The 144,179-nt window shown below is 38.1% G+C and overlaps 1 protein-coding gene and 1 non-coding gene across 4 annotated transcripts; both read left to right on the forward strand.

Moving 5' to 3' along the window:
• Positions 1-20,960: 20,960 nt before the first annotated feature.
• On the forward strand, positions 20,961-116,382 carry RALA (RAS like proto-oncogene A). 3 transcript variants are annotated; one of them, XM_045828500.1, is made up of 6 exons: positions 20,961-21,194; positions 41,239-41,350; positions 94,859-95,011; positions 104,809-105,017; positions 111,472-111,646; positions 116,197-116,382. In XM_045828500.1, exons 3-6 carry the CDS (start codon positions 94,898-94,900, stop codon positions 116,317-116,319), a joined length of 621 nt encoding a protein of 206 aa, XP_045684456.1. In that variant the 5' UTR covers positions 20,961-21,194; positions 41,239-41,350; positions 94,859-94,897; the 3' UTR covers positions 116,320-116,382. The 3 variants fall into 3 exon arrangements, with proteins under 3 accessions (XP_045684456.1, XP_045684457.1, XP_045684455.1); XM_045828501.1 differs by having other exon boundaries at positions 41,242-41,350; XM_045828499.1 differs by lacking the exon at positions 41,239-41,350.
• On the forward strand, positions 66,840-66,970 carry LOC123812281. Its single transcript, XR_006784557.1, has one exon. It is a non-coding gene; the product is annotated as a small nucleolar RNA SNORA38 (small nucleolar RNA).
• Positions 116,383-144,179: the final 27,797 nt, after the last annotated feature.

Consider the following 144,179-nt stretch of genomic DNA (forward strand, 5'->3'; position numbering starts at 1 on the left):
TGAAGGGGGGGGAATGGGACAACTGTAATAGTATAATGAATAAAATATATTTTAAAAAATTGTGTACTAGTTCTCAGTATTTATTGATAAGGAATCTACCATGTCTTCAGAAAGCAATTAAATTTGAGTGCCAAAATTTCATTCAGTGCCAGTTATTTCTTTAACTACATAAAAGACTTGGGGCTTGTAACTGAAGAAGAAAAATGGAATTAATGGACCCAGCAATATTCCTCTGGGTACACATATCTGTAGGAAATTATTATCTTTAAAAGACACTTAAACTGCTATAATCATTACAGCATTATTTACAATATCCAAGACATGAAAACAATCTATGTATCCACCAAAAGATGAATGGATAAAGATAATGTGTTATATATAAAGTATACATAAAATATATATAGACAGTGTTTTACATATATATATATATAAGTTTAGCCATTCAAAAAGAAGGAAATATTGCCATTTGTGACAACATGGATGAATCTTAAGGGTATTATGCTAATCAAATAAATCAGACAGAGAAAGACAAACACTATATGCTGTCTCATATGTGGAATCAAATATCTAAACTCATAGAAACAAGGCAGATTGTGGTTGCCAGGGTGCAGGGCAGGGACTGTGGAGAAGAGGAGTGGAAGTGGATAAAGGTAGTCAAAGGGCACAAACTTCCTTATAACATGAATAAATCCCAGGGATGTAATGGGCCTGACCAGGGCCTTCCCCCTCACAGGACATCCACTATCCCCACCCTCCCAAATCCTGGTGGCCTAGCCCTGTGAAATTGGGCTCTCCATGAGTTCTGGGCAGAATCTTAGGACAGATTGAGTTGTGTAGCTGTGAGGCAGGGACCATTCCCCTCACTTTCCCATGAGCCTAACTGGCATCACCCCTCACAGCAGGTCCTGTAGCCCCACCATCTGGACTTTCAACAGCCCCACCCTGCTGAGCTTAGGTTCTTCAGGAGGTCTTGGACAAATCCAGGGCAGCCTGAGTTGTGTGGCTTTAGGATAAGGCCATTTTTTATTCACATGCCCAACAAATGGAAAGCCTACCCTTCATGTGGTTAAACATTGAACTGTTTAGGTCTGATTAACTCTGTTGGCCTCACCCGAACAACTCCATGAGACCTTGCTCCACCACAAACGTCTGCAAGAAGCAGGCAGGTAGCAGCTAGCCTTGGTGTACCATGGGACTTTTGCTGACTAGCTTCAGACTCACACTGGCATGAGTATGAACCTGTATCAGTCTGGTGAACACCACTCAACCCTACCGCATGACACACTGAGAAGCTGCCTCATGCAACTCAAGTACTTCAGTGACTAAGTCTAATAGGAAGCCAGCAGGTGAAAGCTGGTGGAGGTGGATCTCAGGGAGCCTTAGACCTTTTGAGGACCTATCCCCAGGGCAGGAGCCATCCCTGGTGCAGAGCTTGGTCCTACCTGTGCACACTGAGGCCCAGCAGAGGCATCCATAGACTGTGCATCACTTTGTAGCTCTAAACAGGTTGCCCATGGTCAGCCAGGCAGCATCTAACTAGAGTCTCTCCCGAAAGGTTCCAGAACACACCCAGTGGACAGCTTCAGAAACATCAGAGCAGGATACAATCAACTTCACAAGTGGCCCATTTAAAGGGAGATCTCACGAGGCATCAAATCCTACTGAGGCAAATTCTGCTTTGTGTGGTCAACTCCTGCACAGCAGTTCATGCACTGTGGTCAGGGCTGGACCTCACAGTCTGCCAGCTTAAGGGTAGAGCCCTTGTATGGATGGTCCAACAGCAATCAAAACACACATAATGCATACAAGGGACATTTCAGGAACACCCATCTGAGGTGATCAAGGAGTTTGCATCACTGAGTCCCACAGGACACCTACTATATAAGGCCATACTACCAAGACTGGAAGACATAGAAGACCTACTTAATATACAGAAACAGAGAGGCAGCCAAAATGAAGACACAAAGAAACATGCCCTAAATAATAAGAACAGGAAAAATCTCCAGAAAAAGAACTACATAAAATGAAGGCAAGTACTCTACCAGATATAGAATTCCAAAACAGGTTATAAGAGTGCTCAAGAAACTTAGGGAGAACTTCAACAGAGATAGCAACCATTAAAATGGACATAGAAGTCATAAAAAAAAACCCATGTCATAAATAAAGAATACAATATCTGAAATGAAGAATACCCTAGAGGAAATAAACAGGTTACATGAAGCAGAGAATCAAATCAGTGTTTTGGAAGAAAAGGTAGCAGAAAACATCCAAACACAGCACCAAAAACAAAACAAAAATTTTAAAGGTGAGAATAGTGTAAGTGACTTTGAAAACATGAAGTGTAAAAGCATTCACATCATAGGAGTATCAAAAGAAGAAGAGAGAGAGCAAGGGATTGAGAGCCTACTTGAACAAACGACCAAAATCTTCCCACACCTGGTGAAAAAAAAACAGGCACACAAATACAGGAAGTGCAAAGAGTCCCAAATAAGATTAACCCAAATAAGCCCAAGACACATCATAATTAAAATGCCAAAAAGATTAAAGACAAGGAGAATCTTAAAAGCAGCAAAAGAGTTAGTTACTTACAGTGGAGCTTCCATAAGACTGCCAGCTAATTTTTCATCAGAAATTCTGCAGGCCAGAAACTGGCATGAAATATTCAAAGTGATGGCAAGCAAGGACCTACAACCACCATTACTCTACCCAGCAGGTCTGTCATTTAGAATCAAAGCAGGTGCAAGGTGCTTCCCAGAGAAGAAAAAGCTTTAAAAAGCATCAAAAAACAGTATACACATAACATTAAAGGAAATTCATTAAGACAAAGAAAATAAAATCAAAGATATGAATAAAAACTTTCAATCACTACATATCCATAATTACTTTAAATATAAATGAATTAAATGCTCTAATCAAATGACATGGGGCAACTAAACGAATAAGATAACAAGACCCAACATGCTGCCTACAAGAGACCCACTTCAGGTTGAAAGACACAAGTAGACTAAAAGTAAAGGGATGGAAAATGATATTTTATGCAAACAAGAGTGAAAAAGAGCTGGGTTAGCAATTCTTATATCAGACAAAATAGACTTTAAAACCAAGGCTATCTTAAGAAACAAAGAAGGACACTAAATAATGGTAAAAGGATTAATCCAACAAGAGGATATAACCCTTGTAAACATTTATGCACCCAATATAGGAGCACCTAAATATGTAAAGCAAGTCTTGATAGACATGTAGGGACAGATCCACAGTAATATAGTCATAATAGGGGATTTTAATACCTCATTGACACTAATAGATAAATCTTTCATACAGAAAATCAACATGGGAGCAGTGGTCTTAAATGACATAATAGACCTGATAGATTTAATTGCTATCCTCAGAGCATTTCACCACAGAGCAGCAGTATACACATTCTCCTCAAATACACATGAAACGTTTTCTAGAACAGATCACATGTTAGGTCACAAAACAAGTTTCAATAAATTTAAGATTGAAATTATACCAAGCATCTTCTCTGAACATACTAGTATGAAAATAGAAATCAATCACAACAAAAACACATGAAGGCTAAATAACATGCTACTATACAATGAATGGGTTAACAATGGAATCAAGGAAGAAATAAAAAATACATCAAAACAAATAAAAATGAGAACACAGAAACCAAAAATCTATGGGATTCAGTGAAAGCAGTCCTAGGAAGGAATTCATAGCATTGCAGACCTACCTCAAGAAATAAGAAAAACCTCAAATAAACAATCTAACTTTACATTTAACAGAACTAAAAAAAGAAAAACAAACAAAGCCCAAAGTGAGTAGAAGAAAGGAAAATATAAATATTGGAATACAAATAAATGAAATACAGTTTAAAAATACAATACAAAAGATCAATGTAACTAATATCTGGTGCTCTGAAAAGATAAACCAAATTGATAAACCTGTTTTTAATTGAATTTATTGAGTGACACTTGTTAACAAAATTATACAGGTTTCAGATGTACACTTCCACAACACATCTGTACACTGGATTGTGTGTTCACCACTCAAAGTCAAGTCTCTTTCTAACACCATTTATTCCCCCCTACCCTTCTTCAACTCCTCACAACCCACCCCTCTTGCCATGGCATCACCACACAATTGTCCATGTCCAGGAGTGTTCTCTCCCCCACCTCTCTTTTTTATCTTTTTGCTCAGTTGCTCAACACCACCACAACTTCCTCCAGTTCTCAACAGGATAAACCTATAACTAAACTCATCAAGAAAAAAGAGAGAAGATCTAAACAAATAAAAGCAGAAATAAAAGACAAGTAACAACTGACACCACAGAAATACAAAGGATTATAAGAAAATATTAATGAGAAACAAATTGGAAAATCTGGAAGAAATGGATAAATTCCTTGAAACATGTAATCTTCCAAAACTGAATCTAGAGGAAACAGAAAATCTGAACAGACTGATTGCAACTAACAAAATTGAAGCAATAATAAAAAAACTCTCAACAAACAAAAGTCCTAGACCTGATTACTACACAGGTGAATTGTACCAAACATTCAAAGAAGAACTAACACCTATCCTTCTCAAACTATTCCAAAAATTTCAAGAGGAGGGAAGATCCCAAACTCATATTAAGAGGCCAGCATTACCCTAATTTTAAAACCATACAAAGACACTACAGACAAATAAAATCATAGGCCCATATCCCTGATGAACATAGATATAAATATTCTCAAAAAATATTAGCAAACTGAATCCAGCAATACATTAAAAAGATCATACATCATGACCAAGTGGGCTTTATTTTGGGGATGCAAGGTGTGTACAATATCTGCAATCAATTAATGTAACATACCACATAAACAAAATGAAGGTTAAAAGTTATATCATCATTTCAACAGATGCAGAAAAAAAAAGCTTTTGACAAAATCCAGCACCAATTTATGATAAAACTGTAAGCAAAATTGGAATAGACAGAACATATCTCAACATAATAAAGCCCATATATGCAAACCCACAGCTAACATCATATTCAATGGGGAAAAACTAAAAGCATTTCCCTTAAGATCAGGAACAAGTCAGAAATGTTCACTTTCACCTCTCTTACTGAACATAGTACTGGAAGTCCTAGCCACAGCAATCAGAAAAGAGGAAATAAAAGATATCCAAATTGCCAAGGAAGAAGTAAAACTGTCACGATTTGCAGATGACATGATATGTACATAGAGAATCCAAAAGATTAAACCAAAAAAACTACAGAAACTGATAAATAAATTCAGTAAAGTAACAGGATATAGAACAAAATTGCATTTTTATACACCAATAATGAACTATCAGAAAGGTAAACTAAGAAAGCAATCGCATTTACAATTGCATCAAAAAAGTACCTAGGCCCTGGCTGGTGTGGCTCGGTAGACTGAGCCCTGGACTGCTAACCAAAGGGTTGCTGGCTTGATTCCCAGTCAGGGCACATGCCTGGGTTGCAGGACAGGCCCCCAGTAGGGGGAACGTGAGAGGCAACCACACATTGATGTTTCTCTCCTTCTCTTTCTCACTCCCTTCCCCTCCCCCCCAAAAAAATCTTTTTTTAAAAAAAGAAAAAAAAATACCTAGGGATAAATTTAATCAAGGATGTAAAAAGCCTGTACTCAGAAAATTATAAGACACTGAAGAAAGAAATTGAGATACAAGGAGTTCTGGCCAAGATGGAGGAACCCTTCACTTCCTCACACAACCAAAAGTAAGATAACACCCAATCTAAAATCAATAAAAAACCCCAGAAGCACCAGAAAATCAAACTGCATGGAACTCTGACAACAAAGGAAAGAAAAAATCAACCAGAACAGCCAGACCTGTAAGGTAGAGGACTGTGTAGGCCAGCTCAGAAAAACTGAGGCAAGGCAGCAGACCTGGCAGATGGGGCTGGCTGTGGCAAGGTGGCAGACTGCATGGGCAGGGCTGACTTAAGGGGAAACTGAGACTCAGAGTTGACGGTGGACTACTGCGGATGCCACAGTGAGAGAAACTCCCAGTTTCACAAGAGTCCATTGGAAAGTGCACTGGAGTCAGGCAGAAAAGCTGCACTGTTCCCTCTCTGTCCCCTCCCCCACAGGCAGCTCCACAGCACAGCAAAAGGGCTTGCCCTGCCAGGGCAAGGCTCCGCCCCCTTACAACTTCTCAGGTGCCCAGAACAAAGAAACATGGCCCAAATGAAAGAACAGAGCAAAACCTCAGAAAGAGAACTAAGCAATGAGGACATTTCCAACCTATCTGATGGAAAATCTAAAGACCTGGTAATCAAAATGCTCACAGATCTGATTGAGATTGGTCAAAAAATGAAAGAGCAAAGGAAAGATAGACAAAATGAAATAAAGCAAAATATTCAAGGAACCAACAGTGACAGGAAGGAAACCAGGACTCAAATCAACGATTTGGAACAAAAGGAAAAAATAAACATCCCACTAGAACAGAATAAAGGAACAAGAATTCAAAGAAGTGAAGAGAGGCTTAGGAACATTTGGGACAACCTGAAACATTCCAATATCCAAATTATAGGGATGCCAGAAGGAGAACAACAGCAAGAAATTGAAAACTTATTTGAACAAATAATGAAGGAAAACTTCCCCAATCTGGTGAAGGAAATAGACTTCCAGGAAGTCCAGGAAGCCCAGGAAGCCCAGAGAGTCCCAAAGAACTTGGACCCAAAGAAGAACACACCAAGGCACAACATCATTAAGTTACCCAAGATTAAAGATAAAGAGAGAATCTTAAAAGCAGCAAAAGGAAAGGAGACAGTTACCTACACAGGAGTGCCCATAAGACTATCAGCTGATTTCTCAGAAGAAATCTTGCAGGAAAGAAGAGGCTGAAAAGAAATATTTGAAGTCATGAAAGGCAAGGACCTACATCCAAGATTGTTCTATCCTGCAAAGCTTTCATTTAGAGTGGAAGGGCAGCTAAAGTGCTTCCCAGATAAGGTCAAGTTAAAGGAGTTCATCATCACCAAGCCATTATTATATGACAGGTTAAAGGGACTTATCTAAGTAAAAAAAAAAAGATTAAAAATGTGAACAGTAGAATGACAACAAACACAACTATCAACAAATGAACCTAAAAAGAGAGAAAGAAAAACAATAAAAACAAAAACTAAGCAAACAACTAGAATAAGAACAGAATCAGAGAAATGGACATCACATGGAGGGATTTCAGTGGAGAGGGGGAAGGAAGGAATAGGGGAAAAGAAGAGAAGAAGAAGCATAATTAGTAGTCATAAAATAGATGCGGAGAGATAAAAATGGTACAGGAAACAGAGGACTCAAAGAACTTATATGTACAACCCATGGACATGAACTAGGGTAGGGGGAATGCTGGAGGGATGAGGAGGGCAGGCCAGAGGGGAGGAAAAAAAGGGAAAAAGGGGGAGAAATTGGGAAAACTGAAATAGCATAATCAATAAAAATGCTTAAAAAAGAACTTGAGATACAAATAAATGAAAGCACATAATGTGCCCATGAATAGAAAGAATTAATATCATTAAAATATCCATACTTCCCCAAAAGTATCTATAGATTCTATATAATTACTATCAAAATATTAATAGCATATTTTGCAGAACTAGAACAAATATTCCAAAAATTTGTATGAAACAACACAAGACCCCAAATAGCAACAGCAATCCTGAGAAAGAAGAACAAAGCTGGAGAAATCATGCTACCTAATATCAAACTATACTACAAGGCCATAGCAATAAAAACAGCATGGTACTTGCATTAAAACAGATGCATAGATCACTAAGACAGAATAGAGAGCCCAGAAATAAACTCATACCTCTATGGTCAATTAATATTTGACAAAGGAGGCAGGAACATACAATGGGGTGAAGATAATCTAGTCAATAAATGATGTTAGTAACATTGGACAGATACGTGCAGAAAATTGAAACTAGACCAACTTCTTACACCATATACAAGAATAAATTCAAAATTAATTAAAGAATTCACTGTAAGCAAATCCTGATACTACAAAAAATCCTAGAAGAAAACATAGTAAAATCTTGGACATTTCCCTTAGTAATATTTTTTTCTGATCTATTTCATTGGGCAAGAGAAACAACAGCAAAAATAAACAATGGGACTATATCAAATTAAAATGTTATTACACAGCAAAGAATCAACAAATTGAAAAGACAACTCATTGCATGGGAGACCATATTCACCAGTGATATATCTGATAAAGCATTAATGTCCAAATTTTATAAAGAACTTACACAACTCAACACCAAAAAAACAAACAAACCTCAAATTCAATAAAAATGGGCAAAGGACCTGAATAGACACTTCTATAAAGAGGACATACAGATTGCCCATAGACAAATGAAAAGATGCTCAATGTCACTAGTCATCAGAGAAATGCAAATTAAAACAACAAGATATTATCTCAAACTTACCAGAATGCTTATGATCAATAAGTCAATAAACATCAAGTGTTGGCGAGGTTGTGAAGAAAAAGAAATCCTCGTGCACTGTAGATGGCAATGCAGACTGGTGGAGCCATATGGAAAACCTTTGAAAATTCCTCAGAAAATTAAAAATGAAACTGCCTTGTGATCTAGTGATTCCACCTCTGAATATACACATGAAGAAGCTCCAACACTAATTTGAAAGAACACATGCACCCATATCTTCATTGCAGCATTATTTACAATAGTCAAGTTATGGAAATAATCCAAGTGCCCACTGATAGACAAGTGGATAAAATGTGGTGGTACAAGAAAAGGGAAAAACAAACAAACAAACAAAAAGTGGTGGTACATATACACAGTGAAATATAATTCAGCCATAAAAAATAATGAAATTTTTACCATTTGCAACACAATGGATGGACCTAGAGGGTATTAAGCTAAGTAAAATAAGTTAGGAAAAGGCAAATACCATATAATTTCACTTATGTGTGGAATCCAAAGAACAATGTAGATGGCCCTGGGTGGATGGTTCAGTTGGTTGGAGCATCATCCACATACCAAATGGTTGCATGTTCCATACCCTGTCCAGGTGCAGCATAGAGGAGGCAATTCATCAATGTTTCTGTCTCACATCAATGTTTTTCTCTCTCTCTCTCTTCCCACCCCCACCTCTTTTTCTCCCCTTCTCTCTTTTAAATCAATAAATATATCCTCAGGTGAGGATTAAAAAACAGAACAATATGAACAAACAAAGAAGAAACAGACTCATAGATACTGATTGGTGTTTGCCCGAAGGGAGGGGACATGGTGGACTGGGTGAAAAAAAGTGAAGGGTTTGAGAAGTACAGATTGGTAGTTACAAAATAGCCTCAGAGATATAAAGTACAGCATAGGAAATATAATCTTTAATATCATAGTAACTCTATATGGTGTCTGATGAGTACTGGAAATATCAGGGGAAACACTTTGTAAAGTATATGATTGTCTAATGACTATGTTGTACACCCCAAAATAATACAAAATAATATTGAATATAAACTGTAAATAAATATTAAAATATAATCTGAAAGTCAAAAAAGAAAAGAGCAAGAATTAAGAGCACCTGCATAACAAATTATATAAGTGAAACAAGGCAAGTACCTAAAGACAAGTTTTTAGAAAAGGAATTGCAATCATATTTCTCTATTTGGATCTATAATAAATACTATTTCATCATCATAATGATATAAACATTTCTCATTGGTTTATAAAAAACAATGATGCTAGCAAACAGGAAGAATAGGAAAATTTGAGGTGGTTGTTTAGAACAAACCAAGCTGTTGTCTATCAAATTTTAAGTCAACAGATAATGTTTACAGTTGATAAAATAAGAAATGTCAGTGTAAGCTCATTATTGAGAAAGATGAAAGTAAATACTAGAAAAAATCTATAAAAGCTAAAAATACTTGCCTTTCAATATTATTGAAAAGGGGCTTTCAATATTATGATTTTTACATTTACAGCATGGATCAGTTTGATAATGATTTATTGTGGTAGTCTGAATCAAAGATGTTGATATCCTAAATTCTTAGAACCTATGAATATATTGCTTCACAGGACAAAAGATATTTGGTAGATGTGATTAAGATAAGGATCCTGAGATCAGGAAATCATCCTGGATTTTCTGGCAAACCTAATATAATCATAAAAGTTCTTATAAGAGGAAGGCAAAAGGGATAGAGTCAAACAGGAGGTGTGATGGCAAATAAGAGGTTGCAATGATCAAATTCCTGACTTTGAAGATGGAAGAAGACCGTGAGCTAAGGAATGTAAGTGGCCTTTAGATGCTGGAAAAAGCAAAGAGTAGAATTCTCCCCTAAAGTCTTCAGTAGGAACACAGCCCTGATAACTCATGTTAGACTTCTGAACTCCGGAACTGTAAAATAATAAATTTGTCTGCTTTAAGCCACTAAACTTGTGATAATTGTTACAACTAGAGATAACTAATACATCTATTTAGAAAATAAGAAAAAATAAAGCATGCTAAGACATGAATTATAGAAAACTTACCATCTACTGACAAAAGTAGTTCAAAATGAAGGGATAAATGAATCTGAATTAGGGATAATTTGAATATACTTATATGATTTTATGATTACTAATTTGAATTAGGACAAGGTTAGGTAACTAAAGACTAGCCACATGTGAGTCAATGCTTAGCCACATTCTAATACTCTTTACCATATGTATTTTTTATTATCCCTCCTCCCTTTTTTACTTCCCCATTCCTTGGTGTATCTTCTTTCTTCCTGTCATTGATATACTGTTGAGATAGCTATCTGGCTCCTCAGTCCAGTTATTCTATCATATCTTGGAAGGTTCCCTCTGTCAGTCAAGGTTCTCCAGAGAAACAGGACCAATTACATACAGAGAGATTTATTTTAATGAATTGGCTCCCACGATTATGGGGGATGACAAGTCCAAAATCCATATATCTGTTTGGCAGGCTGGAAACACAGCAGAAGTTGCCACTTCATACTTGAAACAGAATTCTCTCTTTTCCAGGAAATCTTTGTTTTTGTTCTTAAGGCCTTCAACTTCAATCCACTTATCAATAGTGATACCTTTTACTTAAATCAACTTATTGTAGTTGTTAACCACATCTACAAATTGCCTTCACAGCAACACCTGGAGTTTAATTATATAACTGAGTTCTATATTGTGGCCAAGTTCACAGATAAAATTAACGACCACAACCCTCAATTCTTGAGGAGTGGGTGGTAGGCACCATATTTGTGCTCTATTACTTTTCTTTACAGATGGCTGGTTCAAGAGTGGACACATCACTCCCACAAGACTATACAAAGACCTTACTAAAGACATACTAAGGAAACTAGAAAAAACAACAGCTGGCCCTCTCTGGTGTGGTGGCAGCCATGAGATGTAAAGACTGAAAGATATCAGTGGCCATATGAACAGCCAGTCATTCTGTACTAGAAGAGACTGAAGTCAACCTATAGAAAAAAAGGAGACGAGATTTGGAAGAGTCTTGGTTACAAATAATAAGGGCCAGAGGCACCCCTGCATTTTGAGTGGTTTAATTTCTTTTAGCTCTATGATCCTCTTATTCCCTTTTTTCTTAAACTAGATTGACCTGGAATTTATGTCATGTGTAACTAAAAGAGTCTTGACTAAAAGAAAGGGTATAATATTCTTTGTTATTTACAAATGTTCATATTTTCCCTCTCCTCTTGGGCACGTGGCGGGTTACACACTTTGAATAAGCATGACTACATGACTTGCTTTATCGATGAATCATGATTGGAAGTATAACACTTTACAAGCAAGTAAAAGATCTGCTAGGCTCATGGTGCGTGCAGTGATTGTAGAAACACATGTCACTTGGTGCCTCCAATGGCTGAGTTCCTAAGTGACAGCAAGGAGCAGGAAATCCCAGTAAACTGCAACTGTACATGTGTCATAAGCAAGCCATAAATGCCTACGATGCTAAGCCACTGAGACTTTTTGTTTTCTGTTACTGCATTATAATCTAGCTTATCTTGATTAACACAGAGGGCCTTCATAATTTTTCCTATAATTCATTCATTAAAAAAATATTGACCTAATATAGGGACATAACAGTACACAGAATAGATGTAATTCCTGCCCTCCCTAGTAAGAAAGACAAACAAGTAATCCAAATAAAGTGTGATATGTGTAAGGAAAGTACAGGGCACAAAGGGAGCAGCACAATCTTATGTTATCTACCACGTATGGGAAGGTGTGGACAGGCTTCCTGGATGAAGTCATATAAAAGATGAGTGGAGGGAAGTAGGAGATTGAAGGGTGAGGAGTAGAGAGATTCTCTCCAGAAAGAAGAAACAGCAGGGATAACATTGGACTTGATACATTACTCCCCTCCTACCCCACCCTCTACTTTTCCTAGACTGAATTAGGACAATATATACACTGATAAAAATGTGAAGTTGTTATTACACGGTGGTGTTAATTGTCAATTAATAGTCCAACTTCATTAAAAAAAAGAAAAGGAACAATATCTGGTGGGCTGGGATGGGAGTAAAAGATAGAAAATTGTACTTGAACAACAATTAAAATAAAATTTAAAAAAATAGTCCAACTTCAGAGTAATGCCACCTTTATTATTTTATTTTATTGATTTTTAGAGAAAAAGAGAGAGACAGAGATTTGTTGTTCCATTTGTTTATGTATTCTTTGTTGATTCTTGTATGTGCCCTGGCCAGGGGATCAAACCCTCAACCTTGGCTTATCAGGATGACACTCTAACCAACTGAGCTATCCAGTCAAGGCCAATTTCACCTTTGTACAATAGTGTTTGTGCAATTATTCAAATAATTTACTGCATTTGAATTTAATATTTTATAAAACTTAAAGAGGAAATGAAAGTGTTGCTAATAACAGCATAATTGAGACAAAAGTAAAAAAAAATCATTAGATTTGCCTAAAGTTGTGAATCTCTAGCTTAAATCAGATGTTTATTGGGCTTAAGTTGGTTGACTATGAATTCACATGGGAAGGAAAATAACTATATTAAAGAACATTTGGGAAATATTGGAAATATATCCTTGACAATTGTGTCTAAAATATAAACAATAAGAAAAGATATCAAAATGCTATTAAAATTATAAACTGATAATTACCACCCATAAATATTGCAATGATTCAGCCACAGAAAGAGCATGGTATAAATGAAAATAGGGATGCAACTTACTAAAGAATCTGTTATTCAAAAGAAAGCTGGAGTTCAAAATTTTCATTAATTTTTCAAAGTTTGTGTTAGTATCAAAAGTGGCATCAGTACTTTGCAAAATTTACATTTTCAATTTCTTTCCAACATGAAAATATATTTTGTCTATTAAGTGTCACCACAAATGAGAGGATTAGAATGTGAGTAAAGAAGTTAATTTACGATACAGTCGCCCCTCGCAATATCGTGGTTCACTTATTGCAGCTTCACTGTATTGTGGGTTAACCTGTGATATAGTAAGGGATGACTGTATACTTCACTGGTGAGTACCCATATAGAATTTCATATGCTGTTAAAATTACGTGGGTTTAAGAGTGCAGAAAGTATTTAAGAGTATATAAAGTATTTATAAGAGTGTGGGAAAGATTAATGAGTATGAAAGGTTTATAGGAGTGTGGGAAGGGTTTATAAAGCCTTAAAATAAATATAAATAATAAAATAAATATAACACCACTATTTCGAGGATTTTCACCTATCGTGGGGGTCTCTGGAATGTAACTCCCAAAATAGGTGAGGGATTACTGTATTTAATGTTTAATCTGTTTTAAATATATGAGGTCTACTCAGAAGGTATCTGGCCATGAAATATGAAAAATAGAGGCATTTATTGCAAGTACAAGATACAAGAAACATTGTACATAGGACAATGTTGCCTCAGACCCCTTCAAAGTAGGTATGTTGGGACCTTACACAGCTCTACCAGCTGCCCCATTGTATTTTCCTGAATCTCATCGATGGTCTGAAATCTCTTCCCTTTCAAAGGTGATTTTAGTTTTGAGAAAAGACAGAAGTCATAGGGCACCAAATCTGGGCTGTAGTGGGGCTGAGTCACCTGGGTGATTTGATGTTTTACAATAAAATCTGCATGAGATATGATACATGAGCAGGCGCGTTTTCGTGATGAAGCTGCCAATCACCAGTTGCCCATAGCTGCAGCCTTCTGAATCTACCAAATAGTTTCTGTAGAAAAATATTCAAGCTTAATGGAAAATTTGATGCAGATTCATTGTTCTATTCATTCAGTCATTTTGAAGGTGATGACCACAGAGTACACATGCTCACTCAATGGCATCTACTGCCCCCTGAATAGTACAGTAAAGTCATCATTGTTCACACATGTGCATTCCTGTCCACTCTCCTTGGGTGCCAGGTTACATCAATGTTGTGCAAACCACTATTATTATATTAACAATGGCTCGACTTCCTACAGACCATATGGCAGGGGCTAAGAGCTAAAACTTTTATATGACAGTTGGGAATTTTATAATATTTACATTATAATTGTTAAGACCTGGTATAATGTGTCTTACTTAACTTTTGCTCATTAAACTTTCATACATGTATTTTGGACTGCACCTATATTCTTGGACCTAGGTGTGTGTGTGTGTGTGTATGGTAAGCAGAGATAAGACTACAGAAGTAAACAAAATTAGATTGTGTAAGACTGTATAAAACATGAAGGAATTCAGACTATCCTGAGATTAACGAAAACATTGAAGAAGTTTAGGCAGAAAAGTTACATGATTCTACTTGCCTTCCAGATCATAATGGTTGCAATGTGAATAGTGGATTTAGAGGAGGAGAAGGCTGAACCTATTGGATCTTTACTACAATAACAGTAAGCAGGTACTAATAGCTTGAATCAAGGAAGTAGTAGTAGAAATGGAGTAGAATGGATGATTCTGAGATATACTAGGGTAGAAGGTTAAACAGCTTGGTGATTGAATGGATAGTGAGGAAAAAGAATTTCAAAGTAAACATTTAGATTTTTGGCTTTTGGCATTTGGTATGTGATGGAATTAGTTCAATTTGGACATGCTATGTTTGAGTTGGGTGCCTATAAAATACCCAAGAGATACCAAGAAGGGAATTGAATATTTTCACTCTTAGGAGTGAGCTCATGGCTAAAAGTCATCCACATATTGAAAGTAAAACCATGAGCATAGATGAGATCATCCAAAAAGGATGTGTAGATTAGACTAGATAAGAGCCTTAAAATTTCTTGGGATGGCAATATTTAAGCAAAACAGAAGTGTCCAAAGGGCAATGATGAATGGACAGAAAAGAAACAGTGAATTGTAGTATTACAGAAGGTAAAAGATTGTTTCAAAAAGGAAAGAATGGTCAACAATTAAAATGCTGCTAAAACAGATGTCATGTAATAGAGGTAATATTGGTGACTTTATTGAGACTAATTTCACAGCTGTGTTGAGAATGTAAGCCTGGTTACAAATAATTGAAGAGTAACTTGGAAATGACAGTGAAGAGATGGCAAGCATAGAAAGTTCTCTCAAAAATTTTCTTTAATGAAAGGAAGGAAATCTGAGGTAGAAACTGGAGGGAGGGAGAATATGTATGAGGAAGATGTTTTAAACAAATGAGCATGGTAATGAAAAAGAACCAGTACTATGAGAGACTGAAGACACAACAGATAGAGAAAAAATTAATGTAGCAAGGTTCTCAAGTAGATAGGAAGAATTAAGAACGAAAATATAGACTGAATGATGGCCTTGTCTTGTGAAAAGAATGGATAGGTATGGTTCAAAAGTTGTAGGTTTGATCATAATAACATGCACTACCTCATATAATTTTTAATTCTTATAATAAAATATATGGTATAATATTTTAAAAGGCAGAGTTATACAATTTGTGCAAGTGTCCTGCTTAATAATACTATTTCCTGTGGCTCCCAAGAATTAAACCCACTAGATTTATGGAATCTAGTCAGACATTCCTTATTTTGTAAGGTGCCTGGTACAAAGCCTGAAATCTAGTAAATATTCAATATTAATTTAATTCCCTTTCTTAGTTGACTCTGGACTCAAATAGCTGCTTCACCGATGAGGGCATCTAATTCTTCCTTCTGGTCTAACCCCCTCTACTTAACCAGATTCCTCCTGACTTTATAAATACCTTCTGTCTGGTCTATCCCTAAGTCTACCCTTGATAGAATGATAGAATAATTCATTTTAATGAAGTATATTAAAGACTAAATTAGTATTCAGCATGAAGATATGAAGGTATTCAGTGTGTGTGTGTACACCCACAGAGAAGAATACAAAAGTCACTAGAAATTGATGCTGGGTATATGAAAAAAATAATGCAACCTATACAATTGAACAAAAATTAAAATGGGTATCAATTTTCATAGTGACAGATACTGACCAAAGACATATTTTCAGACTTTGTCAAAATATACTAAAGAGCCCTTAAAAATATTGAACTGGGCTCTTCCTTTACCAATGATGAAAATACATAATTTTATTTATAGTTAGCAAGAATAAAAACTTGTTCAAGGTTCAAAGACTATAAAGAAACTTGTACAAGTAGGAAAATTAAATAGAATCAAACATATCTACTACCTCATTCAAGAGGCATATTTAATTTGAAAGATATATACAAATGGCTTCTAAAACATACTTGATTACATAAACAGTAAGAATCAATTTTGGAGCTAGTGCAGTGACAAAATAATGTAAAATACATCATCCCATGCATATAAACTATAATTACATCTTAAAGGATATAAAAATACTACACTGTAAATCCAAACAGTTGCAAATCCAAAAATTTATTCAATAAGTATATTATCAACATTTCTCTTCATATATCAAAAAAGATTAAAAGAAACAATATAGAAATATTTCCAGCTATACAAATTCAGGGATTCCATGACTAAAAATGGTAGAGGATTCCACCATTATTTACATACAATTTTTTCTACATAGGAAATGTTTATATCTAATACAATTTTACCTAATTTAACTCCGGGCAAAGTGAATGCTGTAATTAGACAATGAAGGCTTTACTCGTTCACACTTATATGTAGTTGCCATGTGCCAGATACTGTTCTAAGCACTCTACAGATGTTAACTCATTTTATCTTAAAACCATGTAATAGAATATGGTTTTAAAATAGTAATAAAAAATAATCCTGACTGGTGTGGCTCAGTGGGTTGGGTGTCCTCCTGCAAACCAAAAGGTCACCAGTTAGATTCCTGTTTGATACACATGCCTGGGTTGCAGTACAGGTTTCCAGTTGGGGGCTTGCAAGAGGTAACCAATCGTTGTTTTCTCTCCCTCTCTTTCTCCCTCTCTTCCCCTCTCTCTAAAAATACATAAATAAAATCTTAAAAATAAAATTGCTATTTTCCTCTCCACCTTCCCATCCCACCCATCATAGGTAGTCAGGTAAAGAACAGCAAACATCCAGTGAAAGATCTCTAACTTTGACTCGTAAGATTTCAGTTAATTTCTGGCTCTATTTAGAGTTCTCCATAACCTTGGATAAGTTACTGAAACCAAACTTGAATTCAAAGGAGGGTGTTATAAGTACAGATGCCTTAGGCTTCACCCAAGACATCTAACTGAAAGTTTAGAATAGGACTTGAGAATCTGAATTTCCTTGACAGGTGATTCTAAAAAGCAGCAACACTTGGGAACCATTATTTTTGTAGTCTCATCCTCTAATCACCTGACAGAATTATAGAAATATGTGGTCCACAAGGGTAGACATGAAGGGGAGCATTATAGACATAAATGGTCAAATCTCCACTTTTCTCCCAGTTTCATGTAATCTTACATTCCCAAAAATTTTAATGTATAAAAGAAACTGTATTAATTGTCATTCTCCAGAGCACTTGAGATCTTGCTGCCCATCAACTGTTGTCAGTTTAGCTCAAATAAAATCTTATAAAATTTTTCTACATGTCTGGATGTTTCTTACATAGATAAGATATTAGGCTAACCACACAAGACTACATGTTTTATATTGTATTTTTGATTAAACAATGATGAGAATACAGAAGTTTAACAGGAATGTTCACCTTCATGTTTCAGATAATTTCTCATTATTCATAATAGAGACATGAGTAATGCTTTTAACATAAAATTTCAGTTTGAGAACTATAATAAACTAATTGTGAGTTCTAAAATATGATTGTAACAAAAGCATACCTACCTTATACTTCTCCCAAAAGCATATATTACCTCTAAGTAGCAGTGAACATAAGAATTGTAGTTACTAAAATTTTACTTTTTATTCAATCTATCTTTTTTAATACATAAGGTTTGTTCATAAATAAAAATTAAACTCACAAGTCAAGAAATCTAAGCATATTTTAAAACAGAACTCTTTGTTTCATTATCTTTGAGTTGCCCAGGCAACAAATTTAGGAATGCTCATGAGTTCTACTGGAAATTGGTGCTAAATATTAATATGTACTTACAATTATGCCTATTCATCCAAGCACCTAGAAAGAGCTTTTAAAGCATTAATTTGTTATTTCTTACAATGTCTCTGAGAGGCAGGCTGGTAGAAAGTTATTCTCTATCTTAGTATCAAAGAAACTAGGTCAGAGAGGTTAAGTGGCTTTGCTAGAGTTATACAATGAACAAAACAAAAAAGGAACTCACAATCCTTGTTCTCATTTCTATTTCAGTACATTATCCATTAAATGGTTAATATACCTAAATGTATTTTTACTCTAGGAAAATTGAGAATGCACTTGAATAATCTATGAACTAAAAGTGAGAGTTCCCTATTTTTTGTGTTCAAAATGCTGCTCTATAAAAATAAAGAATAAGAACTAGTAATTTTTTTTACACTGTAGCTATTATTTGCAGGGTTTTTACTATTTGTGGTTTCTGAAGCCTCTGTTCAAAGTGATCCATTCTATTTCTGACTGCTTTAAGCCAGGTTAGCACAGCTGTGACAACCAAGACACAACCGAAACAGGCTAATGAATTTAAAGTTGTCTTTCATTGTGTTCCCATTGCTCATTCTTGAAGTCATCCTCCTTCTAGTTCTTCATTCAGCAGTTATTTGCACAACTTGCCATTCTGAATCCTTTAACTGTGGCCAGCTTTACTAAGCTAATGTCAATAAGCAAACTTAAAAAACTTTTTATTAAAATAACATTTTATGAGTTTATGCTGCTATCCTAGTTAACATTGCCATATTCAGTTCCCTGTAAGCCTAACCTTTATGATCCTTAGACCATTAAGCATTTGAGTATTATTAGTCTATGGATGGGCATAAATCACCACATGGGGATTTTTTCAATGGTTACAATTTTAGCAATTTTTCCAACAAAATGTAGGGAGAAAGGAGAAGTGGTTTTGAAACTGTGCTCAATAGAGACTGCCCTTTGCCTGGATGTGGTACTACAAAACTGGGGTTTTCCTAAATTCAGCCTAGATTCTCTCAGAGCTCTAGATCCATGTAGCAACTGCAGTGTGACCACACCGCTGGTACTCAAACTCACCAGGTCCAAACTGGCACTCATTTACTGCACCCCATCTCCCATCCCATCCCCACTGTTTGTTGTCTCATTTGGTACAACCTACCTTTATCCTTCCCAAAAAGCAAAATGGCATCATTGCCAATCTCCTCTCAACCCAGCACTTGACCCCCGCAATCAATTATCAAAATCAGTCGATTTAGCCTCCTGAATATTTTAGGAATTCATCTTTGCATGATTACTTTCATCCTTTATTCCTGTAATGGCCTCCTATCTACAAGCACTCCTCCCAAATTACCTGTCCCCCCACCCATAGCTTGTACAAGTATAGAGGGTGATTACAGCCTGCACGAATCCAGGGTCATTATTCGTTGCCTCACTGTGGAAGAGTTCTCATGATTTGCCTTCTACTTTTCCAGCCTCAATTTTTTTTAGAAACTCAGGCTTGAACATTTAAGTCCTGTAATTACCACTCTTGATTTCCTAACACATTATTTATCCCTGTGCCGTATGACCTGTTAGAATCATATTTGCTATCCCATTCCTTATTTGTGTGCAGGGAAACCCCTATTTACCTTTAAAATCTAACACATAGTAAAGTTATGTGTTCTTGCTCCGTATACTTCCAATTAAAATTTTGTTTTCATGTCTGTCTACCCACTGAATGGGTAATACCAAGCACGGAGTTGGTACTCAAATGTGGGGGCAGGGTGCAGTCAAGAGCTAAGGCTCTGTAGCTGCTAACAAATGTTAGGCAAATGATCTATTACGAACCTGTGTAATGATTTAAACAAAGCAACTGATTTTGTGGAACTACTTCCAACTCAGGCTACCAAATCACGGGATGGGGCCGCAGGATGAACTCGGGGCCACACCACACCTGCAGTGTCTTAGGAGGCTCCAGCCCCTTCTTAATAGGCTCTAGACCTTCCCAGGAGGCGACTAGTCACAGCAGTTCCATGTGAGGTCCGAGGCAACCACCGAGACCCTCTAGCCTGAGCAGGCGACTGACCCAACTCCTAGAATTCAGCCAGCGAGGAGGCACGCCGAAGGCTCCACTCCAGAAAACCCCGGCCGCAGAAGGCAGCAGCCTCCACTCTAGGTCGCCCCCAGGAGAAGGAGCTGCTCCCTAGAAGCAAGATGGCGTCCTTGGGTCTCCCTCCTTTCCCCAAGAACACCGTCTTAGTCCCCAGAAGAGAAACAAGGACGTTGGGGCGCCGACGACGAGGTCTGGGGAAACTCCACGAGGCCGTAGTCACAACCAGGTTCCTGGGACATGATTTCCTCTAAGATTGGGACCTAAGGTTGGGACCGCCCAAACAAAAAACAGAGACGGCCAGCATCCTGCAGAAGGTAGACGCTGGATAGCCCCACCCTCCCGACCTTTGTTCTTCAGCTGGGGTCCCCAGGACTCAGGGCTACGCCCCAAAACAGGAAGTCCCGCCCCCCGCCGGCCTGCCCCGCTCTCCAGCGCCCCGGAAGTACTCTACGGTTGCTGCCGCAGAGCAGCCCGGAGGAGGGTGGAACTCCTGTGAGCGGGGCGTACTGAGTTCGCCTCCTCATCTTCCTCCTCCTCCCCCTCCCAGCCTCTGCCGCCGCCCGTCGGATTCCTCTCTGTTGCTCCCGGCGCGGAGCCTTCCGGACAGGGGCTGTGGACTCTTCGCTCGAGCCAGCTAGCGCGGTTTCCGGTGCCCTCGGGGTGGTGGACTCGTGTGCGGTGCAGGTGAGCGATGGAGGGCTGGGGTGGGGGCCGCTCGAGGCCCAGCTGCTGGGCTTGCTAGGGGAACTTCACGCCCCACGTTCTGCCCGGGGACGAGCCTGGGATGGAATCCGGGCGCCGTGCTCGCTGCTGGGAGGGCTAATGCATCTCCGAGGGCAGGCGACTGAGGCGAGGTTTCCCGCACCCGGCACTCTTTCCAAGTTGACCCTGTCGGCGGGTCACCCCATCTCTGGCCCTACGCTCGCTCGGGAGACCCCTCCTGGGCGGTGCCCGCGACCCCGCTGCCGAAGTCCCAGCGCCTCATTCCGCCCATTTCCCCTCCTTCCTTCTCTTTCGACTATTTGGCTGTTGTACAGCAGTTGCTTTTCAGAAGCATCTCCATCAGGGTTTTGTATCAGCTAAAGGAATGGCTTTTTCAGACTGAAGTCGTTAGATTTTCCGCACTGAACTGGGCTTCTTGCACAAGTTTGACACATATTCGGGTAATCCAGCCCCTAAAACGAAGAGGAGAATATAGGTATTTTGACTGAGGGGCGTTTTCTCTGTAGTCCGTTCCTAAAGGTTTTCCAGAAGTGGAAGGTGTGATTTGTATGCATTAGTCTGGTATATGTGTGTAAGTGGGCGGCGGTGATCTCGCAGTGTTGTTTTAAGGTTTAAGGAGAATTAAGGAGTTAACTGGCCTTTGCTTTGGAAACCAGAATGTCCAGACTTGTGGGAGCTCATCCAGGTGTCATGGAAGTTGTGTGAGAACTCCAGTGCCACGCCCTACGTGTCAAGCCGAAAAACACCTAATTTACAAAGTGTGTTTGGTGGTGGTGGTGGGGAACCTTTATAAAACGGGTGTTATAAGTTAATTCCTGTTCTGAAAGTAAATCACAACTTTAATCATGTTCCAAAAATTGGGTAACAAATTTCTTTAGTGAACTCACAGTAGAAGGCATTCATTCATTTCAGCTTAGGTTTATTCATCTATTTAATCTTATTAGTTTATGTTTTTCTATCTTTATTAATACTATGTTACTGTAAAATAACTCGGACTCTAAAACATTATTTTTAGACTTTGAATTTCTTCAGGGCAGAAGCCATGTCTTCCTCATCTCTGTGTTTTGAGGTAATGTGGCCTAGAACATAGAAGTTATTCATTACTTTCTTTTTTTAAAAAAATTATTTGTTGCTTTTTAGAAAGAGAAAGGTGAGGGGAGAGAAGCATCGGTTTGTTGTTCCACTTTCTTATGGATTCATTGATTGCTTCTTGTATGTGCCCTGACCAGAGATGGACCCCGTGACCTTCCTGTATTGGGATGACCGTCTTAACCAACTGAGCTACTGGGGCTAGGGCCATTCATTCATTTCTTCATTGAATGAGTGAAAGTGTAGGTGAGCTCACAGTTGCCTTCCAGGAGTCATTTTATTGGGCTAGAGTTTTTTTGTTTGTGTTTTTATTCCAGTTTCCTGACACATGCAGACTTTGTCTGTTCTTTAGCATGGTCAAAGAACATTTTAAGAAGAATTCTTTGCTGTCCTTGCAAAACTCTCATTCCCTGAGAGGTTAAAATTATATTTGGGGCATTGTGTCTGCGTATTATAATAATTTGTATAGTGTTAAAGGTTTACTACTTGAGCATGTTTGTTCAAGGTTATCAAGTAGTGATTTCCTGGTGATAGTAGGTTTAAGTTTGGGTTGAGTTACCACTGTTTAGAAAATGAAGTGAATCACCAAAATGCTTGTGATGGCTCATTTTCCCCATGGATACATGAAATCCTATGGCATCCGATATGACCTTGGCATAATTTACCAATAGCTACGTTCATATTTCTGTTCAGAGACCCAGATGCTGTTCTCTAGAGTGTCTGCTGAGTGTGCAGTCATCTGTATCGTCTATTTTGAAGCAATTCTTCATACAACACTTTCTTCACAGGACCTTCAGGGGAAAAGGGCTAATTATAGGAAAATCTTGTCTACCATTTGTTGGGGAGGACAATTTTTATCTATAGATAGTTGGGTTATTTTCACTTCAGGGAGATCCAGATAGAGAAGTGCTGATACCTTCTTTCCTTTACAAATATTTGGTGGTGGTCTGCACTGGTTTTCCAAGCTTAGCTTCTACAGAAGGTAAATAAATGTACCAGAATAATTTCTTGTATATGTGTATTCAGTGTAATATGTACTAGTAGTCTTTACTAGTGAGGTAGCAAGGAAAACCACTTAAAAAATACTAGAATAAGAGGCTGTTAATGAGAAAAATGATTATGATTTTACAGAAGTAAAATATGGTTTCCACTCTTTTACAAAATGTTTTAATTCTTAGACATCTAAGGAGAGGAAAGCCTGCAATTTCTTACCTCATTGACATTACCACTACAGAGAGGTCAGATTTCTCTTTTTGAATTCATCAACCCTCCTGATAACAACAGTCTTTATACATTGCCTGCCTAGCCCTTTGATAAAAGCTTTGCTTATATTATTTCTAATCTCAATAATGCCTCTGCAAGAGAGGTATTCCCACACTTTACGAAGTGAAATTATTTGCAGGTGTCTAGGCAGCTAGTGTGGAGCAGAGTCTGGATTTGAAAGTAAGGATTCTGAGAGTGTTTGTTATTACAGTTAATCCTAAAAGGCTGAGGAACATGAGATTCTGATCTCAGCACTTGGTCCTGTGGGGGCTGGGGTTGCTAGTAACTTTAGCCAGGTGGTGGCCCGAGGCAGCAGCCACTTTTCTGTTTATCTCCATTGTGCCTATAAACACAGTGTTACAACTTTCTATGTGTGTGGTGATGAAAAAAGTGGTTGGGCATTGTTCGTATAAATATTGTGGGAAAAGAGTATTAGGATGTCAACTCTGGTGTTTGATCACTGCTTTTTACCTCTGAAATATCAGTATTTGAGATTTGACAGGACTTTTGAAAACCTACTTGTAGTAACCTTTCCTGAAGGGGTATTGGTTTATCTGTCACTAACTGAGATGGGAGAGAGGTTATGGGAAATTGGGAAGAACAATAAAAGAAGCTAAGGTGTACTGGGTCTGTTTTTACCATTTCATACCACATATCATTTTCTCTTTGGGTTTAATATTGAGGCTGAAAGAGTAAGATTCTTGTAAGGTCTAATTGCTATTTGGTGCTGGAAAAATTCTGTTCACTCTTTCTAAACCTGTGCAGTTTTTGATTGATTTGATTTATTGATTTTAGAGAGAGATGAAGAAAGAGAGAGAAACATCAATTATTGTTCTACTTATGTACTCATTGCTTGTTTCTTGTATGTGCCCTGTCTGGGAATCAAACCCTCAACCTTGATGTATCAAAAAACACTTTTAAATGGGCTTAGTTCAGACAGATGTGTTCTACTCTTGTTCTTTTCCTTTAACTACATAGCTCTATGTAAAAAACAGCTCATTATCAAGCCCTCAATAGTAACAGTTATCCTGTGTTTTCTTTTTAGCTCTAAGACACTTTATTGCACTCATTAGGATTTTGTTATAATATAGAAAAAAAGTGAAATTAAAGCTCTGAGTTTTTAAAAGACTTGGGAGTAAATTTTAGAAGAGAATTTGTACTTTTGATTTAAATGTACATGGAGGTGAGGTCTTAATTCTTCAATGTCCAGAGGGTAGTCTGTACAAGCCAAAAAAGCAAATTTCCATAAAATACTATAATACTATTCTTTAAAAGTTTTTTATTGTATTTTTTATTTATTCCCATTATGCCCTCTTTGACCTCTACCCTTCCCCCACAATCACCACACTGTTGTATATGTCTATATTCCTGCACCCCCCAACACAACCCCCCAGAGCTATCAGTCTGCTATCTGTGAGTCTCTATTTTGCTTGTTCAGTTTGTTCATTAGATTCCACATATGAATGAAGTCATATGATATTTGTCTTTCTGACTGGCTTATTTCACTTAGCATAATGTTCTCCTGGTCTGTCTACACTGTGGCAAAGGGAAAAATTTTCTTTTCTTTTTTTATGACTGAGTAGTAGTCCATTGTGTAATTTACCATAGTTATATCCACTTATCTACTAGCAGACACTTGGACTGCTTCCAAATCTTGGCTATTGTAGTAACACTGCACTGAACACAGGGGTGCTTATGTACTTTAGAATTAGTGTTTCAGGTTTCTTTGAATAAATTCCCAGAAGTGGAGTCACTGTGTCATAAAGCAGTTCCATTTTTAATTTTTTGAGGTAACTCCATACTACTTTCTACAGTGTCTGCACCAATTTGTATTCCCACCAACAGTGCAAAAGGGTTCCCTTTTCTCCACATCCTCCCCAGCACTTGCTGTTTATTGATAATAGCCATTCTGACAGGTGTGAGGTGATATTTAATTGTGGTTTTCATTTGCATTTCTCTGATGATTAGTGACATTGAGCATCTTTTCATGTCTATTAACTACCTGTATGTCCTCTTCACAGAGTGTCTATTCAGGTCCTTTGCCCATTTTTAATTGGATTTTTTATTTTTTGTGTGTTGAGTTTTATAAGTTTTTTAATAAATTTTGAATATTAACCCCTTACAGATATATCAGTGAATATGTTCTCCCATTCAGTGGGTTGTCTTTGATTTTGTTGATGGTTTCCTTTGCTGTGCAAAACCTTTTTAGTTTGATGTAGTCTCTTTTATTTTTTCTTTTGTTAACCTTGTCTGAGGAGGTAAATCAGAAAAAAAATATTGCTATGAGCAGTGTCCAAGATTTTGCTGCTTATGTTTTCTTCTAGGATATTTATGGTTTTAAGTGTAATACTTCAGTTTATTCATTTTGAATTTATTCTTTTGTGTGATGTCTAAGGTCATTTTTCTGGACTTACATAATTTTCCCAATACTGTCTTTAACCCATTGTATGTATTTGCTTCCTCTGTCAAATATTAAAATTGACTATAAAGGTATGGGTTTATTTCTGGGCTTTCTATCCTGTTCCATTGATCTTTGTGTCTGTTTTTATATAATACTATTCTTAAAGGCTTTCACAGCTAGAGTCCTATATGAGATACAGTAGGTATAACCCTTGACACACATAATCTCTTTGAAATGTGGGACCTAGTTTCATTGCTGAATTCACTTACTGAAGTCAAATATCAGGGTTTGACAGTATCACCTTGAAGAATAAAACAGCAAGATTATGAAATGACTTCTCCCAACTGCATTGTGAAGGTGAGGCAAAGATCCCAGATTTTCACAAAAATCATGGTTGCGGTTATCTAAACCACAAGGTCTCTTGCTTCTCTGTTCTTAAGCAGTTGAGTAGCTAGCACAGTAATGCATTGAAATAGGGCTTTCCACACCACGGAGTGATTGCAGATGCTTTGGTTCAGCTGCTTGTGTCTAGATCTACACGGGATTACCGCAGCAACCTTTTAGCCTCTGTTTGCTCCCTGCTACCATCTCCTCCCCTTCTATTCTCCACACTTGGTTAGAGCAGTCATCATACTGCCCTGCTTAAAACCTTTTACAGCTCCTTCTTGCCCATTAATAAAATAAAATCCAAACTCCTTTTATCTTTACTTACCTTTTTTAAGTTCTCCAGCATTTATTTTTGGGGGAAAGGATTGGATTTTGAGGAGGAAGTACATGGAGCAGAGAGGTACGGAATAGAAAACAAATACAAATGTAAGCTGTTTTGCTAATTGTTTTATAACCACAACAAATGAGTACAGAGAATGCCTTGTACAAATCAACGCAATGAAGGTTCAAGATCAAGGTGTTCCTTTAAGCAAGACTGAAGATTTCAGTCTCTGGTATTTCGAATTTAGGCTGCAATCCTTGTTTTTGGATGGATCACTGGGAGTGTGGTACCTCCCACTTTTAAACCAGATTTGAACAGAAGAATGACCACTTGGCCCAGGTAGAAGTAGACGAAGTGTTTGGATTCATGTCACATAACTGCTGAAGTTCCTCCCCACAATTCAGTACCAGGTGGGTTTGTACTTCTTGTCAAACTCCTTATTAATATGGGCCACAATATCCTTCTCTATGTTATATTTCTCCAATATAACATGGAAGCTTTCTCCTGAGTAGCACATTCCACGGAGTCCTATTGCATCTCCTCCGGCATATCAACATTTTTATTCACCACCTTTAGGCCGCACATGGTTTCGGTCACACACGGTCACAGTGCAGCAGGTGCTGGCCAACTTGCAACAGTTTTCTGGGGGAGGGGCTGGTGAAGTTCACACCTAGAGGGAGAAGCCATTGCTACTAAAGCTGTGGCTCATCTCTAGCTTTACTTTCATATAGAGAACCTTCAAAACCTGTTCCTTCCTTAACCTCATAGCCTCATCTTTTTTTCTCCTTCCAGGATATTAGTTCCCGTAATACCAAGCTTCTGGAATCTACTATTTTTCTCAGTCCCCCATTTCCTCTTCCTGTAATTATAGCCACTTCTTCCCCTAGTCTAGTATACTTTTACTGGTACTTCAGAACACAAGTTAAGTTATATGTCTCCAAAAAGTGTATCTTGATTATATTCTTTCTCTTAACATTCTTCTGCAGAAAGAAACAAAACAAATGAAAAGCAACTCTCAAGACTGGGCTAGTTGCTCTTCTTCTGTGCTACCATAAAGTATATTACAGCTCTTACTATATTATGGACAGTGTCTTCATGTGCCTATTGTAAATTTTGTTAACCACAATCCACAGTAACCTTATAACTACATACACATACACTCTTAAAAAAATCTTCACAGGCCTTTATCAAAACTCAAACTTTCTCAGTTTGTGGCAGCCTTGTTATGTCAGCTATTTTTTCACAGCATCCCTAGGTCAAAAAGAAATACATAACAGTTTAATTTCTTAAGTAGTTAGGTCCAAACAACTTAATATGTATTTATGTCCTAATAATTTTGAAGCTACTTGAAAAAACTGATAAATTAAATAACTTTCATTTAAACTGCAGAGTACTCCGTTGTATGTATTGTGGTTTATTCAACCATTCTTCTATGCTTGGACATTTAAGTGTTTTTCTATATTTTTCTATTACAGATGATGTTATAATGAAAAACTTTGCATACCATGTGTGTTTTTGTATTGTTGGAGATATATCTTCAAGATAAATGCATGTATGAGATTTATTAGACATTGCCAAATTCCTCTCCATATGCAGTTACTTGTACTATTTTCAATTCTAGCAGTACGGTATAGGAGTGCCACAGTCTTGGTGCTCTCCTTCCCAGGAGCACGCCCCACCTTTCCTTTCCCTTCCCACACTTCGGCCTTCCTCTCTCCTATGCTCCAGGGGCCGTTCTTTGCCTCTGACTTGTTTCCTTAGCCCATTTCTTCCGTGGCTCACTTTTACTACCTCTGTAACTTTCTAAATAAACTTACTTATAATTTGAGTTCCTGGCTTTGAATTTTTGTTTGTTTTTTGGTTTGTTTTTTGCCAAACTCAAGAACTGAGGTCCATAATACATCATCTGCATATTGTATTGTGCTCATCACCCATGTTTTCTCCTTCCAGCACCATTTATCCCCCCATACCCTATAATTTTTGTATTATAGAAGAACAAAAAAAGAAAAAATAAAAAGAAAATAAGAAAGCAAAGGGGGGGGGGAAGTGCCACAGTCTGTCCAACAGAGTATGTTGCCATGCTCTTATTTCTGCCACTCCCATGAGTGAGAAATGGTGTCCTGGTGTAGTTGAAATTTGTATTCCTCTTGGTACCAGTGAATTGAACATTTTTGTGTGTGTTTAAGGACCATTTCTTAACATTTTAAAATTGTGTGTTTCATATTGTCTATTTTCTAAATAATTTTTGGTCTTTATTTCCTCAGATTTTTTAAGTTCTTTATATTTAAGAATATTAGCCATCTAATTTTGACATATGTTGCAAATATTTTGCCCACTCGTCCTTTGGCATTGTTTACAGTGGGTTTTTTGTTTTTGTTTTTGATATGCAAAAGTTTGTTTTTGAGTAGCCAAATATATTCATGTTAAATTTATCACATCTGGATTTTTAGTTATAGTTAGAAAGCCTGTCCCTACCAGGTTATAGAGGAATTCATCTACGCTTTCTGCTAGTGCTAATAGAGTTTCATTTTTTTTTTTTCACAGTTCTCTGATCCATTTGGAGTATATTTTGGTATATGGTGTGAGAATGCATCTAATTTTATCTTTTTTCATATGATTATCCAGTTGTCCAATGCCATTTCTTTAAAAAACAAAAAAACCCTTTCCCCCATAGTCATATAAAAGATTTCTATATGTAGTTCAGTGTATTTTATTCTGTTGGATTATCTGGTTATTCATGTACCAGTTACCACACTCTTTTAATCATAGAGGCTTTATAATGTGATTTACTATCTGGTAGGACTAATCTGCCGTTTTAGCTCCTTTTCTTCAGTGTTTTTACTGCTAATCTTGCATATTTTATCTTTCCATATGAACTTTAGCATCAATTTGTCTAAGTCTGTTAAAAAGCTCATTTTTATTGGAACCACATCAAACTTATGATTTAACTTAGAACTGATATATGGATGGTGTTGAGACATCTTAACTTAGAGTAAGTGATGTCTTTTCAGTTTCTTAAATCTTCATATAAGTTTTGAACACTTAGGTTTATTCATAAGAATTTTATTTTTTGTTGTACTATTACAGAGTTTTCTAACCATTCTATCTTTTAACTGGTTATTATTCATATACATCAATATTAGCTAATTTCTGGAGATTTACTTCTACCTTGCTGAATCCTTATTCTTTGAGTTACTTAAATCATTGCTTCTCTTAGATCTAGATATACTGTAAGGTCACCTGTAGATAGAAATTTTATCCTTTTCTTTTCCAATATTTATGACTCTCATTGTTTATCTTATCTAATTGCATTGATTAATATCTCCAGAACAACGCGAAATAACAGTATTATGTGTTTTCAATAGATATGTTGATTGCTTTATTATATTGTCTTCTCTGTGGATATACAAAGATGTATAATTGTATGTTAATTTAGCTAGGGATGTGCCTTTCTAAGACTGCAGTCCTTCATTATCTATATTAAGAGATGCTTAATGGAGATGGATGTGGTAAGAGGCAGGAAAGGTTTAGTTCCTTGGTGGGCAGCAACAAAGTACAAGCAAGGTTAGAACTGCTCCATGGTTTCCCAGTTTATGCAGCCAGTCCTGAATTTTGTTCCTGTTTCTCCACACAGTTCTTCCAAACTTCATTGTAATCTTCACTCATCCAATAATGGATGCCACAGAGTGACCACTAGGCTAAAGCTACTGTAGGTCTATTAATATCTAAGGGTTCCTCCTCCAGGCTTTCTTAGTGTTAAGTGGCTTTTGTGTTTGCAAATGAATTAGGCTCATCTTGCATTGATGTGGTTATGGCTTGGGTATTTGTGTCTGTAGGTCATTTGGCAAGGCAAGTTTGTAGATAAGGTTATCCATTGGGATGACGTAGAGTATACAGCTGTGGAATGGTTCTAGACAAGTTTGTAGTGTCTGGACCATCTGACTTTGAGACAATTCTTTGTCCAGAATTCATTTATGAAGACCTAGTTCTCTGGCTGGAAGTGATGTATTGGTGTGGGATAAGGTGTTGGCCAAATATCCTGCACACATGCAACTACAGGCACGCAGCAGTTCTCAGTCTCCCAGCTTTTTGGAGAGTTTTCATTTCACTGCCATCTGATTCATCCAGAAAGTTCAAGTAGCATATTTTCTGTAGATGCTTATTCAAGTTTATCTGGGTGCTTGTGTGAACTCCCAGTTAACATCTCATTGTCTATCTCTGCCATTCTAAGTATTTCCTTTCCCAGGAGTGCTTGTGATAAGATATTTATTAATTTCTTGTCACTTATGCTGGGGAGCTTCTCTTTAGAAGTTCTGCAATTCACAGTTCATGGTCTATTATCTCTTTTCACCATGCTAGAAGTGATGGTAGTTGGGGTGTTGTCCTGCAGCCACTCAAGGTCAGGCAGGTTCACACAGGATTCAGGCAGACAGAAGAAAAGTTGTGGAGCCCGTCAGGATGTCTCACATGCCTTTATTCTGGGGTGGGGCGGTCCATGCATGCTACAAGCCACATGTTGCACATCGGGAAGTCCCTACGCCCTTATATACTAAGTGCACACAAAGCCAGCAAGGTGCGAATACTGACTTTCAGTTAGGTAACAGAGCTTCCTTCATTCTACACATGCAGGCCCTTACTCAAGGCCACATGAACACTGGCAAGCCATAGTCGCCTGGACATCCAGAGAGTCTGACTGATTCCATTTTCCCTACAATGCACCCCTTCAGGTTCCTCACTGTACAATCTATGTGAGGGGTGTTCTGTGAAGGTCCCTTGGTGAGGAGGGCAGAGTCCTGCACCCATATACCACAACAGCAGTATAGACTACAGCAACAAGCAACTAGGAGACATGCAGATAAGGCCACCCTCAGGTACAATGGCCAGTCCAATTCCCAGACAAGTAAGGCTACCCATGTGAGCCATGCACCTAGACGGCCCCTGAAGGGACTGTAGCCCTCATGTTAATTGGCACTTCCCAGTAATGCTTAAAAGTATGCTTCTGACACAGACCTATCAGAGTCCAGCCCTCTTGGGCTTGTCCTTTGAGGTTCTCAATACAGAGCTGGGCTGGTTCAGCCCACTCCATGGCCTCGGCCATGAGCCACCCCAAGTCATTCAGTATGGAGTAGCTGACTAACAGCTGGGGGCGGTCATGCTGTTGCTCTGCCTCAGCATAGATGTCGGTCCAGGTAGCTTTCCATAAGGACTGTGCACTGTACCACTTGTGTTGTAACCAAGTCCAATTTGAGACAGAAGCTGGAGAGATGTGCCATGGGAGGTTGACAGCCATGCTAAGGGAGATTTCATTATAGATCCAACATGCTGATTGGTTAGCCACTGAGGCATAGGTATATACCCTGTCAACTAAGGTGTTACTTGGCACCCTTTTGCACCTTGGCTAGGGGTTTAGCATCTACTTGCAATAACAGTGGAGAACTCATAATGGGCCATAAGGATATCACAAAGGTGCCAGGAAGAAGCATTTCATGGTCTGCTGGCTCTGGGTATGTTACTCGCAAGACTGGGGGCCATGTTCCAATTACCCAGGGCACTATTTGCAAGTTTCTCTCCACCTCTTGTTTTCAGGGGACAACATGAGCCACCCAACGCATGTAGGGGGCTTTATCTCCGAAGGCCACGTCCAAGTGGCCATTTGTCCACGCTCCACAGATGCAGACAACAGAATGTTTCTTTGTTTTCCCATGCTTGGTTTTAGCAAAGCATCTTTACCACATCTTTACCACATCTTTAGCATCTTTACCACATCTTTAGCATCTTTACCACATCTTTAGTCTGTACCTGTAACTGAATTGGAACAGCAGTGCAGTAGAGTGACCCTTCCACCGGACGTGGACCCCCCAACTCCTCAAGGGTCACCCATAAGCAGTGCAAAAGCACTCTAGTGCTGCGATTATCACTTTCTGATCCAGGTGGCGTGTAGGGTATGCAGCCAAGAGTCCATTGGCCATGTCCACACATGTGGTTGCATACCTATACCCCTCTGAACTAGGTAGGGGTCCAATCACATCAATCTGCCATCGGGTCAACAGTATTCATCCCCTCATCACCTGTCTAGTTGTTCCCACAGCCCTCTGGGAATGCTCGTGCGAGCAGACAGCACAGGTCTCACAAACTTCCTGTACCTCTGATAAAGTGACAGGTAACCCTGAAGCTTTTATAGTAGACCACATGGTCTTCTATTGCCATCACCTGTAGTGGGGAGCAGCAACTGAATGTGGGGGTGCTTAGCATAAATAGCCTTTACCACTCGCGCTTGCAAACAGAACTTCCCCACAGTGGTCTGCAGCTACACTCCTTGGAACATATCAATGCCCAGGATATACTCAGGAATGGGGGACACATAAACAATGTACTCACAGTTGTCCAATACCCAGGGAGAGCTGTATGGGCTGCACTGTGTCCCCCTTAATCATCAGTAGAGGCCTTAGGTGCTGGAAACTTCTCAGGGTTTCCATACATGAGGGTACATTCTGCCCGTGTATCTACTAAAGCTAGGACTCGCTGGAAATTTGTAGGGACCACATCTAGGTCCTGGTCACCCGCACAGGTTCACTTTTTGGCTGAGGGATGTTGGGGGCTCAAGACACTTTCCCTCCCACCTGCTGCTGCCTCTCCTCCACCAAAGCCGTGGGCTCTGCTGTTGCTACCTACCCCATCAGCGCTCCTGGAGCAGGGCTTTCTAGGCACTGGCACCGCTGCCACCAGAACACCAGACCCAAGCTGCAGTCCTCCAGCCCAGTGACTCCCAGCAATTTTGTTCCAAGTCTGTGTGCGGTGGGGAAGAGAAAGAGGGCCACAGGCTGTCCAGATCTGAATTCCCCCAGGCTCCGCAGGCTACTGCAATTTCATCTTCTGTATCTACTGGATGGGCCCACAGAGTATTCAGTTCCTCTTCCCCCTCCTTTTCCTCCTAATCCTTTACTACAATTGGGAAGGGGGAGTGGTGTGGCTCCACTGTTTGGAGGTCTTCCTCCAGGGCACAGATCTGGGCCTCCAAGCCTTCTTCTCTTTCTCAGAGTTCCTGTAACTTCACTGCATCACGGAGTACAACTCCTCTTCCCTCAGAGCTCTCTTAACTTTGCTGCATCGCGAAGCACTGTCTCCATCACAGCTAGCAAAGCTGTAAGAAACACCTAGCTCATGGCTGCCTGGGCAGTCGGCTTTCCCCAGGATCTCCCCTACGACCCACAGGGCCTTCTCTACCGTATTGGGTGTGCCGCTAACATTGGGCCAGTCCTGCGGGGAGCCCAAGCCGCTAGGAGCCCTGCTGCTGAATATTACAAACCTGTGGCTGTCCACTCCTCTAATCTCCCCTCTTGGGTCCCAATGGCTCAATCTACCACAAATCCTGCCACCTAGCCAATTGTCCTGCAGCCTTTCAAGGATGGGCAGGATCACCGGGATTTGGGCAAACAAGAAAATTTGTAGAGTGCATCGGGATATCTGACATGCTTTTATTCTGGAGTGGGGTGATCCTTGCACACGGCAAGCCACATATCACACATCAGGAAGTCCTGACTCCCTTACATGCTAAGTGCACACAAAGCTGACAACATGCCAAGCTGTCCTTCAGGTTATATAACAGCTTCATTCTATGCATGTGGGCCCTTACTCAAGGCCTCATGAACACTGTCAAGCCACTATCACCTGGACATCCAGGTCAGGGAGCCTGACTAACTCCATTTTCCCTGCAGGTGTTTAATAAATAATTTCTTCTTATTCCTAGGTTGAGGGGCTCTCACTCACTTGGTGAATACCCTTGGTCCATGGACTGTTGCTCATCCCCACTTTTCCTGGAACCCACATTGCCTTTTACTCCCTGGGTCTTGCTGCCAAACTGGCATGCACTTCAGCCTTGGGTTGAGCATGAGGGACTCCCCTATCTTGAAGATCCTTAGTGTTCACCCTCTGGTATATGCTGCCATCCAGATAGCAGGGATTGATCAGGATGCTCATCTTTTCTGTTCCCTCTTTTCCCCTTCCTCCACCCCCACCTTTTTAGTCTGAGGACATCTCTTTCCCCTGATTTTTCTCCCTAAGACATTTTGTCTGCGACAGAAAATCTCAACCCTCTGAGGACTTAGGCTTCTGGGACACCAATCCTTGTGGTCTCTTAATCCTTGGATTATCAGTAAGTTTCCCACCACCCTATCTAATAGTCACCAAGGTCTCCCTATTTCATGTGTCTAAACATTACAACTAAGATAATTCTCTGTGTCTCTTCATTTATTCTTATTCACTGCTTGGGGGTTTTAGTAGTTGTCTTGGTCCTTCAGAATAAAAAAAACTCTTGATCCTGTCTTTATGTTTTACTTTATTTGGAAAGTTACATTTATTTGGTTACGGCCGTTTGAACTTTTTGTACAGTCATTTGTTGTTTACATGTTTTTTTCTGAATGACCTTTTTATGTCCTTTACTCATTTTGGGGATGTGGAAGGCTGGATTTTTTTAAATAACAAGTTTATTGACATACAATTCACATACCATAAAATTTACCCTTTTAAAGTATACCATCCAGTAGTTGTAGAGTTGTACAACCATCACTACTATCTAATTCAAGAACATTTTCATTATCCCAGAAAGAAACCCCATGCTTACTAGTCATCACTCCTGATTTAGTCCACCCTCCATAGCCCCTAGCAACTACAGTTGACCCTTGAACAGTGTCAAGTTATGGGCATGGAATTCTGTGCATTTGAAAATCTGTGTATAACTTTTAACTCACCCAAACTTAACTACTAATAGCCTACTGTTGATGGGAATCCTTACTGATGACATAAACCATAGATTAACATATTTTGTATGTCATATTACAAATAATATATACTATATTCTTACAATAAAGTAAGTTAGGGGAAAGAATGTTATTAAGAAAGTCATAAGGAAAATATTAATATATAGTACTGTACATATTATTGAAAAAAGTCCATGTATAAATGGACCTGTGTATTTCAAAGGTGTGTAGTTCAAGGGTTACCTTTGCTAATCTACTTCCATCTGTACAGACTTGCCTGTTCTGGAAATTTCTGGACTTCATAAATGGAATCATGCAATATGTATTCTTTTTTTTTTTTTTGTTAAGTGAGATATGATGGGCATATAACATTGCTTTAGTTTGAGGTATACAACATAATGATTTGATATTTCTATGTATTGAAAAATTATCAACACAGTCCAGTTAACATCCATTAGCATACATAGTTACAAATGGTTTTTCCTTATGAGAACTTTTAAGGTTATTCTCTTAGCAACTTTCAAATGTGTAATACTATATTATCAACTATAGTTACCATGTTGTATATTAAAGCCCTATGACTTATTTTTTCACTGGATGTTTGTGTTTTGGGGGGAGAGCAGCGTTATAAATTCTGGGTTTTTTTTTTTAATATGTTTTATTGATTATGCTACTACAGTTGTCCCATTTTACCCTCTTTCTCCCCCTATGCCCTGCATTCCCCCTCCCACCCAAATTCTCATCCCCCTTAGTTCACATCTATGAATTGTACATATAAGTTCTTTCGCTTCTCTGTTTCCTATTCTATTCTTAACCTCCCCTGTCTATTTTGTGCCTACAATTTATGCCTCTTATTCCCTGTACCTTTTCCCCCATTCTCCACCCCTCCCTGTTGATAACACTCCATGTGATCTCCATTTCTCTGATTCTGTTCCTGTTCTAGTTGTTTGCTTTTGTTTTTGTTTTAGGTATGGTTGTTAATACTTGTGAGTTTGCTGTCATTTTACTGTACAGGTTTTTTATCTTCTTTTTCTTAGATAAGCCCCTTTAACATCTCTTATAATAAGGGCTTGGTGATGATGACCTCCTTTAACTTGACCTTATCTGGGAAGCACTTTGTCTGCCCTTCCATTCTAAATGAAAGCTTTGCAGGATAGAGCAATCTTGGATGTAGGTCCTTGCCTTTCATGACTTGTAATACTTCTTTCCAGCCCCTTCTGGCCTACAAGATCTCTTTTGAGAAATCAGCTGATAGTCTTATGGGCACTCTTTTGTAGGTAACTCTCCTTTTCTCTTGCTGCTTTTGAGGTTCTTTCCTTATCTTTAATCTTAGGTAATGAAATAATGATGTGCCGTGGTATGTATTTTGTGAGTCCAACTCGGTTGGGGCTCTCTGGATTTCCTGGAATTTCTGGAAGTCTGTTTCCTTTGCCACATTAGAAAAGTACTCCATTATTTTTTCAAATAAGTTTTCAATTTCTTGCTCTTCCTCTTCTCCTTCTGGTACCCCTATGATTCAGATGTTGGAATATTTAAAGTTGTCCTGAAGGTTCCTCAGCCTCTCCTCATTTTTTTGAACTCTTGTTTCTTCATTCTGTTCTGATTGAATGTTTATTTCTTCTTTCTGGTCCAAACTGTTGATATGAGTCCTGGTTTTCTTTACTTCACTGTTGGTTCTCTATATGTTTTGCTTTATTTCACTTTGCATAGACTTTACTTTTTCCTTTATTTTGCAACCATACCCAGCCATTTCTGTGAGCATTCTGATTACCAGTGTTTTGAACTGTGTATCTGATTAGTTGGCTATGTTTTTGTTGCTTAGTTGTATTTTTTCTGGGGCCTTGATCTGTCTTTCATTTGAGCCACTTTTTTTTTTGTCTCAGTGCACTCGTTGTGTATTAAGGGATGGAGCTTTAGGTATTGCCAGAGCCAGGCAACCCACATCGCTGCGTTACGGTGCTGTATGTGGAGGAAGGGCTCGAGAGGGAACAGTGCTGCTTGCTGGGCTCTTGGCTGGCTTTAGTCACTTCCTCCATTACCCACAAACAAATTGGGCCCTTCTGGTACTGATTCCTCAGTGGGTTGGTTTGTGAACATTCTAGGACCCTGTAGGTCTCTCCAACGAACTGTCCTATGAGGCTGGGAGTTTCTCTCGCTGCTGCAATCCCCAAAGGTTTTTTCAGTCAGATTCTGAGGCTTTATTTCCCTGTATTGGAACCCTGGATTGCATGGTCTGTCTCACTCCCCAGTTGTTCTTCCCTGTTTATCTGCAAGCGAATGGGGGACCACCCGGTCCACCAGCTACCATCTTGCTGGGAGTCCAGCTGCCCATCTCCTCCCCTTCTACTGGTCTGGAGGAATGTTTCTTCTTTAACTCCTTGGTTGTTGGACTTACATACAGTTTAATTTTCTGGCAGTTCTGATTGTTTTTTGTTTCTAAATTTGTTGTCCATCTTTTGGTTGTGTGAGGAGGCACAGTGTATCTAGGTATGCCTCCGTCTTTGGAAGTTTGTACCTTTTGGTTACCTTTACCCATTTGCCCTGCCTTTAGCAAACACAAATCTGGTTTCTGCATTTCTAAACTTAGGTTTTTCTTTTCTTTTTTCTTTTTTTTAGATCCACATGAGAGATCTTCCTGTTTCTGTTGTTTGTTTTTGTTGTTCTCTGTCTGTCTTATTTCTCTTACCATAATGCCCTCAAGTTCCATTCATGCTGCCACAAATGGCAAGATTTCATTCTTTTTTATGGATGAATAATTTGCATGTGTTTGTATGTCTGTGTCTCACATTTTCTTTACTCATTCATCCATAGAAGGACACTTAGGTTGTTTCTATATCTTGGTTACTATAAATAATGCTGCAAATGAACATTGGGGTACATGTGTCTTTTTGAGTTAGTGTTTTTTGTTTGTTTGTTTGTTTGTTTGTTTGAATAAATACCCAGAAGTGAAATTACATGGTAAAAATGTGGCCTTTTTTGTGTGACTTCTTTCACTTAACATAATTTTCCAAGGTTTGTCCATGTTGTAGCATCTATCAGTACCTCATTCCTTTTTGTGGCCAAAAAAAAACAAAACAAAACAATGTTCCATTGATTGGTTATACCACATTTTGTTCATCCCTTCATCTGTTGATAGACATTTGGGTGTTTCAACTTTTTGACATCTGTTGGATAATTCTGCTGTGAATATTGATGTATGTTTTTTCATAGCATGTGTTTTCATTTACTAGGTCATATGGTAACTTCACATTTAATAGTTTGAGGAACTGCTGAACTTTTTCTAAAGTACCTACACCATTTTACCTTACCACTATTATTGTTTGAGGTTTCCCAGTCTCTTCACATCCTCACCAACATTTATTATTGTCCATCTTTTTTATTATAACAATCCCAGTGGTAATGATTTCTGTCTTTTATCTGCTGGTGTACTGTGTCTAAGCTGTCCTATGTGTTTGAAGTAATGCTTCATCTTAGCATATCCTGGGTTTTTCTTAGACATTTTAGTTCAAGGTTCACTTCTAAGAATTCTTTCTTTCTTTCATAAATACACTTTACTAATTATTCACATGTTTAAGTTCTCACACTACATTTTTTTCAAGCTGGTGGACACTGACAAATTGTTTCTCCCACAGAACTATAACCACACATTCCCAGACAGTATAAATATATGGTTGAACTAACATTAACAAATATCACCATTTTATCAATTATATAATAAAACAAATTATCAAGTATACAAATCTTAAGTTACACAGCTTAAAAGGCATATAAAATACTAGACTTCTGCTCAGTTCATTAGCAGAACCCTCCTCCTCCTCTATCTTCTTCTTTCTTCCTCTCCTCTTTCCTCTTTTGGAAGAGAAGGTGAGAAGAGAAATAAACCACACTTGAAACAAAAATAAGTTGGTAAACAAATTCAGAGTGTATGAAAAGAAATATAAGAATTTCAGAATTTTTATGATTAAGAATTGTTTTAGCTACAACAAAGCATCTCTACCTTTACCTTTAAAAAATATTTACTGAAGAGCATACTCAGGTGTTCCACACAAGACAAAGGCAGCATTTTACTAAAAGTACTTAATAGCCCCCTCATTCTTTTCCCAGGCTCTCCCTAAAGAATGTATTTTTTTATTTTGAAAATTATGAATGTTTCTTTATATTTGAACTTCCAAGTGAACCTTTCTTTTGAATCTGACGATTTCTGTTTACACTGGTTTGTCTGATGAGTTTCAAGCTGTTAAAACTTTAAATTGTTAAAAGCATGTATTACATATTGTGGCATAGCAAGTAGTAAGACAAAACACCTGTTCACCTGTTAGTATAAGTGAAGGGAAATTATAATGAACACTGACAATGTTTGGAAGAATTGTTAGTGCATTATTGACTACAAAATGAGGAACTCCAATTATGGATGGACAAGAGTAACCAAAATGATGCTAGGTTCAATACAGTGTTTCTATTCTTACTCTTACCAGCAAGGTATAAGAAACGAAATTTTAAAAAAATTGAAACTTAGCACTTTTGTGTGCATGATGTCAGTTGTTCTTTACATCATCCAAGAGACATAAGTAGGATGAGTGCTCTTTATTGACCGTCATATCCATACCCATACCTATACCCATACCCATATCCATACCCATACCTTAAGATTTCAGCACCTTCATCTTGAACATGCCCGTAACTTAAGATTTCAGCACAAACTCATAACTATGTTGCTTTGTCTTAAATTATTTCAAAAAGTATTTGTTAGCAATAGCTTCAAACAAAACTTCAGTTTGCTAAGTTTCTGCATAATTATTTTTAGTTCCTATTTGTTCTCTATGTTATATAGACCAAAGCGATTAAGGTCTTCAAACATCAATTATGTACCTTTTTCTGAAATGCACAGAGAATTGCCTTGGTTGTTCCTTTTACATTTGGTTATATGTTAAAATAAGAGTTCACTCCCTACCCCCAACACTGAATTTTGAAACATTTCAAACCTACAAAAAACTTTGAGTTGTATATTAAATGCCTTTATTCACCAATTACCAATTATTGTTTTGCCACATTTGCTTTGTCTAAGTATAAATGCTTTATTTTCCTAAATTATTTGAAAGAAGGTTGGAGACATGAGAATTTATCTTTGTGTAATTCAGCTTGCATCTTCAAAAAATAATGGCATACTCCTGTATAACCATAATACTATTGTAACACCTAAGAAAATGCCTAGGAGTAGATTGCTTGATTGGGTGGTTTGTTTGTGTATTCTTTAAAAATTTTTTATTTTATTTTCTTTTTTTCTTTTTTCAATTTTTTTGTTTTGTTTCTTTAATTTTTTTTGCCTTTTAATATATTTTTAATTGCTTATTTATTTATTTATTTGGATGGTATATTTATGTTTAACCTTTTAAGAAAGTGCCAGACTGAACTGGAGAGCATTATGCTAAGTGAAATGAGCCAGGCAGTGAAAGACAAATACTATATGATCTCACCTATAAGTGGAACCTAATCAACAAAACAAACAAGCAAGCAAAAATACAACCAGAGATGTTGAAATAAAGAACAAACTGACAGTAACCAGTGGGGAGCCGGAGGGGATAATGGGGGAAAGAAGAGGAAGGATCTTCAAGGAACATGTATGAAGGACCTGTGGACAAAGCCAAGGGGGGATAGGATTGAGGGTAGGGGGTAGAGTTGGAGTGGGGGAGAGTGATTGGGGGGGAAATGGAGACAACTGTACTTGAACAACAATAAAAAAAAGAAAGTGCCAAACTATTTTCCAAAGTGCACATTTTGGATTCCCAGCAGTGATGTTTGAAGGTTCCAGTTTCTCTGCATCTCTACCAACAGTTGTATCATCATCATCATCATCATCATCATCATCATCATCATCATCATCGCCATCATTGTAATTCTGGTGAGTATAAAATGGTATCTCATTGTGGTTTTAATTTTCATTTCCTTAATGACTGATGGTGTTTGAGCATCTTTTCATGTGTTTATTAGCCATTCACATATTTTCTTTAGCAAAATGTCTACTTAAATATTTTGCCTATTTTTTAAAAAGTGGGTTTTCTCCTCATTATTGAGTCAAAAGAGTTCTTTGTGTGTTCTGGATACAAGTTCTTTGCAGAGTGCTATGCATTTTATTATGATGATGTTAACCATGAACCATGCTTAATTTTTCTAATTTGCCATGGTGCTTTTTGTGGGGTTTGGAATAATAGCTAAACTTCTGTTCTTAATTCTTCCAAATGCCTAGCACTGAAGCAGACTCAATAGTTTATGGCAGTGGTAGTCACCTTCCTCTTTATTCTGCAATTAAGCAGTGAGAAACTATTCCTTTCTCAACCACAAGAAGCAAATAGAAATACATTGTAGGTATTAGGGCCCTTTAACAGTTGCAAAAGCCAGAAATCCAATTTTGCCTACCTTAAGCAAAACAAAATTTTGCTATTTTTTCTTTCCCTTCCTCAGCTCTGCTTCTTTCTTCATCCTACTGACAGACTCTTCATGTAGTAGTCATCTTCGTCTCCAGATTTCAGTTCTTCTCAAAACAGCAGGAAGAGCCAATCTTCTTCATTAGCCCTACCAGAAGAGCCCAAGAAATGGAGTATTCTGGGTGGTCTGAGTCTCTTGCTCTGCTTTTGAGTAAGGTGGAACAACTTGATTTATAGTCCTGTTATAATGCAGTATGGAGCCTGGCTAGTGTGGCTCAGTTGGCGGGCGTCATCCTGCAAACAGAAAGGTCGCTGGTTCGATTCCTGGTCAGGGCACCTGGCTGGGTTGCAGGTCAGTTTCAGTTCTCAACTGGGACATGTACACAAGGCAGCTAATCGGTGGTTCTCTCTCATATCCATGTTTCTCTCCATTTTTTTCTCCCTCGCTTCTCCTCTCTCTAAAATAAATAAACAAACAAATAAAAATAATAATAATGAGAGGAGGTTCCCTATAGAGGAAGAGGTACTATCCAGACAGATAATATGTCCACTTCTTTAGGAATATTGTGCTAGGGGTGTTGTGTCTTTTTTTGTCCACTTTTATGAGAGTAAACCAAAAGTAATTAATAGAAGGTTAATATAGGTGGAGCAAAAGTAGGTTTACAGTTGTTTATATGGAAAAGAATGCAATTACAAAAAATAATACAAGAATAAACTGTTTTTGCATACTTACAACTGTAAACCTATTCTTGGAAAAAATCATGTTTGTTACCTGATAATTTGTTACATAATCATCAAATTATCGTTGTTAATGTAGTTTGTCAGCCCTTTACCTCTATGGGAGGTGGGAAGAGGTATGTAGAATGCTTTAGGTTAAACCAAAGATCACATGAGTTCGCTTAAATAAGAAAAAGTGCTACTAGTAAAGGCTAATTTTCATTTCTCTTGAGCATTCCTTTATTTCTCTGAATGGGGGTATACCAACTGTCTTGACTTCCTACATTCCTACAGATTGCTGAAATCAATTTTTTTTATAATTAGTTTCCTTCCTCTCTTCTTTCATTTACTTGGACTTTTAAACTCTTGTCAGTATCCATATTTTATATGATTCATCTTTGAAATGATTTTTATAAGTAAGGATAGTTCCCAGTTCCTTTTTATAACGTTGGGTATATGCTGTGTATGCTGATGGTAATGACACTGTTGCTGTAATTGTGATTTTCCTGCTCAAAAGAGCAATAATTTTTATCACCTGAAGTGTTTCTTATCCAAACTCTTAATAGACAGATATAGCAGATATATAAATATTCTCATGAAATTGAACCAGTAACTTTGGATACCTTGTGGCATTTGAGTTGCTTCCATACTCTTTCAGTATTCTTAAGCATTTATTTTCAGTGTGAAAATTATATGTGAAAATGAAACTTCTGGTTTTGGATTATGTATATAAAACGCATCATCTCTCATGTAGTTAGAATGGTCCTTAAAAGGTCATCTAGTATATTCTTCCACCCTTTACAAAAATCTCAAAATTACCCAACCACTAGCCATTGCTTAAACACTTGTAATGATTTTATGTAAATTTGTATCTTTTTTTTTTTTTTGATATCTTAATTTAAAAGCCCATCCTTGTTTTGAACTGAAGTCTCTTATCCTCTGACTTCTCTTTGTTCCCAGTTTGCTCTCTGGAGAAACACTTAGTATATGAACATATTTTTGAGTATTTGTCAAATGCTGGATTCACTGACAAAATTTAGAGTAGTCATTTTATCTACATCTTTTTTCTCTTTTTTTTAATTTTATTTTAATCATTGTTCAAATACCGTTTTCTCCCTTTTACTCCTAATCCAGCCCCCTCTCTCAGCCCTCCCCACTTCCCTCCCATTACCACCCTCCCCCTAGTTTTTGTCCATGGTTCCTTTAAGTAGGTTCCCGTGAACCCTTCCCAATGTCCCCTGAAATTCCCTCTACTCTCCCCTGTGGTCACTGTCAGCCTGTCCTCTATTTCAGTGTCTTTGGTTATATTTTGCTTGTTTCTTTGTTTTGTTGTTTAGGTTCCTGTTAAAGGTGAGATCATATGGTATTTGTCTTTCACTGCCTGGCTTGTTTCGCTTAGCATGATGTTTTCCAGCTCCATCCAAGCTGCTGTGAAGGGTAGGAGCTCCTTTCTTTCTGCTGCATAAAATTCCATTGTGTAAATGTACCATAGTTTTTTGATCCATTCATTTACTGATGGGCATCTTGGTTGCTTCCAGCATCTAGCTATTGTAAATTGTGCTGCTATGAACATTGGGATGCATAGGTTCTTTTGGATTGGTGTTTTAGTATTCTTAGGGTATAGTCCCAGCAGTGGAATCTCAGGGTCAAAAGGCAGATCCATTTTTTAGTTTTCTGAGGAAGTTCCATACTGCTTTCTATAGTGGTTGTACCAGTCTGCAGTCCCACCAACAGTGCACTAGGACCCCTTTTCTCCACAACTCTCCAACACTTGTTTGTTACTTTGTTTATGATGGCCATTCTGACTGGTGTGAAGTGGTATCTCATTGTGATTTTAATTTGCATCTCTCTGATAGCTAGAGATATTGAACATTGTTTCATGTGTCTTTGGATCTTCTGTATGTCCTCCTTGGAGAAGTGTCTATTCAACTCCTTTGCCCATTTTTTAATTGGGTTACTTGTCTTCTTAGAGTGTAGTCATGTAAGTTCTTTATGTATTTTGGAGATTAAACCGTTGTCTGATGTATCATTGGCAAATATGTTTTCCCATACAGTTGGTTGTCTTTTAATTTTGATACTGTTTTCTTTAGATGTGCAGAAGCTTTTCATTTTGATGAGGTCCTGTTTGTTTATTCTTTCCTTTATGTCCCTTCCTCTAGGGGACAAGTCAGTAAAAAACTTTCTGTGTGAAATATCTGAGATATTCCTACCTACGTTCTCCTCTAGGACTTTAATGGTGTCACGTTTTATATCTAAGTCTTTTATCCACCTTGAATTTATTTTTGTATATGGTGTAAGTTGGTGCTCAAGTTTCATTTTTTTCCATGTGGCTGTCCAGTTCTCCCAACACCATTTGTTGAAGAGGCTATTTTTATTCCATTTTATGTTGCTGTCTCCTTTGTCAAATATTAATTGACCATAGAGACTTGGGTTTATTTCTTGGCTCTCTGTTCTGTTCCATTGGTCCATGTGCCTGTTTTTATGCCAGTACCCGGCTGTTTTGATTACAGTGGCCTTGTAGTATAGTTTAGTGTCAGGTATTGTGATCCCTCCTACTTTACTCTTCTTTCTCAAAATTGAAGCAGCTATTCGGGGTCGTTTATGGTTCCATATAAATTTTTGAAGTGTTCTATGTCTGTGAAATATGCCATTGGTACTTTAATAGGAATTGCATTGAATCTATAAACCGCTTTGGGTAGTATGGACATTTTGATGATATTAATTCTTCCAATCCATGAACACGGTATATGTTTCCATTTGTTTGTGTCTTCCTTGATTTCATTCCTCAGTGTTATGTAGTTTTCTGAATACAGGTCTTTTACCTGTTTGGTTAGGTTTATTCCTAGGTATTTTATTTTTATTTTTGCTATTTGAAATGGGATTTTTTCCTTGATCTCTGCTTCTGCTGTTCATTGTTGGTGTACAGAAATGCCTTTGATTTCTGGATATTGACTTTGTATCCTACTGTTTTGCCAAATTCATTTATTAGGTCAAGCAGGTTTTTGGTGGAGTCTATAGGATTTTCTGTGTATAGTATGATGTCATCTGCAAACCGTGACAGTTTTGTTTCCTCCTTTCCGATTTGGATGCCTTTTATTTCTTTTTCTTGTCTGATTGCTGTGGCTAAAACGTCCAGTACTATATTGAGTACAAGTGGTGAAAGTGGACAGCCTTGTCTTGTTCCTGATCTTAGTGGAAAAGATTTTAATTTTTGCCCATTGAGTATGATGTTGGCTGGAGGTCTCTCATATATGGCCTTTATTATGTCTAGGAATGCTCCCTCTATTCCCACTTTGCCGAGGGTTTTTATCATGAATGGGTGCTGTACCTGATCAAATGCTTTTTCTGCATCTATTGATATGATCATGTGGTTTTTGTCTTTGCTTTTGTTTATGTGATGTATTACATTTACTGATTTGCGAATATTGAACCATCCTTGCATCCCTGGAATGAATCCCACTTGGTCATGGTGTATGATCTTTTTAATGTATTGTTGGATGCGGTTTGGCAGTATTTTGTTGAGGATTTTAGCGTCAGTGTTCATCAGTGATATTGGCCTGAAGTTTTCTTTCTTTGTTGTGTCTTTATCTGGTTTTGGAATTAGGATGATGCTGGCTTCATAAAAAGAGTTTGGGAGCCTTCCATCATTTTGGATTTTTTGGAATAGTCTGTGAAGGATAGGGGTTAGCTCTTCCTTAAATTCTTTGTAGGATTCGCCTGTGAAACCATCCGGACCGGGGCTTTTGCGTGTTGGGAGTTTTTGGATTACTGCTTCAATTTCTTTTGCTGTTACTGGTCTGTTCAGGCTTTCTGCTTCTTTTTCATTGAGTTTTGTAATATTATATTTTTCTAGAAATTTGTGCATTTCACCTAGGTTTTCAAATTTTTTAGCATACAGTTCTTTGTAGTAATTTCTTACAATCCTTTGTATTTCTGTGGTATCTGTTGTAATCTCTCCTCTTTCATTTCTGATTGTGTTTATTTGGGTCCTCTCTTTTTTGTTCTTGATGAGTCTGCTTAAAGGCTTGTCGATTTTGTTTCTCTTTTCAAAGAACCAGCTCTTGGATTCATTGATCCTTAGAATTGTGCTTTTAGTCTCTATGTCATTTAATTCTGCTCTGATCTTGGTTATTTTCTTCCTTGTGCTTGCATTGGGGTGTCTTTGTTGTTGTTCCTCGAGTTCTTGTAGACGTAGGGTTAGGTTGTTTCTTTGGAATATTTCTAACTTTTTTAGGTGGGCCTGTATTGCTATGAACTTCCCTCTCAGGACTGCCTTGGCTGTGTCCCATAAGTTTTGGGTTGTTGTGAGTTCATTTTCATTTGTTTCCAGAAACCTTTTGATTTCTTCCCTAATTTCATTCTTGACCCATTCATTGTTTAATAGCATGCTATTTAATCTCCATGATCTTGAGTGTTTTGGGTTTTTTTCCTTGGGGTTCGTTTCCAGCTTCAGTCCCTTGTGGTCTGAGAAAATGCTTGGTATGATTTCAATTTTCTTGAAATTGTTGAGGCTTGTTTTGTGTCCTATCATGTGGTCTCTCTTTGAAAATGTTCTGTGTATGTTTGAAAAGAATGTGTATTTAGTTTCTTTTGGATGGAGGGTTCTGTATGTATCAGTAAAGTCCATTTCATCAAGGGTATTGTTTAGTGCCACAATATCTTTGTTGATATTTTGTTTGGAAGATCTGTCCATTTTTGATGGTGGGGTGTTAAAATCTCCCACTATAATTGTGTTGCTGTCCATATCTTTCTTGAAGTCCTCTAAGATTTTCTTGATGTATTTGGGTGCTTCTATGTTGGGTGCATATATATTTACAATATTTATGTCTTCTTGGTGGATTCTTCCCTTGAGTATTATGAAGTGACCTTCTGGGTCTCTCTTTATGGCCCTTTTTGGAAGTCTATTTTGTCTGATAAGAGTATTGCTACCCCGGCTTTTTTTTCCTGTCCATTTGCTTGAAGATTTGTTTCCAGCCCTTCACTTTCAGCCTGTGTAGGTCTTTTATCCTGAGGTGGGTCTCTTGTAGGCAGCATATGTGTGGGTCATTTTTTCTTATCCATTCAGCTATTCTGTGTCTTTTGATTTGAGCATTTAATCCATTTACGTTTAAGGTTATTATTGATGGGTACTTATTCATTGTCTTTTATGTACGTGTATTCCTCTCTCTTCCTCTCTTTTCCTTCCCTTCCTTAAAGCAGTCTCTTTAGAATCTCTTGCAGAGCTGGTTTGGTGGAGGTGTATTCTTTTAGACTTTGTTTGTCTGGGAAGCTTCTTATTTGGCCTTCTATCTTGATTGAGAGCCTTGCTGGGTAAAGTAGCCTTGGTTGCAGACCTCTGGTTCTCATTACCTGGAGTATTTCTTGCCATTCTCTTCTGGCTTGGAGTGTTTCCATTGAGAAGTCAGCTGTTAGCCTTATTGGGGCTCCCTTGTATGTTACTTCCTGTTTTTCCCTTGCTGCCTTTAAGATTCTCTCTTTGTCTTGAAATTTTGCCATTTTAATTATGATGTGTCTTGAGGTGGGCCTCTTTGGGTTCCTCTTGATTGGGACTCTGTGTTTCCTGGATTTGTGTGACTTTTTCTCTCATCAAATTAGGGAAGTTTTCCTTCATTACTTTTTCAACTAGGTTTTCAATCCCTTTCTTTTCTTCTTCTCCTTGTATCCCTATTGAACGGATATTATTACGTTTCATATTGTCTTGCATTTCTCTTAATCCCTCTTTATTCTTCTGAGCCTCTTTTCCTTTTCTTGCTCTTTCTGGATGTTGTTTTCTACTTTGTCTTGTAACTCGCTACTCCGATCTTCTGCTTCATCGATCCTGCTTTTCATTCCTTCTACTGTGTTCTTCAGTTCAGAAATTGTATTCTTCATTTCCTCTTCGCCTTTGTTGAGGGTTTCTATTTCCTTTTTCATGTTTATATAATTTGCAGTGAGATTGATGTAGTTTCCCTCTAATTTCTGTTAGCTCATTGTGAATTCATTGAACTTCCTGATAATCATTGTTTTGAACTCACTATCTTATAGTTGAGTTGCATCTCTTCCATTTAGTTATTTTCCTGAGGCTTCCTCTTTTCCCTTCAGTTGGGGATTTTTTCTTTGTTTTCTCATTGTTCGTTGGTTTCTTCTTGTTAGCCTCTGTTTCTTAAATTGATCTCTTCTGGTTCCCTGTAATCTGGTGTGAACTTCTGTGGTAGAATACTTGTGAGATTCAGTGGTGCAATCTCCTTTGTGTAACCTGGTGTTCATAGCTTCTCCTTACTCTTTTTTTTGTGATCAGTTGGAGGAGTAAGTCTAAATGGTTTAAGATTGCAAGAGAATATACTATGATATTTACATTAGCAGCCAGTAGAGAAGAGATGGGTTATCCTTTGGCTCCTTATAGTGTTAACCGTGATCCTTCACCCCACTATCCACGTTTTAGAAAGGATAGAAAGAAGGTAAGACTCTTATTGGAGACGAGAGGATTGTTAGTTGAATCTAGAAAGCTGTGAGGCTGTGGGAGGTCAGATTCTCAAGGTAGGGTTGGATTAAAGATTAGTAAATAGGAGTAGTGTGTAAAAGAATAGAGAGAACCCCCACAATAGTATAGTTCAGGAAATTGCAAAGTGGGCTGAGATCAGGTAGGGGTATTGAGTAGTAGTTACAATTGTATGTACTAGGTCTTATTAACAGTAATAGTAAAGTGACAGTCTTGTGGCAGAATCGATGAGGTCTAGATAACAAGAACAAGGAGTATAGAACCTTGAGAGGTGTATTAATGGAACACAGATGAAGGATAGTAAATTATCAACACACTGTGACTGAGATACTAGGGGGAATCTATCAAATGACAGTATAACCAGCCAAGCAAAGAAGATTATACAGAAAGAAAAAGAATACCAAAATACTATGAAAATAAAAAATGCCGGAAAAGTGAGAAAAAGATAGTTCAAATTTACAGTAACTTGCAAGATTTAAGAAAAAGGAAATAAAAGCAGAAGATGGAGTGCAGGAGAGATAAATTTGGAGTGGAAAGAATAATATTAGGGTGAATGGAAGAGAAACATAAAGGATTGAGGGATATAAAAATAATAAGAATTGAAAAGTAAAATGTCACTTAAAACACAAGATAAAATCAATCATCCAACAACAGCCACAAAAACCAAACCAAACCAAACCAAACCAAACAAAAAAAAAATCTTCTTGTTGGTTTCTAACTGGCCAGACCAGTTTTTCTGATCTTGATGGCTTCAGCTGGCTGAGGGACCTTTGCAATGCTTATCCCTCTTCCCAGCCAAATCTCAGCAAGTCTCTTAGGTACCCTGGGCGCTCCCGAGCACACTCTCTCTGGAGCTCACTGCCACGTTTCTTCCAGACTCCGGGGTCCCTGCAGGGATCCAGCTCTATGATCTCAGGAGGCACCCGCGACATTTTGGGATTCACTGTGCCCTCCCTGGGAGTCGTAGAAGGGTGCGCTACTCCACCAAACTTTTGAGTTTCGGGCTCTAGGAACGCCCTAAGCGCTGTGACCCTTCCAGGTTCACAGCAGGAGAGTCAGGATTCCCGATGGGGCGCGCACTTACCCAGTTCATCACCGCTGGCTCCCGAAACCTGAGAATGCCTGCGCCCTTTCCTGGATCGGGGTTGCGATGTCTAGGTTTTCAACCGATCCACACTCCCACCAGACTAGGGGTGTGGGCACATTTCCCAGCCGCCCCTGGTCGGGCTGGCTGGAAATTTTTGAGTTTCATGCTGTAGGAATGCGCTGCGTCCCTTCTGGGATCACAGAGCGAGAGTCAGGCTTCCTGATGGGGCGTGCGCTTTCACAATTCAGAACTGTAGGCTCCCGAAACCTGAGAATGCTGCGCCCTTTCCCAGCTCTGGGTTTTCCACCGATCCACACTCCCACCAGGCGAGGGGTGCGGGTGCTCTTCCAGGCCGCCCCTGGTCGTGCCAGCTGGAGGCCCTCACTTCTCCCAGGACTCTGGGTGGGTGTTCACAATCCCTGGGTGATTTTTTCCCAGTCCAACTGGGCTCTCTGTGCCTTCAAGCAACAAGTTCTCCCCTGGAGTTGCTCAACCCCCGTATTTGGGGGAGGGAGCAGCAACTCCCCTCTCCCCGGGTCCCTGAGGCAGACCCGGGAGCACCGGGCCTGGGGACTGCACACCCCTGGTCCCTGCGCTGATTCCTGGGTCCCTTTTGTCCTGAAGCAGTCTCCTTACCGTCTGGTTTTTCAATGATCGCAATAATATTTGATGTCCTGCTTTCAAAAGTGATTCGGTAACCTAGTCCACTTGCTCTGTTTCTCCACCGATCCGCGAGTTTCCTTCCTCTTAACAGAAGCCGAGAAACATGCAGCCTAGAGTAAAGCCACCATCTTCGAGTCTCTACATGTTTTATCAGGTAATTGAAGATGACAGATAACTTCCTTGATGGCTTCCCAAAATGTCTGCCTGTTAGTTATTTCCTTACCATCCTGATTACAGCCTTTTAAATTAATACAGTAACATTCACTTCTTTGTAGGTCAAATTTTACAATTTAAAATATGAAACAAACATAGAAAGAGAAAATTACTAGAATCTGTAGGTTTTCTTCTGTGGCCAGGTGTTAAACTAAGCAATTTCAGACTCATCATTTCCATTTAATCATTCAAACACAACCTTATGAGGTAAATTAGGAAAGTTGAGGCTACAGCATTAAGAATTATGAAGTAAGATTTTAAAACATACAAATAAGGAAAAACAACATACTGTATTTTGCCATGTATAATGTGTACTTTTTTGCCCAAGCTTTTGAGGGAAAAGTAAGTGTGCATATTATCTGAAATACATCTATCTGTTTTTATGTTTTTGTAATTATTTGTCACATAAAATTTCTTGTACCATAATATATTCAAAAATAAATGCTAAAATTTCTTTATATTACAAAACCAAATATCTAAATATAAATAAATAATTGAAATTAAAAACTAAAACAAAAGTTTTTTATTTCCCCTGAAAGTTTGGGCCAAAAATGTGGGTACATGACATGGATCCCAGCTCCTGGGGTCCGCAGCATTATGGATGAGATGTGACAGATTCACATGGACTACCAAGTCCTATGGAGGAAAAGGGACGGCAAGGCTTCTCTCAAGAGGAGAAAAGACTTCGAGTGCCTCGAGCCTTGCCTTGACAGGCTTTTATTGGGTTCAGTTTGCACAGGAATACAGGGTGTATGTAAAGCTCATCAGTCATTGTCAGGCAGAAATGATTAAACAATAGATAAAATTTAGAGAACTCTGAGGGCTTATTCTGAGTCAAGGTCAGATAGTTAAAGGGCCATAAAACTTTGGGGGAAAAATCCACTTCCCCTTGGACACTTATCATTTAAATTGAGGGTATTAGCAAAGTAGGTTTCATGCGATTTTATGCATTCTTTCTTAGGCCTGATAGCCTTAGGAAACCCGCCCTTTCCAGCACAGGGCCTCACTCACCTCCAGCATTGTTTCAGGCTTAAATCAGGCAGGGGAAGTAAGGCAGCCAAGAGATTAGGAAACTTCTTGCAGACAGAATGAGGACTCCGGCTATGTCAAAGCCAAGAGGCGAAGGTCCATCAACGCCTTTTTCTATAGTTCCCCAAGTCCTTCCCTGAGGGCCCCTTCATGACCGTGCCTGTCTTAGGTCATCCCTCTTTTGAGGAATCTTACCCGTCATTGGCTAAGTCATCCGCCCCTGGGCCAAGCAGGGTGAAGAGAAAGGGGGCAGAGGTGGTGCCCCTACAAGGAAGATAAGCTTTGTCTCCTAAGTGGCTTATGGTCCCAAGGTCCTTTACTTAGCCTTAGCCATGGGGGATTACAGCTTCTGAAACCAGTCAGGGCAGTTCCCAACAGGTACATATTATACTTGGCAAATTATGGGACCTTTAAGCATCTGAAATAGAAAGATAAGGTCCTAGCACTAAAAGCTACTATGCATCCCATGCTCAAGAAAATAATTAGGCCATCATTCAGAATCTACTTAACTTTTATATCTATTACAATATGCCTTTTAGCTTGCTTCCAAACAGTTTTTAGGGGTAAAGGGGTGATGCTCCTGAAGGCAGCACATAGGTAGCTGTAATCAGTGATGGACAGCTATGAAAGGAAGGGAAGAGGCAGAAAGACTATAAAATGACATAGGAGAACTAAGAGTTCCATATTCTGGGGCTGTTGAATCCAAGAAAACTGCCATGAACTCATAATAGCCTCTAGGAATAGGTTAATTATTGATCATTATAATTCTGGTTTATCAAATTTTTAAAAAAAGTTATTTAGTAAAGTTGAGGAATTCGTGAGACAAAATTTTGAACTCAAAATCTATGTGTAATACAATTCAAAAATTAAAACATGGTCTTACCCAAATGTTGTTTCTGATGGCTCAGTTGCTTGTTTTTCCTTGATTATTGTCTCTTTGGAATATTATTAAGATTATTTTTTAGTGTGTGTATGTTAAGTATTAAGTATAATAAGATACCTGGTGAATAGTGGGTACTCATTCACTGATTATTGATTTGGAAAGGTAATCTATGAATTTATCATCTATCATTTCTTGTAACCATGGCTAAATTATCAAGGCTTTCCCATCTTGGATGTGTTAAAGTTTATCACAATTTGACTTTCCCTTTATGTCTTAGCACATTCTGGTCCATTCTCTCTGTTGTGAATTGATTAGTATTTAGAGAAAATATTAGGCTAAGTAAGACATAGTTTATATTTTCCTGTAATAATGTATGTGAGTAATTTTTAAATTACCTAGTTAACAGTTGCTTTCTTTTAGGAAGTAGAAAACTAAGACTGTATTATTCCAGAAATAATTTGTTTCATCATCTCATTTGCTTCCAAATCCCCGCTGTAAATTTCGTAGCTCCTTTGCTGTAAGTAGTCAAGTAGATATGGTCCTTAATTCTTATAAGTTTAAACTGTATGTAATTTTATTGTGTATTTAAATCATTGATACAAATACTTAGTTTTTTGTTTGTTGTGGGGGGTTTTTTTTTCAATTAAAAAATTAAAATGTACAGTGTCAGAATATTTATGGGGTCTTTTTTTTATTGTTCATAACCTTAAAGAAATCCTTGAGAGCATTGCCACCATTAAGGACTGTAGGATAGTAAGCTGTCTGTATTTTTAGTGAAATTCTAGTAACTTCATATAAAAAACAGTTTCAGTGTTCAGTGTACAATGTATGTCACCATTTGACAGATTTGTGCAAAAGGTTGAAAACCCAATTTCTGCTTATAAGTTACTTTGTGCTGTTTCCTGACATTGATAGATTAAGAAATATGATACAGGAAGAATTTTCAATAACATTCTGAAACCCTAAGAAGTTAAGTTCTCTTTGTTTCAATATATTGAGACTATAATTGTAACATTGTTTGAGTTTAGAATTCAAGGCTCATTTTTTTCAACTTAATGTCAGTATAACATTGTTAAATACATGAAAATGCTTAGGCACATTTTCCATGTGTAGTTTATTTTTATAGTATTAGTCAATAAATGTATGTTTTAAGTGTGTGTCACAGTATGGAGGTTCCATAGCTGCGCTCAGAAAAAAAATTTTTTCTGTTAAAGGCAGCCATATGAAAGTAATTTTGAGATCAGACTTTTTACTAATGTGTTTTCTTCATCCCCAAAGTGGAACATAATGGCAGTAGTGGTTTTGTAAATGAAACGAGAAAGGAAAAAATAATGGTAATTGAGGTATTCTTTTAAAGATTTTATTTATTTTTAGAGGGGGGGAAGAGAAGGACAAAGAGAGGGAGAGAAATATCAATGTGTGGTTACCTCTCACGCACCCTCTACTGGGGACCTGGCCTGCAACCCAGGCATGTGCCCTGAGTGGGAATCGAACTGGTGACCATTGGGTTCATAGCCCGTGCTTGATCAGCTGAGCTACACGGGCATGGGCTATTGAGGTATTTTTTAACCTTTAGAAATTATAGCTTGTCAGGACTTCCAGCCAAGATGGAGGCATAAGTAGACACACTGTGCCTCCTTGCACAACCAAAAGAAGGACAACAACAATTTCAAAACAAAAAGCAACCAGAACTGACAGAAAATCTAACTGTATGGAAGTCCAGCAACCAAGGAGCTAAAGAAGACACATTCATCCAGACCAGTAGGAGGGGCGGAATTGGACAGCAGGGGCGGAGAGGACACACTGCAAGGCAGCAGCTTTCGGACCTAGCCAGGCAGCAGATTGTGTAAGGGGGCGTGGGGCACAAGGTAGCTGGATGACCAGGTGGTCCTACATTCTCGAGCAAATAAACTGGGTAGCAGGACACAACACACAACCCAGGGTTGCAATGTAGGTAAATAAAGTGTCAAATCACTGATTGAAAACACCTGTGGGGGTCCAGGAGCCAGGGAAAAACTCCCAGCCTCACAGGAGAGTTCATTGGAGAGACCCACAGGATCCCAGGATGAAAATAAACCCACCCACACAGGAATCAGCACCAGAAGGACCCAATTTGCTTGCGGGAGGGGGGGGCGGTGACTGAAATCTGGCAAAGAGTGGAGCAAGCACCATTGTTCCCTCTCAGACCTCTCCCCCACATACAGCATCACGAACCAGTGACATGGGTTACCCCGCCCCAGAGAACACCTGAGGCTCCGCCCCTCATACATAACGGGCGCATCAAGTCAAAAAAAAAAAAAAAAGGCCCAAATGAAAGAACAGATCAAAGCTCCAGAAAAAATACAACTAAGTGACGAAGAGGTTGCCAACCTCTCAGATGCACAGTTCAAAGCACTGCTGATCAGGATGCTCACAGAATTGGTTGAATTGGGTCACAAATTAGATGAAAAAATGAAGGCTACGCTAAGTGAAATGAAGGAAAATGTACAGGGAACCAATAGTGATGGGAAGGAAACTGGGACTCAAGTCAATGGAGTGGACCAGAAGGAGGAAAGAAACAGCCAACCAGAAAAGAATGAAGATATAAGAATTCAAAAAAATCAGGAGAGGCTTAGGAACCTCCAGGACAACTTTCAAACATTCCAACATCCAAATTATAGGGGTACCAGAAGGAGAAGAGGAAGAGCAACAAGTGGAAAAGTTATCTGAACAAGTAATAAAGGAGAACTTCCCCATTCTGGCAAAGAAATAGACTTCCAGGAAGTCTAGGAAGCTCAGAGTCTCCCAAAGAAATTGGACCCAAGGAGGAACACACCAAGGCACATCATACTTACGTTACCCAAGATTAAAATGAAGGAGAGAATCCTAGCAGCAGCAAGAGAAAAGGAGACAGTTACCTACAAAGGAGTTCCCATCAGACTGTCAGCTGACTTCTCAAAAGAGACCTTACAGGCAGGAAGGGGCTGGAAAGAAGTATTCCAAGTCATGAAAGGCAAGGACATACATCCAAGATTTCTCTATCCAGCAAAGCTTTCATTTAGAATGGAAGGGCAGATAAAGTGTTTCTCAGATAAGATCAAGTTAAAGGAGTTCATCATCACCCAGCCCTTATTATATGAAATGTTAAAGGGACATATCTAAGAAAAAGAAGATAAAAAACATGTAAAATGACAGCAAACTCAAGTATTAACAACCACGCCTAAAACAAAAACAAAAGCAAACCAAGCAAACAACTAGAACAGGAACAGAACCACAGAAATGGAGGTCACATGGAGGGTTAGCAACAGGGGAGTGGGAGGAGGAAAGGGGGGGGAAAGGTACAGAGAATAAGTAGCATAGAATGTAGGTTGAAAATAGGGGGAGAGTAAGAATAGTATGGGAAATGTAGAAGCTAAAGAACTTATAAGTATGACACATGGACATGACTAAAGCGGGGGATATGGGTGGGAGAGGGTGTACAGGGTGGGGGGGAGTGAAGGGGGGAAAATGGGACAACTGTAATAGCATAATCAATAAAATATATTTTAAAAAATAAACTATTGCTGTTCAAAAAAATGATTAAGGTAGTAAATATGTATATTTTACCACAAAAGGGTGGAACCAAAAAATTACATAAAATTTAAAAAATATTAAAAAATATGTAAGTGACTGTGTTCATTATCAACTGCTGCATAACCGATTACCCTAAAACTTAGTGGTTTAAAAATAACATTTATTTTAATTTGAGAAGCTTAGCCAGAAGGCTCTAATTCAGGGACTCTCATGAGGGTGCAGCCAAGAGACGCTGACATGCCATGGCTGGTGGGGCTCAGTGGACTGAGTGCTGGTCTGTGAACCAAAGGGTTGCCAGTTCGATTCCCAGTCAGGGCACATGCCTGGGTTGCAGGGCATGCAAGAGGAAAGCACACATTGATGTTTTTTATACACTGATGGCAGACTGCAGCTATCTGAAGGCTTAAACAGAGTTGGAGGATCTGCTTCCAAGATGGCTCACTAACAATGGCTATTGTGGCAGGAGGCCTCCAATGACAGCTAGCTTCCTCCAGAGTGCACCGAAACCTCCTCCTCACCAGCTCCTCCTCCTCGCCAACCTCCACGCCCGCTCCTCCTCTCTGCCCCTCCTACTGGTCTGGATGAACGGGTCTACCTCAACTTCTTGGCTGTCCAACTTCCATTCAGATAAATTCTCTGTCAGTTCTGGGTGTTATTCTGCCTCTAAATTGTTGTTGTTCTAATCTTGGCTGTGCGTGGAGGTACGGTGTGTCCACCTATGCCTCCATCTTGCCAGAAGTCTCCCGATACTTTATTTTTCATAGTGGACTTTTTTTAGTATTTTTAAAAAATTTTAATGTATTTTTAATCATTGTTTTATTGTTGTTCGAATACAGTTGTCTCCATTTTCCTGCCACCACTTTCCCCCGTGCAACCCACACCCACTTCCCACCTTCAATCCTACCCCTCTTTGGCTTTGTCCATGGGTCCATTATACATGTTCTTTGACAGCATTTCCCCTTCTTTCCCCATTATCTCCCTTCCCCTCCCCTCTGGTTATGGTTACTGTCAGTTTGTTCTTTTTTTTTTTTTTTAACTTTTTTTATTGTTGTTCAAGTACAGTTGTCTCCATTTTCCCCTCACCACTCCCTCCCACCCTAGCCATCTTTGAGTGTACAATTTAGTAGGATTAAATAAATTCACATTTTTGTGCAACCATCACCACCGCTCATCCCTGTAACTCTTCATCTTGTAAAACTGAAACTTTATATTTATTAAATAATAACTCCCCAGTTTCCCCTCACCTTAGTCCCTGGTAACCGCTATTCTACTTTGTCTTTGTAATTTCATCCACTCTTAAGTATTTCAAATAAATGGAATCGTACAATATAGTGTGTGTGTGTGTGTGTGTGTGTGTGTGTGTGTGTCTGTGTGTGTGTGTGACTGGTTTATTTCACTCAACATAATGGCCTCAAGGTCCATCTGTGTTGTAGCATATTGCATAATTTCCTTGCTTTTTGAAGCTGAATAATATTTCATTATATGTATATACCAGTTTTGCTTATCCATTCACCTGTCTACAGACACTTTGGTTGCTTCTATGCTTTAACTATTGTGAATAATGTTGCTAAGAACATGGATATACAAGTATCTCTTCATGACCCTGCTTTTAATTCTTTTAGATATGTACCTAGCAATAGAATTGCTAGATTATATGGTAATTCTTTTTTAATTTTTTGAGGAACCACCATACTGCCTCCCACAGTGGGTGTACCATTTTACACTTCTACCAAGAGTGCACAAGTGTTCCAATATCTCTGCATCCTCACCTATACTGTTCCATTTTCTGTTTTTGATTTTTGATAGTGGGCATCCAAACAGATGTCAGGTGGTATCTCACAGTTTTGATTTGCATTTCCCTAATTAGTAACCTTAAATATCTTTTCATGTGCTCATTGACTGTTCATTCATTTCTTTTCTTTGAAGAAATGTTTATTCAAGTCCTTTGCCCATTTTAAATCGTGTTTGTATTTTTGTTGATTCTTAGGAGTGTTCTCTATATATTCTGGGTATTATTACCTTATATATTATTTGTAAATATTTTCTCCCATTATGTGTTTCATTTTTACACTGTTGGTAGCCTCTTTTGATGCGCAACATTTTCTAATTTTCATTAAGTTCAATTTGTCCATTTTTTCTTTTCTTACCTGTGTCTTCGGTGTCAGATCCAAGAAATCATTGACAAATCCAATGCCATGAAACTTTTGTCCTATATTTTCTTTTAAGAGTTTTATTCTTTTAGGTCTCACATTTAGGTTCTTGATCTAGTAATTACCTTTTATTTTAAAAATATAAGTTAGGACCTTATTTCCAGCAATTTTGCTAAGTTTACTTGTTACTATTGATTATTTGGTTCTTTTGGAATGTTGCCTATGAATAATCTGTTTCATCTTTTCTTATCCCATCTTTTGCCTTTTATTTCTCGCTCTTGCACATTGCACCGACTGGAATCTCCATGACATTATTAACTGGAAATGATGGTAGTGAACAATCTTGTCCTATCCCTTACTTCATGAGGAAAGTATTTACTATTTTACCTGTAAAGATTTTGTAAATATTATTTATCAGTTTAAAGAGGTTTCCTCAATTTCTAGTTTGCTAAGAATTTTCAGTGAGTGAATATTGAATTCTATCAGATGCATTTTTTTTGCATCAGTTGAGATGACGTTTCTCCCTTTTTGTGAATTATATTGATTTGTGAATGTGTAAACCAACCTAGTATTCTTGAATAAATCCAGGTGGTTCACAGTGTGTTAACTTTTTCCATGTCATTTGGGTTTGGTCTGGTGATATTTTAATGTTTTTACATCTGCATTCATGAGAAGTTGGCTTGTACTCTTTGTTCTTGTTCTTTTCAGGTTTTCATGCCAAGATGGTATTGGTGTCGTAAAATGAGGAGAGATATGATTCCTTCTCTTTTCAGTATTTTAAAGGTCTTATTTTTATAAATTGAACCATATTAATGACATTATAACATTTTGTCCATTTCCAGTTTCATTTTTGTTACGAAAGCTGTGAATTTTGCAGAGGATATATTTCATATGTGGCACTGCCTCTACATCCTTATCCTAGAACCCTTCTTTTCTTCATTAGACTATCCCCATCAGTGATATATTTACATAGTTTTTCCATGTACTGCATTGTTTTTATAAAAGAAATAATTTACTTTTGAAGACTATCTTCTCTGGTGCCTCTTTCTTTTTCATAAATAAAAAGTAGTTTTTGTATATAATATTATTGTAGAATCCAGAACATATTTTAGCTGACACATTAGAAACATTTGTACTTTTATCTACGTGTATAAGAACCTATTCTTGTTACCTAAAACCTTTGTGGTTTTTAGCAGTATTTGTGGATAATGTAATGCATTTTAATATATCTTTTATTTTGTACATGTTATTTTAGCCATTTTTTTAACAATTTTATTCTCTTTTTTAAGATTTTATTTATTTATTTTTTAGAGAGAGAAGGGAGGGAGATAGAGAGAAACATCAATGTGCGGTTGCTGGGGATTATAGCCTGCAACCCAGGCATGTACCCTGGCTGGGAATCAGACCTGCGACACTTTGGTTCGCAGCCCGAGCTCAATCCACTGAGCTACTCCAGCCAGGGCTCTATTTTAGCCATTTTTAACATAGCAGGAAGAATAAGTATTAATGGAGCGTGATGTGGATCTCATTATTAAGAAGCCTTAATGGATGCTTGCAAGCACTTATTAAGTTCAGACAAATTATACAAAGTTTTGATTCAGTATTGCATTACTTTAAAGATGACTAAGCCCTGGCCAGGTAGCTCAGTTGGTTAGAGTGTCATCCTACCATGCCAGTGTTGCAAGTTCAATATCTGGTCAGGGCACACACAAGAAGCAACCAATGAATGCATAAATAAGTGGAACAAATCGATGTTTCTCTGTCTCTGTCCCCCTCTCTCCTTTTTTCTCTCTAAAATCAATAAATAAAAATAAATTAAAGATAACTGAAAAATGTGGAGGTTTTCTTGTTCTGGATACTTAGTTTTAATACCATAAAAATTCTGATTATTTCCTACTACAGTTCCATAGTCCTTTATCTAAAACCTTCCAGGTCTGATGTGTCTTAGGATTCAGAATTCTTAGAATTTAAGAAAGATAATTTCATGCTTATACTAAATATTACATAATTCGGTGCAGTACCCTTTAATGAAATACCATTTCTGTGATAAAATGTGTGACTATACTACATGGGATAACTAAATAATACAAATACAAGGTCTGTCCAGAAAGTATTCAACCATGTAATATGAAAAAATACATTTATGGAATAAGATAAAATAAACATTGTACATAGGACAATGACTCCTCAGTCCCCTTCAAAGTAGGCACCTTGGGGTCTCACACAGTTCTCCCAGTGTCATTAGCAACTGCAGTATGATGTTCCTTCTGCTCTGATAGCAAAAGCCACAGAACAGATTTTGCCATGACACGTGTCACGCCAAGATCCTGCATCAGAATCTTGGACACAGTAATTTTTGGAATCCCCAGATCAGCTTCTAGTTCTCACACTGTCAGTCACTGATCTTTGTTGATTGCAGCCAATACATGTTCAACATTCTCAGGTGTTCTGCTTGTTACAGGCCTTCCAGAACATCAGTCACTTTGAACAGATTCTTGACCATCTTTGACGTGTTTGTGCCACACTTTTATTTGCACGACACTCATTGCATCATCCTTGAAGGCTTTCCGAATCATCTGAATAGTTTCTGTGGAGGAATGTTCAAGCTGAAGGCAAAATTTGATGCAGATTCATTGCTCTACTCACTCACTCCTTTTGAATAAAATGGCCACACAGTTCACATGCTCACTCAACAGCATCTACTGCCCCCACTGACTAGTACAGTGAAGTCATCATTGCTAATGCATGAGCATTACAGTTCACTCTCCTTGACTGCCAGGTTATATCGATGTTACTCAAACCATTCTTCTTACATTAATAATGGCTGGACTTTTTCTGGACAGCCCTCATAGTCTTTTATCTATTCAGGTCAGGTTTGCCGTAAATTGGTTTGCACCAGGCCAATTTGGAAAAAAACTTCAATTTTCAGATCTATTTATATTTTAATATTGTAGTTAACTATTGGGTAACACACTAAGGAACAACAATGAGGTTTATCATTTACAATATAGGTTAGTATGGCTGGTCACAATGTCCCCTCTTCTTTTATAAAAGAATTTCTAAGTGTTGGCAGGACATGCATGCAACTGCTGCCTAGAATAAAGACTACATATCCCAGTTTTTCTTACAGGTAACTGTGCCAGGTGACTAATTTCTGGCCAGTGAAATCAAGTAGTAATGATGTGTAAAACTTTCAGGAAGGGCTCTTAAAGTAAAAGTACGGTTGCATGCCTTAAACTTACTTTGTAATGGTTGTTGAAGTTCATATTGTATTGCTTTGTAATGACTATTGAAATTCATATTGTACCATGTGGACAGATAACCACTAAAAAACTGGAAGGATGCTGGTTGCTAGATAATTTTGGAGCCACAATATTAGCTCTGGATTGCCTATCTCCATACACTTATATTATCGCAGAAATTAATTTCTATATTTTAGCTGTTACTTTTGGGTTTTCTGTCATTAGCAGCCAGACCTAAACCTAACAAATACAGAATTACTCATAGATCCGTAAAGCCATGTTACAAGTAGTCTTCCATTTCAGCTTGGCCTACTTTGCAGATCTGATTACTTTGTGATTGTTTTCTTCAATGACACTGATGAAAAACTTATACTAGGAGTGAAATAAGTTAAAGCTCTGCCATTGTCTTCTTGCTTACCTGCCCTTGATTGAATCTGTTCAGTTTGTGATTTCTTAAATTCTCCATTTTGTAAAGGTGTGTTGGGTGAAACTTAGGTAATTATTTATAAATCACCTACCTAGATATTGTAAATGAAAATACACTAATATCCTGAAAGTAGATGAACAATTACTGGAGCACTTTTTCCACCCCTCGTAACGCTCACTGTCTTCCCTCTTGAACTCCACATTTGACAGACACCCAGTGAGGATGTCAGTCTCAATCCATACATTGCCTATTAATAAAGCTTAATTTATTTCATTGTTTAAGATTAGAAACATGTAAATACAAGTTCTAATATTTTTCCGTATTCAGTGGCTTATTTTGTATTCATCCTGGGGTGCATATATAAGCCTACTCTCAAGATCCCTGTTACAGGAAATGTATCGGAAGTAGTCAAGTTTTTAGGTTGGGATAATATGACTGTTGGAATAATTCAGGCTGATGTGATGTCCTAAATTGAGTTGGGGTTTGAGAAAGAAGCTAGATTTTAAATACTAAGGAGGTGGGATATATAGGATGTTAAGTGATGAATTGTACAAGAAAAGTTAAGGAAGAGGCATCAAGAATAACCAAAGTTTTCAGCCTGTGTACCTGAGCCTGAGTGGGTGATGATGCCATTCATGGAAATGGGGAATGTAGGAGAAGGAACATGCTGTTCAAATCATTTTGAGTTTGAGTATCTTGTGAATATCCAAGATACAATCAGTAGTAGTTGGAAAGAGATGGACTCTATTCACATCTCCACTCAACTGATAATTAATATTGAAAATACATTATCCCTTGTATAGTCTTAATGAGCTTGTGTTTTTATCTATCTGATACCTGTCTTATAGGGTCATTTAGAACATGGTAAGCATTCATCTATAAATTTTAGCTTCCTTTAAAAATAATCAGTAATATATATTCATTTATATTATGAAATGTAACTGAGTTTATGAACAGGTTCTTTCTAGTAGGACATCTGCACAGCCTCTGCCATCATGGGGCTTATTCTGTGAATTCTGTAACTGTCCTTCATATTGATGAGTGATTCAGCTATGAAGATGATTTTTGGAAATACACTAGAGGTAAAGTCCAGCTAGTTGCCTCTCTGATCAGAAGATCACTTTGGTATCTGTGGCTATCCCAGATATGTTGTGTCCTTGTAACCAAAACTTTTGGTATATGGTACATTGGAAATGATGTAGGTTTGGAGTTTCATAGACCTGTATTTCAGTTCTAGCTCAGCCATTTATTTATTAGCTATGTGATCTTGGACATGTTTAACTGTGTGATCTTGGACACATTATATAACTTTGGGGGGCTCATTTACATGGTCTATTACAAAAATGTAAACAAAGAATGGAAATTCCTACCTACCTTCCAGTGTTATTGTTGAATACTGGAAGTAACTTTTTAAATATCTAACATAAAGCCTTGAACATTTTAAGCCCTTATATCAGTGTTTGTTTCACTTCTGTGTCACCAAATCATCAGCTGGTATGACCTATAAAACAGGACATTTTTTCCAGGAAGTCAGACTTGTACTTTCCTGTCACCATAATCTTTTTAAAGACTGTGGTCAGATTCCTCTGTGTTTGGGGAGCATCTGTCATCTCATAAGCTTCTAAAGTCATATGCAAAATTTTGGAAGTTCGTAGATTTTATTGGGTTCCAAGTTTCTTGGTTCAGTTCTTGTTTTACAGATGTGAAAATCATGCTCATTAAAGGTTAGTAAGTCAGAAAAACTAAAGTCTTTAAGAGGCTAGTATGTGGTAGAATCTAGGACTACTTACATTCTAGTCTTCTTTCTGCTATAAGTCAGGGAAGTTGATTATGTTTAAAAAACACTGTGAAATGGGAAATGAAAAAAGTTAATATACAGTTAGTTTTGCCAATACGTTTCCCATCAACTTAGAAAATACTTTTTTTGTTCTTTTTCACTGTTAACTCATTCATTCAACAAATATTTCTTAAGGACTTACTATGAGACAGGCACTATCTAAGATATAAGAGATATAACAGTAAACAGAAAAATTTCTCCCCTTGTATCATATTATGGATACTGTTGTTTTTTCTTTTTCTGAAATGTAATCATAGATGTTTGAATGATAAAATTTTAGTACTATAAATAAGCTTTAGTAATTAATGTGAGATTTAACAAAAATAGAGTGGACTATTAAGTGTGCCTAAATAGAATTTTGCAGTAACTGGATTTTTGGTTTTGCCCTACTTAATGTACATTAATTCAGAACTTGTATTCTGTTATGCATTTAATAGTCTTTTGGAGTGACCAACAATTTTGATGTTTGCACTAAGATTTTATCTGGTATGCAAGGGAGATAAAAAGAGGTTCAGTAGTACACATATAACTAGTTTATTTGAAATATATCTTAAAGAGATGTTCTAGTTTTTTCAAATGTCTTAATATGTTTTATTGATTATACTATTAAAGTTGTCCCATTTTCCCCCCCTTCATTCCCCTCCCCCTGCATACTACCTCCCACCCACATTCCCCCACTTTAGTTCATGTCCATGTGTCATAAGTTCTTTAGCTTCTACATTTCCCACACCATTCCTGCCCTCCCACTGTCTATTTTCTACCTACCATTTATGCTATTTATTATTCGTACCTTTTACCCCTCTCTCCTCCTCCCACTCCCCTGTTGCTAACCCTCCATGTGATCTCCATTTCTGTGGTTCTCTTCCTGTTCTAGTTGTTTGCTTGGTTTGCTTTTGTTTTTGTTTTAGGTGTGGTTGTTAATACTTGTGAGTTTGCTGTCTTTTTACTGTTCATATTTTTTATCTTCTTTTTCTTAGCTAAGTCCCATTAACATTTCATATAATAAGGGCTGGGTGATGATGAACTCCTTTAACTTGACCTTATCTGGGAAGCACTTTGTCTGCCCTTCCACTCTAAATGAAAGCTTTGCTGGATAAAGCAATCTTGGATGTAGGTCCTTGCCTTTCATGACTTGGAATACTTCTTTCCAGCCCCTTCTTGCCTGTAAGGTCTCTTTTAAGAAATCAGCTGACAGTCTGATGGGAACTCCTTTGTAGGTAACTGTCTCCTTTTCTCTTGCTGCTGCTAGGATTCTCTCCTTCATTTTAATCTTGGGTAATGTAAGTATATGTGCCTTGGTGTGTTCCTCCTTAGATCCAACTTCTTTGGGACTCTCTGAGCTTCCTGGACTTCCTGGAAGTCTATTTCCTTTGCCAGATTGGGGAGGTTCTCTTGTATTATTTGTTCAAGTAACTTTCCACTTGTTGCTCTTCCTCTTCTCCTTCTGGTACCCCTATAATTCGGATGTTGGTGCGTTTAAAAAGATGTCCTGGAAGTTCCTAAGCCTCTCCTGATTTTTTTGAATTCTTATTTCTTCATTCTTTTCTGGTTGGTTGTTTCTTCCTTCTGGTCCACTCCATTGATTTGAGACCTATTTTTCTTTCCATCACTATTGGTTCCCTGCACATTTTTCTTCCCTTTCACTTAGTGTAGCCTTTATTTTTTTCCTTTAATTTGCCACCAAAATCAACGAGTTCTGTGAGCATCCTGATCAGCAGTGCTTTGAACTGTGCATCTGATAGGTTGGCTATCTCATGGTTGCTTAAAAGTATTGGCTTTGGGGCTTTGATTTGTTCTTCCGTTTGAGCCTTTTTGGGGGGGTGGTGGTGTCTGGTCGTACCTTTTACGTATGATGGGCAGAGCCTTAGGTGTTCACCAGGGCGGGGCAACCCAGTCTCTGGGTTGTGATGCTCTATGTGGGGCCGGGTCAGAGAGGGAACAATGGTGCTTGCTCCGCTCTCTGTCAGATTTCAGTCCCCTCTGCCGCTTCCCACAAGCAAATTGGGCCCTTCTGGTGCTGGTTCCCGGGTGGGTGGTCTTGTATACGTTCTAGGACCCTGTGGGTCTCTCCAACAAACTCTCCTGTGAGGCTGGGAGTCTCTCCCAGCACCTCAACCTACACAAGTGTTTTCAATCAGTGCTTTTAGGCTTTATTTCCTGGCACTGGGGCCCTGGGTTGCATGGTCTGTCTGGCTGCCCGTTTTCACCTGGTTTATCTGCATATGAATGTGTAACTACGGACAGCCAGCTGCCTTGCATGCTGGGTCTGTTTGTTGCCTCCCCGAGCCCGCACCCCGCACCCGGGGTCTGCCACGGGTCTGCCAGCTGCTGCCTGTGCCCTACACCCCCTGGTCTGCCAGCTACAGCTTTTTCCTGCCCCGACCCCTCTCCGCAGGCCACCGACTCTGCCCCTCTTACCAGTCTGGATGAATGGTTGTCAGGACTTACATACAGTTCAATTTTCTGTCTGTTCTGGTTGTTTTTTTGTTTCTAAATTTTTGTTGTCCTTAATTTTGGTGGTGCGAAGAGGCACAGTGTGTCCACCAATGGCTCCATCTTGGCCGGAAGTCTTCAAATGCCTTTTTAAAACTAATCACAGATGATTAGCGAAAATGCAGAGTATCATATCTTTCCTCTTGGGTGTCATCTACATAAACAGTTTTGTACAGTGAGAAACACTAATTTGTACCCTCCTACGAAGGCGTGTTTGTGGTTCCCTGTCTTTGGACAGGTAAGAATTGGAAGCAAAGAAATGTGGACATGGAGAAGTCTAGGGTCAGCTTGTTCGCCAAAGGCTCAAGATCAACCATCCCACATAGAGGAAAAAAAAAAAATACTAATTTGTTTAACATTCCATGTTAATATACTATCATGTCCAGCTTCATTGCATGTAATGTAAACCTGATGGATTCATCAGGTCATGTGTCTGTATAGTGTTTTTTATTCAGTAAAGTTTTATTCAATAAAGGCATGTTTTAATTTAGTGTTAAAAAAAAAAGCAATTTCTGCCCTGATGAATCTTACATTTTACAGAGAGGAGTACTAAAGGAGGTGAGGGAGTGAGCCTTATGTTAATCTTCTAGTAGAAGGAGTGAGAAATAATTTAGGACTTTAGATCATTGTAAGGCTTTTATTCCCAATAATATGGGAAGTCTTCTGTATATTTTGAGGGTAGAGCTTACAAATTTGCCAACAGATCAGATGTTGTCTGCAAGAGAGTAGTCAAGAATGACTCCAGGGTTTTGTCCTGGGCAATTTGAAGAATGGATTTGCCGTTTACTGGTAAAGGGAAAGCTGAGGGTCAAGTTGAGGTAAGGTGAAATTAGGAGTTGAGTTTTGGGCAATTTACATTTTAGTCAGCTAAGTTTGAAGTACTTACTAGACCAGTTGAAGTTGAGTAGGCTGAATATGAGGCTGGTGTTCAGGAGAAAGATGAAATCTGGGCGTATTAATTTTGGTGTCATCCCATGTAGAAGTGTACCGAGAGAGATATAAAGGGAATGAATATAGATAGAAAAAAGAGGTCCAAGCAAAATCCTGAAGGATACCAACATTTAGAATGAGAGAAAGATGGAAAAGAAGCAGCCATAGAGATTTGAGAAAAACCAAGTTATTGTGGTATTCTGGAAATCAAATGAAGTATTTTAAGAAAGAGGGAGGGGTTATCTTGGTCAGCTGCTGCTAACTGAAGTAAAATGAAGACTGAGAATTGATTACTGGATTTAGCAGTGTGGGATCATTGAGGACCTTAACAAAAAGCCTGGTAAGAGTATGCTTAGAAGAGAAAAGAAGCAAAATTAGACACTGTAAGTTCCAGAAATGGAAGCACAGTTTAAAATTTTTGTTTTGTTTTTTAAGATAGAAGAAATAACAAGTTCGTATTTAGAGATGATGGTGCATGGGGGATTTCCAGAGCAGTATCTTTTCAATCAGCTAGAGGGAATGGGATCTACTATGTTGGTGGAAGCATTGCTCTTACTAGATCTTGATCAGTTTCGTTCATAGCAATGGCTGGCAAATCACATTTCCAGATCCCAATTCAACCTACTGCCTGTTTTTGGAACACCACCACTCATATTTATTTAGATATTGTCTGTGCAGCAACAGAAATGAGTAGCTGCCTTCAACTCTGAGAGAAGCCTAAAATATTAACTCTCTCTTTACAGAGGGAGTTTGCCAATTCTTGATTTACAGTAACTAAAAGAGGAAATGGGGTGACATATGAGTAGGAGACGGGGGAAGAAGTAAAAGGCAAATCTAGGGAACTGAACATTTTGAAAAGGTATTCAGATACCGTTTGTGGTTTGGGTCAGATAAAGAAAACTGAACCTGGTATTTAGAGTGAAATGAGTTACAGCCTGGGTGCTTTTTCCAAAGGTAGATTCTTGAAAAAGTCCTAATCTCCAAAGCTATAGACTAACCACATAGTCAGTTGTTGATATGTTACATAGTACCCCAATTTTAGCAGCTTAGAACAACAAACATTTGTTGTTACAGTTTCTGTGGATCAAGAATTGCAAGCAGCTTAGCTGTATGGTGTCCACTTAGTCTCCTATGAAACTGCAGTCATCTGATTGCACCTGACTGCCATCATCTGAGACTTGGCTAGGAGGATCGGCTTCCTATCTTCCATGTTTCTTGGCAGGAGCCCTCAATTTCTTGCCACATGGGCTTCTATCATAGGACCAAACTACTCACATTGTTTTCCTTGTAGAGACTGAGAGTGAGAGTGCCCAGCACAGGAGCTTCAGTCTTTTGTAACCTCGTCCTGGAAGTGACATGCCTCTATTTCTCCTGTGTTATTAATACATTGGTCACACAGATCAAAGCTGGTACAGTACAGGAAGAGACTACAGAAGGGTGTGGATACGAGAAAGGTTGGGCTTTTGGGAAACCGTCTTGGAGGCTGGCTATTACAGACCTGCTACAAAATTCTGTGTATTACCTTGTGTACTTTCAGCTTTGCCATCTGACCAATATTTTCATAATTGGCCCACAGCAGCCATTTGTGACAGTCTGATTTTATTAAAGCCCAACCACAACCACTGTTTTAAGTATTTTTTTCCTGGTTACATAATTAATATTCATGGTAGAAATCTGGAATACCTATAAGCAAAAAGCCCTAGAAATTAAACATTTTTATGTTCCTCTTTAGATTATTTACTCTTACTGAAATTTTATTTTGCTATCTAATGTTTTTCCTGTTTGTACTAATGCATATCTGTTTGAGAAGTTCATACATAAATACTGTTTGTAAGCTGCTTTCACATATTTTGTGTGCATTTTTCACTGCCATTCAGTACTTGATGTATTTTTTTTTAAGATTTTATTTACTTATTTTTAGAGAGGGGGGTAATAGAGGGAGAAAGAGGGGGAAGGAAACATCAATGTGTGGTTGCCTCTCCTGCAACCCCCCACAGGGGACCTGGCCTGCAACCCAGGCTTATGCCCTGACTGGGAATTGAACCAGTTGGTGACCCTTTGGTTCGCAGGCCAGCACTCAATCCTCTGAGCCACACCAGCCAGGGGATGCATTTTTAAATAACTGTTTTATAATTCCATTGTATGGCCATCTGTAATTTAATCCTTTTTTATTATGAATAATGTTATCAGAAATATTTTCTGATGTTAATATTAATATTGATATTAATATTGATATTAATTCTCTATGCACAACCATAATTGTGTTAGCCTTTAAAAAATATTATTTCTTACTAATAACTCACATACAGGTTCAGCAAAAGCAGTAACTGGTAAATATAAGCTTTGTAACATTTATATTTGTTTTCAACTAAGACTGTGTTGAGGGTTCATAGACTTTATTAGGTTCTCAAAGGAGACTGGGATATTCATGTCCTTAGTTAATTTGCAAATATAGTTCAGCCACTTATAAACCTATCTTACATAAATGTACTGTGTTGGATAGAAGAACATAGCACATCCAATGTACTTGAAACTCTTAAGCCTCAAAATACACATATAAGAACCAAAAAAAAAGTTTTGCAGAGATTTGCCACTCACAATAATGATTTTATTAAATGACCTTATTACCAGAAGATCAAGCTTCTAGTCAAATGTTATATAACATTGACATAGTTGTATTTGCTGAGAAAATTGTGTGAAGTATTAAATATTAGCTTAACTTAGCAGAATTCTCTGACAATTCTATTTTTTCAGGAGCTTTTTAAAAACATTAAAAGCAAACTTAGCTTCTGAGACCATTGTGTTCAGTTTGTCCATAATACATAATACATTGTAATTCCAGGTAATACAACATAGCATTATCAGATGTGAGAGCAGCCTGTTTCATTTGCTGGCTCTACTTTCCCTGCCCATTTCCTCAATCAACAGTTCTTACCTGTGATTCTTATTCTTCCTGGGGGAGACACTCCTGGAGGAGTGTCTCAGAATTCTACCCAGACTGATTACCTGTTTCCAAAGTTATTTTCTAGAGATGAATTTTTTTTTCAAATGCATGTCTATACTAGTTATTTGCTAGATACTATGCTATGTGCTGGGTTACAGAACTGAAAAAAGTTATTTGCTGTTGAAAAGCTCCCAATAATTAGCATAGTGAGAAATACTGATAGATGTTTTACTAGAATGCCCTGGAACCACCAAGGAGTTGGGCACTCAGACCTGGAATGCAGTTAGAAGGCTGAAAATGCTACACAGAAGAGGTTCTATTTAAATAGTTTTCTTTATCCTTATGTATACATACATTCACATCACCAAAAGTGAATTGAAAATGCTTTGATCAAATTGTGTGGATCAAGAACTTCTTTCACCATGGATTTAAAATGATACTAAGTATGCATTAAACTCCTAATCTTAGAAATAGCTATAATGTATAATTATAGAGTAAGAATAAATTTAAATTTAATCAGCTCAGTCTGTTTGAGTTTTTTGATGGGAGCTTACAGACAGGTCATTCCATTTTTTACCATAATATGTAATCAGAAAGAATCTGCCAGAAAGAACCTTTCTAATCAGAAAGATTTCAGCCCAAATCCATCTCTTTCTCTTTTTCTCCAGTTATTTTAGTTTTAAATTCTAAAAATTTTCTCCCAGTCTATGACATGCCAGTCCCTACATGGGCCATTAATCTTTCTTGATACTGTTGTTCAGCTACCTACAAATCCACATTACTTGTTATCATTTAAGCCAGTCTTCCTTAAATTGTCCACGGGTATTTCATCATTAGAAATTCAAAAATGCATTGGGATCAAGGTATATAATGTTTCAGGGGAGAAGAACAAAAAAGGAAATGAGAGGGAGACAGTATTAAGGAATTCAAATTTTAACCTGAGCTCAATACAGAGTCTTTAAAGAATTTTAAATAAGCCATGTCAAAGAAATTTTACTTCTTATTGTAATTTTACTTCTTATTTACTTCGTATTGCAATAGGTTACACTTACATAAATGACAGCAACATTAATAATGGGCTTTGTGTAAGTTCCCTAGGTATTTTAGTTAGTATATAGTTTTGGGGAGTATCAAGGTCAAAACCCCTATTCTGATATCTTAAATTTGTTCACATGCTTTGTACATTATATTTGCATCCTGTCAACTGAAATGTAACTAGCAATTCAAAGTTCAGAACTACCTGAATTTTCTTGCTTTTATTTCTTGGGTTTATGAGAATGACAATTCTATTTAGGCCTAGGAATTTAGTTTCCTGGAATTAAATACAGGCTTTATCTATTCATGCTTTCTGTTTCTTAATATGAAATTTTGTACAATAGCATATAAGAGCTTTAATATTTTATCTTTCTTCTCTTCAATCCTTTAAAGTCAAGGTTCACTAATTTGGGATCAGATGATTCTCAGTGAGGCCACTACTGATCCTTGAGGACAGGAAGAACCCAAAAAGGAAGAAAGGTGACTTATGAGAAAGCCAACTATCTGGCAACCATGCTTTGTTATTAAAGAGAGTCTATTGCAATGAGTCCTCTTTGTTGTCATAAAGTGCTTGTCACTGTGAAACTAAGACTGTGTTTTGTGTGTGTGTGTGTGTGTGTGTGTGTGTGTGTTTAATTTTATTTATTAGTTTTTAGAGAGGGAAGGGAGGGAGATAGAGAGAGAAACATCAATGTGCGGTTGCTGGGGGTCATGGCCTACAACCCAGGCATGTACCCTGACTGGGAATCGAACCTGCGACACTTTGGTTCACAGCCCGTGCTCAATCCACTGAGCTATGCCAGCCAGGGCTAAGACTGTGTTTTTGAATTCCTGGCATAACATGACAGTACTAGATCTCATTTGAGGCCAGTCCCTCAGAAAGTTAGTTAAACTCAGTCCTCCAGTGTGATGTATTGGTGAATGTGAAATCCTATTAAGAGGTACCAGTTACTAAGTAAAACAGACATGCTCAGCCCATCCCTTGAACTTAACCTCAGACTTAGGGGTAGAGTGAAAGAATGACGTTAACAGTAAGGGATATTGGCTTCAAAAGTCATTTGCAAGTACACAGTTGTGTCGCATCTAATCCAACTATACTGTCACAGATGCACAGAAAGAATCTGCTGGACATACCATCTTGGGTCAGTTCCAGTTTTAACTCTCACAACTTTCTGTGGAATTTCTTGCAAGTGACTTAACTCTTCTCAACCCCTCCTTACTTATTCATACAAAAAAATGCAAGAATTGTATTAAGACTACCTTCTGTAGTTCTTTAGTTGCATCATATTTACTTGACTTAAAAAAATACCTTTCTGTGAAACTTCTAATTAAAAATGAAAGTAGCTTGTTAAAATCATAAATTACATGTAAAATTGGAAGGAATAGACTAGTATACTTAAGGCTATTGTATTAGATGAGGTCCCCAGGAAAATCACACATTCCATAGTGTCACAGGTGGGCACAGATAATCAGGTTCTTAGTGATCGAGGACAAAGAATTGAACCAAGCACACAAAGTTTATAGCATAAAAAAAGAGGGAAGATTTATTAAATGATAGTACACTCCACAGGACATGGGAGTGGGCCAACTCTGAGTAGAGAAGGAACACATGGGCTGGAAGGATTCTATTCTTATAGGGCAGAAGCTCCCTGGCTAGTCTTTGGGGGGCTCTTCCTGCACAGGCACAAGGAGTTGGATTTCAGAGTTACTGCACATGTGTGGTTTCCCATGATCTCACTGGATTGGCTACTGGAGAGGGGAGTCCCACAATGGGGTAGTGCGCAGGGGTAGTGCGCAGGCACATTCCATGATTCAGAGTTATCCCAGAAAACAGAAACAACCGGTCTTAGGCGGTCTTTGTCATGTATGGATGTTCTTTACCTCAGCCCTGTGGGGCCTCTGAAGTTTCCTTCCTGACTATCTCCTGCCTCAATAGGGCCTGGACCTTACAAATACCAATATTATCTCTTTGTGAAATTGTCCTCTATATTAGTAGAAGTCTATATAAGCCTCAAATGATAATGAGATGCTATAACTTTGCTTCTGACCACTAGTTGAATTTAGATGCACATGTTTAATGTTTTAATTTTAAATGTTGGAAAACGTTGGAGGTTTGTGCATGGGCCTGCTGCCCAGCCTATGATACTTGACCATTCTTGATGAGCCATGACTGTACCAAATAAGCAAGCCATTGGAAAGGCAGAGCACTTTCTTGCTCACTCTCTCCCATTCCCCTCACCCCCATCTCCTCCTCCCTTCTCTGACTTAGAGTAATAGGACATACATTCTAGTCCATATTCTTGGCTGTAGTCATGTTGGAAATAACTGAGGAGGGGTGTCCCTTCCTTGACCTTATAGAAACTTGCTCTATGTGGGATTGTTTTAAATTAATGTTCTCCAGTGTTTCCTCCTGCCATAGTCAATCCATCTATAACCCCAGTGGTCTTCATCTCATACATAACAATATTTTGATCTATGGTATCATCCCTGACTCAGCTCCTCCCCTTTCTCATCTTCCCTGTCTATCCCCCTCACCTCCCTATACAAAGTCCAGGGTATTTTTGCCTAGTGCTATCAAACTTTGATCAGCAGGTATAAAGAATTTAATGCCTGATACAAAGTAGTACATTCAGTAAATGTTAGTTGTTTTTAATTCTTGGCCACTTTCTATTAGATGAACCATACGAAATTGCTGTTTTTTACATATTTAAAAAAAACCCTCATGTTGTCAACTTCATATGGTTCAACTTTATGGATATAGAATGATGGTTCTTAACAAGGATGCAAATTAGAATTATGTAGGCAGCTTTTTACAAAGTATATGTATACACTCCTCATCCTAGCCTGGTGAATCAGGATCTTCATGAATGGGCCCTGGGTAAGTACATTTTATAAAGGCTCCCCAGATGATTCTAATTCATACTCCTGCTTAGGAACACCTGTGAGGAAAGTGTCCCTTCCAGTTTCTTTCAATGTAAAAGTTCTTTTCCAGAAACAAGTGTGTTCTTGATATAGTCAGTAGGCAGTTCATAAACTGAAACTTCAGTTTTATGACTCCACAAATCACTATCATTTTTAACTTTAAAACATGCTCAAATCTCAAGATTTATCAGTACTTCATTCAGGACAGGAAAATCTAGACTACTACAAGATATTTTCATGATTTTAAGAGAATTTTAAAGTCATTTTTCTTCTAGTTTGTAACTTAACATCTCTCATATAACTAAAACTTAGGATTTTACACCTTTCAAATACACTTTGCTTTTTCATGAAAAAGAGATAGTAGTAAGCAGACCACAGTTCAGGATTAATTTAACATTAACTTACAATGCAGATTACGTACATGATTTATAATTTTAATGTAGCCAAGAAAAAAGGGAGAGAGTTTCTTTTAACAGTAGCTGTCTCCCTTCCCTGATGGTAATTTGTGTGCTATGCTCTTACTATTAACTAGTTTTGAAATCTGGGTAAGTGGGCTGTAAATAAGCTCATAATTATGCACAAAATTTTTCTCTTAGTTCCATGGCAACTGTAGACAAGAATATTAAAACCCAGAAAAGAGCCCTTGGCTGGTGTGGCTCAGTGGATTGAGTGCCAGCCTGTGAACCAAAGGATCGCTGGGTTGGATTCCTAGTCAGGGCACACTCCTGGGATGCAGGCCAGGTCCCCGGTAGGGGGTGCACAAGAGGCAACCACACATTGATGTTTCTCTCCCCTCTTTCCCCATTCCCCTTTCTCTAAAAATAAATAAATAAATCCTTTTTTAAAACCCAGAAAAGAATTCTGAATTTTTTTCTATCTCCCACTATTATGTTTACTCTAATTTGAATTTTCTTTTTTTAGCTTTTAAATCTAATTTGCATTACTTAAAAATGAAGGTATGTATACTTTTTTAAAATACAGAGAATGTTAGTGTACAAAAATGACTCAAATTTGTGAAGCAATACATGGATGCACTAACAGTGGGCAGCCTTGGGTGTTTAACTCAGAAAAATATTTTATCAGCAAGGAATATTGAATTTTATCTGTCAACTGATGGTCATTGATGCCAATTCAGTGCTAATAGGAATCCCCAATTTGGAATGCAATGAAGAAGGAAACTTTTTCAGTGTAAAATGGCTCAATTGTGATACAGCATAGCCTTGCAAACAACAAGACAGTGGGCAGCTCACCAGTTACACAGCACAGTAATGAGGTGGCCTAGGGACTAGGCAACTCAGCTCTGCTCTGGTCTGCTCCAGCAGACAACTTTAGTGTTCCAGCTCCAGCCAGGGAAACAGTCTTCAATTTTTTGTTGAAAGGGAAAGTTCACTCACAGAGCCAGTCAGGAGCTGACTTAAATGACAGAAGTCCTTGTTCCTGGCCCCTGATTGGTCCATCCTTATGCAAATGAGAACTCCAAATACTTGAAGTTTGGTTGGTCCAAAGGCACAGTTCTGATTGGTCAGAATGGAACTGCTCTAATTGGTTAGTAAAGATGTTTATTGTTTCGATTCCCAGCCAGGGCACATGCTTGGGTTGCAGGCCATAACCCCCAGCAACCACACATTGATGTTTCTCTCTTTCTCTCTATCTCCCTCCCTAAAAATAAATAAATAAAATCTTTAAAAAAGAAAAAAAAAAGATGTTTGTTGTGGGGGGAATATAAATGTTCTTCTCCAGTTAGAGAGGAAGGCCTTGGTCCTCTTAGTTGAAACAGCATTCCAGAAACTCCTCTATAAAGACTGGCACAGATGGCAGAAACACAGTGTAGGAAGATAGTGCAGGCTTCTTCCTGAAGTGCAGGAAGAAGCCCTTGTTTAGAAATGGCTGCTAGGCTCTTTTTTTTTTCTTTTTCTTTTTAACCTAGTTAAGCCACCAGGATTCCTTCTTAGTAGGTATCTTCCTTCTCAGAGTCCACATGGCAAATGCTGCCTTTTGTGTTGATTACATGGCTTTTGTCATTGGGACTATGTATGTGATTATATTATTACATTCTTAAGCTCTTATTTCTGGGATAAAACACATAACTAATGGGTTACTTCTGTTACTAAGATAAAATTCAGTTGTTTGTGTTTTATGAAATTACTATGTGAATAAATGCAATTGTAATATGGCCTTTTGGTGAGTATGATTATTGCTCTTTTGGTACCACTGACTTTTGCCCAAATAAAATGATTGGGCTAGCTATTCTGTGCTACACATGAGAATGACCTTTTTATGTTTTAAAAAAAATTGCCTCAGCGGAGGGATTGAGCAAAAAAGGAAAAAGGACCCATGGACATGGTCAACAGGGTGGTGATTGCTGGAAGGAGGATGGTATAAGAGGACTAAAGGATAATGGGGAAAAATACAATAGAGATTAAATTTTAAAAAATAATAAAAGAAATTGCCTCTAAAACTGTGTGTCCCCAAGCTTTGTAGAAAGGTCATTCTTATCAGTTTTTCCCATAATGATAGTAAAGTTTACATGGTGAATGCTTAGGATCTAGATTTTTTTAAAATCCTGGCTCCAGACCAACAATATGATTTGGAGCATTTTTTTTAAAAGCTCTGTATGGCTCAATTTTCTCATCTCTAAAATGTGGATAGTAGTTATACGTGTAGAGTCCTTTGAGAGTCTTGTGAGATAATCAAGTAGTTGAAAAAATGTGTGACAGAGCAAACACTCAATAAATGAAAGCATTATTTTTTCCAGTATTACTGTCCTGTGTCCAGGTATTGTGATTTTCTTAATCTCTTTTTTCCTTTTTTCTGCTTTTCTTGGAATTTTTCTTGCAGCTTCTTGAACCATTTGATTGGTTGAATGTCCTGTGTAAGATAGTAAAAGATAAAAATTCAAAATAATAACACTGAGTGATAGGTACATGGGGTGACTTTTTCTCCTCTTTACTCTCCAAATTAGTCATATATATGATGAGTACATGGTACTTCTATAATCATGAAAAATCATTGAGGGAAGGAAGGACTTGAGTCCCATGCCTGTGTGAGTTGTATGTGGTGGGGGGAAGGGGGTGAGGATAGTGATCAAAGATGGTAAGATTAGGAGTTCTCAGTGGCATTCAAGATAGCCCTTGGAAATGAACCTGTGGTATACAAACTTGCAGTGAATTTAATTGATAATGTTCAAATTGTATAATTATATATATTCTTACATTATTAGAGGAAGCTTTTAATTTAAAAAGTGATGTTTCTACCCTGGCCAGGTTGCTTAGTTGGTTGGAACATCATTCTGTACCCCAGAAAGTTTGCAGGTTCGATCCCTGGTCAGGGCATGGACCTAGGTTGTGGACTTAATCCCCAATCAGGCGTATATGGGAGGCAACTGATCAATGTTTGTCTCTCACATCGATGTTTCTCTCTCTCCCTTCCTCTCTCTAAAATCAATAAACATATCCTTGGATGAGTATTAAAAAAATTTTTTACATGATGTTTCTTATATATTTTGTTGTGCCATACTTACAATAAGCATCTTTTTATAATGCATACTGAGTTGGGAAACTGATTTATTCTTAAAACTGGTACTGAACAATTATATTCTTTAAAACTCAGGCTAATTTTAATTAGACATCTTTATTTGAGATTCTCATAGTTTCCAAATTTGAGATATTTGGGGATTCCAGATCAGTTCAACTTAGGATTTTAACTCTTTTTATAGTGAAAGCCAATAGTCTAAATTCATGTATCAAACTCATCTGTGTATCCAACTGCCTGTGAAATGACAGAGGGAAGAAATTTACAGACAGAAATTTGTAAATCCATAACAGTAATAAGAATGAGAACAGATGGAGTGACCATTAGCAAAAGGAGAGACTTTACAGACTCCAAAAGACAAAACAGACGGCTTTGATGGATGGACCGGGGAGGGGGAAGCCACTGCCGAGCATACCCAAGAGGGAAGGCAGCAAGTGGAATGTGTTCTTCCCTATCAAGTCCTGAAGTTCAAGTCATTACAAACAGAGAGCAGAATAAATTATAATTAAAATAGGATATAGTAAGATATAGCTGGATAGCCTACCCACACACCCAACCCATACGAAGATTGCAACATTGGTTCCCATGTTAATTTTGGAAATCTGCTTTCAGAAAACTCTTCTTAAGCTCTCAACCTGAGAACTAGGAGTTACAATGAAAGAGTTAGTGGCCCCCAGGGTACACTCTCGTTTTGGTAATTGGAGAAAGATTTAACCTATCAACCTATTCCTTGCCCATGAACCCTGAAGTGAACATGTCTCTTAACATGCCAATGAACACAATCTGTTGCCTCTCCTGATCTGGTATAGGAAACAGATCTACCCAGCAACAGAGGAAACCTGCTACAAGTGGACTGGGAAAATGTGCTTGGGGAGGAAAGGCTGACCAGTCTCTCAGAGGAGAAAGGTGTTTTAGCCTCTCAGTGGGCTTTTATTGAGTTTAGCTTGCATAGGTATGCATATCAAAGAAAGGAGATATGGTTTACATATAATATTTCTGGGATCATGGAGGTCCTTTCAAGTCAAGGTCTGGTAGACAGGGTGATGCCAACCAGCTGTAAAACTTTGGGAAACAAACTTATTTTGTGCTTGGACCCTTAACATTTAAATCAAGGACATTCTTAGCAAAGCAGGTTTCACAGGACTTTATGCATTCTTTCTTAGGCCTGATCGCCCCCGTCCGTGAACTGCCAGTTCTGGCACAGGGCTGTACCCCACTTTGGCATTGTTTTAGGACTGAATTAGAAGGGGAGAGCTAGGCAGCCAGGAGATTAGGAGACTTTTTTAGATAGAAGGAGGACTCAGGCTATAATAAAGCCGAGGGGTGAGGGGTTTTTGTTCCTTCTCCTCAATCCCTTAAATCTTTCCATGATGGCCCCTTTGCGACTGTGCCTGTCTTAGTTTGTTCCTTTCTTGAGGAATCTTACCCATCACTGACTACCCATTCATTCTCCAAGGGCCAAGCAGGGTGAAGTAAAGAGGGCGGAGGCTGCACTGTTGCTGGGAGGATAAGTTTTGTCTCCTTAGTGACTTATGGTCCTGAGATCCCCTAGCCATGTGGCCTTTTTGCCTGTTGGCGGGTTAACAGCTTCTGAAACCAGGCAGGACAGTTCCCAACAGGAAAGCAAGAGGAAAGAAAGCCTAGCCGATGGTGACCTGAAATTATACAACATACTGTTGCCAAATTAGTGTTGTAAATGTTTTGAATTAACAGTTCACAAAATAAATAAATGCATGGAAAAAAGTTTATCCTCTTCAGGTAATCAAATAAAAAATTGTATTTTTAAAAAAGAATACCCATTGCTAATTGGAGTATTGTGAGCAGTTGTATGGTACTTTTAAAAAGCACTTGGACAGTGTACCTGATAAACCTTAAACAATTCATTCATTTTTATTTCTTGGAACCTACCTAATGGAAAGCATTTTAAATGTAAGAAATAGGAAGTCATCCATTATAATATTGAATAATTACAAACAGCTCTACTTTCTACATCCATTATAATATTGAATAATTCTAAACAGTTACTTTCTTACAGGATTGGGTAAATTATTTAACTTATGTATGGGCTGAAATATTAGCCATTTAAAAGTACAGTGATGAAGTCAACAACATAGAAAAGCAATTATAAAAGCAGCATAGAAAAGCATAGAAAAGCAAAACCACTTAAATGTGACTCAACTGAGTCTACAAGTACCATGGTGCTACTTGCAGATCCCTGCAGTTAAATATATGACCTTGTTCAGTTGAAGGATATGCAGAAGGACTTTTCTTTTGGTAGCCCAGTAATCAGGAGCTGCTCTGGTTGTACTCTTGTGTGAACTGGCTTAAAGACTATGAGTGAGTCATAGTTAATTGTTTCTTGGTATATTTTTTTCTTGGTTCTCTCCAGTGGTTAAGTAAGAAATTTTGTAAATGAATTTCTTTTGGTTCTTCCGATTATCTATATCTCTGATTAACTTTTAAAAAGTATTTGAAATTATTTGCCACTTCAGGTTTTTTTTTTCAGGTGTATAATCTCTATGCCACGTCTTGTGTAAAATGACGTATGCTGGTTTCTTTAAACATTTTTCTAATTTATACGTATAATCAACATACAATACTGTATTAGTTTCAGGTATACAATACAGTGATCAGATATCTATTTAACGTATGAAGTGATCACTAAGGCAAGTCTAGCACCCATCTGACACCACATATAGCCATTACAATGTTATTAACTATATTCCCTGTGCTATATGCCCCACATACCCATAATTTTTGTAACTGCCAATTTGTACTTCTTAATCCCTTCCACTTTTTTACCCAGCTCCCCAACCCCATTGCTATCTGACAACCATCAAAATGTTCTCTGTATCTTTGAGTTTGTTTCTGTTTTGTTTGTTCATTTATTTTGTTCTTTAGGTCCCATATATATGTGAAATCATATGATTTTAAAAAAAGAAAAGGAGAGCAGTTATCACTTAAATGGAAAAGAATGCAAAAGGCAAACTTGTGTATTAAAACTTTAATAACCCTCTTCTTCCCACATCTCTGTGCTTGATTGTAAGATCCTTGATGTCAGTGTGATCCTGAGTTGTTCATCTACATACCCACCCACCACACCCTCCCAGTGCCTAGCACACTATCTGACTTTCAGTGAATACATGTTGACTCAGAAAATGGGCATAGGAAAAAGAAACACAGAGAAAATCCAAAAGCAAACCAAAAGATTAGGGAAACTACTATACAAAGAGAGGGCTAACTTACTAACGATACAGTGATCCCTCACCTATCGCGGGAGTTACATTCCAGAGACCCCCTCAATAGGTGAAACTCTACGAAGTAGTGGTGTTATATTTATTTTATTATTTATATCTATTTTAAGGCTTTATAAACCCTTCCCACACTCCTATAAACCTTTCCTACTCTCTTATTAACCTTTCCCACACTCTTATAAATACTTCATATACTCTTAAACACGTTCTACACTCTTAAACCTACGTAATTTTAACAATATATAAAATTCTATGTGGGTACTCACCAGTGAAGTATACTACAACTTGAATGATGAAGATCATGAATTATGTAGCTGTGCAGTACTGATGGTGATGAAAGTGATGACTATGAGATGAATGTACTGCACAGCCAAGAAGAGCATTACAGGCCTTCTGAAGGCACCACTTCATCAGGAACTTACTTCATCAAGTGGTGTGGTATCTTCACCCTGGGCCATAACTTTTTAGGCGTAACTGATCTCTTGTCTGAGTCATGGACATAGTTATGGGGAGTTGCTGGCACTGCTTTTTATCCACAGAGGCAGTTTCTCCATTCAGAGCAATGTTCTTGAGTCCAAAGCATCTCTGAAACTTCTCAAACCAGCCCTTGCTGGCACTGAATGGGGTTGGTCTGGTGGGAGAAGCACTTGATCATCCTGCTTCTGCATCATTGTCCTCGTCTTCCTCCTCATCACCATTGTGAATGTCAGTGCTTTCCACAAAACTATCATAAAGTTTCTTGGCCTTCATCCGGATGGTGTTGGTATCCAACAAGATACTCTTCCTGCAGTCATTTATCCACAGGGCCAATGCAGACCCCATCCTCACAATGGTCTTAATGCAGGGAGTGACCACTCTCTTTGCAGTCTTGTTAAAAGTCATTGTTGCCGTAGACCTAATATTCTTCTTGTCTTTCTTTATGTAGCGAACAGTAGATTCATTGATCCCGTAAGGGCGGCCTACAGCCATGTATCTTTTACCTTCCTTTAACATTTTGAGAAGTTCTACCTTTTCTTTAATGGTAGGCATATTCCTCTGGAGCTTGGGTTCACTGCCAGAAGCATTAGAAGGCGCAGACCATTTGGGTGGCATCGTAGGGCTTGAAATGAATTCAGACTTCTATGAAAATTTCACAAAAACACAACATCACATAGCAACACTACACGCAGCGATCAGATGTCAATGTGAAGTGGGCAAGGAGAGATGCTGATATGTATGGACACAGTTCGGGAGAGGAAACAGACCAATGTTACAGTCACTGAGCAGGTCAGTACCCAGGATACAAAACAGTGCCATGGTTGGTCGCCTTCCATTACATCAGCCAATAGTGTGCCATGTACAATCTCACGTTGGCAAACTTGCACAAGCAGTAGTGGCGTGCTTCATTTCTATTGTGTACAGTACGGTATTCATCCACTGATGAAATATTGTATTTTATTTCAATTTAATATTCTTTTAATATGTTTGAATTAACATTTTTTATATTTTAAATGTTTAGGCAAAAATAATTAAAATCATAAATATTATATAAATACCTATATAACCACAAAATCCCACAATAGAGCGAAAACTCTGATACAGAATTAGATATATATTTTTTTTAAAACCCACGATACAGTGAAGCCACAATAAGTGAACCGCGATATAGCAAGGGATGACTGTACATGCATTAAAAAGTGGGATTTAACAGATTCCTTCATGTATACATAGATCTTTTTAAAAATTTCATTTGCTAATGACTTTACTGTTAAATTTTTTGTCAATATTTTAATATATGGGTTAATAAGTTTTATTCAGTTGAATAATTTCTAAGCTGGATTATTCGAGCATGGTTAATTAAATTTTTTGGTTGCATGTTTTAAATTAGCCAAGGTTTCACAGATTATCAAGTTCATAAATATTAATAGGAAAAACTAACAGTGTATATATGCATTATTTATAGCTCATATGCAGTAGAACCAAAAGCAGAATATAAATTATACTTTTTTATTAGATATATTAAGCATCCAGGCTTTGAGTATTTCTTTACCCAATTTTGTAGCTGGTAAATTCAGTAAATGGCTGTTTATGTATTTAATTTCCAGATAGGTAATACATTCACATGGTTTAAAATTCAAGATACTGCTATGTCTCCTTCCAGGGTTAGCTTAGGAATAGAGGAAGCAAAATGTATATTCTTTACAATTAAGAACTATTAAATATTTTTCTAAACTATATAATCTTATTTTAAAAGCACATTTAGAGGTTCAAAGACAAATGTAAAAATAGCTGTAAATAATAGTTTATTGTTCATTTCCATCTTTCAGGTTCTGTCCTGTTACTGTATATTTCTCAACATTGCTGGAATTAAGTCATAATGTGGTACCAAAACCACTGGGGCTGGGGCTAAGGAAGCTGCTTATCTTCAGGCTATACTGTACTCAAATTTTTAAAAAACATTTTGGTTTATTAAAAGATCAGTATTCATTTCCATCATTTCCTTGCACCAGTTCTTTTCACTACCCACATCCCCTAATACAAGCTGCTTCGTCCTCTTCTTTTCCTTTCCTTTCCAAAGAAAGTTGGGTAATTTGCTTGAATTTTCTCTTTCCTTCCTTCACACCTCACATCTATCTTCAGATTTGGTTGATTATTTTTCCATACCATTTCTTGACTTCATCCATATCTTCTCTTTAATCCAAACTCAAGTCATAGTTGCCCTGGAACCTTCTGATTGTTCTCCCTGCCATCTGAGTCATAGTCTCTCATTTAAAAATTGGTGGTTCTCCATTCTTCTGAGGATAAAAATCTAAATTCCTTACATGTAAATTTCTGTTTCTGGCCCTTTTTGCTTCTTAGCTTTATCTCTCACCATTATCCCAGGTTCACCTGTCTGCTTATATTTTATCTTTCAAGGCTCAGCCATCACTTCCTCCTGTGTTCTAGAAAATTTTTGTTTTAACTGTGTTGAGGGCTTTACCTTTCTGATGTTGGTAATAATTTTGCACTGACTGGAGGCTGAGTATATTGCACAAAAAGATAGGGCATTCTAAAAAGATGCCTGAATGTTTATATTACCCATACTTACTATGTGTATTTGAACATCTTACATCTGCTATTTTATTCATTTTAACATTATGTTTACAAACATACTGAGACCCAAGCAGATAAAGTAATTTGAGCCTTTGTGATTTTATGAGTCCATGCTTTGATGTCTGACAGCATGTCTGGCAAGTCTTATAAATTTTATTATGCAGACAAGGCAAATGTTAAGGCACCAGTAAACTACTGTACCTTGAAGACAGAATATTACCTTCCTTAGTTCATCCTTCATTATAATTTTGTGTCCTTCTTATTCAGTGTGGTTCAGATAATTAGAAAATATTAAGTTGTTACATTTCAAAAGTGAAACATTGCCTTGGGGACTTTCTAACTTTTGAGTGTTGTTCCTATAGAGCTGATTGCATACTTTAAAATGGTGGAAAGTGCTGAATATCTTGATTGTGGTGGTGATTACATGACTGTGTACATTTATCCAAATTCATGAAAAGGATGCTTTTATTGTATGTCGATGAACCTGCCTTTAAGGAAAAAGTCAAAGCCAGTTTTCAACATCAGAAATTCTTTTTTTTTTTTTTTAATTTTATTTTAATCATTGTTCAAGTACAGTTTTCTGCCCTCTACTCCCATTCTAGCCCACCCACCCATCCCTCCCCAAGAAATTCTCTTAATGGGTATTAAAGGTAAAGGAGACTCAGGTGATAGAACAGATGACTTCTAGGTCTTTTAACTGTTTTATTATTATTGTGAAGAAAGTTTTGTATACAATAATTAATATTATTTATATTGTTATCAGAGTTTTGTGCCTTTGCCAGCATACAGTCTTGTCCCAAGGGCTGGATATATCTTTATTTATTTGAATCACTCTTAATGTTACCTAATGTCATTATCTTCATGTATATCAAGTAGTTTGTGTTCATTTTATGTTCAGTTATGTACTCTTTATTATATTTACTTTATATATTGACTATATAATATATATTTCATATATAATATATTGATTGTAATGTATTATATTGATTAACCTTTGAAATCTCTTGCTTATAGCAATTTTCCAGTTGATTCCTTTGGCCTAAGTATTAAATTGTATTATCAGATTATAATGCTCATTTACCACATTTTTCTAATGTCATCAGATACTACTTCTGGCACAATGCTAAGTAAGAGTGATGATGGTGGGCATTCTTATCTTATCCCTGACATTAATGGAAATGCTTTTATTTTATTATTAAGTATGATGATATTTTTATGGTTTTGGTTTTAAGATAGTCAGTTTCTGTACGTATTAAGTAAATGTCAATAAATTTCTATCTTTCTGAAGGTTTTTATAAGCAGTGGACTTTGAATTTTATCAAATACCATTCCAGATCCTGTAGAAATAATCATGATTTTCCTATTAAAACAGAATTATATTGACTTCCTAAAATATAAAGCCATTCCTGTATATCTGATTCAATGTAGCTGGTCACTTTGGTTTTATTTAGAATTTTTGCACCATATTCACATGATAGGTCAATCAACTTACTTTTTCTTTAGTCTGTCTTTGTTAGAACTTCTAGCTCTCTGAAGAGAATTTGGAAGCTTTCTCTATGCTCTGGAACATTAAGTAGTATTGATAATACCAGTTCTGTAAATGTTTGGACAAATATATCAGTGATATTACCTGTGCCTGGTAATAAACCTAAATAGTCCTAAATCCTTTTCAAAACAGAGTTGTATATATCATTTTCTTAGTCAAGTGTATTTTAGCTCTTCTAAAATTATTCATTTTATACTTGATTCTTGAGGTACTCAGAATTTACTGAGCCATAAATTCTTGGTGTTTTTAAATGGAGAAGATATTCTTAATACAGATAAGGAGTGTCATGTGTGAGTTGTTTATATGAAGTACTTTACATTTTGAAAGTGAGTCACCAATTTGGCCTCTACCTACTTGTGATTAGTAATAGTTTGTAATGATTTGATAGGGACTAAACTTATAGTTAGTATAAACCTTTAATGAACCGCTCAAATTGGATGGTAGGGAATTGCTTTATTTAATCTTTTTATTAGCAAAAAATCTGTCAGTAAGAACTTTCACCAGCTAATATTTTTCTTAGACTAAAAGCTTAAAAGTGTCTTTTTTAAAAAATTTTATTTATTTATTTTTAGAGAAAGGGGAAGCGAGAGAAACATCAATGTGTGGTTGCCTCTCATGTGGCCCCCACCGGGGACATGGCCTGCAACCCAGGCATGTGCCCTGACTAGGAATCAAATCAGTAACCCTTTGTTTTGCAGCCTACGCTCAATCCACTGAGCTACACCAGCCAGGGCTAAAAGTAAGTGTCTTTATTATGAAAGTCTAAAGCAGATAATGAACTCTGGAAAGACAAAGGTTGTTTGGTTTTTTGTTTTTTGTGGGCAAGGGAATATTTGATATCATCCTTGGTAGGTAATTATCAAGTATTAGAGAACTAGATTGATCATTTGTTAGAAATAAATTTTTTTAAGATTTTATTTATTAATTTTTTAGAGAGGGAGAGAAACATCAATGTGCAGTTGCCTCTCGCAAACCCCCTACCAGGAACTTGGCCTGCAACCCAGGCTTATGCCCCAGACCGGGAATCGAACTGGCGACCTTTGATTTGTAGGCCAGCACTCAACCACTGAACCACGCCAGCCAGGGCTGTTAGAAAACTTCTTAAAGTTTCAAATAGAGAGCTTAGTGTCTGCATTGAAAATTTGTGGTCTGAAGTGCCTTAACTCACTTTCTATTTGTGGTGGGCTGAATAATGGCCTAACAGGACACCCACGTCTGAATCCCCAGAATCTGTAAATGTTACCTTCTTTGGTATAAGGGACTTTGCAGATGTGATTGAGATGGGATGATTATTTTGTATTATCTGTGTGGGCCTTAAATGTAATCACAAATGTCCTTAAAAGAAGGAGATAGAAGAGAAGACTATATGACCACAGAGTCAGAGATTGTAGCAATGCAGCCAAGGGCTAAGGAAAGTCAGCCTGTAGAGGTAGAAAAGGCAAAGAACAGATTCTCCCACAGAGCTTCTAGAAGGAACTCGTCCTACTGACACCTTGAGCTAGCCCCTTAAGATTCATTTTGGACGTCTAACACCCAGAACTATAAGACAATACACTTGTTTTCTTTTAAACCACTACAAGTTTGTGGTAACTTTTTACACCAACCACAGGAAACTAATACAGTATGGATACCCATTAACTAAACATATGAGAGCAGGGACCTAGGTCTGTAGAATTCAGCTCCACATCTGCAACAACTCTGCCTTACATAGTAAAGTAGGTACTCAGTATATTTGTTGATGAAGGAAGGAAGGAGGGAGAAAGGAAAAATCAGGTAATTCAAAATCTAAATGAACATTGTGAGCATGATGTAGGTGTTTAGTTTCTGGATGAAGCAGAGAAAAACAGTAAGTTTAAAAAGTTGATGCTCACCCATAACCAAATAAATTCTGTAGTAGTATTCTAGGATACCACTTTTAAAAATTGGACAGTAAAATGTAAAAAATAATCATTGAGGAACCAAATAAACCAAACACTTTGAAATTCAAGAACACCTATTTCATTACTTGAAGCAGTAAAACACAAATGCATGCACAAATGGAGAAGTCATATTTTAACTAAAATTCAGGTTCAGTCCCTCAGGAGAGTTGTGGCCAAGGCAGAGGCATAGGTAGAAACCCTTTGCTTCCTCACACAACCAAGAGGAGGATAACAACCAATCTAAAATTAATAAACAACCAGAAGTGCCAGAAAATCAAGCTGCATGGAACTCCAACAACCAAGGAATTAAAGAAACAGTCAACCAGAACAACCAGACCAATAAGAACCTGAGGCGAGGCAAGGAGACCAAGCAGGCAGGGCCAAATGAGAGAAACTGCAACGAGATGGTGGACCAGGCGAGTGGGGCTGGATGAACTGGAAAAAAGACTCAGAGCTGACTATGGACTACAGTGGTGGGAGAAACTCCCAGTCTCATACAAGAGTTCATTGGAAAATAGGTTAGAGCCAAGCAGGCAAGCTGCTTCCCTTTCTGGGCCCTTCCCCACAGGCAGTGCCCACAGCACAGCAAGGAAGGTTGCTCTGCCCTGGTGAATACCTAAGGCCCTCCCCCCTTACAACTTAATAAGTGCACTGAGACAAAGAAATATGGCCCAAAAGAAAGAACAGAACAAAACTTCGGAAAGAGAACTAAGTGATGAGGAGATAGCCAACCTATCTGATAGAGAATTGAAAGCCCTGGTAATCAAAATGCTTGCGGAACTAATTGAGCTTGGTTGAAAAATGAAAAAGCAAATGAAAGATACCCAAAATGAAATAAAGCAAAATATTCAGGGAGCCAACAGTGACAGGAAGGAAACCAGGACTCAAATCAATGATTTGGAACAAAAGGAAGAAATAAACATCCAACCAGAACAGAATGAAGAAACAAGAACTCAAAAAAGTGAAAGTCTTACAGATCTCTGGGACAACCTGAAACATTCCAATACCTGCATTATAGGGGTGCCAAAAGGAGGACAACAACAACAAGAAATTAAAAACTTATTTGAACAAATAATGAAGGAAAATTTCTCAAATCTGCTGAAGGAAATAGACTTCTAGGAAGTCTAGGAAGCTCAGAGAGTCCCAAAGAAGCTGAACCCAAGGAGGAACACACCAAGGCATATTATACTTACATTACCCAAGATTAAGGATAAGGAGAAGATCTTAAAAGCAGCAAGAGAAAAGGAGACAATTACCTACAAAGGAGTTCCCATAAAACAAGGCAAGGACCTACATCCAAGGTTACTCTATCCAGCAAAGCTTTCATTTAGAATGGAAGGGTAGCTAAAGTGCTTCCCAGATAAGGTCAAGTTAAAGGAGTTCATCATCACCAAGCCCTTATTATATGAAATGTTAAAGAGACTTATTTAAGAAAAGGGAAGATCAAAACTATGAACAGTAAAATGATAACAAATGCACAACTATCCACAAATGAACTCAATAGAAAAGAAAAACAGTGGAAACAAAAACTAAGGAAACACCCCGAACAGGAACAGAATCAGAGAAATTGACATCATATGGAAGGATTTCAGTGGGGATGGTGAAGGTAGGAATGGGGGGTAAAGGTACAGGGAAGAAAAAGCATAATTGGTAGGCAGAAAATAGATGGGGAGAGTTTAAGAATGGTATAGGAAACAAAGGACTCAAAGAACTTATATTTGCACCCCATGGATATGAACTAAGAGGGTGGGATGCTGAAGGGTTGGGTGGTACAGGGTGGAGGGTGTATAAAAGGGGGGAAATTGGGAAAACTGTAATAGCATAATCAATACAATATATTTAAAAAGTAAAAATAAAATTCAGGTACAATCCTTTAATTTATAGTTTATATATGGTACCCAAAAAGGTAGTTAATTGCACTTTTTGTCAAGTGAATGCAAGAAATAAATAGGCTTGCATTATTGGGTTGTTTTATGACTAATTTTATCTTTAAAGTGAATTATATGTTCATGTGATACAAAAATCAAAATATTATAAAGCAAAAAGCCTCTTCCATATCTATTTAACACTGACTTATATTCTGTCCTCACAGGAACCTTGTGTTAACATTTTTTTATATTCTTTCAGATATATAAACAAGTAAATTCTTCTTTTTAAAAATAGTTTTAGAGCACGGGGGAGAGAGAAACATTGATTTGTTGTTGCACTTATTTATGCATTCATTGGTTGTTTCTTATATGTGCCCTGACCAGGGAACAAAGCCACAACCCTGGCGTATTAGAACGACACTCTATCCAACTGAGCTACCCAGCCAGGGCCAACAAGTAAATTCTTAAGTAACCCTTTTTTCTCATCTTTGTGTGTAATTCATAACATACAAGGTACATTGTTCAACATCTCAGGGTTTTGGGTTTGTTTTTTTTTTCCTACTTTAAACTGCCTCCAAATATGTTTGAGCCGCCTCCAAATAAGTGCATAAAGGTTGTCCTGCCATGTATCTACCTCGCACTTCTCCTGCAATGAATGAATGTACCTGTTTTTCTACACCAGGTATTGACAAACTTTTTCTGTAAACATTTAGATTTGTGATCCCCTACATTCTGTTTCACATTCTTCTTGGTTTTGTTTACAACCCTTGAAAAGCATAAAACCATTCTAAAAAAGCCTGCCAAGGGGACTTGCTTGCTGATCCTTACAAACATTATCAATATGAGGGATAGAATAGTGGTGTCATGATATAATTTTATTCGTATTTCTCTTATCAGCAAGGCTGAGCATATTTGGAGCCATTTGTATTTCCTCTTCTGTACCTATTCATATTTTTTGCACATTTCCCTGTAATTGGTAATCTTCTTTACAGTAAATTTTTGTGTAGGAAAATTACCTCTTACCTTTGAAGTGAATTGGAAGTATTTCCTTCAGCTTTAACTTTTTACTTTGCTAATTAAAGATTTTGCTAAGTAAAAATTTTTTGAGTTGTAAAATGTATCAAAGTTACATGATTTTTTTATTTTACATTTTTTATGTAACTTCTATGCCTTTCCATTCTTTTGTATTGGTGTGAAGAGACTAGATATTTTAGGTGATTGTCATATAAACATCTCTTAATAACAATTTAAAAAGCAACCAAACAAAAAACCTTGTCTATCCATGGCACCATTCATCTTCAGAGTTAAAGTCCATTTTTATGCCTCCTGTTTTCCCTTCAACCCACCCCATTCAGGCTATAGTTCCTACCTCATGGGTGAAATGACTCTTCTCAAGGTTTCTAGCAGTCTCCATCTTGCCAAATCTAGTAATTATTTCTCTGTTCTTCCCTTATCTCATCATAGTTCATCTCATTCTCAGCAGGATTTGACAGTTAACTTCTATGACTATATAATCACTAGATTTCCTCCTTCATGGCCACTGTTCCTCCTGGACCAGACTGTTGGGTTGTCTCTGGTATCTGTCCTCTGCTGCCTTCTCTTACCCATCTTCAACATATCCCCAAGGATACCATCTGTAAACTGACATTCAAATTTTTGTCTCCATCTCTTCCTTCACCCTTGAACTCCAGACTGGAACATTCATTTTCCTGTGCAGTAACTCCAACTGGATATCTAATACACAAGCAGAACTTAGTATTTCTTTCCCTCATCTTTCTCCATCTTAGGAAATAGGACCACCACACATTGAGATATTTTTAGAAGTTACTCTTGTTTTTCCCCATCTAGTCAGTCAGGTCCTGCCTACTGTGTCTCCAAAAGTATCCCAAACATCATAGTGGTTAGGAGAGCCAGGCTGCCCCAGTTTGAAACGCGGCTCAGCCTTGAGCAAGTCATCTTCTGTGACCCAGATTCCAAGTCTTTGAAATAAAGTTGAAATAGTACACATCTCATAGGCTTGTTCACACATGAAAGGTGGTGCCCAACTATGTTAATATGCATAGGGTGCTCAGAACAGTGCCTAACAATTAATGAAGACTTAGTAAAAGTTTGCTGTGGCCATCCCAAAATAGGCGGTATTGGTACTTATACCAGTACTTGTTAGTAGTGCCATTTCTGCTGCTGCTGATGCTTCTGCTTCTGCTGCTTCTGCCACTGGTGCCACCGCCCCTGCCCAAGTCTGTGTCTTGTGTGGACTATGGGATAGCCTTCTGTGCTTTCAATTCTTGCAGTTCTAGCATCCATCCATATACCAACTATGGCAATCATTTTAAAATATAAATGAAATTATGTCATGATTCTGCTTAAAAACTCTCCAGAGGCTTTTCATTATAATGGTAATAAAACTATAACATCTTTCCACAGCCTTCAAGGCTTTTTATGATTTGGCACCTCCTATCTCTCAGTCTCACCTCCTGTTATTCCCAAAGCTCCATCTACTCTGGCCTTCTGGTCCCTAGAATATGTTAAATCCTCTGCCATATTAGTTCTTTGCATTTGTTAGTCCCTGTGTCTGGAATGTTCTTTCTCTCAGAATTGATTTCTTCATAAAACTCAGACCTTAGCTTGGATGCCATCTCTTCAAAGGGGTAATCCTTGATCTTCCTAGTTATCCTCCCCTCACTTTTTATCCTAGTGCCTCCTTACTTGTTTTGTTGCACTTAGCATGAAAAATGGAATTTTCTTATTTTTGCATTTGTCTGAAGTTCCACGTAGGTAGGGCTTTGGCTTGTTTACCATCAAAGCAACATCTAGACTAGGGGTTGGGAGCTAAACTGCAGAATGCCAAGTTTTTAAAATGAGAGGAGTATATTTTTAGAAGGAGCTTCTTTTTCTGAATAGCTTCTTGGAAATAAGGGATGTGCAACTCATAATTATTAAGGAATAGTTACACTTTGGAAAAATGTCTTTGGGACCCTCTGCCTTTTCTAAGTCACAGACTATTTTAAATTGTTCTGTAAAGAAAGGTGTTTCAACCCAGTTTGTGTAACTACTATATGTTTTGCTTTAAAAATGTGCGCACACACAACTTTAGCGTATTAACTGATGTGGTAACACCCTGAGCTCATGTACTACTCACTTTTAAAAATATAACTAGTTGTGAAATGATTACAGCTTCCAAGTAAGCATCATGATAGTGAGAAAGAAGTCATTTCCTGATTTATGTAGGCACACCAGCAACAGCATGCTCCATAAACATGCTCAGGCTTGGTATTTTTCAGACATTTAATTACTTATCTGAAGTATACTATTTTTACTATATCTAAGTAGTTATATCATTCTGAATATATTGATCATTGTCTTTGATATCCAGGGAAAAGAGGGGTTCAATTCCTGTTTTTTTTTTTAGTTGAATTGAACTTCTAGCTTCCAAGTGTGAATCCTTTACCATACAGTTCACAGTTCAAGATGCTTCTGCTAAAATGATTATGGTATAATGATAAGAACAGTATAAAAATTGCATGTCTAGTGTGATCTCAGTTATGCTCTATATGTGTTAAAAGCAACCTCTAAGGATGTTAACATATTCATGTTGTTAAATGAATAGCAAGATTGTTTAGGTCTATTTTATTAATACTTTTCTGTATTGGGCAGTTAGGTATATGGAAATGATTTCTGGGTGCAGCCTGAAGGAGTGCCCAGGTGTTAATGTCCTGTGCAGACAGTGTTTGAGGCACAGACCCCAGGCAGACTGTCCTTGCTCAGACTTGTGATTGAATCTCTGGTAGCTTCAAAGTAGCAAAGAGCTACTTTGCTTCAGTACATCCTAAAGCACTCCCCAAGGTTAAATCAGACTTCCAACATCTGTTTATTTGTTCATTCAACACATGAACTGCATGGCTGATTTTGCTGAGCCATTTTAGTTAAAGTGTAAAATGTAAAGTGTAAAATGAGTCAAAAATACATGGCTTCTGCCCTCTGGTTACTTCTAGTATATTGGAGAAGACCCATATTAAAATAACTAATGACTGAAGCAGTTTCAACTTGATGGTTATGATAGAAAAGTATCAGACACAATAAGGAGAGCAAAGGGCAGGGGAGAGCCTAACTTAGGTGGAGTTTTGGATAAGGCTGAGACCCCAAAACTGAGAGGAGTTAGCTAGAATAAGAATTTACCAACTGGAAGAAACTGCGTAACAAGGCCTAGAGATGGAGAAGAGCATATGAAGAACTAAGGGAGACCAGCGTGTGTCTGGTGCAGCCAAGCTGGGAGAGATTGGCACAAGATAGGGAGGTAGGCAGGATGGAGTGTTGTCCTGTGAGCTGCAACTTGGAAAAGCTATATCTGTGGCCAAAATAAGTCAAAAGAGATAGATACTAAGAAGAAAGGGTACAGTCTTCTGGATCTTCTAATAACAAAAGATCTCTTTGCTTGGGCTTCCACAGACTCAGTGTTTGTTGTGATTTCATGGTCTCCATTTCTAAGGCCAAGCACCATTGCCAGTGGTAACTGGGTGCCATTAATGTACCTCACCACTATAGCTTCTGGAAGAACCTGGCCTTTCAGTACTGAGCACATACATGTAGTAAACAAATGATGCATGTTCCAAGGAAAGGGAGGGTACATGAGATCCAGGACTTTTGTTTATTGGCCATTCACCCCAAGGTATATGGATGTTCCAGAGATAGGATATTTGAGAATTGAGATGGTGTTGGATTCTATTGATAATTCTACCACCAAGTTGTTGGAATGCAGTTTCTTCTTTTCCAAACTGGAAGTAAGTAAGCCCTTCAATTGACAATCGTTTTGTTGTTGTTCAGTTTCTTACTGGAATTAGAAGAAACGTCTCTATATTGCCAATAGAGGTTAATATGAAAACAAAGTGATCAAAATTTAACCAGCTTTCATAATCTGTGTGATTATATTCTCATACAGCTCTATTATCATCAATGTGGTTGCATTGGGAAATTTCCACTTTTGGTTACAGCTTGTTGTTGAAAACTATTATAAGAGAAATGCTTTTGAATTACATGTTTGCTTTATTGCCATGGTGTTCTCTGATGTGATTCTCTCCTTAAATGTGCATACTTCATTTGCCATGTTTAAAATCACCACAGGATGAAAACTAGTATCTTGAAGCATATGAACATTGTAAATGTACTAAGCATTACTTATTCTCTCATTCCTTTTAGATTCTTCTTAATCCTTTGGTGAGAACTCTGTGATATAAGATGGCCGCAAATAAGCCCAAGGGTCAGAATTCTTTGGCCCTACACAAAGTCATCATGGTGGGCAGTGGTGGTGTTGGCAAGTCCGCTCTAACTCTACAGTTCATGTATGATGAGGTATGTGCTGATTTCAAAATGGATATCAAAAGTTTGGGCTTTCAGAGAGTATTTCTCTACCTTAGTTTTGGTGTTATTTTGGATAAATTCCTTGAATGGTTGAAAGCTATTAATCATTTTTTATTTTTAAATTTAGAGCCACATTTACACACAACTTGATATAACCTGTAACTCAAGATCTGTAAAAACCTTATACTTCAAAAACAAAATGAAACTGGAAACACTACCTATTTTTTAGCAATCTAACCTTGGCTTATTTATTTTTAGTGTTTCCATGGCAATTCTCACCTTGAATTAATAGAACTAGTGGACGTAGAACCTAATTGAAACTTGAGGTTAACAACATACATATGGTGTCCTTTAATAACTTAAGTGGAACTGTTCTTTATTGTGTATTTGGCATGGCACTACATTCAGCATTAAACAGGTAAAGGCTTTATCTCTAAAATCTAATTGCTAGACAGGTTAACAGATGTGTGTGCATGCATTTATTTATATCCAACCTTATCAACCCAGATTCTTTTCCTTGAAGACTCTTATCAAGTCCAAATGATTTAAGAGTTGGTAATCTAATTTAAGCATTTATCCTTAATTCTTCCTCACAGTAGAAGCGAGGTTTTGCCATTACTCTTTCTTACCTCATCCTCCTAATAGTCCTCTATGATAGGTAGTGGTGTCCCCCTTTTACAGATGAGGAAACAAACCCTCAGAAAGGTTATCCAGCTTGTTTAAACCTGGTCTCTTGAAAAAAATCTTGGAGATTTTTACCACCCAGTGTTTCCTTTTGTTGCTTCCTTCTATAACATTTTTTTCATACACACAAAATTCTCAAATCCATGAGTTGTCTCACTTGGTGACTATAATAAAAAATGTGGACAGAGGGAAAATTGAAATAGTGCTTTAAATGAAATTACTAATTTATCTGTTCAGTTCTGTTGTCCATACTATTCGTTTACATATTGTAGCTACCTTTTCATTGTTTTAAATCAAAGTGTACAAACTATTTACTTTTGTCAAATGGTAAGAATGGTGGTTTCTTCTTTAAAAATTAAGGATTATAGGACATTTTTCCACAAAGTACTTTTTGTAGCATCTTAGCTAACAGTGTCTTTTCCTTTTTAAAATTATTGCCATCTTTTTAAAAATGTATAGTTTATTTTTCAATTATAGTTGATACACAATATTATATTAGTTTCACATGTACACCATAGTGATTAGACATTTAAATAACTTATAGAGTGATCACCCTGATAAGTCTGGTACCCATTTGACACCATACATAGTTGTTAAAATATTGTTGACTATATTCCCTATGCTGTACTTTATCTCCTTGTGACTATTTCTATAACTGGCAATTTGTACTTCGTAATCCCTTTTACATTTGTACCCATTCCACAAACCCCCCTCCAATTTAGAGACCATCAGTTTGTTCTCTGTATATCTATGAGTTTATATCTGTGGTGTTTGTTCATTTATTTTGTTTTTTAGATTCCACATATAAGTAAACTCATATGGTATTTGTCTTTCCCTGACTTACTTCACTTAGCATACTACCCTCTAGGTCTATCCATGTTGTCCCAAATGGCAGAATTTCATTCTCTTTTATGGCTGAGTCATATTCCTTTGTATATATGTACCATATCTTTATCCATTCATTTATCAGTAGACATCTAGGTTGCTTCCGTATCTTGGCTGTTGTAAATAATGCTGCAGTGAACATAGGGTACATATGTTTATTGCAATTTATGGTTAATATTTCTTCAGATAAATACCCAGAAGTGGAATTGCTGGAATATATGGTAGTTCTATTTTTAATTTTTTGAGGTACCACCTCCTTACTGTTTTCCACAGTGCCTGCCCCAATTTAGAATCCTACCAATAGTGCCTGAGAGTTCTCTTTTCTGTACATTCTTGTCAACCCTTGTTCATTGATTTATTGATTCATTCTAACAGGTGTGAGGTGATATTTCCTTGTGGTTTTAATTTGCATTTCTTGATGATTGGTAACAATGAACATGTTTTCTTATGTGTATTGGCCATCTATCTGTATGTCCTCTTTGGAGAAATGTCTATTTAGGTCCCCTGCCCATTTTTAAATTGGATTGTTTGGGGTTTTTTTGGTGTTAAGTTGTATGTGTTTTTTATGAATTTTGGGTGTTAACCCCTTATTGGGTATATCATTGGCAAATATCTTCTCCCATTTGCCAAGTTGTCCTTGCATTTTATTGGTTTCCTGCACTGTGCAAAACCCTAGTTTGACATAATTGCATTTGTTTCCCTTGCTTGAGGAGACATCCCCCCCCCCCCAAAAAATATTGCTAAGACTGATGTCAAAGAGTTTACTGTATATGTTTTCTTCTAAGAATGTTATGATTTCAGGTTTCATATTTCAGTCTTTAATTCACCTGAGGGTTTTTTGTATGTGGTTTTAAAAAGTGGTATAGTTTCAGGTTTTTGCATGCATTTGTCCAGTTTTCCCAACACCATTTATTGAATACACTCTTTACTACATGAAATAATCTTGCCTGTTTTCTCATGTATTAGCTGACCATGGAGGCATGGGCTTATTTCTAGACTCTGTTCTGTTCCATTGATCTATGTGTCTGTTTTTATGCCGGTACCATGTTGTTTTGATTACTATAGCCTTATAGTATAGTCTGATAACAGGTAGTGTGATACCTCCAACTTTGTTCTTCTTTCTCTATTTCTTTGGCTATACAGGCTCTTCGGAGAATACTTACAAATTTTAGGATTATTCTAGTTCTGTGAAAAAATGCCATTGATATTTTGATAGCATTTACTATAGCATATGTACATTGCTTTAGATAGTATGGATACTCTAACAATGTTAATTCTCTCCCTATCCATGAGTGTGGTATATCCTTTCATTAGTATTCTACTATTTACTGAATTTATTTATCAGTCCAGTAGTTTTTTTGGTTGACTCACATTCTTTTTTTTTTTTTTAAGATTTTATTTATTTATTTTTAGAGAGGGAAAGGAGGGAGAAAGAGAGAGAGAGAGAGAAACATCAATGTGTAGTTGCTGGGGGTCATGGCCTGCAACCCAGGCATGTACCCTGACTGGGAATCGAACCTGCGACACTTCGGTTCGCAGCCTGCGCTCAATCCACTGAGCTATGCCAGCCAGGGCTTGACTCACATTCTTTATATATAGTATCATGCCATCTGCCAATAATGACAGTTTTACTTTTTACTTTCCAATTTGGATGTCTTCCCTCCCCCCCAACCCCAATCTGATTGCTGTGGCTAGGACTCCCAATACTATGTTGAAAAAAAGTGGTGAAAGTGAACATTCTTGTTTTGTTCCTGGTCTTAAAGAAAAAGCTTTCAACTTTTCTAATTGAGTGTGATGGTAGCTGTGGGTTTGTCATGTATGACCTTGATTATGCGGAGATCTGTTCCCACTATCTCCACTTTGCTGAGAATTTTTATGACGAATGGATGTTGGATTCTGTCAGATGCTTTTTTTTGCATCTACTGATATGAGCATATGATTTTTAACCTTCATTTTATTTATGTGGTGTTCTATCTATCTTATTAATTGACTTGTTAATATTAAACCAGCCTTGCATCTGGGAATAAATTCCACTTGATCATAGTGTATGACCTTTAATGTATTATTAAATTCAGCTTGCTAAAATATTGTTGAGGATTTTCCTCTGTGTTCATCAGGGATACTGGCCTGTAATTTTCATTTTTTCTTTTTCTTTTGTTTTTAATAGTGATTTTGTTGGTTTTGTTATCAGGGTAATGCTAACCTTGTAAAATGAGTTTGGGAGCCTTCCCTCTTCAGTTTTTTGGAATAGGTTGAAAAAGATAGGTGTTAATTCTTCTTTGAATGTTTGGTTACAATAATTTGGTCCAAGACTTTTGCTTGTTAGGAGGTTTATGATTACTGACTTGATTTCATTAGTAGTTATGGGGCTGTTCAGATTTTCTGTTTCTTCCTCATCAGTTAGTTTTTGGAGGATTGTATGTTTCTAGGGATTTACATTTCTTCCAGTTTGTCCAATTCATAGTATTTCCTTACATTCTTTTGGATTTCTGTGGTGTCAGTTGTTAGTTCTCCTTTTATTTCTGATTTTGATTTTTTCAGTCTTTGTGATGACTCTGGCTAAAGGTTTATCAGTTTTGTTCAAGTTTTCAGAGAACCAGTTTGTGCTTTCATTGAGCTTTTAAATTTTTTTACACTCTTTAAATTTTTTTTCTGCTGTGATTTTATTATTTCCTTTTCTTCTACTCAGTTTGGGCTTTATTTCTTTTTCTAGTTCCTTTAGGTTTAAGGGTAGGTTGTTTATTTGAAATATTTCATGCTTCCTTTTAAAAAAAATTTTATTGATTGATTTTAGAGAGAGAGAAGGGAAAGAGAGAAACATCGATTTCTTGTTCCACTATTTCACGCATTCATTGGTTGATTCTTGTGTGTGCCCTAACGGGGAATCCAACCCACGACCTTAGCATATGGGCACAATGCTCCAACCAACCAAGTGACCTGGCCAGGGCTTTCTTGGCTTCTTGAGGTAGTCCTGTATTGCTGTAATTTACCCTCTACAACTGCTTTGGCTGTGCCCCATAGATTTGGGGTTGTTGTTTATTTATTTTCATTTGTTTCAATGTACCTTTTGATTTCTTCCTTGATCTTATTATTGACTTATTCATTATTTAGTCTCCTCCTGTCTGAGTGTTTTTCAATTTTCTTCTTGTAATTGATTTCTAATTTCATACTACTGTGGTCAGAGAAGATGCTTGATATGATTTCTATCTTAAACTTGAGACTTGTTTTGTCTTCTGACATATGATCTGTTCTACAAAATATTCTATATGTACTTAAATGTATATTCTGCCTTATTTGGGTGAGATGCTCCAAAAATATCAATTAAATCCCTATGGGCTAATGTGTCACTTATGGCCACTGTTTCCTTGTTGATTTTGTACATGGATGTTCAACCCATTGTTGTCAATGGGGTGTTAAAGTTCCCTACTGTTACTATCTTACTGTTGCTCTCTCCCTTTATGTGTGTCAGTGTTTGCTTTATATATTTGCATGCTCCTATATTAGTTAAATAGATGTTTTGACAAGAGTTCTGTCCTCTTTTTGGATTGATCCCTTTATCATTATGAAACACTATTCTTTGTCTCATTTTATAGCCTTTTGTCTGAAAGTGTATTTTTTCTGATATAAATATTGCTATTCCAGCTTTTATTTTTGGCTGTCATTTGCATGAAATATCTTTTCCATCCTTTTACTTTAGTCTACATGTGTCTTTTAATCTGAAGTGGGTCTTTTGTAGGCAGCATGTGTTGGGTCTTAGCCACCCTATGTCTTTTGATTAGAGCATTTAATCTACTTACATTTAAAGTAATTATTAATATTTTTTAGTTATTGCCATTTTAGTATTCATATATTTGATCTTTTTTTTTCTTTTAAAATAAGTTCCTTTAACATGTCTTGTAATCCTGACTTGTGTTGGTGAACTCCTTTTTCTTTTTCTTATTTTACAAAGGGTGGAGGTTTCTTTAAAAAAAAAAAAAAGATTTTATTAATTAGAGAGAGGAACAGGGAGAGAGAAGGAGAAGAAGAAAAACATCAGTGTGTATTGGTTGCCTCTCTCACACTCCCAACCAGCGATCCTTCAGTTTGCAGGGTAGCATTCAATCTACTGAGCCACAGCAGCCAGGGCATCTGGCTTTGTCAACACTTTGTCGGCTTTGATTCTAAATGACAGCCTTGCTAGGTAGAGTAATCTTGGTTATAGGTCCTTGCTTTTTATCACTTTGAATATTTTGTGCCAATCCCTTCTGGCCTGCAAAGGTTCTGTTGAGAAATCAAATGAAAGTCTTATGGGAGCTCCCCTGTAGGTAACTGTCTTTCTCTTGCAGCTTTTAAGATTCTCTCTTAGTCTTTAACATTTGGTATTTTAATTATGATGTGGCTTGGTATGGCCTTTGCAGGTTCAGCTTGTTTTGGATTCTCTGTGCTTCTTGGATTTGTATGTTTTATTTCCCTCACCAGGTTAGGGAAGTTTTCAATCATTATTTCTTTGAATAGGTTTCCAATTCTTTGTTCTCTCTCTTCCCCTTCTGGTACCCATAATGCGAATGTTGTTATGCTTGATGTTGTCCTGGAGTTCATTTAAACTATTCTTTTTTATTATTATTCTTTTTACTTTTTGCTGTTGTAATTGGATGTTCTCTTCTACCTTGTCTTCCACATTGCTGATTCCACCCTCTGCTTCTAATCTCCTGTTGACTCCCTCTAATACATTCCTCATTTCATTTATTGTATTCTTCATTTCTGACTGGTTCTTTCTCTTTTATGGTTTCTATTTTTTTGTATAAGTTCTCTCTGAGTTCATCTACTGTTCCCCTAGGTTTATTGAGCATTCTTATAACCAGTGTTTTGTACTCTGTATCTGGTAGATTGTCTCCGTTTTATTTAGTTCCTTTTCTGGTATTCTGTCCTGTTCTTTCATCTGGGAAAATTTTTTTGTCTCTTTATTTTGGCTATCTTTGTATGTTTGTGTCTGTTTACTAGGTAGATCTTGCCATGTCTCCTGGTCTTGATAGCATGACCTTCTATGTGGAAGTTGTTCTATGAGGCTAGTGGTTCAGTCCCTCTGGTTACCTGTGCCTGATGCTTCAGGAATGTCCCCTGTGTGGATTATGTGTGCCCACCTGCTGTAGTTGGGGCCCACTGATGCACATCAGTGGGTGGGGTTGACCCTCAGGCTGACAGGCTGTGAGGGTACCTATGACTACAGCTGTCATGCTATTGTGTCTTGACTAACCCTTGGAGCGGGAGTCACTCTAGTGGGGCACTGGTGCCTGCTGAGTCCTGCCTTTGGGTTTGTCATTTGCAGAGCTGGTAGGGTGATGGTGTAGTATGGTCTGACACTGGTCACTGGGTATGTTGGGTCTGAAGCCTTCTAGAAGGGGCTCTGGTGCACAGCCAAGGTCAGCTGCTTCTTGGGTCATGCTTGTAGCCTCCAGGTAGAAGCTTCAAAATGATCTGCATTTGGTTGCTTCTGGTGCTAGACTTAAAGGTGCTTGGGAGAGGCCCCACTATCTACTGAGGCTGGATGGTACTTGTTCCAGTCATGGGACCCTTTCGTGGTCACCATAGTGCAAGTTGAGGCCAGATACCACTTATGCCAGCTTTGTGGCTGCTTAGTTGAAATTCTGTTCCAGGCCAACACTGCTTATGCCAAGCTTGGGGCCTTCTGTAGAGAGTCAGCAATGTAAGTTGAGACTGGTAACCACTGTTGCTGGGCTTGGGGCTACTTATAAGAGCTACATTACATGCTGGGGTCAGCGGCTGCTTCTTTGGGGTTTGTGATTCCTTGAGACATTTTGCAAAAGTTCAAAGCAGTAGCCAAGGCAAGGTGCTTTGTCTGGAGGAGCCACTAGAAGAGGCTGGGCCTAGGCAAGTAATTTGGGTGGGGTGGGGTCTTAGGGAATCACTAGGGTGCGGTGAATGGTGTTACCCAGGTTAAAGGAGAGCACAGATTTGGCTCCCACCTATGCCTGGCCAGCTAGGTTGAAGGAGACATTCAACAAAAACCAGTGGCTGCTGTCGTTGGAGACAGTTGCCCTGACCTCTCCCTCTCCAGCACTCTTCTGAAGTTAACCAATTTGGTTCCTCCCTGGATATTGCTGGAGGTTTTTGAGTTTCTGTCCCTGCACTGGAGCTCAGAGCAACTGTTTGTGAGCAAGTGAGTCTGTGTGCAGGCCTCTTAAGAGACTCAGTCACCTCAGCCTCCAGCAGTTTCCTATTCTTCTCAAACATAATACCTGCTAGTTTTCACTGCCAGATGTTATACAGACTCTTCTTCCAGATACTGGTGCCCTGGTCAGGGGAGCCTGGTGTGAGGCTGAGTCCACTTGCTCCTTAGAGGAACCTCCACAGCCAACATATCCCTCCTAAATACTTAATCACCATACTTATTTTACATTTTTGCCCCTCCTACCAGTCTGGACATGGGTTCTTTACATCCTTACTTTTAGGATTTGTGTGTAGCTAGCTTCAGGTGGCTCTCAAGTGGTTGTTCTATAATTTAGTTGTAATTTTGGTATGGTAGTGGGAGGAGGCAATCCCAGAGTTTACCTACTCTGCCATCTTGGCTGGAACCAAGCTACTCGTCTTTCAAACTAATCCTAAATCTATCTCCTTGACAATAAGGAGGTCAAAAATAAAAATATTATTTCTGACATTTGATGAATGGTAAAGCCTTCATTTAATATTCATAAGTATTTGATATTTATTAAATATTTATTTAAATATTATGAACATTAGTTGATAAATATAAAACATTAACATGTAAATATAGTAGAATATTCTGTAGCTTTTACAGTTACAAATACAGTGTTCATTTTCTAAAAATAATTTTTTTTAGATTTTATTTATTTTTTTAGAGCAAGAGGAAGGGAAGGAGAAAGGGAGAGAAACATCAATGTGTGGTTGCCTCTTGTGCAGACCTCCACTGGGGACCTGGCCTACAACCCAGGCATATGCCTTAACTGGAAATCAAACCGGCAACCCTTAGGTTCGCCGGCCAGCACTCAATCCACTGAGCCACACCAGCCAGGGCTAAAAATAATTATTTATTGAATGTCTGTTATGTACCAGGCCACTACTGTAGGCTTTGGAGATATGGTGATGATGAGTCCCCTAGTCAGGGTCCTGGGGTTACATTCTAGCAAGAGGATATAGACAGTGAGCAAATAAGAAATATTCAAAAATGAAATATTTATAGTAACTAATAAAAAAACCACAAAAGTGTGTTCATATATATACCCACACTAACAATAATGCACTGATCAGAATATCAAGGTGAGATTTATGAAGTTGAAAGTGGAAATAGGAATGTAAATTTGTTTAATTATACTATTCTCAAACTTTTGATATTTTTCAAATCTCAAAATTTAAGATTTAATTTACAATACTTTTAGTGTTTACCTAAATATAGACTTACTTTCAAGTTATTTTCACAATTCTTGCATGAAAATTGATATTTAGAGTCACAGAAAGGGATTCTTACACATTTAATAAAATATAAGCATGCCTCATTATATTGTACTTTGTTTTACTGCACTTCATGTGTTTTATGTTTTTTACAAATTAAAGACAAGACCCCTCCACCAGAAAAAGATTGTGACTTGCTTTATTGTGGTGGTCTAGAACCACATCTGCAATATCACCAAGGTTTGCCTGTATTTGTGAAATAGTTTTTGCAGGTAGTGTTTTAAGGGAAAGAAAAGGCACACATTTCAAGCTGTAAACAGTATAGAGGTAGTAGATCAGCCCCCACTTTTTGCAAATGAGGAAGCTGCCAAATTGTCTAAAATGAAAATTTAAATTGGAAGGATTGAACAAAAAGAGCAAGCAAGTGAGAAAAAAGGACGCATGGACATGGACATCAGTGTGGTGATTGCTGGGGGCAGGGCTAGGAGAGGTAGAGGGAGTGTATAAGGGGATAAATGGTGATGGACGGAGACTTGGGGGGTAAATACACAATATAGTGTATAGATGAAGTGTGCTGGACTTGTGCACTTGAAACTTCTATAATTTTGTTAATCAATGTGACCCCAATAAATTCAATAAAAAGGAAAAGAAAATTTAAATTAATGTTGTTTTTACTATTGGGAAAAACTGAATGAAGGGTACAGGACTTCTCTGTACTATTTTGGCAACTTCATATCATTCTACATTTCAAAATAAGAAGTTTTGAAAAGTAAAGATAATTTTTACATGAATATGCTTTTCATCTTTTCTAGTTTGTGGAGGACTATGAGCCTACCAAAGCAGACAGCTACCGGAAAAAGGTAGTGCTGGATGGGGAGGAAGTACAGATTGATATCTTGGATACAGCTGGGCAGGAGGACTATGCTGCAATTAGAGACAACTACTTCCGGAGTGGAGAAGGTTTCCTCTGTGTGTTCTCTATTACGGAAATGGAATCCTTTGCAGCCACAGCTGATTTCAGGTATGTCAGGGAGTAATGTTGTTGCTCTGACTTATTGCATAACAGTTTCTTCCCCAGAAACAAGTGGACAACCAGAGGTTCTTATTTGATAGTGTTTCACTCTGTGTCTAATTGTGGTTATTCCCTCTTAATATCAGTGTGTGTCTCTATCCACTATGTACTTATACTCAGATGCTATCCCAGTGCCCAGTGTATTAAGTTAGAGCTTGTGGCAGCCTTGCTACCCAAAGTTTCTTTATGCATTATGGAAGTATTTCTCTTTGGAGTATAATACTGCTACTGCCATAATAGTTGATACTTGGATCCTATAATGGACCTCTGATCCCGATTTTAAATCTCTCTTCATTCGTTACTATTTTCTCAGCACATGTGTAATGCTCAGTGGGCACATTGCCATCTTCCTCACAATATAGTCCTGATAGCATGAACTGAAATTTTTAATAGAAATGATAATACCATAGCTTGGCATACTAGGTTGTGTTGTATACTTCTCTTATATCTTTCTTACTGTTTGCTTAATCAAAATCTGTCATCAATTTCATTTGATTGGGGGGGATTAGACAGGAGAGAGATTATCTTTATGCCTAAAAGAAACATGACATAAATAAGTTCCTGAGCAGTCTTGTAAATACTACCTGCATAATCAAAAGTATTCTTTAATTATATCTTTATTCTTGTATTATGCACCTGCTGTGGTATGGGGGCACAAAATAATAATGAAATGTATGCATCCTGTTTTTAAGATTCACTCAGCTTAATTAAATTAAATAAGGCATGAAACCAAGAGCAAATTAGTCAAAAGTAGGAGACATGAAAAGTTACTATTACAGGAGATCCAGGAGGGGAGAGAAACTGACGGGCCTTCATGAAATAGATGAGCCTGAAGGATAAGAAGGATTTCCACAGATGAGATAAGAAGTCATTTCAGGTGGTTGAGCAAAAAACTAAACCTGGGCTTATACGAAGTATTCCTTTTTGTGTACACTTGAAGGTCTCAAGAACTTAAAGGGTTCTAAGAGAACATTCTTACAAAAAATATCATTGAGAACCTTAAAATATATAGATTTACTTGTAAAATTAAGTTTGTTTCTGTAAGGAACAGTTTTGTATGTGATAAAGTGCAAAAGGTAGCAGATTCTGGTAACTTGTAATTTTAGGAGACAAACTGAAAGTTATATAAATGGCAATGCTTTATTTATTCAGCAAATGTTTAAGTGCTTATTATGTCATAAAAGGTCCTATTTCAGGTAATGGAATAAATTGTACCACCATAGTCACCAAAGCCAAAGTGGTATTTCAAGGAAATAAGGTATTTTTATGCCAAGAGAAAGAATCTTGGGCTATTGCCATTACAGTGAATCATTCATTACCCTTCTCTTGTACCTCCAATGCATTGTCTTTCCCATAAATAACAATTCTTAATAACTGACCACTGATTATCTGAAGGGGATTTTTGAGACTGTCAGCAGTACACGTGATCTAACCTGCAAAGTACACCGCAAATGTTAGCTCCTTTATTTAATCTTCCTGGTCCTCCCACCACCAAGACAGAATCCATTGTTTCTTCGTCTCTGTATGTGATCTTCTTTCCCCGCTCCAGTAGCACACTTAACACTCTTATACTGAGTTTGATTTATATGTCTTTTTCCTGACTCAGTAAAAAGTCTTGATTACAGAACCCATTTCTTTCCTTTTTTAAAAAAAGATTTTATGTATTTATTTTTAGAGAGAGAAGAAGGGAAGGAGAAAGAGAGGGAGAGAAACTTCAATGTGTGGTTGCCTCTCACACATCCTTTGCTGGGGACCTGGCCTGCAACCCAGGCATGTGCCCTGACCGGGAATTGAACCGTGACCCTTTGGTTTGAATGCCTGCACTCAATCCACTGAGCTACACCAGCCAGGCAAAACCCATTTCTTATCCATCTCAGTGTTTCTAGTACACATATTTGGCACAATTGCTAGCATATAATGTATAATGCTTAGTAAACATTTGGTAGAAATGTTAGAAGACTTTCTTACTTCTTTTGATTCTCACTTATGTCAAAAATGAAGAAGCTGGACCACTTTGTAAAGTTACTTTCCTATTCTAAAATTCCATAACAGCATCTCTAACTCAATTTGAATGGAATATCACATTAAGCAAATGTGTATGAATGTTCTAGACATAGCATTACCTTTCTTTGACATCCAGGAAAATAGCTAATAAAACCCCAACTTACTAACTTTTTTTCCCAATTTATTAGCTTTAAAGCATATTGTGTTCTCACCTCAGAACCCAGTAGGTCCAAGTTTCTTGTGGCCACGTTTGTGATAGCATTAATCACGCTGTAATTTCCGTAATAGTTCTCCTGAAGTACCTGACTCATGCTAGCTTAGTAGGTAGTTATTAAGAAATAAATTAATGAATATATATAATATGACCAGAAGTGCTAAAGTCACAAAGAGTCAATCTTACATTCCTGGTGGTTAGTGTGGCTTAGTGATCAGTCAGGTATTATTAACAACTCAGTTTAGGCAGTTGGTCACAAAGGAAACTGGGTGAGAAAGTAGTAGCAAATGTGTTACCAGCACTGGGAAAAAATTGTGTTTGGCCAAAATCCTTTTCACAAATACATCATAAATTTAATAGCAATAATGGTGATTGTCGACATGCTTTTTGCAAGAAATCATATGAGTGGTAGGAAATACAGTACTCTGTAGAACTGTACAGCTTAGTCTATGTCACCCAAATATGGTGCGCCATTAACATATTTTCTTTCTAAAAGGGTATTTAAGCTCAGTACAAATCAGTGAAGGATGGAGTGACTATAGGTGTGGTCCATATTTTACTATTAGAAAAATGACATTACCTAAAACAGTGCTTACCATGTACCATATGCTTTCCCATTATTAGTATAGGTGAGGTGGATCTGTGAGGTATTTCACAGATTCTAAGACACATATTTCTTGCTTTTTGTCATCTGCTTAACTCAGGGCTGTCTCATATATAGTATGACATCTTAAGTTATAATTGGAAGCAGTTTTTCTTAGTGGTGCATAAAACACATAATGCTTAAAGTTAGTGACTTCTTAAATGTGAAAATTTTAAAAAGTGTTATCCAAATTTATAAATGAAGAAACTGAAGCACATAAAGGTTTAACGACTTGCTGCTGGTCATACATTTAGGGATGGCAAAGCAGTTAAATTAAGCCCGAGAGGTCTGCCTCCATATTCTTGATTTTAACAACTCTGCAGTGCTGGCTCCCATTAAACGAGTGGTTGGTCTTCTGTAATACCACACAGCCTTTCTATTTCATGCTGTTAAAATGGAATATGGCAAGTTTCCTTTTTGACATACAGCCCTTTTCACTACCGTGTATTTTTTTAATGTATTAAACATTTTTATGTAGGGCATTGTTTTTAAACTATATAATTAAAGTATTCTATGCAATCATATTATAATATCACTAGTTACTTTGTTGATATAATTCTCAGTTGAAAAAACAAATTGAAAACATTTTTACAAAAAGGTAAAATTTTCTTTATATGATCAACTTTCTTCTTTCACCTCTCTTTTACCTCATCTTCTCCCACAGGTTTGCTCTGATGACTATAAATATATAAAAAGGTTTCCCTCTGCCCATTTGTAACTTTGCCATGCAGGGGAAATGTCCTGTAATGTGGAGACCCTTACCATAATGCCCAGTTGGATACCTTGGTGTTCATTCCATATCAGAGGTAGGGGTCTCTTGTGAAATGGTTTTTGGGAACTAAACCTTGAAAAGGGTTTGTTTCCTTAGGTATTCCATTATGGGGAGACCCCATAATATTTAGTGTAGAAGTTGTATGTGTGCTCTGGAGTTAAATTTCTCAGATTCAAATCTTAGTTTTACTTAACTGTAACTCTGAACAAGTTACATAATTTCTCTGTGCCTCATTTTTCTTATGTGTAGTAGGATGACAGACAATACTAGCTAGTACTAATTTCATGGGTTTAGGGTAAGGATTAAATGAGATAACGAGTGTAAATCTTAAAACATTTAAGGCACCTGCTACATTGTGAGTACTCAAAATTGTTAGCAGCAGTGGAGGAGGTAGTGGTGGTTTTCAGTAGCTGCTAAGAGGCACAAAATACACTAATTTGAAAATAAACCCTGATGAAGATTTATACTCAGTCTCAAACACCATGGTTAGATTCCTGTGAAGTCAGGCATACTTTGCTGATCTGCCATTCTAATAATCCACTTAATTTTCTCAGTCTAAAGTATTTCTGTCTCTGTAGTTTTCAACATCTTTTAATTTCAAAGGAGAGGCATCTGTAAAATAGTAAACCTAAATCTTACAAATTTATTTTGTTTGTTGATTTGACAAGAAAACATCGTTATCTAATGCATTAATAATAATCAGAACAGCTAACATTTGTTGAATATTTACTGTGTGCTAGGCACAATTCTAAGCAGTTTATGTTTAATCGTCACAGCAGTTGTATAAAGAAGGTATTGTAGTTACATTATACAGATCAGGAAACAGGCAAAAAAGACTTTGCTCGGAGTCACATGACTAAAAAGGGCGGAGCAATGAGACCTTTAAAACTGGTGACACATTCACGGCATTAAACTTATCTACATGCAAAATCTATACTCAAGAGCTGACTTCCAGATATTTCCGGCATGTGTGGGGCTTTAAAGACATTTAGTTGGTGTTACAGGGTGCAGCCAAGAGGGGGGACCCCAAGTGGGCATTTGAAATGGGGTCCAGAACTTAAGGTGTCCAGGAGATTTTAAGATGTCTCCACACCCCCCCCCCAGGGTGTGGGTTGGGGGAAGGGACAAATGGCACAGGGCCATTGAGAGCTGTTTTGCATAGCAACAGCCTTGCAGCTACCCTCTGGAGTGGTCATTTAACATATCTATAGCCTTTGGCTGGTTGTATAGATATGTTAAATAGCTGTGATCATCTCTAAGCCAGGGGAATGGAAGTAACTTCCCCACCAAGACGTGACTGGGGGCAGATCCCCCAAGCTACAGCGCCTCCGTGGGAGCTCAGAGAAGATTGGCTCCAGGACATGGGGCCACACCTGCCCAGACTCATGATGGCAGCCCAGTAAAGCTGGAAGGATATGAATTCTGGCAAGTGAAGCCGAGTGTGGGAGGAGTCGGAAATGAGGCTGCAGAGGAAGATTGGCCGTGGGGATTTAAAACCCAGACTTGGCGGCCATTAGTGGAGAGAACCGTGCTGCTTGAGGAGGGAGAACTATGCGTCTTTAGCAGAGTGGAGACTCCCGCATCCCAGAGAGAGAGAACCACGCGGCTTTGGAGGAGTGGGGACTCTCCCCTTCCCGCAGCCCTGAGAAGGGGAACCACGCGGCTTTGACTGAGTGGAGACTCCTGCATCCCAGAGAGAACCGTGCTGCTTTAGGAGAGAGAACCACGCGGCTTTGGCAGAGTGGGGACTCTCCCCTTCCCGCAGCCCTGAGAGGGAGAACCACGAGGCCTGGACAGAGTGGGGACCCCCACAGCTTTAGAAGGGGAACCACCACCTGGTTTTAGCAGAGATCCCGGCGACTCAGCCGAGGGTGCCGGGAACCCAGGGAGGTCTCCCAGTCGAGATGGAATGCTAACTGGGAAGAACCAGAGGACTGTCTGAGCCATGGACTTCTATTTCCTTTCCTGAGATACGGTACTCTGGACTGGGCAAAGGGGGAAGGAAGGAAGGACTGTGACTGTGTTTGTGGGTGTTTTAAGGGACTTTAGGATTTTTGATAAAGACATTAGGTCACTACTTTAAGTTAGTATAGTATTAAATAAACATTTCCTTTCCTTTTCACGAATCTCTAGCATTGAGAGATGTCTTTCCTCTGGCGGCAGACATAACGGACCCGGGGCCTTCTTTCAATAATAGTATATTGTCTCAGGCCCCCCTTGTTCTGTTCTGTAACAGTTGCTCTTTGATATGATGCAATAAGAATGGCACTCTCTCCATTTGTTTCCTCCTAAAAATCCCATGGCCCCAGCTTAATCATGAGAAAACATCAGACAGATCCCAAATGAGATATTTTTCTACAAATTACCTGACTGGCACTCCTCAAAACTGTCAAGGCCATCAAAAACAAGAAAAGACTGAGAACTGCTGTAGCTAAATGGAATCTGAGGAGATAGGATGACTAAGTGACATGTATCCTAGATAGGATTCTGAAAAGCGTTTTAGGGGGAAGTTGCATTTGATACTTTTATTTTGTACCTCATCTGCCACATTTTATACTGTCTTCCTTGGAGTATTTTTTCTTCAGTGAAGTGAATGTGTAACTCAGATGATTAATAAGGAAGAAGTGCTGTCCATTTCCTACTATGTGATAAATGAGCTGATTGTTATTATATAGAAACAAATAAGTGCCAAATACCAGATGGTATTTGTTTAGTGATTTTAACATGCAGAGATAATGTTAATGTTTCCTTATCATTTTCTCTTATCCAGGGAGCAGATTTTAAGAGTAAAAGAAGATGAGAATGTTCCATTTCTGCTGGTTGGTAACAAATCAGATTTAGAAGATAAAAGGCAGGTTTCTGTAGAAGAGGCAAAAACCAGAGCTGATCAGTGGAATGTTAACTATGTGGAAACATCTGCTAAAACACGTGCTAATGTTGACAAGGTAAATGTGGCTCACCTTACTATCACGTTAAAAATAGGCTGATTTGCTTTAACTAGGCTGGCTCCATTTTGTTGAGAGATTCTGAGACTTTCAAATAACAATTTAATATGTGTTGATTTTTATCAGCCCTGAATGCTCGAGTGCAACACGTTAGGAATTTCTTACTTCACTTTGTCCCTTGGTTTCACAAAAGGCATTACAACATGAGACACTTGTAGCAAAAATCTACTTTTGTTTAAGTGCTGATAGAATTCCTGACCTGAATTCTTGCTTATTTTCTTTCCTCCTTATCTTGATTGGCTGAATGATTTAGAAGGAAGGACTTGTGCAAGTCCTCAGAGCTGACACCTCCCCAGCCCCATTTTAAAGTGAAGATGCTTCCCAAGATGAAGGAGCCTAGATTAAAAGATTTTTAAATCTCTCTACAACTCCACTCCCCACCCTCAACCTCAGTTTTTCCCTGAGTGGAAAAGGAAACCATCTACCCTCTTTCCTTAGGTTCCCACTTTGTTCAGATTGGCCTTTCCTGGGGACCAGGAGAGGAACACCATTACCTCATTCCCAGGAGCCTTCCCAGGGGCATTTCATCCTGCTGCCAGAGACTATCTTCAGTATTTAGGAAGCACTGCCTGTTGGGCTGAGGCAGCACAGGTGCTTAGAGACCTGGGAGGGTTGGGTTTCTTTATCAGTCTCCAACTGTCTAGGCCCCAACTGAGTGCCTACAAAGCTTGATAAACCAATTCCTAGGTCTTGTCCCACAGGTTTTGACTCATCTGGTCTGGAGTGGGACCTGAGAATTTGCATGCTTCTTATCTCACTTGTTATCTTCACAGACTGTGGGCCTGTGAAGCTTGCTGACAGCACTGTTCTAGGTGGCCTCAGGTTTTAGTGAACTCATGTGCTTGTGCTTATAGACTCACAGCCCTGATCCAGAAGTCATTAGTTAAAAATACTAGACATTCTTTTATTTACTGAAGGTCTTAAAACTGTCATTGCTATCCTAAACTGATGAAATTGTTTTGACATATTAGACTAGATGGATTTAATTAATATGTTAGAACATTTCACCCCAAAGCAACTAAACAAACAGTCTAAGTGCACAAAAAACACTTTGTAGGATAGACCACATGCTAAGCCACAAAACAAGTCTCAGCTAAGTCAAGAAGATTGAGATTATATCAAGCATTCTCTCCCACCACAATGGTATGGATCTAGAATTCAATTACAAGAAGAAAACTAAAAAACACACAAACATGTGGAGGCTAATTAACATGCTATTAGACAATGAATGGATCAACAACAAGGTCAAGGGACAAATCAAAAATACCTTGAGACAAATGAAAATTAAAACACAGCAACCCAAAATCTATGGGACATAGCCAGAGCATTTCTGAGAGGGAATTTTTCTAGTCACATCATTAGATTGCTATGGTCCAAGATATCTGTACAAAGTAAATGTTACAAAATTTCTACTTAGTATGCCAGTTTTCTCTAAAGTTATGGCAGATATTTTTTAAAGTATTAATGAAAATATGTTTTAAGGTTGTATGTTTGGGGTTTTGAAAGGTAACGAACATTATCATAACATTAGCATGTATAATATCCTCGTATACTTTGTTTCCTCCTAACTGATGTCTTGAGCAGGTTGTAGAACAGACTATAAACAATACTGGAACTAAAGGGAGTAGGGAGGACGGGAGAACAGTAACTGTCCAAGCTATGAAACTGTCCTTCTAGCAGTCCTTGCAGTGTCATCTGCTAGTACCAGAGGCCCTTGGAAGGGTATGGTGGTGAGCATTATCAGAGCCCTTATGGGACAGTAAGAAAAAAACAACCCAGTGGAAGAATGGTCAAAACCATTAAACAAGTGTGTCACAAAATATAAATGCAAATTACTTTTACGCATGAAAAGAGGCTTGCTTGTCTTATAAAAAAGGAAGTACAATTTTAAAATATGACTTTTTTTACTTGTCACATTAGAAAAAAGCAATGGGTTGCTAATATACTGTTGGATAGAGTATAGAAAAATAGAAACACTCGTGTTTGTGGAAGGGCAATTTGGCTGTCCTCTATCAGAATTATGACCTTAACAATTTGAATTCTAAAATTTTATTATACAGAAAATTTGCACATAAATGTATGCTCATTGGTAGTCATTGAAGCATTATCTGTAGAAGCAAAAGATGATAAATCTAGTTTCGTATAATGGACTGATTTAAATTACGTTGTGTCCTTATAATTAGGTACTATACAACTCTTTAAAAGAAGTAAAGGTAGACCTAAATGTGCTGATACGAAAAAATCTTTAACATAAAGTAAAGAAAAAAGCAAAGTGCAGAACAGTGTTTATAGTTTGCTGCCATCTGTGTTTTTAAATACTCATCACACATACATGCAGATGTATGTGTTAGGGGGATATGTAAGAATCTAGTACCTGTGGTTGCCAGAGAATTGTCACATGTATATGCTTTTTTCACTGTAAATACCCTTTTGAACTTCTGTGTTTGATTTTTTGCCATATGTACATATTACTTTTTAAAAGAGAAAAGTTAAAGATATGTCTATTTTACTTATAAATGGCTGTGTAATAAAATACACTCCAAAAACTTGATGAGTGAGACAGTTTATTATGCTTACATAGTCTGTGGGCCATGAATTTGGACAGGACACAATGGGTATGGCTTGTCTCAGCTCCACAGTGTCTGGTGCCTCAGCTGAAAAGCTTCAAGTTCTGGGGACTGGAAGTTTCCAAACTTTGGTTTTAAAAGCTTGTTCACTCATGTCTGGCTAAGCTAGTAGATGCTGGCTGTTGTGCAGGGTTACCTCTGTTCCTCTCCATGTGATCTTTTTGTGTGTGTTTTTAGGCTTTCTCAACAACAGGGTAGCAAAGTGCCTGCCAAGGGCAACTGTCACAAGTGAATAAGAGCCAGGCAGAAAACACATCACCTTTTATGACCTACCTTCATTTCCACCTCATTCCATTGGTAGGGGTAGTCACAGATTTCCACCCAGGTTCAGGAAGAAGGAGAATAGACTCCACCTCTTGTTGGAGAGTGGAGGGATTCAGGAAAAGCTCACAGAAAGTATTGTTGTGGCCAGTTTTAGAAAATACAGTCTTCAGGTCACCTCTCCAAAGCAGAATTACATTAAATGAGGCTACTTCTAAACTGAGGTAGAAGTTTGTACTGAAAACCATAATTTTATGTACTGCTACAATCTGAAGAGTAGCTATCAGATAAAGCACTTCAGTGGCTAATTAAAAATAACCTGCTGCTACTATTCAATTTCTAGAATTAGGTTATGGTTTTTTGGTTTTGTTTTGTTTTGTTTTTGCCAAGGAAGTAGTGTTACAAGGGCTAGTATTCATTATTGCTTACAAGAACCAGGCACTATGGCAAGAGCTAACCATTTTATCTTAAACCCTATGAGGTATAAATACTGTTCTCATGCTCACTTTTTAGATGAGGAAATTGAAGTGTGGAGAGAGTACCTGCCTGACTCAAGGTCACAGCGCTCGGAGTGGCCAACTCTGGTGCCCATGTTTTTTCCTCACTATTTTACTCAAAATAGTGAATTGGTATATCCTATACTGTATGTCATCCACTACTATAAGCCTGATAACAGATTTTCTGGGGTAGTGTCAATATTGTTGTCTCCTTCTGTTAAATAGGAAAGTATCATGTTTTGCTGCAGAAAGCAGATAGATATTAGCTCCCTACAAGATGGCCATCCTCACCCGAATTCCAAATAGACAATTAGGTAGATGCTTCAAAGAGGCAGATTTTAAATCCACCCTGTGAAAAGTTCATTTTTTTGTTGCTTTTTTTAACTGTACATTTACACATGCTTACAGTGTAAAGAATAATTTATAATATGGAGGGAAAAGTGGGTCACTCTTCACCCAGATTCCACTCCCCTCCCCTCCCTGTAGGTAACCACTACATAGGTAGTGGGTAACAGGGTAACCACTAATATGTATATCTTCCCAGACAGTTGCCTGCATTTATAGGTAGGCATACAGAATCTAAGGGAGAGTTTGTGTTTGCTTGTTTTTCCCCTATATAAATAGTATTTTCACAGTATGTAGTATATAAATGTGTAGTGTATTTATATAGTATTTCTGTGTATGTAGATTGACAATTTCTGTGGTTTGCTTTTGAAGTTGTACAACAAAAAGTTCTTGTAGTTTATTCCATGTCACTCCATATAGATGCACCATGGTCTTTTTAAAATCTGCAAAGTGTTCCATAATTAGGCTTTTTCATAATTCAAATGTAATCCATTGAGTTTTATCTTTGGAACTGTCATCATTTGTAGTGCTCTTTAAAGTTTTATCTTAGAAATTATAATGGAAAGATCAGGTTATATTATGTGAACAAAAAATTTCCCAATTTTCTCACTATACTTAGAAGAGTAGACTTCAGTTTTATTGTTTCCTCTCTCTATATTCCTCAAACAAGAGCTCTTAAATATTTATTCTTATATTATGTCCAAAGTTTACTGCTGTGATTTCGAGAAGTACCAAGCTTACCCTTTTTTCTTCTCTCTAGGTATTTTTTGATTTAATGAGGGAAATTCGAGCCAGAAAGATGGAAGATAGCAAAGAAAAAAATGGAAAAAAGAAGAGGAAAAGTTTAGCCAAGAGAATCAGAGAAAGATGCTGCATTTTATAATCAAAGCCTAAACTCCTTTCTTATCTTGACCATACTAATAAACATAATTTATAAGCATTGCCATTGAAGGCTCAGTTGACTGAAATTACTTTAACATTTTGGAAATTGTGTATCACTAAAAGCATGAATTGGAACTGCACTGAAAGTCAGATTCACTCAAAACAGAAATTAATGTGGCTTCACCAGGAAGCAAAGTTCAACTTATTCATAATTGCCTACATTATCACAGTTCTGAATGTAATATATGAGCTTGTGTTTTGAGGGCAGTCTTTCTTAAATTGTTCAAGGGGTGCGCTGGGAAAGGAGAATGGGAGGAAAGGCTATTTTATATCATTTTAAAATATCTTGGTCTTCTACTGCCTTGAAAATGACAATTGTGAACATGATAGTTGTTAAACTATATCACTTTTTTAACCATTATTATGCAAAATATAAAAGAAAAGTTATTGGCATGATTATTGCATATAGTTAAATTGAGAGTAATTTATCTGTGAACTTGCATTAATTGCCTGGTGATTAACTTAGAAAAATGGTGTAAACTTGCACATGAAAATGTTGGAATATGCCTTAATTTAGGAACTAAAAAATACCCAGTTACTGGCACATGGGCCCATTGCCCCATGTGTCCTGGTGAGAGAATATACCTAGTAAGGAGTGAGTACAACTTTCATACAGAAGATTCTTGAGAAATAACTGTCTGCTAGGAATCTGTCCAAATTTCAAATGTGTGCCATACTCTGGTTCTTCAAAGTAAGATTCCAGAGCTACTGATTACTTTTAATTAACTATAAACAGTGCTTTAAAATGAAGGGCCAGCATATACTTGTAAGATAATTTTAGACTATAAGGTTTCAACACCAGTTTTGTTTTCTTTAAGATGCTAGTCCCTGGAATCCCTTTCTGCAAGTGATAAGCATGTGTTAAGTTTTTTATTTTTTGGAGCAGGGACAGGAAAAACATCAACAGTGCTAATGCATTTTTGCACTAGAATACTTTGGGAAAGTATTCATGCTTGCCACCTGTTAATTTTTGAATTCATTTCGTACTCATGAGATTAGTTTGGCTATATGGAAATTATTAGGAGTATTTGTAACCTGTGTTCATAATATATAACACTGTAGCTACATTTACCTTCAAGTTAACATCAATCAAACATGAGTATAGTGCAGAAAATATGTTCAGTGTACACAGGCCAAACATTAGGCCTGTGTCACCATTGCGTGGTGCACCCATTAGAAGAATTCTAGCACGCTATTTTGGAACATAATTTCAATGAGAAATCTACCACTGACAGAGTTTTGTTTTCTTCTTGTGAATGGAACTAAGTTGATTCAGAGTTTTTCTGTCTTTTTTTTTTTTTTTCAGTCCTAATTTCAATAAGTCAAAGATGTGTTCAGGCATTGCAAGTCACAGATGTGTATGTAAGGTAAACAAAAACAGGCTTTTTAGAACCTCAACTCTTTAGATATTACACCTGGCTTGTCATGTTAAATATTTGTCCTTAAAGGGTTTGAGATGTACATCTTTCATTTCGTAATTTTCACAGGCTACACCATGTGCAGAATTAAAGTACCAATGTAACACTGGCTCCACAGGCCCAGCGCTCTCCATGTGTACTTATTGTGGTCTTATTTAACCAGGGGTCCTAACCACTAACATTGTTCCTTTTCATTTGAGACCTTTCCTCTTCTGGGTACTGAGGTGCTATGAAGCCAACTGACAAAGACACATGACATGTCTTAGGCTGATGCCACTACCCAATTGCTTTATTTGCAATTTGAGCCATTATAAAGACCAATAAACTTCCTTTTTAAAAAAATGCTGGTGGTGTTACTTGATGTTTACAATATGACATGTAAAATTCAGATTTATCAACTGAGGTATCGTTACCAGATATTTAAAAACAACTAAATCTTTGAGCTATCAGTTTAGGTACTTCTTTTATATACCACTAGATTCCCTTAATAAGAGTATTGTCATTGCTCAGGTTTAGATTGAAGAGTCCCATGTGTGCAGTTCCATCAAGATACTCTTATGCTGTCATGAAAGTCACAGATGTGTACATTACTTTTATGATACTACTAAACTCTAGAATGAATAGAGTGACAGCTTTTATTTTCTAATCAGAATGATCCCCAGAGACTACCTAATTTCAAAATTGGGATAGGAGTTACTACTCTGTTACCATTTCACCAAGCTTCAAGCCATTCTCTTCCTCATTTTCAGGGTCTAGTGAGAAATAGTGTCCTATGAACTATCAAATAGCCTATGTGTTAGAAACAATTGGTCCAATATTGAGCACAGCCTTTCAAAAGTCAGTTCATAAGCAGTGCCACAAGAAGCACATTTAAATTATAATTGCCATAATTTTAACCTCATACTGTATGGACTCATTTTTAACACCAATAAGAAGTATACTGTTAAATGTGTACCATTAAATGAAGTTCTCTCAAACTAAATCAAAATGTCATGTCTCAAAAATTTGTGACAAGAATACGAAACTTAAAATTTGGCAACCTTGTATTACTACCTTAAAAGTAAATCTGAAGACATTTACCAAAAGTTCCTGTGAACTTTGTTCAAAGTAATAATCCTTTTTATTTAACCCAGTATTAGAAATCTCTTTTTAGCAAATTACTTTGGAAGTCAGGGGTGGCAGTCCATAGAAGCCTTCATTCCTGCCTTCAGTTTTCACTACATTCTTAGGGACTGCCTACTGTGAGCACTGCTGTGAATCAAACAGGTCAGGTGAAGGACAAATGAGTTAGGGGCCCCATGTATCGAGAGGAAATGAAGATAAGTTTCCTTACTCTGGGCTAGGCCCCCTCTTCTGATTTTCAACCCTAATGGCAGCAAGCACATAGTGCATCCAATATCAAGATGCCGTGTCTATATACATTTAAGTTTAATATTAATATTTTGAAGGTGCTATCTAACCCCTGTTTTGCAGTTGGGAGACAAAGAGCAGTTGAATAACTTGCCCAAGCCACGAAGCTAATAATGATTAACTGGAATTGGAAGTAGAGTATTCTGGCTCCCAAGTCCATGCTCTTTATCACTGCACAGTGAAGGAGAAGCAGAGTGGAGACTAGACTTATTCAGTAGCCTGTATTAAGGTGGGATATGCCCAAGGCTGTTGCCACATAATGGTTGTCTTTAGAAAGTTTGCAAGGTCACTATGTATGGAAAAGAGGCCTCTTGTGCTTATACTTATAGCCTGGTTGCTAATAAAGCGAGTGCTTTTTCTATGACATCAGTAAAGAGTCAGTGTTTCTTCTGACAGGTCTGAAGGTTTCGTCCCATTTTTTTAACTGCAAAATAATTACCTATTCCCATTCCTTTGCTCCAGCAACCATGCATGCATCTGTGGTGGACAACTGCATATAGATGGATGGCAGGTGAATGACAAGGGAGGTTTGGTCATCTGTATTCTCAGTCTTTACTGAAACTCCATTTCTGAGCATAAAGAGGAAGTGGGGAAGCCAAAAAGTCTTGTTGAGGGAAAGGAGCAGGTATAACTGAACTTTTCCTGGGCTTCTGCTGAAAGGGAGTGCCTATATGGAAGTGTAAGGAATTCCAGGCTGAACCTCTGAGAATTAAATCACATGCCAATTCTGCTTGTTTATGGTTTAAACTTTATAACGGATGCCACAGTTCTCACATAACACTTTTAATAGCAATTACATTTATTGGCACAAGTACTTAATATTTGTGGGCCCCTCGAACTATAAGTTCATTGTGTTAGCTACAATGTCTGCTTTTACAAATCATGTTTCCTGGGTAGCACAGGGCCTAGTACACATATTAATGCTCAACAAGGGTTTGTTGGGGTGAATAGGGTAGGTGCAGAGATTAAAAAATAATGCCTTCAGACCAGAAAGAAGAAAGAAAGGTTCTGTGAATAGTGTGAAACAACATAGGAAGTGCTATCAAAGTGTGAAAAAAGTCCTGAGAGATTAAAAAGTGGTGAGTCACTGAGTCACAACTTTTGCTGTGAAAAAATTTAGTTACAAGAGTAGAGACAAGAGTGTAATAGACCCCCATGCAATTCTCACCCAATTTCAATATGTACCAACGTTTTGCCAGTCGTTTTCATCATTTTCCCCAATTTTTTCCCAGAGTATTTTAAAGTAACCCCAAGAAATTATATCACTTCACCCATAAATACTGTTTGTTTGAGTCAGGATCCAAATGTAGTCTACATACTGTTATTTTATTACATGTTCAAGTCTTTTATAAGTTTTTGTGTTGGAATAATTTTAAGTTTACAGAAAAGTTGCAAAGATTATACAAAGAGTCCCTGTGTATCTTCCAATTACTACTAATGTAGTAATGTTGACATAACCAGGGTACACTTGTCACAACTAATAAATGAACATTGGTACAATACAACTAGTTAACATACTTGATTAGATTTCACCAGTTTTCTCAGAAACTTAGTCTTCACATCTCCCTAGGCTCCTCTGGCCAATGACCATTGCTGATAGAGATGAACTGAAAGCATGTGGCCTATGACATAGAAGACAGTAAGTGTTCCACCCACCTTACCCTCACCAACATGTCTAAACCCCACTCCTGGCCAAGGCCCACCTCAGATATCCTCCTCTCCACAGTTGGTGTACAACTGGGATGCAAAATGGCAGGAGTTACATTTAAGAGATTTGTGTTTGACGGCCAAGGTATGGGGAAACACATCTTGGAGGGCAACTTGACAGGATCTATTAAAATATAAAAAGTGTATACCTTAATCACAAAATTCCATTTTTCTGTATCTCTAAAGAAACAGTTGCCCATGTTTCCAGAATCATGTACAAGGTGTGGTTCATCATAGTACTTTACTGGAGGAACACTAGAAACTACCTAGATGTCTAAGAACAGAGTAATGACTAAACAAAATGCCATGGTTATACAATGCATTGATTACTATACAGCAGTTTAAAGGAACAGACTAGAGATGTGTATCAGCCTAGAGCAGCAATTTTCAACTGTGGCACCACAAGAATTTTTAAAACGTGTGTTACCTGACTATTTAGTCCCGGACACTGACCTCTTTTTCCTTAGATTGTCCAAAAAAAAAAATGACAACAGCCAACAAAACAATAGTCATTCAGTGTGAATGAATCGAAATTATATCTATATTTTTTGTCAGACTTGCAAAAAATATATTTTTGCTGTGCTGCAGAATTTTAGCAATTAGTTTATGTGTCCCATGAGAAGAAGATTGAAAATCACCAGCATAGAGATCTCTGAAATATTCTTGAGTCAAATGCATTTTACACATGATACAAACAATATAACCTTTTTAAAAACACATTTACAAAATATATTTTATGAGTTTTTATATCTTGAAAGTATTTTTAAATATCTAGATAGATATACCTCAAATACATAAAAATGTTTACCGCTGGGATGATGGTGAAATAGGAAAGAATTTGCAGCTTTAAACCACCACTTTTAATATACATGATTTTTGACAAAGGGGTGAAGGCAATATGATAGAGGAAAGACAGTCTTTTCAAAAAATAATACTGAAACAACTGGACATTCACATGCAAAAAAAATCTAGGCATATACCTTTACAATAATTAATTAATGAACCATAGACTAAACACAAAATGCAAAACTCTAAACCTAGAAGATTTAGAAGATTACATAGGAGAACCATAGATGACTGGTTTGGTGATGAAGTTTTAGCCATGACACAAGCCACAATCTGTGAAAAAAGGAATTGATAAACTGGACTACATGAAAATTTTAAAATTTAGCTCTATGAAAGACACTGTCAAGAGAATGAGAAGACAAACCATATACTGGGAGAAAATGTTTTCAAAAGACATTGTCTAAAGAAAAGCCATTACACAAAATATGCAAAGAACTCTTAAAGCTCAATGATGAGACAGCAACTCAATTTTAAAAAGCCTATGACTTTAACAGACACTTCACCAAAGAAGGTACACAGATGGCAAATAAACATATTAAAGATACTCCCCATCGTATGTCATCAAGGAAATTCAAATTAAAACAATGAGGAGATACTGCTACACACCTATTAGAGTGGTCAAAAATACATAATACTGACAACACCAAGTGCTAGGGAGAATGTGGAGCAAAAAAAGAACTCTCATTCATTGCTGATAGGAATACAAAATGAAACAGTCACTTTTCTTACAAAACTAAATTATGCCCTTACCATATGATCCAGCAGTAATGCTCCTTGTATTTGCATAAAAGAGCTGAAAACATATGTTTATACAAAAACCTACATATGGATGTTTATAGCAACTTTATTCATAATTGCCAAAACCTGGAAGCAACCACAATGTCTTCCAGTAAGTGAATGTATAAATGAACTGTGGTGTACCCAGACAATGGAATATTATTTAGCACTAAGGTGAGTTATCAAGCCACAAAAGGACATGAAGAAAACTTAAATGCATACTAAGTGAAAGAACCAATCTGAAAAAGCTACATACTGTATAATTCCAACTATTTGACATTTTGGAAAAGGTAAAACTACGGAGACAGTGAAAGAATCAGTGGTTGCCTGGGGTTAGAGGAGGGAGGAATGAATAGGCAGAGCACAGAGGACTCGAAGGGCAGTGAAACTACTCTGTATGCCACTCTAGTGGTGGATGCATGTCATAAATTTGTCCAAACCCACAGAATGTGCAACACTGAGAGGGAACCCTAATGTTAACTATGCACTCTGAGTGATAATAATAGTGTTGGTTTATCAATTGTAATATGTGTACAATTCTGGTGGGGAATATTCATAATGGAGAAGGGGCAGGGAGTATATGGAAAATCTCTGTAATTTTCTCTCAATTTTGCAGCAAACCTAAAATTGCTCTAAAAGGTAAACTTCTTTTAAATGTGGGGTGTGGGAAACTTTTTCTTGCAGAGAACGTGATCTTGAATATTAAAAAAATCCTAGGGAATCTATTAAAAACTATTAGAATTAATAAGCAAGTACAGAAAGGCTACAGAGTACAATATCAATATACAAAAATCAGTTTTATTTCTATACAATCTATTGCAATAAACAATCTGAAAATGAAATTAAGAAAAATAATTCCATATACAATAGTGAGAAAAGAGTGAAATACTTAGGAATAAATTTAACAAAAGAAGTGCAAAACTCATAGTCTAAAACCTTTTAAAATGTTGAAAAAAGAATGACCTAAATAAATAGAAAGATATCATATGCTCATGGATTGGAAGATTTAATACTGCTAAAATTAGGTGACAATAGGTACTCCCCCAAATTATCAATATATTCAACATAATCTTTATCAAAATCCCTAATGATTTTTTTGCAAAAATTTACTAACTGATCCTAAAATGCATATAGAAATTCAAGAGATTTTCAATGGCCAAAACAATCTTGAAAAAGAACAATGTTCTGATTTCAAAATGTACTACAAGGCTAGACTAATCAAGACTATGAGGTACTATCATAAGAACAGACAAATAGATCAATGGAATAGAATTAAGAGTCCAGAAACAAATTCTTAACACTTACAGTTGACAGGTTTTGGACAAGGTACTACAACAACTCAAAATGGTGCTGCGACAACTGGATATCCACATACAATCAAATTAAATTGGATACCTTCTTCATACTATATACAAAAATTAACTCAAAATGAATTACTGACTTAAATGTAAAAGCTAAAACTACAAAACTCTTAAAAGAAAATATAGAAATAAACCTTTAGTACTTGAGATTAGGCAAAGAACAAAACAGAAAAACATTAATTGGACTTCATCAAAATTAAAAACATCTGTGCTTCAAAAGAATGCAATCAAGAAAATACAAAGGCAACACACAGAATGGGAGAAAATATTTGGAAATCACACATCCGATGAGACTTGTATCTAGATTATATGAAAAACCCTTTACAACTCAATAATAAAAAGACAAATAACCCAATTTCAAAATGGGCAAAGAATTAAAATAGACATTTTTCTAAAGAAGATATGCAAATGTTCAATAAGCACATAAAATGATGCTCAACATCTTTAGACATTAGGGAAATGCAAATCAAAACCAACTGATCCTATTCCATGTGGCGAAATTAGAATCCTCATACATGGCTGGTGAGTCTGTAAAATAGACTTTGGGAAACAGTCTGGCAGCTCCTGGAAATGCTAAACAGCGTTATCATATGATCCAGGAATTCTGCTTTTAGATAGAGAACCCTATTTGGGTTCTATACCCTTGTTCCATTGTGTGTGTGTGAGGTTCCCCCCACACCACCTGGCAACGCTCTATGACACCACCTGGGTGTCCTACAATTCAACTCAGTTCTAGCACTATCTACCAAGAGACAGCATCAGATTCCACAGGCTAAGGGTTCATTCCCACAAGAATGCTCTCCATTTCAGAGGCTGATCACAAGCCCAGGTTGTGACCTGTGCTTCTACCCAACTGGCTACAAGAGTGGAGGTTTCAATGACCTCCCTCCAACTCAGAATGCCAATAGTTAGTCCAGGTCAAGCTGGCAGACCCCTACTATATAAAGTTCCTAGGCCTGACAGGGTGATCTGAAATGTGGAGTGCCTGGAACGGTCAAGCTGCTCTTAGGCCTCCAGGTGACCCAAAGTTATTTATCTTCCAAGTCTGGCTTGTTAAATTCAGTTCAGCTTTGAATAGGCAAACTCAGCCCCAGCCAGCCCTGGTACAAACCACAAAGCTGAGGTGGGTGCACAGAGGCTCTTTCCAGACCAGTCTTCAATAAGAAACAAAGCAACTTCCAGCTCCAGGGGCCATTTGAAGACAAAGACTGACTTTTACTCACTTTTGAATTTCCTGTGCCTAGTGCTTTTTCCAGCGCAGAAGATACAGCTAGTGAATAAGGACTTAAAGATCACTCTTTATAGTTGTTACTGAAAACACTTCCCCCCATTATCCCCTCCTACCTCCCCTCTGGTTACTGTCAGATTGTCCTTAATTTCAATGTCTCTGGTTATATTTTGCTTGCTTGTTTCTTTTATTGATTAGATTCCACTCAAAGGTGAGATCATTAAAAAAAAGTTAATAAATAAATTACACACTCACACACTCATGTTTTTTAAAAAAGATCACTCTTAATCCCTGTGGGTCTCAACTCTGGCTGCATTTTTTAAAATAATAATACATTTTTAAAGATTTTATTTATTTGTTTATGTTTTTTAGACAGAGGGGAAGGGAAAGAGAAAAGAGAGGGAGAGAAACATCAATGTGTGGTTGCCTCTCGTGTGCCCCCTACTGGGGACCTGGCCTGCAACCCTAGCATACTCCCTAACTGAGAATCGAACTGGCAACCCTTTGGTCCACAACCCATGCTCAATCCACTAAGCTACACCAGCCAGGGGTCTGGCTGCATTTTAAAGCTTTTAAAAAATTGTTGGATCCAGTTGCCTACCAGAGCAGTTACATCATCTTTTTGTTTGTTTGTTTGTTTGTTTGTTTGTTTGTTTGTTTTCCTATTTTATGGTGTCCTCAATGTCATTCTTACATCTGGCTCAATGATGACTTTCTGTGGGATATTTCTTATGACGACCCTCAGTACAGGGTGGCAGCTATCATTCTTAAGGAGAATTCAGTTAAACATTATGTTAACTGGATATCCAGCTTTAGATTCATATAAGCTTCCACAGATTTATTGTATCTACTTTAATACATGCACATAGTAAACATAAGCCAAAAACATCAAAAGCTCTACACTGAGAGTGGAAAAAAGACTCATTCCCACCCCGGCTCCCCAGAGGCCACCATTTCTACCAGCTTGTTTTCTCCTGGATACATTTTGTCTCTGCAGCAATCCACAGGTATGTGCTTATCTAGAAATGCATTTTTGAAGACAGAACCCCCTATGCTTTGATGTGTTGGTAAATGGTTCTGGGTAGAAAATTAATTTAGGGTATATTGCAGTCTATCTACCTCACGGTACATATCAGCATATTAAGTATTCTGAGTGTTTCTCAAACCTATTTGAACACAGAACTCTTCTTCTGGGGGAAATTCTTAAGGACCTTTTACAGCATTGGCATTTTCTGACACCACATCTTGGTGAGTGCTCATTCCTGGTATTTGTGGTCCCTCGTGACATTTCCGCTATTTGTGCATCAGCTACAGCAACCTGGGCTCACAGTCACAGAGAAAGGGCATGCAAGCAACACAAAAAGTCTGTTCTGGATTTCTGACTTTCAAACTATGTCTTTGAGACAACAAAAAGAAAGATAAGTGCTTTGAATCTCAAAAGTCAAAGTCCCAGAGGACAGAGGGCAGGCAGATTATGGCAGAAGTCATAGATTTGGATATATGTAAAAGAATAATTATTTTCTTACCCTAGGAGAAATTAAAACCCTCTGAATCGAAGAATGGAGAGATAAGTTAGAAGTGAAGAGAGAGATTCGGTGCCAGTGACTGTCCCTGAGAGAGGGTATGCAGGATAGAATCCTCAAGTTAGTCTGAAGATTTAAAAGCAAAAGGACCTGTGCTCACTTCCCCTTGGTAACTCCAAGGAGAAACCAAATCTCATTAAGAAGCCCCAAGTCCAGGACAGCATGAAATGTAGTATTTAGAACTGGGTTCTGCGACAAGGGATAGAGACCCCACAATAAGGAATTTTCTATACTTGGCAATTTATTTCTCTCTTAAGTAAAAGTCCAGGTTGGCTGTCCAGGGCTGGGAATATACTCCACACTGTGTTACACCCAGGCTCCTCTAACTTGTTTGGCTTTAACATCAGAATCCAAGTTCTAGGCAGCGGGATAGAGGAAAAGACACAGAGAGAGATCAAAGGAAACCCCCCTAAGAAAGGTCTATGGGAGCTCTTGCATAGTTCCATCACATTCATTTAACCAGAAGTTAGTCAAGTCACCTGGGATTAGGAGTCAAATTATGTCCCTAAAAAGATACATTGAAGTCCTAATCCCCATACTTGTTTGTGAATGTGACCTCATTTGGGAATAAGATCTTTGAAGATGTAATCAGTCCAAGATGAGGTCATTAAGGATAGTATCTCATCCAATATGACTAGTATCCTTGTAAGAAGAGGAGACACAGACACTGAGAGACACACAGGGAGAAGACAGCCATATGACAAGAGAGGCAGAGATTGGAGTGTTACCTTTATAAGCCAATGAACTCACGGATTGTTGACAAATTTCAAAAGCTAGAAGAGGCAAGAGAAGATTCCTCCCCAAGAGCCTTCAAAGAAAGAATGGTTCTGCAACACCTTGCTTTTGGACTTCTAGTCTCCAAGACTCTAGGATAATAAATTTCTTTTAAATAATACATATTTTATTGATTATGCTATTACAATTGTCCCATTTTCCCATCTTTATTCCCCTCCACCCTGCATACCCCCTCCCACCAGCATTCCCCCTCTTTAGTTCATGTCCATGGATCATTCCTATAAGTACTTAGGCTTCTCCATTTCCTATGCTATTCTTAACCTCCCCCTGTCTATTTTGTACCTACAATTTATGCTACTTATTCTCTGTAGCTTTGCTCCCTCTCTCCCCTCCAACTCCCCCACTCCATGTGATCTCCATTTCTGTGGTTCTCTTCCTGTTCTACTTGTTTGCTTAGTTTGTTTTTGTTTTTGTTTTTAGGTTCAGTTGTTAATAGCTGTGAGTTTGTTGTGATTTTACTGTTCATAGTTTTTATCTTCTTTTTCTTAGATAAGTCCCTTTAAACATTTCAGATAATAAGAACTTGGTGATGATGAACTCCTTTAACTTGACCTTATCTGGGAAGCACTTTAGCTGTCCTTCCATTCTAAATGAAAGCTTTGCTGGATAGAGTAACCTTGGATGTAGGCCCTTGCCTTTCATGACTTGCAATACTTCTTTCCAGCCTCTCTTGCCTGCAAGGTCTCTTTTGAGAAATCAGCTGATAGTTTTATGGGAACTCTTTTGCAGGCAACTGTCTCTTTTCCTCTTGCTGCTTTTAAGATTCTCTCCTTATCTTTAATTTTTCGTAATGTAATTATGATGTGCTTTGGTGTGTGCTTCCTTGAATCCAAGTTCTTTGGGATTGTCTGAGCTTCCTGGACTTCCTGGAAGTCTATTTCCTTTGCCAGATTGGGGAAGGTCTCCTTCATTAGCTTTTCAAATAACTTTTCAATGCCTTGCTCTTCCTCTTCTCCTTCTGGCACCCCTATGATTTGTTTGTTGGAACATTTAAAGTTGTCCTGGAGGTTCCTAAGCCTCTCATTTTTTTTGAATTCTTGTTTCTTCATTCTGTTCTGGTTGAATATTTCTTTCTTCCTTCTGCTCCAAACCGTTGATGTGAGTCCCAGTCTCCTTCCCGTCTGTTCCCTGTACATTTTCCTTTATTTCACTTTCCATAGCTTTCATTTTTTCCTCTAATTTGGGACCATATTCAACCAATTCTGTGAGCATCCTGATTATCAGTGTTTTGAACTCTGCATCTGATAGGTTGGCTATCTCTTTGTTGGCTGGTTGTATTTTTTCTAGAGCTTTTATCTGTGCTTTCATTTGGGCCATTTTTTTTTTTTGTCTCCATGTGCCTGTTATGTAAAAGGGGCGGAGCCTTAGGTGTTCACAAGGGCAGGGCAACCACGTTGCTGCATTGTGATGCTGTATATGGGGGAGAGGTCTGAGAGGGAACAATGCTGCTTACTCTGCTCTCTGCTGGTTTCCAGGCACATCCCCCTCTATCCACAAGCAAATTGGGCTCTTCTAGTGATGATTCCCAGTGGGTGGGTTTGTGTGCATTCTAGGACTCTGTGGGTCTCTCCAGTGAACCCTCCTGTCAGGCTGGGAGTTCCTCTTGCTGGTGCCTCAACCCCCATAGGTGTTTTCAGTCAAAGGCTTTGAGGCTTTATTTCCCCACACTGGAACACTGGGCTGCTTGGTCTGTCTTGCTCCCCAGTTGTTCCTCCTGATTTATCTGTACATGAATGTAGGACCACCAAGTCCACAAGCCACTGCCTCACTGGATCCGCCAGCCTGCCACCTTTCTGTGAGTCCTCTCCCCCCAGACTGTTGTCTCCACCCCTTTCTACTGGTCTGGATAAATGTTTCTTCTTTAACTCCTTGGTTGTCAGACTTCCATACAGTTCAATTTTCTGTCAGTTCTGGTTGTTTTTTGTTTTTAAATTTATTGTTGTAGGACAATAAATTTCTGTTGTTTTAAGCCACCCAATTTGTGGGACAGAGTGGCCATTTTTGAGCGATTACATTTTTTAAGTGGGATAATGACATGAGGAAAGTTGTAATCTGAGAAGACTACCTACCCAGGATGCCATCACAACACTTAGTAGCAGTACAGAAGCCAGTGGGACCAGACCATGAAGGACCTTAAATGGTAGTCTTAGGAGTCTTCTGAGGGTAAATATGCACATAATGAGATGTCCTCATTTGCTATCTAAGGCCCTTGAGTCAAGTTTGTGCCTAGAAGGAAGGCCAACAGATCTTTCTATCCTCATTCAGTCCATGTATAATATAAATGAGCCAAAGATGGCCTTCATAGGTTGTTGATTTCTTCACTGTGGGCTAAGTAAGACCCATTAGCTCTAAAGACCCATTAGCTGCCAGTGTGCAACTCAAATTTTTATACATCCGTTTACTTCAAAAATTGGCCCTCCAAAACAGATTTTTAGCCATTTAGAGCTTTCCTGCTTTGTATACCCTGTGAAAAGTGGCTCACCTCAAGTCTGCCAATCATAAATAAGATAGAGCCTAGTAGTTATAAGACCCCAAGCTGCCCTTCAACCCAGACACTCCTCACTGTGCTGCTGAGAAACTAACTGGTTCCAGAGATGTAAACCCCTCTCTAAGGCCCCTGTCCCCTGGAAACCCCCTTACCCTTCTCCTCTTCTAGATGGTGCCAGTGCTCTGGTATTTTCATGCTATGGAGGACTTCCTTTCCCATCCAACTTGTTCCAGCACAACCTTGTTAAAGCTTGCATGCTTCCAACTCTCGTGTGCATACCTTTTCTTCGACAGCCCCCAGATCCCTCGAACTTCAACACCATGTCCCTGTCCATGGCCCACTTACTCCCTCCTGGGACTGCAGCTCGGATAAGGGCTAAGGAGCCTCCCCAAACCCAGCTCTGTTCTTCTGGGTGAATCCTTTGATCCATCTGAGACAACAGAAGAGGGGACATGCTGAGAAGAGGGTGTGGGATGGATAACTCGCAGGAGCCTAAGGAGACAGCCCTAAGGCCTCAACTTCTAGCACTGGGAAGGGGCAGTTTTGGGGAAATGGTCAGGGTGTTATAAATAAAAGATATCCTCTTAGTGAAATCAGCCAGACAGAGAAAGACAAATACTGCATGGTAACACTTATATATGGCATCTTTTAAAAACAAAATCAGACTTATAGAAACAGAGTAGCAATGTGGTTGCCAGGGGCTAAAGGTGGGGGAAATATGGAAGAGTTGATAAAGGGGTACAAACTTATAAGGTGAATAAGAGGATCTAATGTAAAACATGGTGGCTATAGTTGAAAACTCTATAATTGAAATTTTAAAGAAGGTAAAAAAGATAAATATATGAGAGAATAGATGTGTTAATTAACTAGATGGGGGCTTCTTTTCACAATGTATGTACGTCAAATCACCATGATGTACACTTTAAATATCTTTCAATTTTATGTGTCAATTATGGCTCAGTGAAGCTGAAATTTAGGACCACATCTGGCATGACCTGGTCACTGCATTCAGCACAAACGATTTCTTTCAGAGCAGAGGCTGCATTGTAGTCTAGAATTCAGGTTCAGGTACATCCTACAATGCGGTCTGAGGGCTGGAATCTTGTTGTCTTATTAATTACTATACCTCTAGTACTTGGCACAGACCTGGCTCATAGTTGGTTCCTTAATACCATCTAAGAAAGGAAAGAAGGGAGGACTGACTTCCATTCACAGACTCTCCACCAAGCTGGGCTGATCCAGGTTCAATGGCCAGCTGAGGAATAACACCTAGACCTTCTGAGTTCAAAGAATATTTGAGCTAAAGACACTCCCCTCCCCACTGTCCCACTCCCCCAAAGATGCCAGTGAATAAATGCCTGCCATGTAGGAATGTCAGACTGGCTTCTGTGGCAACAGACCCACATTTTTCACTGTCTGCTGGCCATCTCCAGCAGCACAAGTGGAGATAGCCTGGCTTTCGGACTCCCTGCAATTGCACTCTACCCAACCGTCCCCTCCTGCTAAGCACACCTCAGTTGGCTGAATAGACTTCTCTGTTTTCCAGGGTGGTATTTCCCTCCTCAGGCAGCTGCCTGAGGCCCACTCCTCCTTCCCTGGGCAAAATCAGCATAGCCTCTCCAACAAGTCTCCCCTTCCACCCTGACCCGCCCAGTGGCCACCACTCCTAGAGCACACCACTGCTCAAGCTTTCAAACAGGATTCAAGAGGTGGAGCAGATGGGGGCAGGGGAGGAGGGAATCTGGAGAGGTTGCAAGAGAAACAGATACTCAAGAAAGGAAGCTGTGCCTTTCTACTACATCCCGCCATCGCTTAGCTCCCCACCCACGCCCACCCAGCTATTGTCTATGTCACTGAACTCCCACTGTCTTAATGGTCAATATATACCCCTGGCAAGGGCAGGAGGAAGAGCTGTGACCCCCTGGAGATCAGGGAAGCAGTTTCCATGGCGACTGCTCTAGGAGCTGGGATCCCCAGGCAGAGGTGACTACCAGGCAGTGCTTGGAAACTAGTAACTGGAGGCTCCTTGCTGCCCACTCTCCTACGGAGGCTCTGCAAGCAAGGTGCCCAGCCCTGGTCGGGTCTACAGTCCGGTGGTCTCTCTAGCATTGTTGGCATCAGGACCTGGGATTAGTCTCTCCTTCTCTGGGCATGTTTTTCTTGTGCAAAACTGAAGAAAAGAGACTGTCAATGATGGTCAGCAAGCAGCTTCTGCTTCAAATGAGAGGCTCTTCACAAGAAGCTTAGGTTCTAGACCAGCATTGCCTCTGGTCTCATCTGTAAAATGGTGATATTGAGACTTGGAACCAAGAGTGGGAGGACAGGGACATCAGAGCTCCTGTAGGCCTGTGGTTCCAAGCCTTGAGGGGTTGGAGATGAAGGGACCTGCCACAGATCCCACAGTTAGGAAGTGGCTAGGTCAGAACTTAAATCATTTCTAGCATCTAATCAGTATAACCAACAAGGCACTGAATGATATTTAGAGCCTGGTTTCCTCATTTCTGGCCTGAGGCCTGAGAACTGCTCTTTAGTGAAGTGTTCCTAGAATTATATGAAATCACAGAAAAGTTGCTAATAACATAGCACTTAATAAATGGTCATTATAATGTCTTGAATTAATTTTTGGTAAAGAAAGTGAGTCCTATTAAATATGTATTCTGTGTTGGGTTCCCCATTATTATTCTGTTAACTGTTAGTCTGGCTTCCCTTGCCTTTCCTCCTCACCTACCCTCTCCCACTTATTTGATTACCAGGGACTCAGCTTGCTTCCTTGTCATCCTAGTCACCTTTTTACAGGGACAGGGGGCCTGACCCTGAGTGGGTCTGCCTAGGACCAGCTGGTAGTGTGTGGGCCCTTGACTTTCTGTAAGAAAGACTTCACAACATGAGTCCAGGTAATACTTTTATTAAAGCTGGGGACAGTAAAACAAGGAAGGGCTTGGCATAGAAGCAACAGGAGAGCCTAGGCTGAGCTGCCTTAGCTCACTGGGAGGTCAGAGAAAAGGGGGCTTTGAGGACACGGTCAGGGGACTGGCTTGGGACAAGCTTCAAGCTGCCCATTGGCTAAGAGTTTAGGAGATGTGGGCCTGTGGGAAAAGAAGTCAGGTGGGGTGGGATTTGGGGAGGGAAAGAGAATGGCACTGGCTGCTCCCCAGAGGGAGAGCCACAAGCTGGGTCCTTTGTCTTGAGAGTTTTCTCTTTCTTATAGTTGGGAATCTTAAGGTAGATCTCTAGGGAGGGTTCAGTAGACTATTCATCAGTTCTTCAGGTCTGCCATTTTGGGGCATGGTCTCCACTGATGGGTTAGTGACAGGGCAAGGGGTCTATAGTCCTTGCAGTTGGTTCTGGTGTCCTCCACCTGGTTTGCTGCTTTTCTGGGCCTGGGGCTGAAATGCAACTGAGGCTTAGATGTTATCTCCAGGGAGGGGACATTTTGTGTCTGGCTGTAATTGCTCAGCCAGTTTGTTCAGCTATCTGTTTCAGTTTCTCTATTACATTTGCCAAGGAATTTTCTTAGCTTCTTACTATTCTGTCTCAATCTCACTCTTGCCTCATTGAGGTCTATACCCCAACTGGCTGTAGAATAGGACCCTATATCCTAGGCTCCTTCTGCCTGCACTATCCCCAAAGACAAGGCCACAAAACTTTGCCACAATTAAGGGTTTTGTCATTTTTACTATAGGAACACAGTTGAATGTAAGAAAAATAAGGAACTAGAGGCAATTACAAAGCTTAAGGAAATGATGCCGAGATGCAATGTGACTCTTCTGTCAGGCATTTAAATATTGTCATTCTTTTGGGTACTGGTCTAAGCTCACTTCTCACCTCAAGTGCCATCTCTGCAGATAGTTTCAAAATCTCTGTGGCTAGTTCAGATCTTTTCTGACCTGTGAACTCAACCATATTGTATAATGTCCTCATTCTTTCATTCAAAAAAAGGGGTCTTTCCACTTCTCTGAGTGGGTCTCAGAGGGAACAAAGCAGTTAAAGACAAGTCACCACTTCTAATCTAACAGTCTGGAGGGTGGTGGACAAGCCTGCCCACTTCTTCCAACAGGAATGAGAGGAATGTTCTATGAGAGAACTGAGACCCCAAATACACATTTTACTTGTTTGTGTGAAGCTTGGAGACCCACTAGACAATATGTTCCCCACTTCAGGAAAGAACTGAAAGTGGACCCCAGAGCAGTAAGGCCTTGCTCCAAGAGGACTCCATGTGGGTGGGCTACAGAAATCTTTCAATACTGTCTCTCCTCCTTTCTCACTCCTCTACTTAATTTAGGCCTTCTAGGACCCCAGATGCACAAAATTTATGAAATTTATGAAAGATTACACAGCTTAACCTCTTCACGCTCATCTCTTATGGCTCCCTTTCTTCTAAAAATGTACTTTGAAGTTTTTGCACATGCTGTTCCCTCCATCTAGAACACACCCTGCTCCTCTTTCCAACCCAGCCACCTACAACTTTACCAGGTAATTTGCTACTCATCCTCTGATATCAGCTTTGATGTCACTTCTTCTAGGAAGCCGTCCTGAAACTCAAAATTGGTTAAATATTCTTTACAGATGCATATCAAAGGGTGTAGGAATGAAACTGACACACTATCTAGGATTTGTAGAGAGAAAGAAGAAAGAAAGAAAGAGAGAAAGAAAGAAAGAAAGAAAGAAAGAAAGAAAGAAAGAAAGAAAGAAAGAGAGAAAGAAAGAAAGAAAGAAAGAGGAAAGAAGGTTAACAGTGTGACCACATTTTGATACTTATTGGAAGAAAATTGTTATAAGAGAATTTATTATACTATTATATCTACATTTCCATGTGTTTGAAATTTTACCAATTAAAGAAAAAATGAAATGCATTTATACACATACACAAAATCTTGTGCAGGAGTGACAAGGCCAAACAAACCCAGACACTTCCACTTTTGCCCCTGGCCAATGTCCTGTTCTTTGTCTTACAAGTGATTAGCTAAGATTAGAACAGTTTGTCCCCTTGAAATCAGCTAGACACACAGATAAACATTTCCTGTTTAGCTGACTGAGACTTTTCCTCATTGCAAAACAATCCCATCAGTCCTGGCTGGGTAGCTAAGTTGGTTGGAGTGTTATCTGTACACTAAAAGGCTTCAGGTTCAATCCCTGATCAGGGCATGTGCAGGAGGCAATGATCTATATTTCTCTCTCACACCAATGTCTGTCTCTCTGTCTGTCTGTCTCTCTTTCTCTCTCAAAAATCAATAAAAACAGCCTTGACAGGTTGTCTCAGTTGGTTGGGCATCATCCTGTAAACCAAAGGGTCACTGCTTTGGTTCCCAGTCAGGGCACATGCCTGGGTTATGATTGGGGATGTGTGAGAGGCACCCAGTCAATTGGTGTTTCTGTCACACATCAATGTGTCTCTCCCCTCTTTCCCTTCACTCTAAAAATAAATAAATAAAATCTTTAAAATCAATAAAAATATATCATTGGGTGAAGATTAAAAAAAAACTATATTTAAAAAAAATCCCAACACTAAATCCCCCATACCTGTGACTTGTGTACTCCCTATAAATGACTAAGGCAAAACCACGCTACCTAGACTTTCTGATCTTCAGATTCAGGGGCTCTTCCTAATCCAATGCATGGAATAAAATCAGTTTACTGACTTGTCTGAATTTTGTCTTTGACAGGAGTCCTTTTTATGGTTTCCATAGAATTCCTCTCCACCATAGATATCATGCTAAACTGTAATTGTCTGTCTGTTTGTCTTTCTATCTGTCTTCCCCAGTATCAAGCATAATACCTAGCATAAAGTAGATGCTCAATAAGTATTTATTAAATTTTTTAAAATATCTGTGACTCTTCTTTCTGGTAATGATGACCTGGCAGTCAGCATTATCTTATATTCAGATCCTCCTCCTTTGAAGGAATAAAATATACCATATATTTATTACAAAATGCTTATCTTTCTGTTCTCACAACATAACAGGCGCGCCAGACAAAGAAATATGACCCAAGTGAAAGAACTGATCAAAGCTCCAAAACTAGAACTGAGTGATGAAGTCACAGCAAACCTATCAGATGCAGAGTTCAAAACACTGGTAATCAGGATGCTCACAGAAATGGTTGAGTATGGTCACACAACAGAGGAAAAAGTGAATGCTATAAAAAGTGGCATAGAGAAAAATGTACAGGGAACCAGCAGTGATGGGAAGGAAACCAGGACTCAAATCAATGATTTGGAGCAGAAGGAAGAAAGAAACATTCAACCAGAGCAGAATGAAGAAACAAGAGTTCAAAAAAATGAGGAGAGGCTTAGGAACCTCCAGGACAACTTTAAATGTTCCAACAAACAAATCATAGTGGTGCCAGAAGGAGAAGAGGAAGAGCAAGACATTGGAAGTTTATTTGAAAAGCTAATGAAGGAGACCTTCCCCAATCTGGCAAGGGAAATAGACTTCCAGGAAGTCCAGGAAGCCCAGAGAGTCCCAACCAAGTTGGATCCAAGGAAGCACACACCAAGGCACATCATAATTACATTACTGAAGATTAAAGATAAGGAGAGAATCTTAAAAGCAGCAAGAGAAAAGGAGACAGTTGCTTACAAAGGAGTTCCCATCAGACTATCAGCTGATTTCTCAAAAGAGACCTTGCAGGCAAGAAGGGGCTGGAAAGAAGTATTGCAAGTCATGAAAGGCAAGGGCCTACATCCAAGGTTACTCTATACAGCAAAGTTATCATTTAGAATGGAAGGGCAACTGAAGTGCTTCCCAGATAAGGTCAAGTTAAAGGAGTTCATCATCACCAAGTCCTTATTATCTGAAATGTTAAAGGGACTCATCTAAGAAAAAGAAGACAAAAACTATGAACAGTAAAATGACAACAAACTCATAACTATCAACAACCAAACCTAAAAAAATATAAACTAAGCAAACAAGTAGAATAAGAATAGAATCACAGAGATGGACACCACATGTAGAGTTAGTTATCAGTGGGGATGGGGTGGGGGAGAATGGGGGAAATGATACAGGGAATAAGAAGCATAAATTGTAGGTACAAAATAGACAGGGGGAGGTTAAGAATAGTATAGGAAATTGAGAAGCCAAAGAATTTATATGTACAACCCATGGGCACAAACAAAGCAGGGTGGAGAATGCTGGTGGGAGGGGTGGTACAGGGTGGAGGGGAGTAAAGGGAGAAAAAATGGGACAACTGTAATAACATAATCAATAAAATATATTTTTAAAATGCATCTTTTAAGATTTAGCAATCCTTACTTGTATATTTCCAAATGTAGTTTGCCTCAGTTTATTATCAATTGAGCCCCAGGGAGGCTAAGTGATTTCCTAAATTCCCACAGTTCATTAATCACCTAAAAATATGTATTAATTCTCTTCTACATGTAACCCTCTATGCTGAGCGGGATAGGAGCCAGACTGGAACCTTTGACCCCAGATTCTTTGTCTCCTGCTGCTTCCTCTCTAATATACTACTATTTCAATATACTACTATTTCATTTCACAGCCTCAAATCACCTGCCTCTGAATATCAGGCATAATTGGCCTTTTTCACTGTGTTGACTAAGTGAAAAGCAATCATTGTGATTTTGTTGGTGCCTCAGCACCAGTAAAGGCAGTGGCACCAAACTGTACTAGTAGCCATTTAATTCTTCATCTCCATTCACTGGTAACTTTAAAAAGCCAGTGTCATTTAAGAACATTCCTTTTGTTTGTTTCATTTGATTTTTCTGATTTTTGAAGAGTGTATGCTGGGTACTTAATAGTCCCAATAAGACGCAGCTCCGGAGGGTCCCAGAACACTTTCTATGGTACAGTTTGTCAACAGCCAATTCCACTTACCTGGCCCTTCAGCCCACAAGGGGATGGAGTGATAATGAACATCAGCTTTCACCTAACTTAATACCTTCAGGGGACATCTAAACCCTCCTTCCCACTCCTTGGCTCTGGCCAAAGAGCATTCTTTTTTTTTTTTTTTTAATTTTTAGAGAGAGGAAGGGAGAGAGAGGGGAAGTGAGGAAGAGAGAGAGAAACATCAATGTGTGGTTGCCTCTCACGCTCCCCCTACTGGGGACCTGGCTCACAACCCAGGCATGGGCCCTGACTAGGAATCAAACCAGCAACCCTTTGGTTCTCAGGCCAGTACTCAGTCCACTGAGCCACATCAGCCAGGGTGCAAAAGCACTCTTGATAAAGCTATAAAATATCATCAATTTGATCAGATCTTGATCTTTGCATATACATCTTTTTAACATTCTGTGTATGAAATAATTACCCATAGAGCACTTTCACTGCTTACTGAAGTACAATGGTTGTCTAAGAAAGGCACTTGAGCCATTGTTTGAGTTGCAAACTGAATTAGTTACATTATTCATGGAACACCATTTTTACTTTTTGCAACAATTTTACTAAATTTATTCTTACTTGAGTATTTGGCAGGTGTTTTCTCAAAAATGAATGAAGTATGCATGTCACTTTAAAGAAAACCATTGTTAACATTTGTTGCCAATGATAAAATTTGAGCTTTCAGGTGAAAATTAGAATTTTGGAAAACTTGAACCCACCACTATAGTGGGTGGGACTGGAGTGAGGGTTTTCTCATGTAGATCAGATTTTATGTGGTCCGAATTTTTTGTTGGCACAAAGGGAAGGAACTTGTGAGCTTTCTTATTTCTTTCCCAGATATAGGGCAAGAGGAAAAGATGAGTAGAGTTGAAAGTTGTCAGCATTCAAATACCAGAAATGGAGTCAAGCTTACTATTAAAATTCACCCCTCATATGTGGCTGGTGACTGAAATGTGCCATATTTTGTGTAATTGAATTTGAATTTATAACAAATAAGCCATTACCCTGCTCTATGAAACCTGTAGCCTGAGACAGGTGAGGGAGTTCTGTTGAATGCCTTCTTTAAGAGCTCAGCATGGTGTATTATGCAAAGTGAAATGCGTGCCTTGGTTACTGTCAATAATGTTTGAAACTGAAAAGAAGATAAGAAGTGTGTTGGTGAGCCCTCACATTGTGGTTTCATTATGTGCAAAAGTATGTGTGACCTTGGTTTATATTTTAGGTATCTGTGAGGCAACAGATTCCCAGAGTTCTTTTCCCATAAGTAAACAACCTTGGATAAGAAATTGTTGCTACCATTGTTTGGACCCAAGTGTCTGTAAAAATGTGAAGATAGGGTTGATTGTTGGCCAAAGGCCAATGCAAAGTGCACTCACTGAAGTGTAGTTAATTGTGCTGATCCTTGTGTCCCATCTGAATTAGCGATGTCCCAGTGCAGGGATGAAAGGAGCAGATCTTCAGCAAGCACCAGCATGTGTAATATTGGCAATGCTGTCTGCAGGGTGTGAAAACTTCCATTCTGTTCACTCCATCAATGCTCAGGTACTCCCCAGGTAGCCAAAGGGTCTGAAGACTGTAGTATCTGGCAAAAGCTGAGACACATGACCCAGCACAGCTTTTAAAGGGCCTCAATCTCATTTTCTAGGCCCTAAACACCAGTTATTGAAACTACCAACTTCCGTTGGTTATATCTATAATAGACATGGCAGGACACAGCAAAGGCAGCATGGAGCAAGACTGTTCAAAGTACAAGCTCTCCATCAGGCAGCAGTACAGCAAAGAGCACTCTGATGCCTGTTACCAAGCAGCACAAAATACATGTTTGGTAACAGGCAGCAGAGCCAGTTAGCAAGCCAAAGCAAGAGAAGAAAGACCCTTGGTAGTAGTCACCTCCTAGACATCCTGCTCATTGTTGGCTTCATCCTGCCTCCTTGGGGTGACCAGAACAGTTATTATTATGAAAAGTAATAAATGAGTATATTTTTATATTCTCAGTTTTAATTTCTAATACAGTAATACCAATAGGTATATCCCACATAAACAAAAATTTGGGGGGTCCTCTATATATTTTAAGGGTATGAAAGATCCTGAAACCAAAGAGTTTAAGAATCACCAGCATATATATTTATAAAAGTTTTTAAAAAGCCTCACAAACCAATAGTTATTCTTAAATCATGTGATACACCCTGATGTCTTTCTTCTCTATCCTATTTTATTTCATCCTTTAAAAAGTGCTGGTCATGCCAAGTGTTTCATTAACTATAACTTAAAAACACTGAAGTAAAGCATGAGGATAATAAATATAATTTTGGGGGGAAACTTTTTATTTAAAGTAAACATAATTGTTGGAGAGAGGTGTCTAAGGTCATATTGTACCTTAGGATCATATTCTCACTTATAAGCAGAGTTGAGTTTAGTATGAAATTAATGAAGCTGAAGCTTTAAGACCCCTCCCTTGCACAGGCTTCTTCTAGGGTCCTGTACCTATTTTTTATGGGTAATTTGAGATTCTCTAATTAATTAATTAATTAATTAATTTGTCCATGGGTCCTTTATACATGTTCCTTGACCACTCTTTCCTTTCTTTCCCCTGTTATCTCCCTCCCTCCTCTCCTCTGCTTACTGTCAGTTTGTTCTATATTTCAATGTCTCTGGTTATATTTTTCTTGCTTATCTGTTTTGTTGATTAGGTTCCACTTATAGGTGAGATCATGTGTTATTTGTCTTTCACCAGCTGGATTAAATCACTTAATATAATGCTCTCCAGTTTCATCCAAGCTCTCGTGAAGGGTAGGGGCTCCTTCTTTCTGAGGAGTACCATTCCATTGTATAGATGTACCACCATTCTTTTTTTTTAATTGTTCAAGTACGGTTTTCTTTCACTCCCATCCTAGCCCGCACCCAGCCCTCCCCACCTCCCTCCCGTTTCCACTCCCCCCTAGTTTTTGTCCATGTGTCCTTTATACTTGCTCCTGTAAACCCTTCCCCTTTTTCCCTGAAATTCCTTCTCCTCTTCCCTCTGGTCACTGTCAGCCTGTTCTCCATTTCAGTATCTTTGGTTATGTTTTGCTTGTTTGTTTGTTTTATTGTTTAGGTTCCTGTTAAAGGTAAGATCATATGGTATTTGTCTTTCACTGTCTGGTTTATTTCGCTTAGCATAATGCTTTCCAGTTCCATCCATGCTGTCACAAAGGGTAGGAGCTCCTTCTGTTTTTCTTCTGCATAGAATTCCATTGTTGTAAATGAACCATTGTTTTTTGATCCATTCATTTACTGATGGGTGCCTAGCTTGCTTCCAACACTTGGCTATTGTAAATTGTGCTGCTATGAACATTGGGGTGTCTAGGTTCTTTTGGATTGGTGTTTCAGGATTCTTAGGATATAATCCTAGCAGTGGAATTGCTGGGTCAAAAGGCAGATCCATTTTTAGTTTTCTTAGAAAATTCCATACTCTTTTCCATAGTGGTGGTAACAGTCTGCAATCCCACAAACAGTGCACTAGGGTCCCGTTCTCTCCACAACCTCTCCAACACTTGTTTTTTGTTACTTTGTTTTTGATGGCCATTCTGACTGGTGTCAAGTCGTATCCCATTGTAGTTTTAATTTGCATCTCTCTGACAGGTAGTGATACTGAGCATCTTTTCATTTGTCTCTGGATCCTCTGTATGTCCTCCTTGGAGAAGTGTCTGTTCAAGTCCTTTGCCCATTTTTTAATTGGGTTGCTTGTCTTCTTAGAGTGGAGTCATGTAAGTTCTTTATATATTTTGGAGATTAAGCTTTTGTCTGAGGTATCATTGGCAAGTTTGTTTTCCCATAAAACAAATTTGGGAATTTTTTTAATTTAAAATTTTTTTTAATTTTTTACATTTTTTAAAAAGTTGGTTCTCTTTTCATTTTAATACTGCTTTCTTTAGCTGTACAGAAGCTTTTTGTTTTGATAAGATCCCATTTGTTTATTTTTTCCTTTATGTCCCTTGCTCTAGGGGACATATCAGTAAAAATGTTGCTGCATGAAATATCTGATATTTCCCCGCCTATGTTCTCCACTAGGACTTCCATGGTGTCACAGTTTATATATAAATCTTTTATCCACCTTGAATTTATTTTTGTGTATGGTGTAAGATGGTGCTTGAGTTTCATATTTTTTCATGTAGCTGTCCAGTTCTCCCAGCACCATTTGTTGAAGAGGCTATTGTTACTCCATTTTATGTTGCTTCCCCCTTTGTCAAATATTAATTGACCACAGAGACTTGGGTTCATTTCTGGGCTCTCTGTTCGGTTCCATTGGTCTATGTGCCTGTTTTTGTGCCAGTACCAAGCTGTTTTGATTACAGTGGCCTTGTAATACAGTTTGGTATCAGGCATTGTGATCCTGCCTACTTTGCTCTTCTTTCTCAAAATTGCAGCAGCTATTGGGGTCGTTTATGGTTCCATATAAATTTTTGCAGTGTTTGTTCTATGTCTGTGAAGTATGCCACTGGTACTTTAATAGGTATTACATTGAATCTCTAAATTGCTTTGAGTAGTATGGACATTTTGATGATGTTAATTCTCCCAATCCATGAACACGGTATATGTTTCCATTTGTTTGTGTCTTCCTTGATTTCTTTCTCTAGTGTTGTGCAGTGTTCTCCATACAGGTCTTTTATTACCTCTTTGGGTAGGTTTATTCCTAGGTATTTTATTTTTCTTTTTCCTATATCGAATGGGATTTTTTTCTTGATTTCTGCTTCTGCTGTTTCATTGTTGGTATACTAAAATGCATTTGATTTCTGGATAATGACTTTGTATCCTGCTGTTTTGCCAAATTCATTTATTAAGTTGAACAGTTTTTTGGTGGAGTCTATAGGATTTTCTATGTACACTATCATGTCATCTGCAAACAGTGACAGTTTTGCTTCCTTCTTTCCAATTTGTGTGCCTTTTATTTCTTTTTCTTGTCTGATTGCTGTGGCTAAAACTTCCAGTACTATATTGAATAGAAGTGGTGAAAGTGGACAACCTTGTCTTGTTCCTGATCTTAGTGGAAAAGACTTTAGTTTTTGCGCATTGAATATGATGTTGGCTGTAGGTCTCTCATATGTGGCCTTTATTGTGTTGAGGAATGCTCCCTCTATTCCCACTCTGCCGAGTGTTTTTATCATGAATGGGTGCTGTACCTTATCAAATGCTTTTTCTGCATTAATTGATATGATCATGTGTTTTTTGTCTTTGCTTTTGTTTATGTGATGTTTTACATTTAGTGATTTGCAAATATTGAACCATTCTTGCATCCCTGTGATGAATCCCCACTTGGTCATGGGGTATAATCTTTTTAATATATTGTTGGATGCGGTTTGCCAGTATTTTGTTGAGGATTTTAGCATCTATGTTCATCAGCGATACTGGCCTGAAGTTTTCTTTCTTTGTTGTGTCTTTATCTGGTTTTGGAATTAGGATGATGCTGGCTTCATAAAAAGAGTTTGGGAGTCTTACATCATTTTGGATTTTTTGGAATAGTCTGTGAAAGATAAGGGTTAGCTCTTCCTTAAATACTTTGTGGGATTCTCCTGTGAAACCATCTGGACCTGGGCTTTTGTGTGTTGGGAGTTTTTTGATTACTGCTTTAATTTCATCTGCTGTTATTGGTCTGTTCAGGCTTTCTGCTTCTTCTTTATTGAGTTTTGGAAGATTATATTTTTCTAGAAATTTGTGCATTTCACCTAGGTTTTCAAATTTCTTGGCATACAGTTCCTTGTAGTAATTTCTTACAATCCTTTGTATTTCTGTGGTATCTGTTGTAATCTCTCCTCTTTCATTTCTGATTGTGTTTATTTGGTTCCTCTCTCTTTTGTTCTTGATGAGTCTGCTTAAAGGCTTGTTGATTTTGTTTCTCTTTTCAAAGAACCAGCTCTTGGATTCATTGATCCTTAGAATTGTGCTTTTAGTCTCTATGTCATTTAATTCTGCTCTGATCTTGGTTATTTCCTTCCTTCTACTTGCTCTGGGCTGTCTTTGTTTTTGTTCCTCAAGTTCTGGTAGGCTTAGGGATAGGTTGTTTGTTTGAAATGTTTCTATCTTTTTTAGGTAGACCTGTCTCGCTATGAACTTCCCTCTCAGGACTGCTTTCACTGTGTCCCATAAGTTCTAGGTTGTTGTGAGTTCATTTTCATTTGTTTCCAGAAACGTTGTGATTTCTTCCCTAATTTCATTCTTGACCCATTCAGTATTTAATGACATGCTGTTCATTCTCCATGCTTTTGAGTGTTTTGGTTTTTTTCCGTTGGGGTTGGTTCCTAGTTTCAGTCCCTTGTGGTCAGAGAAAATGTTTGGTATGATTTCAAGTTTCTTGAAATTGTTGAGGCTTGTTTTGT

The sequence above is a fragment of the Phyllostomus hastatus genome, unplaced genomic scaffold (assembly GCF_019186645.2).
Source record: "Phyllostomus hastatus isolate PE091 unplaced genomic scaffold, TTU_PhHast_1.1 phas_scaffold_78, whole genome shotgun sequence".
Classification (NCBI taxonomy): Eukaryota; Metazoa; Chordata; class Mammalia; order Chiroptera; family Phyllostomidae; genus Phyllostomus; species Phyllostomus hastatus.

Coding starts and splice junctions, on each gene's coding strand:
- RALA (XM_045828500.1), top strand. CDS start 94,898: ATGGCCGCAAATAAGCCCAAGGGTCAGAATTCTTTGGCCCTACACAAA. Junction 95,012..104,808: donor TACAGTTCATGTATGATGAG/GTATGTGCTGAT, acceptor CATCTTTTCTAG/TTTGTGGAGGACTATGAGCC. Junction 105,018..111,471: donor GCAGCCACAGCTGATTTCAG/GTATGTCAGGGA, acceptor TCTCTTATCCAG/GGAGCAGATTTTAAGAGTAA.